We start from the raw sequence: 121,896 nt of genomic DNA, 5'->3' as shown, positions 1-121,896 counted from the left end.
GCCCCTCCCTGAACCCAGCCGGACCTGCAGGGGCTGGGGGAGAGGTACCTATCCTGCGGCCCCAGCCCAGAGCTGTCGTAGTGGGGAGAGGCACCCCATGGCCCCAGCCCAGGTGATGCTGTGGGGGGGAGTCCTCTCTCTCCGCTGTAGACCTGGAGCACCCTCCTGCATCCCAAATTCCCCCCAAAGCCCGCATCCCCTGCGCCCAACCCTCTGCCCCAGCCCTGATCCCCTCATCCTCAGCCCCACCCCAGAGTCTGCACCCCCAGCCGCAGTCCTCACCCCCCAACTCTCTGCCCCAGCCCTAAGCCCCCTCCCACATTCCGAACCTCTCAGACCCACCCCACCACATATATTTTGTTAGGTGCACTGATATGAAGGTGATGTGTCACACATCACCTCCATATTGGTGCACATAACGAAATTCATTCTGCACATGGGTGGGAAAAATTAGAGGGAACGCTGCCCCCCACCAAGGGCAGTTGTGCTTAGGGGGACTCAGGCTTTGGTCCCCACTCCTGGGGTTGTGTAGTAATGTTTGTTGTCAGAAGGGGATCATGGTGCAATAAAGTTTGAGAAAGCCTGTCTTAAATGATGTAAAAATAAACTTAATCTTTGTAAAATACTTCTGCTCTATTGTAGTCAGAAACTGGATGTAGGAAAAGTTCCAGTCTACATGTTAAGATAAAGGGCTAAGTTCTGGCTAATCACGTGAGATGTGTGGGGAAAGAAAATGAGGGCAGAAGGAAGCCTTAAAACTCCCTATTCCCAGCACACCTGCAGAGATAAAGAATGTTGCAGACAGTACTCCTGGAGCACACAGGAGACCCCGTTGAATTGCAGACACAAAAGGACTGTGTATAAAGCTGTGCCTCTCCTGTTCAACTGCCAGCAGGCAGGAAGGAGTAAATGGTACACTTTTAACAAGCAGCTGCAAGTAGTCCTGTAGAGGGCATTCAGACTGATCTTTCGCAAAAGAAAAGGAGTACTTGTGGCACCTTAGAGACTAACAAATTTATTAGAGCATAAGCTTTCGTGAGCTACAGCTATGCTCTAATAAATTTGTTAGTCTCCAAGGTGCCACAAGTACTCCTTTTCTTTTTGCGAATACAGACTAACACGGCTGCTACTCTGAAAGACTGATCTTTCTTTACAAATACAGAATGCCCCAGGCTGTTTGTCTGCTGCAGCTCCTCACTCCAGAAACAAGCAAGGGTACAACTGGGTCTTTCAACAAGCACAGCACAAGTAGAAACATAACAGTTTAAAGAGGCAGTTTAACTGAGTTGTTCTTTTCTGCAGACCCAAAAATAAAACCAATTTGTTATTCTGAACCTTTATTAAGCGGCTCACATTTCAGTATAAATCACACTAAAAAGATTTTTTAAAAAAGCTATTTACACTACAGTGCTGACACATTTAAAATGAAAAAAATTGGTATAAATAAGCTCTATGGAAAAGCCTGGAATTGTCAAAAAGAATTCTGGCTCATCTTACAAAAAATATATATGTTAAATGTCAGCTCTACTCTAAAACCTACAACTCAAATTATTTAAAGACTTCTTTATGTTAAACCTGCAGTGTTTACAGTGCATCTGGCCCTAAGTGCTTTGATACTTCACAGTTATGGACAGGCACTGAGGAATGTTACAAAGCTACATAAACTATTTTCTGTAACAGATGCGAGGGCAAGTCACAAGCTTGCCTCACAGAATTTATGAATCTTTACATTATTACGTCATTCAGTTTAAAAAGGAATTTAAAACGATATGTACAAATTTAGCACAAAAAGTCATCTTCTCTTTGTCCATGCAGATTTGGATATGTTGAACCCTGTTGTCTTGTATCATATAGACTTATGTGACTTCCAGAGCACAACTTATCCTGCAAGTCATTGCCAGGTTCAAATTTAGAGTCCACTTCACACTTAAATCCTGTCAATTCAACATTATCCAATTTTCCTTTAACATTCTGACATTCCATATCATTAGGTGCCATTGTCTTCTCAGGAAGATTAACATTCATAGATTCCTCTTTAATTCGGTGAGATGCAATAAGTTCATGTTTTATCTGTGTGAACTCCTGCTGTACATATTTAGTTTGCAGAGTATCTGAAAATTTGGTGTCTTCGGAGGTATTTTTGCTTATTGTACAGATTACATTGTCAGTCTGAAGTCCAATAACCGAAGACATGGGGTCTGCAGATGTGCCTGCTTCATAGGTGCTTGCATTTTGAGAAACTTCCCCCTCTGAGTGATATAGCTTGAGCCGAATGTGCCAAGCCAAACTGCATACAGCTGAAACCGTCTTGAACTGGTGCACAACATTCCTTGGAATAAAATAAATGTCATTATCATATAATTGAATCCTAGCATATCGAATGCCTTCCCTTCGCAGTTGGTTAAGTTTTGCATCATCAACCCACTGGACACACTGGAGGAGGAAAAATGAGAATAAAGATGAAAAATCTATTCTAAAACGTGAGAAATATTCATGATTAATAATTCACAATAAGCTTACCTGTGAGAGTGGAGGCTCATGCAAATCTAATTGCATTCGCTGAACTACCTCTAAGAAATCTTCAGCATGAAAACAAATTACATCTTTGGTTATACGAGGTTGCTCAGGCCTACCAAAAAAAAAAAAAAAAAAGCAGAGTCAGGGCCACAATTTAAATTGCTACAGACTTTGTTAGTCTCTGTAGCAAGGACAAAGCAAACATAGTCTAAAAATAAATTTTACAACTCAAGTTTGAAAAGAAATCTGAAAAAGCCTGTTAGTGACTAGCTCTTCAGCTACAACACACTAACCACTCTCAGGAATATAATTCAGTTAACCAGTTTCTACCAGTGCCACCAACAGTGATGGTCTTTCATCATGAAGAAAGGCAGAGGTTAGTCTATTAGTAGAACATACTAAAACATCTGTCAGGCTAGAGAATGGTACAGACAGAGCACTTGTTGCTCTGATAAATAACTTCCTTCCGTACAATGACAAAGGAAGATCACCAAATACTTGTGTCCTACCTTTAAAGTTGCCCTAGGGATGGAGAGAAATATTCTGACATGCCTCTAGCCAAACAAACAGAGACACTTATTTATGGGCAACTATTCATCTCAAAAGCTGTCCCCTATGGAATCCTACAAGGTTCAATCATCTTCCCTATATTGTTTAACCTCTGGGAGAACTGGAGAGCTAACACGGGCTGAGATACTAAAAGTTGATGGTCAACATCTAGCTCCACATTTCCATTATGCCAAATGTGACCAGCATCGTCTCCCAGCTTTCTCAAAGCCCAGCTGAAATCATCACCTGGATGAAAGTAGCAGGACAAAACTGAATCTATGCAAGACTGAGGTAATGCTCGAAAGAGGGAAGAACTTATATAAAGACTTCTTTATAACATTCCCCCCCTAGTGGGGGAAGATAACCTCCGATTAATTCAGTCTGCAGGTGTAAATTTCAGAGTGGTAGCCATGTTAGTCTGTATCAGCAAAAACAACAAGGAATACTTGTGGCAACTTACAGACTAACAAATTTATTTGGGCATTTCCACTCCATACATCTGATAAAGTGGGTTCTAACCCATGAAAGCGTATGCCCAAATAAATTTGTTAGTCTATAAGGTGCCACAAGGACTCCTCATTGTTTCTGCAGCTGTAGCGTCCTTTGGTCACACAGTAGCAGTGTCCAAAGAGCCAAGCCTGCAAAAATCCGCTCATTTCTATTGGCAACTGGCCAGAAGATTGTACATCAAGCACAGACCTGGCCACAGTGATCCATGCATTTGTGACCTCTAGGATTTGATTACTGTAACTCATAAATAGAATGAAGCCACACAATGAATACAGCAGCCTGTCTGATTAGCAACTCAAGTTGCTGTGAGTGCCTTGCTCTGCTCCCTGTTGAATTCAGAGTTCAGTTCCTCATTTTTCTCCCAATATTCAAAACCCTCCAAGAAAGTTCACCTTTCATCCCACAACCATGACTTCCCACAATAGCTGCATCATTCAATTAGAACCATGAAACTGTCAACCATAGGGAAGAGGCTCAAGAACACAGGAGAGAATTTTCACAGATGCTGGACCCCAGATAATGGAACCCACTCTCACAAAAAGCAAGACTTACCATGTTCCTTATTACTTTCACATCTGAATCCAAAACTCAGCTCTCCTTCAACAGAGCGCACACACACACACACACACACACACACACACACACACACACACGCACGCTACTCATGCTATTTCTCCTATAGGGTAGAAAGGATGAGAGGAATTAGATGATATTCAAATATTACACTGATGGGAGGAGGGATTTAATAGAGGTTTTTAGGCATATATTGATGACAAACGTAATTGTTAAAGTGTCTGTTCTATTCTGTAATAATATGAAGTGACTGGTTGCGGAAATATGTATAGGAACAATGCCTACCTGAAAATCATTTCTGGTGTAAAATGTTGTGCATATTGGAGTTGCAATTAACAGGATAACTGTAAATTATTGAAAACATCTTCCCTGTGCGATGGGAAATGCTGCATTAAGTATTATCAAATACACAAAGTGCATCTCCCTTGCAGGGTTGCAAGGCACTTGCTGTGGAAGGGGGCAGACGAAGATATGGAAAAGTGTAAGTTCAAGTTTCCCCCTAAGGCCCTGCTAACATGGCATAGTTGAAGAGGGGCATAACTGGTTTCTGAAGGAGGGCTCAACTTTCAAAAGTCTAAGAAACACCAACCTAACAGTTATTTTAATTGTTTCTCTCTTCTGTAAAGACTACTGAAGAATAGGGGAGGCGAAAACACCTTATATAAAAAAAGTTTTTGTTTTTTATTCAAGATATATTTAATAGGTGCTGAAACACCTTGGACTTCAAAAAAGTCATTTATTTAAAAAAAAAAACCAACACAAGCTGATTGTGTCCCTTTAATTCATCTTTGTTTCTAATTACTTGGTGACTAACACATGGGGCTACTCTAAGTTCTAAAGAGTTGGCAGACTAAAATTTACAGTTAATTTAAAACGGAGATAAATGTTTAGGCCATGTGCTGTTTTTCTTCAATAACTTACAATCTCAGCGATGAAACTAAAGAATCTGAACATCAAGTTGGTTTTGTTTGTTTGTTTTAACAGAATTGTGAGTTAGTCGGGTATGTAACCTCCATCATTACATTAAGACACCAAATTATAAATTCCGTGCTAAACTATGATGTTCCCTTATGAAATTTAGACACTGACAGTACTCTAATGACAGGTTTCATAGTAGCAGCCGTGTTAGTCTGTATTCGCAAAAAGAAAAGGAGTACTTGTGGCACCTTAGAGACTAACAAATTTATTAGAGCATAAGCTTTCGTGAGCTACAGCTCACTTCATCGGATGCATCCGATGAAGTGAGCTGTAGCTCACGAAAGCTTATGCTCTAATAAATTTGTTAGTCTCTAAGGTGCCACAAGTACTCCTTTTCTTTTTGCAATACTCTAATGAGAATTTCCAAAGTTTACAACACAAATTGGATGACAGGAGAGATTCCAGATGACTGGAGAAGGGCTAATGTAGTGTCCATCTTTGAAAAGGAGGAGCCAGGCAACTAAAGACCAGTCAGCCTGACATTGATACCTGGGAAGCTACTTGTATAAAATATTCCATTTGCAAATACCTGGAGGATGAAGGGGTCATCTCTAGCAGCCAGGATGGATTTACCAAGAACAAATCATGCCAAACTAGACTGATTTCCATCTTTGACAAGGTTAGTGGTTTGGTGGACAGGTGGAATGCGGTGGCTATAAGATGCCTGGATTTTAGCAAGGCTTCTGACACAGTCCCACATCACATTCTCATAAGTAAGCTTTGTAGAATTACCATTAAGGGGATACATAATTGGTTAAACAACAACAAAGAGTAGCTATTAATGGAATGATGTCAGATTAGAAAGAGGTCTGAAGTGGGGTTCTATGGGGATCTGTTCTGGGTCCGATGTTATTTAACATCTTTATTAATGATCTGGATGTAGGAAAAGCGAGTATACTGATCCAATTTGTAGATGGTGGGGGAAGGGTTTTGGGAAGCAAACTAAAATTCAAAGGGATCTTGATAAATTGGAGAATTCGTCTATAGACACCAGAATGAACTTCAACAAAAGCAAATGTAAAGTGCTACGCTTAGGGAAGAAAAACCAAATGCACAAATACAGAATGGGGGATAAAGGGCTTGGCATCAGCAGAGCTGAGCAGGATCTGGGAGTTGTGGTGGATCACAACCTCAACATGAATCAACAATACGATGCTGTTGCAAAAAAAGCAAATGCAATTTTGGGTTGCAGTAACAGAGGTATAGCATGCAAGTCACAGGAGGCGATAGTACCACTCAGCGCTAGTTAGGCCTCAGCTGGAGTAGTGTCATCAATGTATAAGAAAGGATGTAGAGAAACTGAAAAGTATTCAGAGGTGAGTGACAAAAATGATCAAAGGGATGGAATGCAAGCCATATGAGCACAGGCTGAAAAAATTGATTTGTTTAGTTTGGAAAGAGGAGATTGAGTGGGAACATGATAGCGGTCTTCAGATAACCTGAAAAGCTTCCATAAGAAAGATGGAGAAAAACTATCCTCTCTTGCCACAGAGGGCAGGACTAAAGGGGCAATAGGTTCAAACTACAGCATAGCAGATTTAGAGTAAATCTCAGGAAAAACTTCCTATGGAACAAACTGCCTAGGGAAGTCATGGAATCTCCGTCACTGGAGGTTTTCAAAAAGAGGCTGGATAGCCATCCGTCTTCGATGGTTTAGACACAACAAATCCTGAATCTTGGTAGGGAATTAGACTAGATGACCATTGTGGCCCCTTCTAACCCTATGGTTCTACGATTTGAATTTGAAAGAAGTGTGATCATATACATGCGTTAAAAATAAAAAGAGCAACTGCCTGTGGCTCTGACACTTTAGCCAACTTTTTAAATACACAAGATGTGAAAAGCACCTACAAGCATCTTTCAATCAAAATAGCCCAACTACAATAACTAATCCATTAATATTTAGAACTGAGTTATGTTCTGACTCTTTGGACACCTCTAATTGTTACAAGTTAGTAAGTCAAAATGAAGAAGTGTCATCTCCATTTTCAGATACAAATGAAGCCACATTTTTATACCTCAATCCTAAGCATCATAAACTTCAGAGTGAAATGAAAAAGAGACACAATATTTTTGCACAATTTAAAAATTCAGACAACTCAATGCTAAAGTTCCCATAGTGGCCTTAACTTTATCTTGTTACTTTATGCATTTACATGATCTCATTATACAACTACTCAATCTGGACAATCTGCAATTCAAAGCATCAACTGTTTCTCTTTCTAAAGCCTTTCAAAATGTTCAGTAGATTTATGTATTACTAAATAAGCTTTGTGTTCATGTAATGAGACATCTGTCACAATATGGATGTGTACACACACCCCTACATGTGCAACAGGGCAGAATTAATTTTAATTCATTTTTCTCACTTTCGGTTTAGCTCAACTTTCATGTTTCATCAAAAAGATTGATGTTTTCTTTTACAAAGTACAAAAATTATAAAAACAAATACCTAAGTAATTTCATTAGAGAAAAGTACAAAAAGATTTAAAAGAAGAGAATGCTTCATTGGAAGCTCATTTCAGTCTAATCAATTTTCTAACAATGCTGTAATTTCTATAGCCTATGACACCTGTAGTTAAGGTTGCCCAACATTTCCCATTTTAAGACCCTGTTTTCAACCTGGGGTCTGCAGACACTTGGGTGTCTGCAGACTATGTCTAAGTGTCCACGAAAGGTGACTATGATTTCAGATCCCAGAAAAGGCATTCCATTTTTCTGATCAAAAGTATGTGAACACTTTGACCTACAGGTCAAAACCTGGAAGTGTTGTCGTTACCATAGAAGCCCACAATTTAGCCCCCTTTCTCACACTGTGTCAAATGCCGTGCTGAGCATGTGCAACATTTATAGCTGAATTCTGTTCAGTTAGTTATTCTTCTATAGGAGAGGTCTGCAGACACGAGTTGAATTTCCAAAAGAGATCCATACCTCCATTTGGAATTTTTTGGGGGTCCAAAAATGATAAAAGGTTGAAAATCACTGCTCTAGAGTCAGAGAGGTATTTTTTGGAGTCTATCTACACTGCAACGTAAACCAATGGTTCAGCTCAGGCTCAAGCCTAACCCACTTGCGTCTATACTGCAATTGTGCTAACCCAGGACTCGGATCCTGCAGAGCTGGAAGTTCTGAGCTCAAGTTAAGCCAGGACCCAGAGTCCGAGTCCTGTTGCTTTGCAGTGTAGATGCAGCCCCGCTTGACTTAGATCCCAGGAATCAGTCGGAAGAATCCCACAATTCCATGGGACAACTTCCTTAGTCCTTTCTATCCAAACAAACTACTGACAATGGAAGTCCCTCCCCCGATTTCCAAATGTCAGCAGCTCAGGTCAGCGTTAATCCATTCTCTTCTGATCACTGATCTGCAAACACTATCAGAGAGCCTCTTGGGTTTGCAATGGAGCACAAACTGATCAAGCCTTTTGCAAAGCAAGCTTCTTCCTTGTAACATGCAGGGTGCGGAGTAACGTTTTCCCACAATGTACCACAATCCTAAAGCTAGAGCAGTCACATTTGGGGAGTGATGTGGGAGGGAAACACTAGGGATTCAGATGTGGTTACTTTGACTGAGGTCTGTGCACTGCAGCGTGGACGCTAGAGCTCTAGGTTTGAGCAAGGGTTAGAAAACTCTTAACATGAGTGTCTATATTGTATTTTAACCCTAAGACCACGGTTCCCTTACACAGGTCAGTTGACTTGAGTTCCACTAATCCTGGGCTTACATTGCAGTGTAGACATACCCTTACTGTCCCCGTGAAAAATCCACCCAAGGCCACGAAGTTATAAACTTTGAAAATCCCATAGACAACCTCAATTCTGGCATTTCCTAATCTTTGAGTGCTTTATATTTTCTTTATTTGGACTAGTTATTCAAAACTGAGAAACCAATGGAAGTTGAAAAAGCAAAAAAGCTAGTTTTACTCTTTCATCTATGAATAAAAACAGGTGTAGGGTAACTGTTGTTCTCCGAGATGTGGGTGCAGACATGTATTGCATTCTGGTATGTGCATGCCCAGCACACTGAAGCTTTGGAGAACTTTGCTTAACTGTACCACTGGGAACTGCACTCGCACCTACTGGTCCTAATAGCCCCTCCCATGGCTATTTAAGGGTGGCACCACCCTGACTCGCCTGAGTTTCTTTGCACCAGAATCTTAAAATGGGAGACTCCGAGCAGAGAGGATGGGTCCTGGAATAAACCTCTGCCCCATATCTTGAACAATTATTACAGCACAGGTAAACCATTTTTTCCTTTTTCAAGCAGTTGCAGATGTGTATTCCACTCAGGTGACTCAAGTAATGAATGGAAGTGTAGCTCAGAGTCTTCTTAAACACTTGCTAGAACTGCCTATCCAAATTCTGTGTCTGATCTATATGCTGTCATAATAGCATAATGCTTCGTAAAAATGCGTGTGGAAGACCAGGTAATGGCCCTGCAAAAGTCCAATATAGAAAAGTCACTAAGAAGGACAACAAAAGGCGCTTGATCCCTTGTCAAATGAGCCACCAGTCTCTGTGGCCATGGAGATCTGGCCTGAGTTACCCCATATGCTGTGGTAATTCATCTGGAAACAGCGTATGCAGAAACCACCAAGGAATGAAGTCACTGTTCATCTGCATTTGAGACAGGCTTAGGAAAAAATACAGGTAACTATATGGTTTGGTTAAGGTGAAAGCGTGACACCACTTCAGACAAAAATTTAGGATACCTGGTCTTCGAAAAACTGATCAGATACAGAGGCTGTGCCATGAAGCCCTGCAAATCAGTAACTCTCCTTGTAGAAGTTATGGCAACAAGAAAAGCGGTTTTTTGGCACAGTAGAGACACAGCAAGTGGCTAGGGGCTCAAACAGAGGACCCACAAGGGCAGCCTTACAGTATCGAGGTCCCGCAAAGGAATCTATTCTTTTACAAGTGGAAAGAGGTGGACCTTTCAGAAATCTAACTATAATGCAATTGAAAAATACCAACTTCCCTTGGATCAGAGGATAAAATGTTAAGATCATTGCTAAGTGGACCCTCAACAAGCTGAGACAGACTTGAGAACTTAAAATGCAACAAGTAATCCAAAATGTCTTGAATACATACTAGCATTGGCTGAATTCTGACCAAACCAAAACACCCTTCCCACTTAGCCAAATAGATAGCCCTAGTAGAAAGTTTTCTACTATTAAGCAGGACTTGCCGCACTGCTTGCAAATGTTGTTCTTCCTGCTCATCTAACCATGCAGCATACATGCCATCAGGTACAGACTGCTCAGCAATGGATACCATATCTGACCCTGGCATTGTGTCAGCAGGTCAGGAATGAGGAAAATAGATTTGTGAAGGTTGGAAAACTAGCACTGTCTCGGTCAAGCTGGTACAATGAGCATCATCTTGGCATGATCCAGCTTCAGCATGAGAATCATCTAGGGAATGAGTGGGGAAGAAGTCATACATCAGTGCCAATCTCCAATTCAAAGGGAAGGGGTCAGTTAATAAGGCTGGACTGAAACCTGCTCAGGAGCAAAAATTGACTGCACTTGTTTTTCATTGCAAATAGGTTGATCATTGGAATGCCCCATTCCTTCAAAACAGACCTCAGCACGCCACTCTTCAGAGATACTGGGAAAAGTTCCTGCTGAGGTGATCAGCCAAGTGACACTGAGCACCTGGCAAGCGAGCAGCTGTGAGAATGATGTCTTCCCTGATACACAATTGCCAAAACTTCATTGTTTCCTGACAAAGTTGGCTGTTGTGGGCTTCTCCATACTTGTTCACATAATACATTGCGGTGGTATTGTCGGTGAGGATATGAACCACTGTGCCCTTGATCTATGTCCAAAAGGCATGGCACACATTGCAAATGGCTTGAAGCTCCAGGATGTTTATATGAAGAGACGCTTCCTGTTCTGTCCACAAACCTCAAACTTCCAATGTTTCCGGATGTTCTCGCCAACCTATTGTGATGATGGTCAAAGGGAACACCTTCACAAACACTGATCTGATTTGTCCACCACTGCAGGGTCTCCAGATTTGCCGGTGACACTCACACAAGGCTGTCCAAAGACTGACAATTCAGGTGATAGGCAACTTCAACCACAACTGAAGAGGATGAAGGCACAATCTTGCATGCTGGAGTACGCAAGTGCATGGAGCCACATGGCATAGCAACAGGGTTGCCAACCCTCCATGATTGTTCTGAAGTCTCCAGGAATTAAAGATTATGTCATATGACGAATATCTCCAGGAATTCATCCAACCAAAGTTGGTAACCCTATCTAGTAAGCTCAGGCACACATGGACTGTAGCTGAAGCATGAGATTGAAGGTACAGATAGGTGATTAATTGTTCTGAATTGCTCTTGAGGGAGAAAGGCCCTCACACTCGTAGAGTCTAGTAGGGTCCAATGAACTTGATTTTTTGTTTTGGAATTAAATGTTGACTTTTCTTTGATCAAAATCAGCCCCAGATCAAACGTGAGCTGGACATGATGGAGGACTTGATCTTCTGATTTGCCCCTCATTAGCCAATCATCTAGGTACAGGAAGATATGGGTTTGGGCATCAAAAGTAGCAGTGCTCCCCTTTCCTCAGTGCTGACGGGAAACTTCCTCTATGGCTTCCTAAGCACAGAGAGTCTTGATCTGCTGAACGAACAGCAACTCACAAGAGTTGTCCCTGAAAAGAAAGGAGATAGGTGGGTGGGAAAGAGGTATGGACAGGAATTGGATGGTATAACCTGAACTCACAGCACTTAGGACCAACTTGTGATTGGCTGTTGCTTCCCAATCACTGAAAAAACAGGAGAGACTGTCCCAAACAGAGGAGATACAGTCAAGAAGATCTCACCTAGAATGCTATCTTCAATAGGAGAGTCAAATTAACTGCTTGCCCAAAGCTGATGGAGGAAGATCTGGTTGGTTGACATTAGAATGACAGTGCCTTCTCCTTTGCGACTGATGTCTTTTCCTGGAGAAGTCCTGCTCTCTATCTCGATAAGCCGAGTGCTGGAAATATCACTGGAAATGTAGTCGGTAATGTTGCTACTATTGTTGCTGACTCCCCGAGTGACATCTCTATCGCTGAAGTATACACTCCCAATGAACCTAAAGTAGTTTGAGAGTCTTTTCTTAAAAAGAGTGTAATGTCTCTCCAGATTTCTCTGAAAACAAAAACTAAACCATCAATTGGTAAATCCTCCATGCTTTGTTGGGCCTCAGGCGCTATGCCAGAGTTCCATAACCACAAAGCTCTTCTCATTATTATTCTCGTATCAGCTGAGGCCATAATACTGGAGGCATCCGCCTATCTAGTGCTGACTGTAGAGATGTCTTAGTGATTAGACGGCCTTTGTCGATGAAAACATTAAGCTCTTCTCTGGAGGATTCTGGTAATTTATTTGTACATAGTCTCCCAATTTATAAATCATACTTTGATAGTGCCTGCCAATTGTTGCTGAACGTTCATAAAGTTAGCTTGAATAAATTTTTCTTCCCATTAAATCCAACCTTTTAGATGAGAGGTGGGCAAATTATGGCCTGCGGGCCACATCCTGCTCATGGGACCAGCCTGCCCGGCCCCTGAGCTCCTGGTCCAGGAGGTTCACCCTGGCCCCTCCTCAACTGTTCCCCCTCCCCACAGCCACGCCGCCTTGTGGGCGGCAGGACTGTGAGCTCCTGCTGCTCTGAGCGGCATGGTAAGGGGGCGGCAGCGGAGCAGCGGTTGGGTCGCGGGTCCTGGAGGGCAGTCAGGGGACAGGAGGCAGTTAGGGGCAGGGGCAGTCAGGGAGCAGGGGGCGATTGAATGGGGCGGAGGTTCTGGGGCAGTTAGGGGTCAGGGAACAGGAGAGGTTGGATAGGGCATGGGAGTCCTGGGGGGCCTGTCAGGGGGCGGGGGTGTGGATAGGTTGGGACAGTCAGGGTACAGGGAGCAGGGGGGGTTGGGTAGGCGGTAGGATCCCAGGGGGTAGTTTGGAGAGGGGGATCCCGGGGGGGCAGTCAGAGGATGGGAAGTGGGAGGGGGCGAATAGGGGGCAGGGGCGGGTGCCAGGCTGTTTTGGGGGCATAGCCTTCCCTACCTGGTCCTCCATACAGTTTCGCACCCAATGTGGCCCTTGCGCCAAAAAGTTTGCCCACCCCTGTTTTAGACTATGTCTTTCAGCACTGACTTAAATCTCCCTTCACGATCTGTCCTTTACGGCCATTACAACCAGAGTTAAGGGCTGGATGTGAGAAGCAGCACTCAAAACCCTGCATAGGGACATAATACCATTTGTCAGTGCACTTTGCTGTGGGCATTAAGAAAACTGGGGTATGCCAACGTGCTTCATTTACAAGAAGACCTACTCTCTGGAACTGAACACTGGAGAATATCTACTCATGTATGGGTATTGTCCTGAAAAAACTGTGCCTGAATGCCCAAAGTTGTATTCATTCACCTTAGAAGATCTTGATACGATTTAAAATCCTCAGGCACAAGAGGGGAGGAACCTGGTAGAGCAGAACTGTCCTATGAACAAGATGAAAAGGACAGTGGGGCCAATGGGCTCTGCTGCAATCCTGCTTACTCCTGCTCAGATGAATCAGTTCAGAGAGTGCAATGTCAGTATGCATCTGCAGCCTAGTTGGGTCAGGAGGTGAGACAGGAAGAGGGTTTGATGATCATGCCCTGGAATGAGTGCATGAATGCCATGGAGAAAACAGACATGGCATTGGGGGCCAGTAGGAACTAGGCTATGAACCCCTATCTCTATTGCAAAAATGGTACCAATCCTGGTACTAATCATGATCCCCCAAAGATCTTGAAGACTTTCGAGCTTGGTACATGGATGAAGAAAAAGTGGAAGCTGACTCTGAACTTGAACGCAAGGAACCCTCCAAACAATCCAAAGGGGATGGAAAAGCCATGCATGGTGGAACCATCACATGTCCTGACTGACTCATCGGCACAGTATATGGGCACAGATGAAGGCAGAGCAGTCAGTGCCTTGAATATTGGCAGTGTCATTAAGGCAGCACTAACACTCAATACTGGAATAGACATTGGTATCAAAGTAGAGGCACGTACTGCATTCGTAGCTCCAGCCTGTATCAGACCTGTAGAAGCCAACATTGTCCCTGAGGGCTGAAGATGGAATCAGTATACAAGAGTTCCCTCAGTGCCAACAAGGAGAGTGGTCTTGTCTCTGCAGCCTGATTCTTAAATGGTGCCAGAGACAACACTTGCAACAGCCTGTATTCTGAGGCAACCAACCCAGATTGTCCAAAGATCACAGAAGATACCGCCACAGCTGAAGACTCCTGTATCACAGGTGAGTCTAGCACAGAGAGGCAGAGTAAATCTGCAGGTGTTTGAAAAGCCTGTGGAGTCAGTATGGTCAGTGTTGAGACCCATGTTGTTGGTACCAGATTCATCAGCCGCTCTACTAATGGTACCAAGTTGACAATACGGTGCTGTAAACGATTTCACCATGACACTGGAGAGTGGGTAAAGTGCCCTGCTCTATCCTGTGTACTCAAGGAAACCTGGTTGCGGCCAGCACTCCACTTAGAAAAGGATGAAGAATCTCCCCCAACCTTAGAGTGACTATGGTCAGTTTTATGAGTCTTCTTTCTCAGGGGATGAGAGGAAGAACAACAGTCTCTTCTTTTCCTTGGAGAAGAGTCTCAGCAGCACCAAAGGCCTCTGAGAGGCCAGATGATCTGGTCCTGGAACCATAATGGGCCTCATGGCTTGCTCTATCAGGGGCTGCTTTAGGCGCAAGTCTTTAGGTATCATGTCCTCTTTGTGAACAACTTGCATATGGAGTATTTAAATATGCCCCTTCCTCGGGCACAAAAAGCAATGAGTATGGGGATCGTTATTGGGTATGGGTACCTCACATGAGACATGCTTCTTGCAATTTGGAGAAGGCACTGCACCAGGCAAAAACAAAACTATTAATCTAACTAATTGAACACTAAGGGTATTACTACTAACTATATACAAACCCCCCCAGAAAACTCTGAGTTAACACCACAAGTGAGAGTAAATACCACACAGAATGCTCCAACTCAAGCCAGGAAGGAACTGAGTGGGGTCGATATGGCATTGGACTTAAATAGCCTTGGGAAGGGCTACAAGGGCCAAAGGGTACAAGCACTACCCCAAAGAGTACTGCTAAGCAAAGTTCTCTGGCTTTGGTTTGCTGGGCATGTGCACACCTAAGTGGAATAGATGTCTGCAGACACATGAAGAAGAAGAGGATACCTACTAATTCTTAAAACATGAAAGATCCAGGGTCAGACTTTAAAAGGTATATAGATGCCTATAGATATAAATAGGTGCTTAGAGTGATTTTCAAACTCCCACTGGGAGTTAGGTTCCTAACCAGCTTAGGCTCTTTTGAAAATTGCATCTCTTTGCAACTTTAGGCATCTATATACCTTTGAAAATTTGGCACATGCTATCCAAGAAAAAAAAAAAAAAGTCAATTCACTAGCTAGAATTAAATTTCCTTTATTTAATTAATCAGTTTTAAATGCAAAATGTTTTGATGAATGTAGTGAGGCGGTGTGGTTCCCTGCCGCCCCGGAGAGAGACAAGTCCTGCCGGACGCCAGAGTTGGCGGAGCCAGGGAGCTCTGAGCCCGCCCTCCAGATGGTCAGGTGTTGCCCTGGATGTATAAAGGCCCGTCCTCAGAGCTCACAGGGAGAGCGGCTGCAGGGGAGGCCAGACGCCTCCGGCCTAGCTCGCGATTGGGAAACCCCACCAGCCCGCAGTAAATACAAGGACTGGCCCGACCTTCCCTGCGCCAGCTACCCGAAGGAGGTGCCGAGCTTGCCTGCGCCAGCTACCAGGAGGTGGTGCTGAGTCTGTCCCTCACCAGCTATCCCAAGGAACCCATGGTGCTGGTCCTCCGAGGACACCCCCCGACCCACGTACTCAAGAGGGGGAGTCTGGAAGTAGCCCGGAAGCCGCTGACCCTAGTCTGGATGCAGCACTGCCAGAACCCATGTCAGTGTGTTGCGGACAGATGCAGCAGTGGGTCTTCTGCCGCTGCTAGGGCCCCAGGCTGGGATGCAGTGGAGTGGGACTAATACTGTTGTTGCTCAGCCCCTGCCTGAGGGCCTGACTCACCATTGCCTTGCCCTGACCTAGGGCCTGGGTTTGGCCATTATATACTGTTAATGCTCAGCCAATGCCTGAATGCCTGATTCACCATTGCCTCGCCCTGACCAAGGGCCTGGGCTTGCCATTATAAAGTGTTATTGCTCAGCCCCTGCCTGAGGGCCTGAGCACCTGACTCACCAGTACCCCCCCTCCCCCGACCTAGGCTCACTGTGTTTATTTCTACCTTCACTGAGGCCGTAGAGGAAGACTCCCATGGCCGGACTAATTCCCTGCAAGAACTATTCCCAAAGGTAGTAAGGCAGTGTGGTTCCCTGCCACCCTGGAGAGAGATGAGCCCTGGCTAACCTCTCTAAAATGAACTTAATTTTTTTCTTATGTATCCAATTCATTTAAGGCAATTTTACTTAACCAATAAAGACTATTTTAAAATGCTGTGCATTTAACTGAATTACAATTTCCATCCAGATGCAGCTTGACACAATCATGAGTAAAAAATTATCACCTAATAAACAAGAACTGTATCATTCACCATTTTCTAACAAAAAATGTAAAGTTAAAAATCTTAATAAATGTTGAGATATATAATTGCTTAAATAAATGTAAATAGACACAGTGTATCCTCTGTTTAGCAAAAAGAATTATTGTAAAGGCTGCAAATCATCACGTTTAATGATTATACCAAAGAAAATGAACTTGTCTTTAAACTACAAATGCAAAACAAGATTAAAATAAATAATTTAAATCAAGGTTTAAGGATTTAAATTATCACGAAAAATGGTAATTTAAATCAGTCCACTCTGTCTTGTAGCTTAGCACACTGAACTCCTCCAGCATGGCATGACTCTCCAGCAACTCTGGATAGTGCGCTTGCTTAGGCAGCCCAGAAGAGCCAGTAGCCCAGTGAGCAAACAAAAAGTTTCCATTTTGGTTCTCGCAAAATTAATGTTTTTTTTCCCTCCTAAAAAAAAAAATCCAAAATCTTTGATTTTTTCCTTCCAATTAATGACTATTTTTTTTACTTTAAATTTTTCAAGAGAAAAAAGACTTTTTCAGCCAGCTTTGATAATGACCCCCCGCCACATGCGTCAGCATAAGAGTTCAAATTCTTGTCCTTAAGATTCAGAGTACGGACTAACAATTGAGCTAGAGAAAACGCTGTGATCCTCTACATCGGGGTGGGCAAACTTTTTAGCCTGAGGGTCACATCAGGGTTCCAAAACTCTATGGAGGGCCAGGTAGGGAAGGCTATGCCTCCCCAAACAGCCTGGCCCCTGCCCCCATCTGCCCCCTCCCACTTCCTACCCCCTGACTGTCCCCCTCAGAACCTCCAGCCCATCCAACCTTCCCTGTTCCTAGTCCTCTGACCACCCCCTCCTGGGACCTCTCGCCCTAACCACCCCCCTGGGACCCCACCCCCTATCCAACCTCCCCTGCTCCCTGTCCCCTAGGACACCCTGCCCCTTATCCAACCCCCCTTCTCCCCACCCCCTTACCATGCTGCTCAGAGCACCAGGACTGGTAGCCATGCTGCCCAGCCGGAGCCAGCCACACCACCGCGCAGTCTACAGCACTGGGGGCAGGCCGGCGGCTCTTGCAGCCGCACAGCCCAGCAGGAGCTCGCACCCAGTCGCCCCAGAACGCTGGCAGCATGGCGAGCTGAGGCTGCGGGGGAGGGGGGAACAGCAGCAGAGGGGCCAGGGGCTAGACTCCCCGTCCGGGAGCTCAAGGGCCAGGCAGGATGGTCCCGCGGGCAGCAGTTTGCCCACCTCTACTCTACGTTGACCACTAGTTGGGGTGTGCAGCACATTTTTTCAGTTACATAACTATATGGTACACAGCGTAGAAAAGTGGGGATCAGGATTTCTAGGTTTTATTTCTGCCCCTAGGAGAGAAAAGTTTATTTAGTGGTAAGAGCAATGGCTTTGAGTACATAGATTTAGCATATTCTGAGGTAATGTGGTTGAAAGGATGAAAGACTTGGTATACATAAAGGTTTAATTCCCAATTCTGCCTCAAGTGACATTGTGCAACCTCTCAGTTAATGTGAGGGGAATGATACTTGCCTCCCGCAGAGGGATGGGATATGAGACAATGCTCAAATAGCACGAACATGGAAACATAAAACAGTAAAAAAAAAAAAAAAAAAAAAGGAGTACTTCTGGCACCTTAGAGACTAACACATTTATTTGAGCATAAGCTTTCGTGAGCTACAGCTCACTTCATCGGATGCATTTGGTGGAAAATACAGTGGGGAGATTTATATACACACACAGAGAACATGAAACAATGGGTTTTATCATACACACTGTAAGGAGAGTGATCACTTAAGATGAGCCATCACCAGCAGCAGGGGAGGGAAAGGGGGAAAACCTTTCATGGTGACAAGCAAGGTAGGCCATTTCCAGCAGTTAACAAGAACATCTGAGGAATAGTGGGGGGTGGGGGAGAGAAATAACATGGGGAAATAGTTTTACTTTGTGTAATGACTCATCCATTCCCAGTCTCTATTCAAGCCGAAGTTAATTATATCCAGTTTGCAAATTAATTCCAATTCAGCAGTCTCTCGTTGGAGTCTGTTTTTGAAGTTTTTTTGTTGAAGGATAGCCACCCTCAGGTCTGTCATTGAGTGAACGGAGAGACTGAAGTGTTCTCCAACTGGTTTTTGAATGTTATAATTCTTGACATCTGATTTGTGTCCATTTATTCTTTTACGTAGAGACTGTCCAGTTTGACCAATGTACATGGCAGAGGGGCATTGCTGGCACATGATGGCATATATCACATTGGTAGATGAGCAGGTGAACGAGTCTCTGATAGTGTGGCTGATGTGATTAGGCCCTATGATGGTGTCCCCTGAATAGATATGTGGACACAATTGGCAACGGGCTTTGTTGCAAGGACAGGTTCCTGGGTTAGTGGTTCTGTTGTGTGGCGTGTGGTTGCTGGCGAGTATTTGCTTCAGGTTTGGGGGGCTGTCTGTAAGCAGGGACTGGCCTGTCTCCCTAGATCTGTGAGAGTGATGGGTTGTCCTTTAGGATAGGTTGTAGATCCTTGATGATGCGTTGGAGAGGTTTTAGCTGGGGGCTGAAGGTGATGGCTAGTGGCGTTCGGTTATTTTCTTTGTTGGGCCTGTCCTGTAGTAGGTGACTTCTGGGTATTCTTCTGGCTCTGTCAATCTGTTTTTTCACTTCAGCAGGTGGGTATTGTAGTTGTAGGAATGCATGATAGAGATCTTGTAGGTGTCTGTCTCTGTCTGAGGGGTTGGAGCAAATGCGGTTATATCATAGAGCTTGGCTGTAGACAATGGATCGTGTGGTATGATCTGGATGAAAGGTTTCCGATATAGGGTGGTGTTTATGTGACCATCACTTATTAGCACCATAGTGTCCAGGAAGTGGATCTCTTGTGTGGACTGGTCCAGACTGAGGTTGATGGCGGGATGGAAATTGTTGAAATCATGGTGGAATTCCTCAAGGGCTTCTTTTCCATGGGTCCAGATGATGAAGATGTCATCAATGTAGCGCAAGCAGAGTAGGGGCATTAGGAGACGAGAGCTGAGGAAGCGTTGTTCTAAGTCAGCCATAAAAATGTTGGCATACTGTGGGGCCATGCGGGTACCCATCGCAGTGCCGCTGATTTGAAGGTATTCATTGTCCCCAAATGTGAAATAGTTATGGGTGAAGACAAAGTCACGAAGTTCAGCCACCAGGTTAGCCGTGACAGTATCGGTGATACTGTTCCTGACGGTTTGTAGTCCATCTTTGGTGTAGAGGGCTTCTACATCCATAGTGGCTAGGATGGTGTTTTTAGGAAGATCACCAATGGATTGCAGTTTCCTCAGGAAGTCAGTGGTGTCTCGAAGATAGCTGGGAGTGCTGGTAACGTAGGGCCTGAGGAGGGAGTCTACACAGCCAGACAATCCTGCTGTCAGGGTGCCAATGCCTGAGATGATGGGGCGTCCAGGATTTCCAGGTTTATGGATCTTGGGTAGCAGATAGAATACCCCATGTCGGGGTTCTAGGGGGTGTGTCTGTGCGGATTTGTTCTTGTGCTTTTTCAGGGAGTTTCTTGAGCAAATGCTGTAGTTTCTTTGGTAACTCTCAGTGGGATCAGAGGGTAATGGCTTGTAGAAAGTGGTGTTGGAGAACTGCCTAGTAGCCTCTTGTTCGTACTCCGACCTATTCATGATGACGACAGCACCTCCTTTGTCAGCCTTTTTGATTATGATGTCAGAGTTGTTTCTGAGGCTGTGGATGGCATTGTGTTCTGCACGGCTGAGGTTATGGGGCAAGTGATGCTGCTTTTCCACAATTTCAGCTTGTGCATGTCGGCGGAAGCACTCTATATAGAAGTCCCGTCTGCTGTTTAGACCTTCAGGAGGAGGTCCACCCAGAATCCTTCTTTTTGTAGTGTTGGTAGGAAGGTCTCTGTGGGTTAATATGTTGGTCAGACGTGTGCTGGAAATATTCCTTGAGTCGGAGACGTCGAAAATAGGATTCTAGGTCACCACAGAACTGTATCATGTTCGTGGGGGTGGAGGGGCAAAAGGAGAGGCCCCGAGATAGGACAGATTCTTCTGCTGGGTTAAGAGTATAGTTGGATAGAATATTGCTGGGTGGGTTACGGGAACCACTGTTGTGGCCCCTTGTGGCATGTAGTAGTTTAGATACCTTAGTGTCCTTTTTCTTTTGTAGAGAAGCAAAGTGTGTGTTGTAAATGGCTTGTCTAGTTTTTGTAAAACCCATTGTTTCATGTTCTCTGTGTGTGTATATAAATCTCCCCACTGTATTTTCCACCAAATGCATCCGATGAAGTGAGCTGTAGCTCACGAAAGCTTATGCTCAAATAAATTTGTTAGTCTCTAAGGTGCCACAAGTACTCCTTTTCTTTTTGCGAATACAGACTAACACGGCTGCTACTCTGAAATAAAACAATAGTTACTCTTGGGGGAATTCTGCACGACTGCGCATGCACAGAATTCATGTCCCCCGTAGATTTTTTCCTTCCCTGCAGAAAAATGACTGATAGGGAAACAAAGGGAAGCTGCAAGAGCAGTCAAGCACTACTCCTTAGCAGCTCAGATACATTGTTTCAGGCACCCAGCGGAGAGGTAAATCACCATGGGGCTGGGGACACCCCAGCCAGTGGCTCCTACCCTGAGCCAGGATCAGCTACTAGTCCTAGCTGGGCTGGAGGCAGGAGAGAATGGGACTCTTTCTTCCCCTGCAAGGAGCACCCCCAAAAACCTACCCCCCCATTGCAGGAAGCTCAGCATTCTCCCCTGCTTCCTGCCCCCCCTCCTTGCTCCTCAGCTGTGGTGGGAGGGGTCACTGTATGGGGAACTGCTCCTCCAACCCCTGTACATCTGGACCTCCCATATCCAGACAATGCTGCCAAACCTCACCCGGTACATCCAGAACCCCCCTAGTCCTCCATACCTGAACCCCACCCCACTGAATCTCAGCCCCTGCATCTGAAGCTGCCCTGCACTCAGATCCCCTACCTCTGGACCCCCACCCCTGCACCCCCATTGAGATCCATGCACTCAAATCACGACCCTAATGCCCCACCCCCTGCATCACCCTGAGCCCCCGGATCCAGATCCCCAACTAGCTGCACCCAGAGCCGCCCCCACGGCCCCACTCCCCGCAGCATCCAGACCCTCCCCACCCCCTGCTGAGCCCCAACCACCTTCACCTGGAAGCCCCTGCAGAGTCCCATTGCCCCTGCACCTGGAACACCGTCCCCCTTCAACGGGCCTCTGTTTATCCAGATCCCTCCATACCTAGACCCCCCACTGAGCTGCCTGCACCCAGATTGTCCCACACAGAATCCTCTCACCCCACACCTGGATCTCACCACACTGAGCACCTCCACACTTTGATCCTGCCAGGTTGAGCCTGCCTGCCCCACACCTGGTGCAGAGGGAAGAGCCCAAGGGTGTTTCCTTGTGCTGTGTCAGGGTCGGGTGTAGCTTCACCGCGGAGTCCACGTCCTGGGCGTGGGGGAGCTTCAGGGTGATCTCCTACCTTCGTGTGGCCAGTGGTCTGTGCTCCCCACTGCCATGCTGGAGCCTCTGCATTTATTTATTGACAAATAAAACTTGCAGAATTTTAAAATATTGTGCAAAGAATTTTTAATTTTTTGGTGCAGAAAGCCCTTAGGAGTACCATAGTAGTCAGTGAGGAAAGGGTGACTTTAGATCCCATGGTCTCTTAGCATCCTGCCCTGCGTACCTTCCCTTGAGTTGAAAGGTATTCTACAGGGCAGGAGCTCTTCCTCTCTCCAATCACATTCCAGCTTGGCTGTACTACAGAACAGAGGACAAGCATGTACACCTTAAAACTTCTACTAAAAATGGCTGTAGATAGCATTATAATGCATCCAAACGGTAGAAACAAACTGCAATACATTTAAATAAAAAAAGAAAAAATCATGCAATTTACATATCATTTTGTACTTTGGAATAGCATAACTATGTATTTTACTGTTCATATTCCCCTGTCCTTGCCATATAGATGCAAGTTGAGATTTCTGTGCACATAGATTTTTGCCCTTTGGGACACAATTTTTTAAACGCACAGTAAAGAGATGGCAGAAGCTGTCATCACGACATTCCAAATCTCGTGATCCCATGACCTCAGAGTGGTTTTCCTGGACTATATGAAGTAGATTTGTTGAATTTCACCAAATATGTATTTTTGAGAGTTTGAATAAAGGGTGGCAAAAGGTCATTGTAAGAACAAACATTAATCCTATGCCTTTAAAACCTTCTTTGCTTCCACAATCACTAACTACCCATGATTTGTATAAATCAAGATAAATATGTTCTAACTACAACAAAAAAAGAGCATCCATCTTTTGCTCTAGGTGCTCGACAGTTTTTTAAAAATACACTAAAATACATATTCTAAATTCCCAAATCAACTCAGACATAGTGACAACAAATATAACTAAAATTAATCACTCACCACACACAATCCCCATCACCACTGCCTAGCTCTGCCCCACACTCAATGCTTCGTAGGCAAAGGAGAAAACGTGGGCCTTTCAGCACACCCTGAAGGCTAACAAACTCAGCCTTCCTTCAGGAAGGAAGCAAATTCCAAAATGCTCTGCCAGCAACCCCTCTCCCTACTATCTAAGAGTATGGTCTGCACATACTGTTGGAGCAAGCCTCCAGCCCAGACAGATTTGGATTAGCGGGACTGACACTAGTGCTAAAAATCGCTGTATAGATAGTGCTTTGAAGTTGCAATTCGGGCTCTGAAGCGTAGGGAGGAGGAGGGCTTCAGAGCCCAAGTTCCAGACAGAGCTGCAACTCAAAGCACTGTCTATCCAGCAAATCCTGCCAGCTCAAGTTTATTGACCTGGTCTGAGAGACTCACTCCAAAATGCTATGTAGATCAACCCAAAGGGCTCCAGCTCAGGTACCTCCAGTAATCCTGCCATTGAAGCATTATGTTATAGGGAAAGAGGCAAGGTCTTACACAGGTAAACCCTAGGCCTTTTAGAGCTTATAGGTAAAAAAATCAACATCTTAAAATTAATTCAGAAACCAGATGCACAGTGCAGAGCACAGGTTTAATAGGCTCAAGGAAGGAAACATTGCTTAATAAGGGCACTGCTGAATTCTGCATCAGTTGCAGTTTTTGAACAGATTGAAGCTGGCCAACAACTCTTATTAAAACAGAAAGTTCTGTCATTCTAAAGTGTTCCTAAGACTTCACAGCCCACAAGATACCATGCTTTAAAAATCACTTATTTCTAGGCATTTCACTTCAGCTGTGATATCTAATCATCAGCAAGCACATCAAAGTTGGCTACCACATACACCAGGAAGCTAATGTTGATATTAAAAATGTTCAGACAGTATAAAAAGTTAGTCATCTGCCAGAGCTACAAACAATCTACCACTAAAATGTTTAAACTGAACAAAATAAATAAAAATAACAGAATGACATTTTATGGTCCAATCTCTTCCCTTTCTTGGGCAGAGGTGGGCAAACTACAGCCTGCGGGCCACATCCGGCCCGCGGGACCCTCCTGCCAGACCCTTGAGCTCCTGGCCCTGGAGGCTACTCCCCAGCACCTCCCCTGCTGTTCCCCGTCCCCCACAGCCTCACCTCGCTGCGCCGCTGGCGCAATGCTCAGGGCAGTGAGCTCCTGGGGCAGCGCAGCTGCAGAGCCTGGCCTGACCCGGTGCTCTGAGCTGAGCTGTGCGTGGCTGGCTCCAGGCAGCGCGGTAAGGGGGCAGGGAGCGGGGGGGTTGGATAAAAGGCAGGGGAGTTGGGGGAGGGAGGGCAGTCAGAGGGCGGGGAACAGGGGTGTTGAATGGGGACGAGATCCCAGGGAGGCAGTCAGGGGACAGGGAGGAGTGGTTAGATGGGGCAGTGGTCCGGGGGGGCAATCAGGAATGAGAGGAGGGGTTGGATGGGGTGGCAAGGGGCAGTCGGGGTGGAGATTCCAGGGGCGGTCAGGGGACAGGAGTCTGGGGGGAGGGGGAGGGTCAGGAGGCAAGAAGTGTGTGTGTGTGTGTGGGGGGGGGGGGGAAAATCCAGGCAGGGACCGGGTCACGCCTGGCTGTTTGGGGAGGCATAGTCTCCCCTAACCGGCCCTCCATACAATTTCCGATGCAACCCTCAGGCCAAAAAGTTTGCCCGCCCCTGTTCTAGGGTTATAATGCTTTCCATGCTTTATTCCAATGGAATGTGGAGATGCCAATCTTTTCAACAGTATATTCATGATCAGTCCTCATTGTGCAGATACTATTTCATTTAAAAAAAGAAAAGGAGTACTTGTGGCACCTTAGAGACTAACAAATTTATTAGAGCATAAGCTTTCGTGAGCTACAGCTCACTTCATCGGCATCCGATGTAGCTCACGAAAGCTTATGCTCTAATAAATTTGTTAGTCTCTAAGGTGCCACAAGTACTCCTTTTCTTTTTGCGAATACAGACTAACACGGCTGCTACTCTGAAACCTATTTCATTTAACAATCATCACTGGTCCCTGAACCAAGCAGTGCTTTTTTGGAATTGGTCCATGACTAACTATAGAATAAATTATGGATCAATGTAATTTTCGATCTGTTTGCCTTTGACAATATGTATAGAACAATACTCAGAGTTTATAGAGTGATCAATGACTAAAAAATGAAAGATCGAAAACATTTTCATTCAACTTCGAATATGAAAGTACACATATTCTGCCTGATATAAAAAAGTCTGCCATAAGTGAAATCCAATCTTTTGACAACAGAAATCCAGCTTCACTAAATGACAACTTGTAAGTGACCAATAAAGGAGAATACCACAACTATGAATGAGTTAATAGAACGGTGCCAATATTTCCAAGTCAAACGTGGAACGGTCATGAATTTGCAGGAACTAGACTACAGATCTTGAAGCTTAAAAAAAAGGTTCACAATTGAATGACCCAGTTCCCTCCCATGGGAAATTTCTTTATTACAGACCTACAGACAAGTTCTGGTTCATGCACTGTTACACAGATTTGCACCATTTCACCCAAAGAAGGATTAAGTCTGGGCTCTGATGCAATATCAGATTTCTTGTCTCAGTAACCATGCCAATCAAACTATAAAAAGGGTGTTCTCAATAACTGAGATGGGGTGCTGGAACAATTTTTATAGTGGGGGTGCTGAGAGCCACTGAACCAAACTGTAAACCCTGTATATAATGGAAACCACTTCAAGCCAGGCAGTGCGGCAGCACCCCCAGAATCCCTAGTTCCAGCACCTATGTAACTGAGTAGGAATTACAGAAGGTAATGTACTACAGCACGACATGCCAGTCTCAGAGACAGAAGTTAAGAGGACCAAAAAATCCCTCAAATTATCACTTTTCCAGCTCAATGAGAGAACCCAGCTAAAATGCACTTTCTTTTGGATAAACCAAGCAAAAATGGCTTCTGCTGAACTGGGCTGATCCCCTGGATCACATATGAGAGTTTCAGACTGTTTGGGGCACTAAAGAAATGCCATGAAACTTCCTCCACCACCATTCCCTCGAACCAGAATTGTGATGTTTGTTTTTATCCAAACAGACAGAGAAAAATGTTCCCAGAAGATTCTATGTGCAGTTCAGACAAAAATGTAGGCAAGCCACTACTATACTGGTTCACAAACATCAAGACAAGTCTGAATGCTACAATTTACAACTGTATTTTTGAAGCTGTTACTGAGACAGGGGAGGCCTCTTTCTAGTTTCCACCAGACTGCAAAGTTGTATCTACATTAGAATGTACCCAGCATACCTAGCTCCTTAAGACAAAAGAAAAAATGTAGTTTATTCAATAGTTATGACTTATTTCCAAAACATACTAGTAACTGGATTAACATATTAGCTGATGATCCTTCTAGCAACTATAAATGGAAATTCATGCAAGTATTTTTCAAAGGTCTAACAAGACTAAAGCAGTTGACACCTACCACTCTCCACAGTGCACAGCCTTTAACACTCCTACAGCAGCTGTAGTCTGTCGTTCAAAACCTTGTCCTATGTGATCTGCATGGGCTCGTGTCCTGTCTTCAAAGAGCATTTCACGGGGCTCACTAGTTCGAGGTAGGTATTGCAGGTTTTTTATTTCATTGGTAGTTCTGTTTAAAAAAACAAAACAAAACTGAAAATCTAACACTCCCCCACGCTCAAGTTTATAGTTTTCTACATTCAACAGGATCCATGTCTTCCTTCAGCATGCACATATATTAGAATAAGAACATCTTGGCCAGATTACAGGATGATTAACAGTACAAAAGTCATTTAGAGAACATTCATGAAATGCTAAAAGTAATATGTGCATTCAAATTCATTTGTTTAAAATTCTACTGAACAATTTGAGTGTTGTGTATTATAGCTCTGTTCCGCATTTCAGCACTGGGTAGGAAAACATTTGCAAGACTACTTGTTAGAGATGCTAGAGTAAAAGGAGACAACACCAATGAGGTGGAACAGATCCTCTATGATCATTCTATGGCTAGTCTAAGGCTGATAGTGAGAGATCATATCACATTAGGTGGACATTCTGATTCTACAAACTAGGGGTCCCACCTGGAAAATATTTGGATGGGAAATCCACAAGGAAAATCTACATGCTAAAAGAAGTTATGTTTGATTCTGTAGGTAGCACTCTTCATTTTGAGTCATTATCTAAATCAGTACTCCAATATGATGTTATGGTGACTTTGTACTGTTAGAGGTCCCATCTTTCAGATGAGACAGAAGTCTTTGTCACTTGTAGTTTTTAAAGGTCCGATGGCACTTAAAGGTCCATAAGCACTTAAGAATAGGGGAGTTAATACCAGTATCCTGGCCAAATTTAAATTTGAGTAACCATGTGGTGCCTACTTAAAATTTGACCTACAGCATTCATATGGATATAGCATTCTTCACTTTTTCCCCAAAACACATTTAATTTTGCTTTATGCTGTTACCTCAAGGTAGCTGCATTTTAGGGAGAGTGAAGAAAAGATGGTCTGGTTTGTAAAATTACTATTTTAGTATTTATTACAAAAGCCCAGAAGCTCCAATCAGGATTGGCACATCATTATGCTAGGTGGTGTACAAATGCTTACAAAAAACACATTTCCTTCCTTGAAGAACTTAAAACTAAGAAGTGATTTTGTTTCTTCTTTGGGGGTAAAAGGCTATATAAAACATAAGATTTATGCTATAATAGAGCAACAGCCATTGGGATAAGTGAAATAAGGGATAGGTTAAAACAACTAACCAGATAATTCACCAAGCTAAGAATCTCAACATACCTTTTCCTTTTGAAAGGTGACTTTGGCATGTCAGCCACAGGGATCATCTGTTCTCCTGGACGTACCCACATGATGGGACCATCATCGCTATCTTTACGACTTTCTAATTTTAGACTAGAGAGCGTCCCCCATGGCAATGTACACTAATGGGAAATATAACAATCCACATTTTGATGAGAGTTATTTTCAAATACATTTAAAAAAGAGGGTTATTTGGTAAAATAAAAAAAGTTAACAGATCTGGTAAATAAATGAATGTAGGCAAGTGTGATGACTTGGGGAAACACTCTGTTATGAATTCTAAACAATTCAGGAGATTACAAACTCTCTGGATCTATCTTTATCAAGATGAAAACTCCATCCTGAATACAGGGACTAAGCAGTCTTCTCTGTTGCCCCTCTACCTCCATGTTAGACTGAAGTTCCAACGGGCAGTAGCACAGGACTGACAATAGAGGGTCGTTAACTCGAAATGGTCCTCTAGTCTAATACAAACATCCTAGATAACAGTTTGGGGCTTCCACTTAGAAGAACTGGTTTCTCAGCAAACAGACTGCCTGGCAATGAAGTCACTTGGCAAAGAGGTCCATGATCACCTGTTGAGGTCAATCCAGAAGTCACCTGATTAAGGGACTTAAAGGTGATAAAAGGATTCACAAGGGGAAGACTGAGGGAGACCCACAGGAAGTTTGGTTGGAAAAGGGGACAGTCTGGCCAAGGTCATAGGAAGCAAGCTGGGAGGGGCAGGCACACAAGAGAGCTCCAAGGTTCAGAACCCAAGCCATGCACTGCAAACAGAAGGACTCTGGATGGCCCCAAACAACCCTGACCCTAGCCCAAAGAATGCTCTGGAAGGGGCAGGTAACCGAGGCAAGGAATGCATGTAGGGTTTGTTATTTTTTGTATAGATATGTATATTTCTTGTGTTATTAAAGAAAGAACAGTGGTAGTTCAGAATCTTGTGCAATCTTGTCTGCGTGTATTAAGCATGTGCCCTCCTGAAGAGATAAACCAGAAGGCCAAACCTTCAGGTGGAGTTGAGGGAAAGGGTGTGTTTAAGTTCTGAGGAAGCCTCAGGAGCCAGCACTAGTTCCAGAGACCGGGCAGTGGTCCACATGGTCAAAGTTCTCAGGAGTGGGTGCCAGGGAGAAGATCTGCAACCTGAGTATGTGCCAAGGACAGCAACTGGACTCTGTTCAGATCTCGAGGCTTAAAAACCCTGGAGACTCAATGGCTGGATGCCTTCACAGGAGCCTGGTGAATGGCCAACATGGGTGTTCAACCAGACCTGTGAGACAATAAGTATTACAGTTCTTTCACTTTAATATAGAGCAGTGGTTTTCAACCTTTTTTTTAATATGGTACAAAGGTACAGACCCCTTTGAAAATTTTAGACATAGTCTGCAGATCCCCAGGGGTCTGTGGACCACAGGTTGAAAACCACTGATATAGAGTATTTGGAAGAATATCTCCCCTTTCCCGTCTTCCCCTTACTTTTAAGAAAGGTGAATCTTCCAACATATCAAGGAACTCTGGAAAGTAATCCCCCACTTCCTCATCCACTGCTCCAACCAAGCTGATCTGTCTCATTGGGCCAGCTCTATATGTACCATGGGAGTATGTTCTTTTTACCTAAAAGAAGAATATGAAAGTCAATTACGAGTTACATTGAGTTCATTAGGACTCAACAAAAGTTTACAAATCAATGCCATGTGCATATCCTGTCTTTCTGTCTTCTCTAAAACATGCAACTAACATTAATACCGTATACAGTCCTTATTAAACCGTATTAACAACTGTATTATACACTATCAACTATTAAAAGAGAAACCATTATTTTGAAAAAAACAACTGGCTGAAGTAGCACGTAGCTCGAATGTAAAACTCATTTACTATATTTGAAAACATGTATTTAAATAAAAAAGAGAGAAGATATTTCTGGCAAGTTGCAAGATTCACAGTTATGTAAAGTTAAGGCGGAATTTAACACAGTGTTAAATATTCATTACTATGCACATCCAAACAAGCAGCAAGATGTTTTGAGTGATGTTCCTTTTACAAAAAGGGGATGGAAAGTTAAAGTTACGATTTCATGACAGCTGGCTAGAAAGAGGCCTGCAAAAAAGAAGAACAGGCAGACAGAAACAGGTAATAGAGATAAAATCAATATGAAGCAGGGGAAAGCTAGAGAGAGTGTAACAGTATAAAGGAGGTGAACTTACTGAAAGTAAGAAGATGAAACAAACCATCTTAAAACCTGAAAAAGGGCAAAGAAATGAGACCAAAGCCATGTCTACATGGATACTGTCAAGAAAGTTAAGGCAAATCAACCAAATGTGTGGAAGTTAAAGCACATTAAATCCCCAGGTGGATTTTCTCATTCAGGAGTAAAGTGGTCTAAGGCATGTCTACACCTGAAACTTACCATGAGTTTTGTGTATCTGCATTATGTGATCTGCAACAAGTGTTTCACAAGCAGTGCACACACATCACATTGTTATCCTGTGATTAAGGTACTTTTGCCTCATATCATTGCACCCATACGGCACTGTGATGTTTTGAAATCAGCAACCAGCATTCTGGGCAGACATCCCAGGGTGCACTGCTCTGCCACTGTGTTCTGTGCATTCTGGGATTTTTCATGCTGAGTACTCAGATACTTATTGGAAGGCAATGGAATTCTGGAGTTTACTGTCAAATTAAATTCCCATGATTCCTCATTTCATTCTGTAATGCATTAGGGTTTTCAGAGCCATCCAATGCCATTTTCAAAGGACTGTCACGCAACATGCAGCACACATTGCGATCACTACAATCCACACTGTGATGAACATAAACAAGCTGCTTTAACATCTAAAGTTGGGCAGTGACTTCAGAACTGGGATGATAAGGCCACCAGAGGAGGAGAAGGCTGAAATCAAACAGATACTTCCACAACTTTTCCTGAAGCAGCTTCCCTTGGTGGAGCACCACTTTGGAGCGTGGCCAACAAGTACTGACTGGTGGGAAAGTATAGCACTGCAGACTGGGTACGAGCATGAGTGGCAGCAGAATTTCAGGATGTCAGAAGCCACTTTCTTAGAAAGCTGTGTAGAGTTAGCACAGGAACTCAGAAGAATACCTCAGCATAGAGAGGAGTGTGGCCATCACCATCTGAAAGCTTGCCAACTTTACTACCTACAACCTGTCAGTAGTTAGCCAGTTCATTGTTGGTAGATCAGCTATCTGGGCTGTTGAAATAGAGGTGTGCAATATTATCCAGAAGGTTCTATCCCACTGTATCTTAAGACTGGACAATGCACAGGAAATTAATTGGTTTGTATTGTTGGAGTTCCCAACTTATACTGGAGCCACTGATGGGTCCCACATGCCAATTCTTAACCCTCCGTATCAGGCCTCAAAGGCTATCAACAGAAAAGGTCCCTCTCCCCCCCCCACACACCCTCATGGTGCTGCAAGACATGTTTCATCACCATGGAAAGTTCACCAGTGTTTATGTGGGGTGGTCTACAAAGGTCCATGACACCAGGATCTTCAGAAAGTCTAGAATGTTTTCTCCATTGACCAGTGGAGCTTTTGCATCAATAGTATCAATGGACCTTGTTGGCAATGCCATTCCACCACTCATTCTGGGAGACTTGGCTTACCCTTTGCTTGCCTGGCTTAGCAACAGGTGGCCAGACTTGGCAAATGTTTTGAACAGCCAGACTGGAGGCCTCTACAAAAAGATGTAACTACTCTAGGGCACAGAGCAAGAGAGGCAGTGTGTTCATACTTCGAGTTTAGATGCCATTTGTAAAAAAATGCATGTACTTTTGCATAAGGCACTGATCAGCATTACTGAATATGTCTTCTTGAATATGTCCACTGGTGCAAAGACTTAATCATACTTGGTGTGTATATTACCATATTTCTTGTTGATTTTTTAAGATATTGTGAGAACTGCTGCATGATAATGTTTGAAATGTAAATGGGGATATATGTATTTATTGTGCCTGTGTGGATATTGTGACCATGATGCTGCACATTTGAATGAATACATTCATGATGATTGAGTCTTGCATCAAACACATTTTCAACAGGAATGAATACACCAAATTGAACATTGTGAGCAGTAAAAATAATATATTCAAATTCATAAAGCTGTGCAAATTCAGGTTTGAAGACCATGTGCTCCAGGAGGTTTCTTTACCTCTCCATCACCTGTGTCTGATGTGCTACCCATTTCTCTGACCTTTCCACCCACTCACTCCCCCTCCCCGTAGGTGCTATGGGGAAAGAGAGGACAATGGACAAATTATTGTCCAAACTGTAGTCTCCATGTCAACATAGATAAAATGTTGCTTTTTAATTGATTTTGAAATTCCATTCCCATAGGCTCTTCCCAGTCCTCAGTGAGGTTGGAGATGGTAAGATGTTTGCAGTCTTCCCCCTTTGTATAGGGTCCCTTGAGCCTGTGGTGTGAGGGGATAGCGAGGGGAGGTGTCTGTTCTGCCAGTTTGGGATTCAGGATAGTATATTCTAGGTGGACTATGAGTGATGGGGAAGTGGCTAGTAAAGGGGGTACTTGCTAATAACTGAATGTGTTCCTCTGCAGCTTGCTGATAGAATAGCAGTAGGTTTGGGAGTGAGGGGAGCAGTGGCAGACTAGTAATTGCACATGTACTTCTGCAGGCTGTTCTTACTTTGGAGGAAGTTACCCTGATGCACATCCCCAAAAGAGAGAAAAGGATTGTTGAGAAGATATTGAACAAATCTGAAAGATATGCTGTGCTGGTGTTTGCTAGGATAATTCCCCTAGAGTTGCTGCAGAAGTGGAAGGGAAACAAGCTCTATGGGCAGTGCTGAGATAGCTGCATTGCTCTGCAATCTCCCTGCCAAATTAGAGCACTGTTTGTGCCTTAAATTGATGTTTAACATCCCCAATCAGCATAAAGTGCACTGCAAAATTAACAGAATTCTGAAACAAAATAATTCATAAAAAAGGAGTACTTGTGGCACCTTAGAGGCTAACAAATTTATTTGAGCATAAGTTTTCGTGAGCTACAACTCACTTAATGCATTCGATGAAGTGAGCTGTAGCTCACGAAAGCTTATGCTCAAATAAATTTGTTAGTCTCTAAGGTGCCACAAGTACTCCTTTTCTTTTTTGCGAATACAGACTAACACGGCTGCTACTCTGAAAATAATTCATGTTAATAATAATTTAGTTAAATGTTTTAAAATCTCTCTATGAAAATGTCTGTAGCATGATTTGGGCAAGGTAACATAACTCGCATTCACTCAACAATGAGGACTTCATGAAACTGTGGACCATGATTTTGTTTCTTCTTTGTATTTGATGCCTTTCTTCAAATAGTCTCGTGGGTTAACCAGGCAGTCCTGCCATTATGTAAGAGAAAAGGGATTGGGGAGGCAGGAGAAAAACCAATAAGCACCATCATAAGGAGGTGTGGGACAGTACATGGCAAGCTTAAGCGGCATTTGTGTTTTTGCTTATAGAAAAAAGGCATGGAGAGTTTGTACAGTCTCTGGTATGGCCGTCACTGAGTAGCAGGTGTGGGTGAGACAGAGGAGGCAGAGAGAAGTTAGACCAACATTGTGGTACCCTTTACTGTACCTGGAAATAAATTGTTCAAACCCCTCAGGTTCCTGCCTTAAAGTGTTATTGTAATACGTCATTCCACACTCACTGGAATTGGTCCCCTCCACAGTTTGGATCTGTGCCTGTGGTTTAGATTGATCCTCCAGTTGTGATTTGGGATGCTCCTGAATCTCTGCAACTGTGTCTGCCCTAGAGTTCACTAGATAGATGAGATCCTGGTTTGGAGGATCAGTCAGAAAGTCTATGCTATGGCTGAGTAGTGCAATCTCTAGCAAACATATGGTCCAGCTCCTCATAGTACCAGTACACTGTGCTAGCTTTCCCTGAGGTCCCATAGTACTTAGCAGTTCTATACTCCAGCTGGAGTCCTTTGCCTTGATGATAATGGAGTCTCACATCAATGATAACATATGAAGAGTCACCAAACACTATAGGTGAACTTGTGCCTTACTGCAACACTGGAGAGTGTCACAGTTGTGCCCCCATCTTGCATTTGTCAGGATAGCTCTCTTTACACCTGTGCTGAACAACTGCTGTTCAGATGTGCCTGATCACACATCTCTCCCTAGAAGGCAATGAAGTCCGCAATCTCAGCACAGGACCACAGTACAGAATGAGGATGACTGATCAATAATCAGGAGCATGACAAAGGTTTGTGAACTCCACAACAGCTGGAATTACGAAAGACAGAACCTGGTTATGTACCAGCATTTAAAACAGGGAGGTGACATTTGGTCAGGATGTCCCTTGAGCAGTGGCGGGCACACAAGTAAACAGAGAGGATGAGCAGATAGCCAGCAAAGTGTGGTATACCAGGAGGGTGACTTAGCAATTGTACCACCATTGTTTTGGGATGAAGATGCACCCATACCTACTTTGCTGAAAGTAAACTCCTCCTGCATCTCAGTGAATCCATCTTCAAAGTGGGTTTAACAATACACATTAAAATGCCAGATGATTTGCAATAACAGTAAGAAACGCTTGTGGATGCAAGGCATTTAACAAAAAAATAAATTAATCCACAACAAATTTCAAGCACAGACAAGCCCTTAGTTCACTGTAGCTTAATCCTCCACCAAGGCCACTTTACTCTTGAATGACAGCATAAAAAGGGGATTTAACACACTTTGAACAATGTGCATTAATGTCACACCTTTAGTTAATTTATATTAACTTCCTGAGTGTCCCCATATAGACAAACCCCACTCCTGGGGGCAGATAGAAACCAGAACATGAGATTCCACCCCAGGTAGAGAGAAACTTTCGGATCCAGAACTTTTGGGTGACTGATTGGTGGCAGTTTATTTATTTGTTACAAGTTGTTTTTTTTACTCATGCATTTCCTATCAATCAAAAACACCCAGTTAGAAGCAATGACTGCAGTAAATGATCTTCCCAAAGAGATTTATACTTTTATATTTTAAAGATTTACATTTCAGTCAATGGTTTTCAGTATTTCTCTTTTCCCCTTTTCCTCTCTGCTCTCTATCATAAAAGCATAAAACTTACTCAAATTCCAACTAACATTCAGAAGGTATTAATGAGGTTTCCAGTTTTTACTTTATAAACAAGCGTTGACAGACTATACTTTTATAGAAGTTATGCAATAGGAAAGGAAATAGCACGTACTGGACTTTGAAGGGGAGATAATTTAAAGAATCAACACTAAGAGAAAAAAAGTCTTCATTGGCGGACACGCTGCTCAACAATTAAACAATAAATAAAGAAAGAAACTCATAATGAAAGCAGACTAACCAGAAAGAACAGTATTCAAAGGGGCATAAAGGGTTAGCATGACACTTACAAGGAACTTAGGCTTGAAAAGAGACTGGGAGTGGATGGGTCATTACACAAAGTAAAACTATTTCCCCATGTTTATTCCCCCCCCCCCCCCGGCCAGCTATTCCTCAGATGATCTTGTCAACTGCTGGAAATGGCCCACATTGATTATCACTACAAAAGGTTTTCTTCCTCCCCCTCTCCCTGCTCCTGCTGGTAATAGCTCATCTTAAGTGATCACTCTCCTTACAGTGTGTATGATAACACCCATTGTTTCATGTTCTCTGTGTATATAAATCGTCTTCCCACTGTATTTTCCACTGAATGCATCTGATGAAGTGAGCTGTAGCAGCTTATGCTTAATGCTCAAATAAATTTGTTAGTCTCTAAGGTGCCACAAGTACTCCTTTTCTTTTTGCGAATACAGACTAACACTGCTACTACTATGAAACCGGAAAAAAAAACATAGCATTCATTGCTTCATGAACGCTTAATTTTACTGCATATATGCGCAAGCTCACACACAATGTTGCTGCATGTTATATAAACAAACAATATTTAGGCATAGAACAAGACAAAGACTGAGGAGCACTGTTAAGTAGGGAACCAGAACCACAAACTTAAAGAGGAACCAAATCTTGGAGTGAAATACCTATTGGTGTTAAACAAAACTTGATCACATCAAAGCAAATGAGAAAGCAGATGGATAGAACACAGAGTAGCCAAAGAGGGACATCTCATGGCGCATCATCTACCATGATCCTACATTCAGAGTAAAAGGAAAAAAGGAAAAACAGAGTAGAAAATAGTTAATTATACACAACTCACTCGCATCTAAACAGACTATTCGATTTATAAGAACAAGGACAGAAGAGAACCAGCAGAAGCAATCCCACAAAATATAACTAAATAAGCCATACTGCAGAGTTGAATATCTTGTCCTTCCTAGACATTAGACTTGCCTAACAAGTGTGTTCCAGACCGGTAGGAAGAACCTAGTCTTCAGAACATCTGCTGATCACTAAGTGACAAATGAGTGGAGGCTTAAATGAGACCTTCAAATCACTAAATATTTATATAAACCAAAAATGTATGCTAGTAAAGTTAGAAGGAGGCGGACTCAAATTTTTTTTTATGATGTACCCAAAGTAATCCACAGCTTTAACTAAATGGTACAGTCTCACACATCAGGGAGATTAGATTATTCAAGCACTGGGTTGAAAGAGGGGTAAATGGACACGGTGGACAGCACAGATGATATGGGAGAGTTTGTCAAGTTTTAAAAAAATAATCTGGCAAACGTTTCTTTATCGTGAATTTATGCCATTAAATAGCTACAGAAACATAACATTTGAAAGTTTAATACCCAATACATTCAACTTTTAATTCAAGTATTAAAATGAAAGATTTAATCTACAAAGGGAAAACAATCAGAAAGTCTTAGGAAACAAGGAAGTTCGCAAAAAGAAAAGGAGTACTTGTGGCACCTTAGAGACTAACCAATTTATTTGAGCATAAGCTTTCGTGAGCTAAGTTGTTACTGATAGAAGCCTGGATGATAGGGAGAATAAATGGAGAGGTTAACTGGAGGACAGAATCAGCTGTCCCTGGATACTGAAGGGAACAAGTGAAGTTGTGAAGTATAAATGGACTTAGTTGCCAGAAACTAGAAATTTCTGGAAGGTGGGAAGGGGACCCAATGATAGTTGATGGCTAACTCATCATATTCTTCAGTCTTCACCCAGTGTTGTATTAACTGAGTGGTTACGCCTGCATAAACGTGAAAGCAGCCTGTAGGTCTGGCTTGACATGACTAACTGGACAAATTAAATAAAAAAAATTCCTAAAAGGTCAAAAAAGCCAGGTCTGTTACCTCTTTGTACAAATCCAAAGCAAAAATATTCCACCCTTCAAGGACTATATTTAGTAAATACACTTGCAAAATGTACTACATTAAAAAATAAATGCAAGAAAACCCCAACTTAAAGCCACCAAAAAATTAGCTAAAAATGTATCACTTCAAAAAAGTTTTTGCACAAATAAACACTGCAAAGTTCAGAGGGAATTAAACAGTAGAGGAATGTGAAAATGTTAAAGTAAAAGCACTAAAGAGGACATTAAATTGTTAAAGAGGAGAATTCTTGGTTTAATAATGAAACCCAGTTATAGTACACCTCTACCCCAATATAACGCTGTCCTCGGGAGCCAAAAAATCTTACCACGTTATAGGTGAAACTGTGTTATATCGAACTTGCTTTGACCCACTGGAGCGCGCAGCCCCCCTCCTTAGTAATAAAACAAATTGTGTAAAGGAGAGTTGACAATTAGCACCACTATGTTTTTTCCCCATTAGAAGGGTTCATAGCCATTCTGCAGGAAATGGGCCCTTCCTGATCAATGTGTCTATAAATAATCAATTGTAAATGACACTGCAAGCACACAGTGACGATTTGATTTGAATTACTAGACTATGGACGTTTTTGTCGAAGTCACTAGAAAGAAAATAGGGATTTCTATATGGTCTCACTGCTTCTACTTCTTAAATAAAGAAATGAAGCCCAACCAGTGCCATCCAAATTCTGTTTTCCTTTAACAGGTTATTAATTATGAATAATAAAACTACTTTAAATGGTGCAGTGGCCATTCAAAACATAAAACCTCCAACCATTAAAAATCCTATCCAGAACGTTTACTTAACTGTGGCATAAAATAAATATTACTAAGGGAGTAAAACAAACTGTATGATGGAGTTTTGTAAATAAAAGAGACTAAAATGCCTGAAATTGGAAACAGGTCCAAATAGTTTAGAGTTAAGACCTATTAAAAATATTGAACAAAAATGTTCTATTTGTGTCATTGTTACTAAATTTCAGCAATGTGAGGTTACCTAAAAAAACTGTGCCCACTAAGATTTGGTAACAGTTAAAAATCATTAAAAAACTTTCTACACAGATATGTACAGAATGAAAGACTGCCAAGATAGGGAGCAAGTACACCAAAATAAACTTAACAAAACAGGCACGGAACTGGACTGTTTGAAATTAGTATCAGAGTAGCAGCCGTGTTAGTCTGTATCCGCAAAAAGAAAAGAAGGACTTGTGGCACCTCAGAGACTAACACATTTATTTGAGCATAAGCTTTCGTGAGCTACAGCTCACTTCATCGGATGCATTCAGTGGAAAATACAGTGGGGAGATTTATATACACAGAGAACATGAAACAATGGGTGTTACCATACACACTGTAAAGAGATTTCAGTGTAGCAGCCGTGTTAGTCTGTATTCGCAAAAAAGAATACAAAAAAGATGAGCTATTACCAGCAGGAGAGCAGGGGGGAAAAAACCTCTTGTAGTGATAATCAAGATGGGCCATTTCCAGTAGTTGACAAGATCATCTGAGGAATAGCTGGGGGGGGGGGGGAAATAAACATAGGGAAATAGTTTTACTTTGTGTAATGACCCATCCACTCCCAGTCTTTATTCAAGCCTAAATTAATTGCATCCAGTTTGCAAATTAATTCCAATTCAGCAGTGTCTCCTGCTGGTAATAGCTCATCTTACCTGATCACTCTCGTTATAGTGTGTTTGGTAACACCCATTGTTTCATGTTCTCTGTGTATATAAATCTCCCCACTGTATTTTCCACTGAATACGTCCGATGAAGTGAGCTGTAGCTCACGAAAGCTTATGCTCAAATAAATTTGTTAGTCTCTAAGGTGCCACAAAATCCTCCTTTTCTTTTTATGAAATTAGTATGTTATCCTGAAACCAAGCTAAAAAATATGCTGTGAAAACATAACCAAGCATTTCAACAAAAAATAGCAGCAAAAGTACTGCATCCATAAATAAAACCAAGAACTCATTAATAAAGCTTTGTTATTCTTATAAAATACATAGTGTTATAACTGCTTTTCAGGAAGTATGGAATTAAGACAATGTGTCCTAATAACATGTGTAGAATACACACTACACAAAGTAAAAGCTGCCTTAATAGCGAGCAAAAACACCTTGACCTCTTATCACCACAAAAAAAGTTAAAAATGTAATACAAAAAAAACAACACTAGTTGGTACAGAATAATTATTTTAAAGTCCAACACCATAAAGTTAAACGTAAAACCACTGAGGCCCATACAGCTTTAAAACAGCTTAAAAAACACTTTGTTTTTTCTCCTCGAATACTGTTCAAAGGCAATACAAAGTCTGGAAAGCCTCAGACTTGTCCTGATGTTCACATGTGGAGCTGTTCATCAGCGCAGGTGTAATGTCTTACAGACAGGAGCAGCCAGCATGTGGGTTTACTCTGGGGGAACAGTCTCTAAACTGCACAGTACAGTTGAGACACTGGGATGCTGGTAAAGTAAAAACCGCCTATGCTATTAACAAGTATTGTGTGGTGGCTAAAAAAGACCATTTCTGGCACGACCCCAGGGAATGTTATTTTATTTAGCCTATGTTCTGTTTCACACCACCATTCCTATGGTAATGCATATTTTAAAATAGTTATACCAATTTTATAATGTAATAAAAGCCAAATTAAAATAAAAAAATGCTTTGAAGACGAAGCAAGCTTGTAATGTAAAATTACACCCAAGTAGGCTATATCAGAGGAGATTAGCTTACACCCCCGGATAGTACTTTAAGACCACTATTAATAGTAATTCAAATAATTGCAACTAATAATCTTCAACTATAATCTACACTATAATCTTCAAAATGTGTTGCTATATAGTATACTTTAAAAAAGAACAAAAAACAAAAATACAAATAAAACAAATGCTAATATTAAAAAGAAAAACAAAAGCAGTGGAATGTAACCCTGGCTTGACATGAGTTACTGGACATGGGTGAGGCCTCTTTTCTTGGGAGACAGGATTAGGGAAGTAAATGGATCAGCAGGATGGAAACAGAATGTCTTTACTAGCTAAGGCCTGGTCTACACCAGATAATTAGGTCAGCAGAACTATGTGGCTCAGTGATGTGAAAAATCCACACCCCTGAACGGCATAGTTAAGCCGACCCAATTTTCTAGTATAGACAGCACCAAATTGATGGAAGAACTCTTCTATCAACCTAGCTATCGCCTCTTGGCGAAATGGATTACCTATGCCAACAGGAGAACCCCCCTACTACGCATTCCCCAGTCGGTAAAGGTAGCATCTACCCTGACAGGCTACAGCAGCGTATTTGCCAGCAGTGAAGCCGTGCTGTTGGGATGTTTTAAGTGAAGGCATACCCCAAGTAAGAGATAACACAGGGAACGATTTACAATGGACAAAATAAGCCTGAAATGTAAGATGAGGTAAAGAGTAAGTTGTGCATGCACAGTATATGAACATTGCATGCTCTACAGAGCGACCAAGCCAACCCCAAAATGTGTGATGCAACGAGTAGTACATGCAATGTCATGTGTAAAATGTATATGAAGGAAGAGGTTTGCTGTGTAACTTTAGAGGGTGGTACAGGTCTACCACACATGCACATTTGAGTCTGATCAATTCAGAATTGCTTTGCTGTATGCCAAATACAAGAACATGAGTGACGAGACCAGAGCCTAACTGAATTCTTGAGTGGAAGAGCTCTCTGAGGTTGCCCCAACATCGATGAATATTGCAAATGAGTGATTACCAAATACCAGCATGAATTTCTAACTCAATATACCCAAAAGTTGAAAAAACAAGTGACTAGACTTAAGGAATGAAAACCAATAGCCATTCCAAGGTAAAATATAAAATATTGTCAGGAGTTGTTAAGCAGCAAGAAAAAGGATTCATGTTTACCGAGAAATGAAGAAAATCAGCTTATCTGGATTCTTTTTTAAGATCACATGTGCCACTGAGTAAAGTGTTGTCTAGTGAAATGGAAGAGAACATGAGTGAGACATTTTCTGTAATAGTATGGCATCAAAATGAAACTGATAATTGAAGGCCCTATTTCACATCTTCCAGAAAAGCTCTTCAACCAGCTCTGTTCATAAGTTTGTGCAAAGATCAATTGGTAATTATGCCATAAAAACCATGAATTTTTACACTTTCAGTGTAGTACAAGAGGAGAAATTTAAAGGAATGACTGCACCACTCAAACCTGGATATATTCCTCCAGACAGATTTAAAAATATGTAGGTCCACTATTAGTCATTGCAAGTGAAGTAGTGGAGAAAAACTTAAAATAAACAAAACTAAAAAGAATCAACAACATTAATACAAGACAGTTGGTCAAACAAGATAAATGACTGGATAATAGCTATAAGCATCCATATAAGGGAAGAATGAATTCCTCCCTAATTTTATTTACGCTAGTCGGAAAGGAAAACAGCAACATATTTTGTCCTGATCAAAGTTGCTGAAGATGTCATTCAAGAATGCAGATAAAAGTATGACAAGATCTTTGTTATTTGCTCAGACAACAAAATAAAGTGAAACCTTATTGAGAAGGTAGTGATAGCCAACAGTCTTCAAACACACTGTGCAACTTTGAAAAATTATTTTCACTATCTCCCTCATTTAATATTATGGTTGATATTGAAAAAGAAGGATTAATGCCTAAATTTATGACGATATTGTGAGCTCCCAGATACCATAACGATGAATGCAATCTCAAGAACCTAAACAAAATTATGTCTCTACATTTGCTATAAATTACCCTATATTTCAAATCTGCACAGAGTATATGTACGGTAACTGATCAAAATATAGCATGCCATTTAAGGGACTATAAACAAAGTTAATAAGCTTACAAAAACAATGAAAGGAAGTTTCTGAGAGACTTGACTAGCTCCATTGTCACAGTGCCAGGGAAAATCTTCCTTGTTAAAATTAAACAGAGAACTGGAACCATACAAGCACAAAAATCAAGAAAATATTCAAAGCAGCTATGGAATCTTTCCATTATGTAGTCTGCATGACTGAATCCAAATTCACAAGACATAGGGCATGGCTACACTTGCAGATGTAGAGCGCTTTGAGTTAAACCAGCCTTCGCAGAGCGCAGTAGGGAAAGCGCTGCAGTCTGTCCACACTGACAGCTTCAAGCGCACTGGTGGGGCCACATTTGCAGTACCTGCAGTGGCATTGGGAGCGGTGCATTATGGACAGCTATCCCAGATTACAAGTGGCTCCAATATGCTTTTCAAATGGGGGGTGGGGTGGAGTGTGACAGGGAGTGTGTTATGTGTATGTGGGGGGAGAGAGAGTGGGTTTTTCGAGGGCTGAGAGCATGGCAGCATGCTGTCTTGTAAGTTCAGACAGCAGCAGATCCCCCACCTCTCTCTCTCACACACAGCATTCCACCCTAATGGTTGCTTTGTCTCAGAGAAGATAAGCAGGTGGCTGTCAGAAACGGAGCTTTCAACGGGCATTTCCGCATTCCTACAGCGGATTCAAAAAAATGGCAAGAGTGGCCACTTGACTTAAGGGGATTATGGGACATTTCTGGAGGCTGATCAGAGCGCAGTAAAGCAACACCTCGTTCACAATGGTGCTGTGGCGCTTCAGCATGGGCACAGCTAACATTATTCCACTCGCCAAGGTGGAATATCAGCAATGTTGTAGCCGTGGAATCAGAGCGCTCTACGTGCCTTGCCAATGTGGACGGGTAGTGAGCTAGTGCCCCCGGGGCTCCTTTACTGCGCTGTAACTCGCAAGTATAGCCAACCCCATAGGCAGAGTCCAGCAGAAGAAGAGGTGACAGACAGAACATAATGTCTGCTATTTAAAATTGAAGATACAAATGTCTACCCCAAATCTGTCTGTAAAGGAAGTTGTGTCAGAGTTTACTGCATGGAAGTGGTGTAAAACTGTGGAAGTAAAATCATCAGACAGGATAGTTAAAATCAAAATTGTCAGTTTTTTAGTAACATCCATTTCTATAGGCAACATAGCACCGATCAAGTGTGTATTTGGCACAGTCTGATTAGTTTAATAAAGACGTCAGAACAATCCAAGGCTTTAAAAAGCAAATTAATTTGGTAAAACTGTATTGGTATCTAAAAGGAAAACACTAAAGAGTTATTCTGGGGGCTCAATACAGAATTACAAGGTTCATTTTGGACAATGTGTGGACTTTATTTGTAAGCATTTTTAAAGTGAATCACATAGTGTATATTTTAATAAACTAAATACTTTTGTGCTTTTCTTTTCCAAATTGGGGGTGGATGGGCGATAGAAGCTAATTTTGGATTAGGGCAAGTCACAACCATACTTTGGGTTTAGTTTAGCAGGTTCAGTCCTCTGGCATTCATTTGATACATTTTTCAAGCCCTAAACTACAGTGGGCTTCTACATGATGCCAGCAGAGCACTAGAAGGGTGTGATTTGTAAAGCACCCGAGACTGCCACACCGGAAATCCTGCTGGTGCGCTTTAAAAGGGTACCACTTTGCATTAACAGTCTGTGTGAAACAAGACTATATTAACACAAACTAGGTACCTTTTAGAGCATGCCAGCTGGGTCTACACAGGGCAGTCAGCAAACAGCACGTTAGTGTACTTTACAAATCACACCCAACCCCATAGGTTGCTGTGAGAACTTTATATTTTGAAATCCTTGATTTTTCTGTTTTAAGATTTCAACTTTAAAACCAGGAAGTCAAAATACAAAAGGAAGAGGAAAGTGATGCAGTCAGACTACTTTAGGCTGCAGACACAATTTAATGCAAAAGCTGAACTGGAATTAAGTACTTCTGGAAAATCCAAAAAGAAAAGGAGTACTTGTGGCACCTTTCCAGTCCTTTTGGTATGATGTCCACCTGTTTGCATTTGGAAAGGAAGATTATGTCTGTTTGTATCTGTACAAGTTTTTTCATGAAGTTGATAGATTTCCACTCCATACGGCTAAATTCAGTGCCTTGTATAATGACAGGTTTCAGAGTAGCAGCTGTGTTAGTCTGTATTCACAAAAAGAAAAGGAGTACTTTTGCGAATACAGACTAATACGGCTGCTACTCTGAAACCTGGAAAATCCAGACCACTGTTTGTACTCCAGTTGCACTTGTATAAAATGTGTTAAAAGACCAAAGAGTTGCAGGAATAGTAGCTTTGAACTTCAGTGCAAAATGGCATAATCCATGCACTTACACTTGTCACTGCCTATCTTCTGGACTTCCTGTCTCCTCACCTAAAACTTACAACTGGCTGCTGTAATGGCCCTGTTCAGGAAGTGGTGGGATAAGGAGTGCAGCAGGCATCAGGTCTTCGCTGCCACCTCTTCTAAGCTCTGCAGAGCTGACTCAGTAACAACTCATCTCCCTTAGTCTTCACAGAGATCTTAGCTCTTACCCTTATCTAGCTCGTATACTTTACAGGGTAGCCTTCCTACTGCACCCTTTCGCTTCATTTGATAGCTGGTCAATATGCCACACAGTTAATGGTTTACCCAACCCATAAGATTTTAAGATTTTGAAAAATTTTCCCATCCTGTATCAGGATGGGGGGGGGGGAAGAGAAAGCTGAGAGTTTTGCAAATCAAAAAAAAAAAATTCAGATTAACAATCAAAACATTTTGTTTTATAATTTTAAAAGTGTTTACTTTTATTTCAGTTTTTTAATTTTGTTTTACTTTTTCATTATAAATTAAATTACATTTCAAGTGGAAAAGTAATTTCAAACCAACAAAATATTTTTTTTATTTCAAAAATATGTCCAAATAGAATTTTTGACAATTGGAAAATGTTTCAGACACAGAAAATTGATTGAAACCAACTCTTTCCTGTGAAAAGTTTTGGTTTCGACAATTTTGCATTTTCTGATAAACATTATTTTGTCAAAAAATATCCGACCAGCTCTACTATGTAGCACAGCTCCCTCTACCATTGCTGCTTACCTCTGTGTAAGAGCACTGCCTGGCTAGCTGCTGCGGGGGAAGACAGACCATGAATGCATCAGACTTTCTAAAGCCTGCTATCCTGCAAGGCTACATGTGAATTAGGAATGGCAAGAAGAGAAGGGGAAAGAAAGCCAGTGGATGAACAAGATGATCCAGATAATTATATGCCTGTTATTTTATCTGGGATGGATTTTAAAAAATAATGTACTACTAAGGGACTCAGCAATAAAAAAAAAAAAAAAAAAAAAAAAAAAAAAAAAAAAAAGATTTCCAGTCTTTAATGCCAATCAACATGCTTGCATGGAAAATATATCTTGTCAAATCAACTTCACAAGTTTATGGAGTCTGGTTGAGAAATGTAGCCAGCTGTGTTGACATAATATATTTAGACTTCTAGAAGGCATTTGAATTGATATTACTAAAAATTAGCATTATACAAAAATCAACATGGCATATATTAAATGGATTAAAACTAGCTCAAGAGATCTCAAAATATAATTGCCACTGAGGAAATCAACAGTGGTTGCTTCTAGTACAGTTTCATGTAGACCGATTCTCTGCCCAGTGCTATTCAATATTTGTATCAATAATCTGGGAACCAAAACCACTGCTTTGAGTTGCAGATGACAGATTGGTGGGATAGTAAATAATGAGATTGTCATACAGTATCATCTAGATTGCTTGGTAAGATAGGATGTAAATGAGCAAAGTTTGTTTTGGTTCAGCTAAGTGCAATCATAAATCATGGAACAAAAAGTACAGGCCATACTTACAGAATGGGGAATCTGTACAACAGAAAGCAGAAACTCCTAAAGATTTCAGGGTTATAGTCTACAACCAAGTTAACATGAGCCTCCAATGCAACACTGGCTAAAACAACTAACATGACCCTTGGATGTATAAACTAGGGAATATAAAGTAGGAGTAGGAAGGCAATTAATACCTCTGTATATGGCATTAGTAAGACCACTACTAAAAAAAAAAAAAAAAAAAAAAAAAAAGGATAGTTGAAAAACTGGAGAGGGTGTTCAAAAACACTGATTCACAGTATAGAAAATATGCCTGACCATGAGAAATTTTAGGAACTATTAGCTTAGCAAAGAGAGGGTTAAGAGGCAATTTGATCACGGTCTATGAGACCATTAAATTTTAGAAGCTTCTTCAATATAGTAAACAAATGCATAACGAGAACCAATGGTTGCAGGTAGAAACTCAAAACATTCTTTAGAAATAAGACAAATCTTTCATGAGATTAATTATTGGAAAAGCCTCCCAAGGGATGCAGTTAGAATTTCCATCACATGGAATCTTTCAAATCAAGATTGGATGTTGCTCTCTCTATATATTTTAGTTCAATCACAAGCAGGCTTGCCAACTTTCCAGGATTGCACTGTAGTCTCCAGGAATTAAAGATTATGTCACCTCTAGGAATATGTCCAACCATAATTGGCAATCCTAACCACAAGTCATTGTGTTTGATCTAGGAATTACTGAGTAAAAATTCTATGGCCAGTGTTATGTAAGCAGGCAACCTAAAATGGCCATGATCAGGGCCCTGAGATACCCCACAGCACAATGAGAACAGAGCCCTTAAATTCCATGGCAGTCCTAATTTATTCTGCTGCCATGAAGGTAATCCATTGATTTTTAAAGTAAAAGGTCAAATTCTAGAGTAAGACTGTAGCATGAGCTAAATTCTGCAGAATTTTGCTACATCACAGACTACCCAAGGCCCTGATAATAAGATACCTTATGGCCTTAAAATCTATGAAATGAGCAAATGAAAAAAGAACTAGGTATTTGTGTAAAGGCCAAGAGATGAGGAAACAAGATAGGCAGGAGATAAGTATTCATTCCCAAGTATGCTGCAATATTCTTCTTCACACATCCAAAGAAATAGAACGTTGCATGGCAGCTGAATTTGACAAACTAGAGAAGGTGTAGACTGAAGAGTAAGCAGCTCCTGTACAAATGGAACTAGTACAAACCCACCAAGGAGAGTAGTATTAATTGGAGGCAGGGGACAATGAAGAGAGAACAGCATAAACTAGTTAAAAATGAGATGAGCAAGAGAAAATGGCTGGAGAAACAAAAAGCCACAGCCAAACGTGTCAGAAAGAATGACCTGAAAAGTGATACAGGGAGAACCAGGGGCATGAGTATGTGAAAAACCAGAATCACTGCCTGGCCAGATTTGCTTAAAAAACAGAACTATGCTTATCACCAATTTACATCTCTAGAACAGGAGTAAAGCATGGCAAATTGATTCAGGAAGTAAAATTATTATTAGTGAAGGATTTGTTGTGCTCTGTGAGGATCGGGGGCCACAACCAGGGATTAACTGTCATCCAATGCTAGGGGCAACTGGCTGTAATCAACAGGAAGGGAATGTTTGAGGCATTTACCTTGAGTTAATGAATAGCTCAGACAAAATGGGATGGCTGCAAGGCACAGGTTACTCCTGAGGGAATTCTGCGCCTCTGTCCGCAGATTTCTTTGCTTCCCTGCAGAACAATGGGAGGGTGTGGGAGGGAGGCTGGGCGTGTGTGCATACATAGAGAGACATTAAGGGGACAGGGCTGGGCGAGTGCCTGCCTGCCTGCGAATGAGCAAGAAAGACTCACTCTGTCCCTCTCTGTCCCTGTTGCAGTGCCCCCAGCTTGGAGGGGTAGGGCTTTGTAAAGCATGTTCTGCCCCGAAGCAGAAAAGAAATGTAACAACTAAACAGGCAGGCTGCTAATGTTCCTATTGTCAGTTAACTGTTCTCATTCTTAGTCAATTCCCCCAGGAGCCTAAAACGTGTAAAAGTTTTAACAGGTTTCAGAGTAGCAGCCATGTTAGTCTGTATTCGCAAAAAGAAAAGGAGAACTTGTGGCACCTTAGAGACTAACAAATTTATTAGAGCATAAGCTTTCGTGAGCTACAGCTCACTTCATCAAATGCATTTGGTGGAAAAAAAACACAGTTTTAAGACTCCTTTACGTTGCTAGAGTGGTGTAAAGGAGTCTTACTGTAAATGACAGGAAGATCTATGTATTTTCTCGCTTTTTTCCTGTGGCACAATGGAATTAGATTACAGTTCAGGATCTATTCTATTTACCCATTTATGATTAACAAAACTGTACGACTTTCATATGTGAAAGTTTGAGCAATTTAAAGTGACATTCTACTTTACTTTTATAGTGAAGTTTGGTATTCTGCAATGTAATTTAAATGAAAATCCAGGATTATAACTGGAACGCAGGGTATTGGTTACCAAGTATTTGTAACTTAACTTTCATGTATTTAGGAAATGCTGAACAGTTATTGTGATATTTTTTTCTGTATAGTAGTTTAAATAAATTACCAAAATAAGTGAAACTGATGTGATTATATTGCATTATTTTGACAAATACAATATGTAGAATTTTGCAGAATTGTTAATGTTTTGGTGCAGAATTCCCCCATGAGTAATATGTGGTGCTCAGATGTTTCAATGATGGGGCTATACAAGGAAAGAGTGTACAAGAAAGAAAAAGGTTCTGTTCTGGAATTGCCTTCCTTGGGAATGACCAATTTAGAAACACAAACTGCAGACAACTGAAACATATATGGCTGTAGAAGAGAGCGTGAGCATGGAGCACTGGGCCTCATGTAAGACCTGAGGTCTGAATCATAGTCAGCAAAGTCTGACCATGCCATGAATCAAAGTCAGGCCACGTATTAAAGCAGATGCTTACAAGTTCGCTGACCGATACATGAACTTGGCAAGAGTACCGCTAGCATTGCTAAAACACAAGCACACCTAAGAAGCAATAGATGCTGGGTTGTTGTATGTATGTCTGTATGTGAACACATTCCAAATGATTAACATAGGTGCATCCTGACCTAACACAAGAAAAAAGGGTTTAATAGAAGTGATGAATAGGGATGTTTTGCTCAAGACATCTGGAGCAAGGTAAAAGGGGAGATAACAAGCAGATGTCATGAAACACATAAGGTGGTACACAAGTTATTTGTCTCAGTCTATAAATGTCAGGGTGCCTCTCCTTATCCTTTTGTGTGGGCAAGGCGGACAGCAGAAATTCCTGCTGCTGACTGAATCATTCCCGGGCACTCATGTCAGTGTACCCGTAGCTACTATGGGATGCTAGTACTGAGCCTTGAGGGCAATAAACTTGGCTGAGTGCCTTTTGTCAGCAAACCACTCCTGTGGTCTTTTTTTATGAGTAACGTCAAGGTCTGCTGAATTAGCAGGCTGCATTCTCTTCTACAGTGTTCCCTCTAAGCTGTGCACCTGCGCAGCCATACAACAGTCCATCAAATGCCACGCACTTGATTATTACAGCCATGCACATCCTCAGCGACTTGTGTTCAGTGCCCCACCACTACTGCTCTGCTGCCACGCTGCTCCTACCCTCTGCCTTGGAGCCGCCCCTGGCCAGCTGTACCCTGGAGCCTCCTGCTTGTGTCAGAGTAGCAGCCTTGTTAGTCTGTATTCTGCTTGTGTGTATGTGCAGAGCGGGAAGGAGGGGGGTGCTGATGTCAGGGTGTCCCCCTCCTTCCCACCCATGTACCTTGTTAGGATATAGATATTCAGTCCTGCCTGTAAAGGCCTATACTTTAAGAATGTAGGTATATGTTTATCATTTAGCTAGTAATAGAGGTATACAAGAAAGAATCTGTGTAAGGGCCTTCTCTCACTGTAACAGTCTGAGGCCCTGTTCTTAAGCCAATGCCTTTGGCTAAGCAGCAGAGGCAGCCATAAGCTGGGAAGCATACGGTCACCTCCTCACATTCCAAACTAGTCAATAGGGGGCTGTTAGGAAGGTGGTCCGATCTATCACCTCCAGAGAAAGGGAAGAGCCTAGAAGATGTAAAAGGAAATTTAGGTTGATAGTTTTCTGTCTGGTAAGAACTCACTTATCAATAGACACAGCTGGGAAACCCTTATGTCTTTATAGATGTAGTTATGAAATCCTCACTTCTGTATTGTTTTTTCATTATAGTTCCCACTTTGCTATTGTTTATTTGCATGGTCTCTGTCTGGTTCTGTGATTGTTTCTGTCTGCTGTATAATTAATTTTGCTGGGTGTAAACTAATTAAGGTGGTGGGATATAATTGGTTAACTAATCATGTTACAATATGTTAGGACTGGTTAGGTAAATTTCAGTAGAATGATTGGTTAAGGTATAGCTAAGAATATTACTATATAAATTAGGGGCAAACAGGAAGTAAGTTGGGATTCGAAAATAAGGAAAAAGAAACTTGAATTTAAATTTGCTGGAAGTTCACCCAATAAACATCGAATTGTTTGCACCTTCGGACTTCGGGTATTGTTGCTCTCTGTTCATGCAAGAAGGACCAGGGAAGTGGGAGAGTGAAGGAATAAGCTCTTTAACATACCCCATCCCCGCAGAGTGGTGGGGGGGGAGAAGAGGGTCACGGCCTGGGAGTGAGACAGAGCTGCTGGTGGATGCTGCTGTGTCTGAACAAGTCTTCAGACTGGTGAGTGCTGCTCTGCTTAAAGTGACAGCAGACTGTCTCTCATACACTTCCCCAGCACACAATGTCACACACAAACATACAGTCTCCGTCTATCAGAGTCTCCATCTCTCAAACACACACACGGTCTCCATCTCTCTCTCTCTCACACACAGTCTCACACTGTCGGTCTCACACACAGTCTCTCTCTTACACACACACACACACACACACAGTCTCTTTCACACACCTCCCAACAGATACTTTTATTGTTGGTGTTGTTACTTCTTGGTACTTCCTTCAATACACACATATTCTCTGTAATTTTATTCTTTCAAAGTGCTGTTATTTTAGTTTTTTGACTGATCTATGCATTTCAAAATTTTATTTCTCTCATGCTTAAATTTAATTTTTTGAGTAGTGAGTTCTAAAATGCCTGACCTGTCTTGGCTGGAGAAATTATCATTATTACTTTTATTACAGTATTGTGCTTTCTCATTCATTATTTAAAGTGGTACAATCAAATAATAGTACCCTTCTAGAATGTAACTTTAGCATCTAACCTTAGTAGTGCCAGTTTAAAAAACTTTAACTAAACACATAACTTTAGACACTGTGCAGATGAAGGCTGCTTATTTTCACACTGTATTTTTAGTTATGTCTGTAAAATAACTTAAAATTCGCATGAAAATAAATGTAGTAAATCTAGGTTTTTTGTTTCTACTGGCGGTGCACATCCACACATTACCTTGATATTGGTACACATAAAACTGATCCCACACATGAATGGCAAAAATTAGAGGGAACAAAGTTCGAGTGCTGATAACACTGGAGCTCCGAGAATAGAAGCACTGAGCATCCGTAACAACCTGACAACAGTAACAACATTCTTAAGCAACATACTTAACAACAATGGACTCCTACAACACTAAGGCAGATGGTCTTCTAAGGGAGAACACCACAGATTTTACCTAAGTCACCTGTCAACAGAATTACACTGCCACATGAACTCACATATCTTAAATTCCGTTACGGGTGTCTTCCAATGAGAATTAAAGAAGAATATCTGGATCCTGACCCAGCATCCTGAGGAAGCACAAAGCAGTAACAAGTAAGTGAGAAACAAATGTCTAGAAATCATTTTAAGGAGAAAATGAGCATTTGGGAATGCATATATAGCTCAACTATATATCCAAGACTGAATTATCAACCTCATAGATCTGAGGGTATACACTACTATTAATGAAGGATTCATCTGCCAAATGGAGAAGGGCAGGTCTTATTACCAGGTATTGAAAAAAACTAAACCTGAGAAATACAGAAGTTCTAATACAGAAACAACCAATATGACAAGGAAAGGGGTAACAACAAAAAAACATAGTAGAATCTTCTCTCAGATTTTGCTGAAGACTGAATCCAGGTAATAAGACGAGGCCTTGAGAATGAAAAAAAACATACTGAAGGGAACCTCAAGTGTGCATTTCAGCTCATCAAAATTAACAGGATGACAGCTGAGGCTCTGAAGCAAGCCTCTGCAAGACTGTGAAGGACATCCAAAACCAACTGTTGTCTGGCCCAATGAAGACTTAAATTACAACTACTCTGCATACAACAGCAAGGTGAAAGTCTTTTTAAGGTTGAATTGGAAGAGCTAATAAGGCGGCTGCAAGTTTGTGGAGATCAGGAAGAGGATACAACTGCTTCCCTCACACAGCACGAGTCTGATTCACCAAAAGAGTAAGATGCAGTGATGATGATAATAATAATAATACATTATACTTTATATACAGTGGTCATCAGAGGATCTTAAAGTGGTTTATAAAATAGGAATATTTGCTGTTCTTGATAGATGGGATTAACTACAATTAAGTAGTTTTTCATGACTACACAATTAGTCACTAGCAGAGCTAGAAACAGTATCTAAGTCTCCCAACTCATACTATTGCATCCTATCCACCGGACTATATGCACGCAGAGCGCTCACAGACGGGAGCTATGCTGGAGGTAGAAACCTAGGACTTCTATAATGCAGAGCTAAAGGCAAATTTGAAAAGTGAAAATTCTTCAAGACGTACTGCAACAGAAGCGGAAGGTGTAAGAATCCCTTAAGTAACCAGGGAACATTCAGAAAAATGTTGCAGCTTGGATGAAGGAGCTATGAGACCCATATCCAAGAGCTGCTGGAATCTTAGTTTAACTTTGTAGTCCTAAAATTTGCTTAAGTGGCAAAATGAGAAACATGAGAAGATGGATATGAATTACAAGCAAGCAGACAGATTGGGGAGGCGTAGCAGCATTAGCCCTTTATGACCAGCCATCCAAGATCTTGACTCCACTGTTTTCTGGAGACATTAAACAGAAGAAGATGGTAACGAGACCAGAATTTTTCCAATATATATAGTGTGCCTATAAAATTATTAAATACACAAGAAGCAAAGCACTAGCTGTCACGCAGTCAAACTCTGACAAGCCAGGATATGTAGAGAGGCCTGTGATCAGACAACAGAGAATGCACACCAAATCTTCTGAAAACCCGACAAAGCACAGAGAAGAAAAAACACAGGATACAAAGCCTTGATTCCAAATAAAATGTAGATAACGAAAAAGAAAGAAGAGAGAATCTTGGATGCATCAATGCATAGATCTTTTGCCTCCTCAACCCCTATCACTCTTAGTCTTTTTGCATGTCTCCAGCTATAGCACAGAAAATTTTAAAAGGGGAGTTCTTACAACCAACAGTCACAGAGCTGGTGTAATTATGAACGGGAATGGAGACTGTTATAATGTGGTATTAATTAGTAGCTTTAATAGGATATTCGATTTACCATTTATATGAACACATGTCGGTATAGTTACAAAACAGAACAAAAAGTAACAGGTCTTCTCTGTAATTTGAGATAGAACAACAAAAAGCTGGGGAATGTAAAAGGGTACACAGAGTAATATTCTTTCCCTCCGTACTGCTAGTCAAACAGCCATCAACACCATGGCTCTTTAAGAGAAAAGATGGAATATTGAATTAAACATTCCATAGCTGTTGGCTACCATAAATAAATAAATAAAGTCAATGCAAATATAGGGACAGTAACAAGTTCCCTTTGAGAAAGAAAGGCTGAAAAGTTCATAGGAATCAGTGTAAAGCGAGAGAAATAGCGTAAGGGAGGTGAGTGAGTTGAAAATAAGGAGGCTGGAGTGAGAAGAGCCAACATAATCATACAGAGAGAGAACACAGATAAATGAGATGTGCGCCTAACTGTACTAAGAGAATGCAAAGAGTTTATTATTGCCTGAACTGCATCAGTATAAGAGACAAGCTACCCAACATAATTTATCAGAGAGAAAAAAAAGTCTGAGACCACTAGATGTTCTGGAGAATGGTAATTTTGTTCAGAGGGCAATACTACGAGTACTGATGCAGTTAATCGAACATGATACTGTGATTTAGATTCAAAGAGTTATCAAACTAAGTGACTCTGGGTCATTCAACTCTACTTATACTGCACTGGAAGGAAGAATTATAGCATGTGTTCTCCCTAACAATTTCAGACCTAATGACAGTCCACACAGGAGCTATATTAATCTTTCTTTATCCAAAAAGTCTGCTGAAATGCAAGGCTTTTGTGATGGCTTAAGAGTAGCTCACAGATGACACCTATTGAAGAGACAATAGCCAAAGTGAAAAAACAAAAGGACGGAATGGCAGAAAAATGGTATGGGAAGGAGGAAACGATTGAATTGGAATATTTTGGCCACAAGTTCAGTATATGATAGAATTATATTAAAGAAACTGGAAGAATCTCTCCACTTGAGAGAATCTGTGAAGGTCTTCACTTGAAACTGCTGCAGAATCTCTAGGAACATAACTAAACATAATTAGTTTTCCTAATATCTAATCTAACTATAAGGATAGTTAAGCTCAGGAATAGGCTTCAGAGGAGGTTCTGGCATCCCCATTATTGGATTTTTCAAAGAACAGACTGGACAAACACCTGTCAGCATCGTCTAAATTTACTTTGTCCTGGTACAGTACACGGGACTGGACTTGATGATTTCTCATGGTCCCTTCTACTCCTACATTTCTATGATTCTACAATAAATACAAGAAAATCAGTTGTATTTAAAGCTCTCTTATTATGATTTCTTATTTAAACATATGATTCTATTGTAAAATGCAACTAACATAGCACGGAGGTGGTCCATGTGTCTCAAATTTCCAGATCCAATTTGCTCAATTTACAAGATATTTTATTTAACTGAGAATACTACAAACTGAACTGAAACCTAAAATCAAGTTGTGGTCTGACTTATGGTACAACAGCAGCTACTGCAACTGAAATTTTGCTATACTGATTCACAAGACAGAAAAGAAATCTAGTTCACTCTCCCAGAGCGGTGTATGTCTCAGTGGTGCTAAAAAAAAGCAGAAGCTTTTACGTGTCTCTTGAAACAGGCAGATAAGATCCAGAATATGCACAGGGAAAAGTTCGGTTAGAAGCGCCATACTTTTCTTGCCATAACCACATACTTTTCTTGCCATAACTATACAGATAATCAACCCATAGCTTCATGGTAATTTATCTATCTAAAAACTCACTTCTAATGCATACATCGCCGCAGTATCTAGCTACCACATACAGAATTAAAGACCACAGCTGGATCCATCTTGACTACTTGAAGTTGTCTCATGAAGTAAGAACAGTTTTGGTGGTTATTCCATAATTCTAGAAGTCTTATTTAAAAAGGGGAATAAGGCTTTGGTACAGATATTTGTGGCAGTACTGAATATAGGTGTTCTGTAGCAAAAGAGGATGCTTAGTCTGTTAATCATCAGAGGTTTCACAGCAACATGTCTTAATTCTGGGTACTCCTTGTGAGCAGTTCTTTTCTGTATACTAGGCACATTTTAGCAAAAGGTTATTTTGGAAAGCTTTACACACAAAGTAAGATGTATGATACACTATCCACATTTGAATACAATTTTTTATGATTACATTTATATAGGAGAAAGTTATATGTGATGTTTTTTAAATGGTATATGAAAATTCTTTAAAAACTACATAGTAACTTGTTTCTTCTGGTAAACAGCGTTAAACGTAAATATTATCCAAATTTGATGTGGTCAAAAGTAGATTCTTCAGCTTCTTCACTAGTTCTTTCATGAACATCTATATAAGTGTTTACACTGCACTTATCATGGTAATCTAATGAAACTAAAAATAATTAATCTCCTGAAGGTATACAAACTGAAATGATTTTTGTTCCCTTAAGAAATAATAATCCCTTTATAGCTCTTAACGAGAGTTAAGAAATATCTAGCCAACAGCAGCTATTGTTAGAGATTATACAACAATTTTCCTCAGATAAAACCTAATTCAGGAAGTTATGAATGGTTCATATCTAAATATCTAAATGAAGCCAGCACCAGGCAGAAAATTCATTCTCATGCTATTTTTCAGACAAGGAAAACAAATCTCCAGAAGTGCATACATGTGCACACAATTCAACTGATCTTAAAAAATGCAATGTAATGTTTGAATGCAAACAAAGCTTCATCATTGTCTATATTTTAAGAATAAATAGTTGGTTACTCAAATATTCTTCTGTCTCTAATCTTCTGTTTTCTCTATACACTCTAGCTGATAGCAACTGCATTTAAAAAATCATTTACAGTTTATCTGAAACCATTAGATGTTTTTAGAAAATAAAATGTGTAACCTCTTACCTGAGCATGGAAATTTGACATAGTAGTTGTCTCTATATCCTTCTTTCCCAAAATCTCCATTTTCACTGGTGAATTGGGGAAATTAAATGAAAAGTAGTCTAAAAAGTCAGGTAAATAAGTAGCTGCCCCATGAACAATACCCATTACATAGTAAGCTGCACAGTTTTCATTTTCACTAAAAACCAGACCCACAAACTCTTCTGCAAACCTCTCCATCTCCACAGGAGACAAGTGAGAGAGTTCATTACTGTAGGCATGGATAACTGATGCACCTCCATTAGGCTGGTGCTCAATATGAATGAGCTGTTTGAACTCCAATATGTCCAACCTTTTGAGTTTACTCTGAACCCGTGGCTCCTTTAACGAGACAAATGGAAACTCACTGTTCTTGGGTATCTTGGACCCACAGTCCTTCTTGGGATCCATATTCATCTCACTGCAATCCTTAAGATGATCATCTATGATGCCTTTGGCTTCTTGATCCTCAACATCAGAAACCAATCCTGAGCAGATGGTCTGAATAGATTTGCTGTACATTTTTGGACGCTTCCTTTTCTCACATTCTTTGTGTTTCTTTTTCTTTTTCTTCTTTACCTTTTTAATAAGTAATTCTTCTGCATTGGTTTTTGGTTTCTCCTTCCCACCTGTAAAGAGGAAAGAGATTTCTGAAACATCTTTATTTCCCCATTTAAATAATAGCATTAAAAGTTACCCATACATACCCCCATAAGAGGCATGCTGAGAGAGACTTAACACTACATTTAAAGTATCAAACAACTTTAGAGGTATTTTACTGAAGCCAAATAGAAACTAGAGCAATGTTATACAGTCATGTTATGTCTGACCACTTTTTCTAGCAGGATATTGACCACACCACCAGTCCTCTCCAGAACCCCAAAATTTACCATTAGCTATAATTCTATCAAACGTATTTTATCTTCATATTATGCATTATGAAATAAGTACTCTTAAATACTGTAGATACAATTACTATTTATGATTAGAAACATGACCCAATTGTTAAAAAGCAGGATTTTTTCAGTTTTTTTTTTTTTAATTTAAACAGACTCGTGCACTCTGAAAAAGTTAATAACCCTACTCTGAATATTGTTCTTTTGCTTATACTACTGAATTAGATAAGACGTGTGTGGATGCAGGAGACAGCAAAGAAAGGCACACCAAAAAAACCCACACTGACCATGAAAGGAAAATTTTGTAACAATCACAATCTTACCTGTGCTGTTTAATCAGTGGGGCAACCTCATCAGCAATTATGCCAGTAGGTTAAATGATTTAAATGCAGACTGCAGTGTTGTAGCCATGTTCATCCCAGGATATTAGAGGAACAAGATGGGTGAGGTAATATATTTTATTTACTCCTGGAGGAATTCTGTGTCACTGCGCAATGCAGAATTTGCACAAAATTAATGTTCTGTGCAGAATTTCCTTTTTCCCCCATAGAATTGGCACTGCACAGCTGCTAGTCACCCCTAGTAGCCACTGGACCCAGCAGAACCCAGCACCCCAGCTCACAAATAGAAGACTGCTGGGGGAGAGGGGGAGGAGAGCTGGAGAGTTCCTGACAGCTGCAGTTCCCGGCACACCCTGAAGGAAGGAGGCAGTGCGCAGGAAACTCCATACAAGCCTGGGACCCAGCATCAGGCTGTTCTCTCTCTAGATCCCTAGGCTCTAAAGGGCACCCTGAAGCTAGGCTCTGTAGGGAAGAGGTTGCAGGTATCTGGGCTGCGGGGCCCCATGCCTGGGCTCTATGGGGGCTGGGTGAGCACCCCAAGGCTGGGTTCTGAGGAGGAAGGGAGTGTTGGTGTCTGCACCAGGAAGGGGCAGCTTGCAGCTAGGCCCTGGGGAAGGAATGTGTGGGTGTTTGGTGTGGTTTCTTTAACTCTCTATTCCTGCAGGAATTTTTTTTTGTCAGCTGTACTGTTACAGACAGAGTTGCTGACAGATATTTTGAAATAAAAGTACCAAAATAAATTGTATCTGGTGTGATTATATAGTGTTATTTTGACAAATAAAATTGCAGAATTTTAAAATATCGTGCACAGAATTTTTAATTTTTTGGTAGAGAATTCCCCCAGGAATATTTATTGGACCAACTTCTATTGGTGAAAAAGATAAGCTTTTGAGCTACATTGAGCTCTTCTTGAGGTCTAGGAAAGGTACTAAGAAGTGTCACAGCTAAATACAAGGTGGAACAGAACAGATTGTTTAGAACAGAGGTCTCAAATTCCCATCTGCAGCCCAAGAAGCTCCCCACTGCAGCCCACGGAGGAGAGACGCAAGCAGACGCTGCCGGCAATGTCACTAGAGGCTCCACCCCCCCGTAACTCCCACTGACTGGGGGAGAGGGACAGAGATATCATCATTAGTTGCCAGGTGGAGGCAGCATCATTAGTTGCCGGGCAGAGTCAGCCATGGAGGCAGTATCACTTTTTTCCACAATGAATATAAACAAGTCAAAATACCGAACACAACTATCTGATGTCCACCTTGCTGCAATCCTGAAGGTTTCAACTGCTCAGTCACGGAGGCCAAACATCAACAAACTGACAGAACTGAAGCGTTGCAGGTGTTGGGCAAACACTAAACATTTTCTGGCAGGTGAAAAATTGTATAAACTTGTACGACAGCTTTATTATTTCTAAGAAATTCAAAATAAAAAAATACAATATAAACGTTTTCTTTTCTGAACACCATCTTCTGTTTTGTCCCCTGGGAGGATCTGAGGACTGGCACTGGCCCTAAGGCAAATTGAGTTTGAGACCCCGGGTTTAGAATAAGTAGTTAACACATATTCTAGGAGATTATTCAAGATGAAATGGCCCATTAACACCTCTCCAGTCATAGACTAAAAAAGGAGGGTAGTGCATTACAGATTGTTGTAATAAGCCATAAATCCAATGTCTTTATTAAAACCATGATTTTTCATGTCCAGCAACATTATGAATTTAAGCTTGTCTTTTGAAGGTGTTGCATAGGTTTCCTCTGACAATGAGGACTGATAGGTCAGATATGGAGTTATCATATTGTAAAAAAAGGTCACCACAGCTTATATGAATGTTTTTGTCTTTTATCAGGTTTCTGTGAGAGTTCATTCAAGAGAGTTGTGATTGTCTGGTTTCATCCACATAGTAATTTTTAGAGTAGCAGCTGCGTTAGTCTGTATTCGCAAAAAGAAAAGGAGTACTTGTGGCATCTTAGAGACTAACAATGCAGTGGATGAGATACAGCACGTTATGATAGACATATATAGGTAGGGTTACAATATGTCCAGGCTTTCCCAGACTGCCTCTTTTTTGAGATTCCATCCTCTGTCTGGGTGGTTTTTCCAAACAGGAAATGTCCTGGATTTCTGCATAGCAGACACTGCAGCTCAGAAAGAGTCCCGATTGGTCCACTCCCCCATTGGTCTGACTAGTCCATTCCCCTGCAGCCCAATCCCACCCACCCAGGCCCTGGATCCCAGCCCTGGGGAGAAGGTCCTGCAGGAAGGCACTGACTAATGGCTGTTGCTGTGCCCTAGGCTTGCACCAGCCATGCTGTCACCCTGACAGGGAGCAACACTACTCCCCCAGCTCTAGCGAGTCTCCTGCCACAGCCACCCCCTCTAGCTCCCCCAACTCCCCACCTCTAGCAGTGTCCTCTTTTTGGGAACTTGAAATATAGTAATGGATCTTGAAAGGTGCATTATGGGGGGGCAGGGGGGACCTGAGATATGTCTGTAGATTTTTAATTTCTGGTTATGGCTGGTTATGGTGCTGCTTTGTGTTGATGTGTCCTGGACTGTGGGGAGCTTGCTTCAGATTACGAGCTTGGCAAGACTGGGAGATTGTTTGAAGGCCAGAAAAGGGAGTTCAGGAAAGATTTCTTTCAGGATGTGGTCCCCACTGAGTATGGATTGTAACTGTTTAATGATACTCTATACACAGTTCCAGTTAAGCGAAACTCAAACAGCTTAATGGGACTAAATCGGGGGGCCCAGATAATCTTCATCCAAGAATATTAAAGGAATTGGCACCTGAAATTGCAAGCCCATTAGCAAGAATTTTTAATGAATCTGTAAACTCAGGAGTAGTACCGAATGATTGGAGAATTGCTAATATAGTTCCTATTTTTAAGAAAGGAAAAAAAAGTGATCCGGGTAACTACAGGCCAGTTAGTTTGACATCTGTAGTATGCAAGGTCCTGGAAAAAATTTTGAAGGAGAAATTAGTTAAGGACATTGAAGTCAATAGTAAACGGGACAAAATACAACATGGTTTTACAAAAGGTAGATCGTGCCAAACCAACCTAATCTTTTTTGAAAAGGTAACAGATTTTTTAGATAAAGGAAATGCAGTGGATCTAATTTACCTAGATTTCAGTAAGGCATTTGATACCGTGCCACATGGGGAATTATTAGTTAAATTGGAGAAGATGGGGATCAATATGAACATCAAAAGGTGGATAAGGACTTGGTTAAAGGGGAGACTGCAACGTGTCCTACTGAAAGGCGAACTGTCAGGTTGGAGGGAGGTTACCAGTGGAGTTCCTTAGGGATCGGTTTTGGGACCGATCTTATTTAATCTTTTTATTACTGACCTTGGCACAAAAAGTGGGAATGTGCTAATAAAGTTTGCAGATGATACAAAGCTGGGAGGTATTGCCAATTCGGAGAAGGATCGGGATATTATACAGGAGGATCTGGATGACCTTGTAAACTGGAGTAATAGTAATAGGATGAAATTTAATAGTGAGAAGTGTAAGGTTATGCATTTAGGGATTAACAACAAGAATTTTATTTATAAGTTAGGGACGCATCAATTAGAAGTAACGGAAGAGGAGAAGGACCTTGGAGTATTGGTTGATCATAGGATGACTATGAGCTGCCAATGTGATATGGCTGTGAAAAAAGCTAATGCGATTTTGGGATGCATTAGGAGAGGCATTTCCAGTAGGGATAAGGAGGTTTTAGTACCGTTATACAAGGCACTGGTGAGACCTCACCTAGAATACTGTGTGCAGTTCTGGTCTCCCATGTTTAAAAAGGATGAATTCAAACTGAAGCAGGTACAGAGAAGGGCTACTAGGATGATCCGAGGAATGGAAAACTTGTCTTATGAAAGGAGACTTAAGGAGCTTGGTTTGTTTAGCCTAACTAAAAGAAGGTTGAGGGGAGATATGATTGCTCTCTCTAAATATATCAGAGGGATAAATACAGGAGAGGGAGAGGAATTATTTCAGCTCAGCACCAATGTGGACACAAGAACAAATGGGTATAAACTGGCCACCAGGAAGTTTAGACTTGAAATCAGACGAAGGTTTTTAACCATCAGAGGAGTGAAGTTTTGGAATAGCCTTCCAAGGGAAGCAGTGGGGGCAAAAGATCTATCTGGTTTTAAAATTCTACTTGATAAGTTTATGGAGGAGATGGTATGATGGGATAATGGGATTTTGGTAAGTAATTGATCTTTAAATATTCAGGGTAAATAGGCCAAATCCCCTGAGATGGGATATTAGATGGATGGGAACTGAGTTACCCAGGAAAGAATTTTCTGTAGTATGTGGCTGGTGAATCTTGCCCATATGCTCAGGGTTTAGCCGATTGCCATATTTGGGGTCGGGAAGGAATTTTCCTCCAGGGCCTCTCCAATCTGCCCTGGAGGTTTTTCGCCTTCCTCTGTAGCATGGGGCATGGTTGACTTGAGGGAGGCTTCTCTGCTCCTTGAAGTCTTTAAACCATGATTTAAGGACTTCAATAGCTCAGACATGGGTGAGGTTTTTCATAGGAGTGGGTGGGTGAGATTCTCTGGCCTGCACTGTGCAGGAGGTCAGACTAGATGATCAGAATGGTCCCTTCTGACCTTACTGTCTATGAATCTATAAGTGGAATGTGTGTTTACTACTTATACTAACAAGCTGTTCCACTTCTGAGTACCATTCCCAGCTCTGAAAAGTTCTCTAGGGCAGTGTACCTCCCCACTGTATTTTACGCTGAATGCAGCTGATGAAGTGAGCTGTAGCTCACGAAAGCTTATGCTCAAATACATTTGTTAGTCTCTAAGGTGCCACAAGTACTCCTTTTCTTTTTTCTCTAGGGCAGTGTTTCTCAAATGCGGCCACCATGACTGCAGGGGCTTTTCTTGTGGCCACAGCCTCTGGGGCTGTGCTTTGGGGGGGGGGGGGGGGAGGAAGGGGGAGAAGGGAGGAAGAAGAGGGGGCACAGCCCACAATCACTCCTGAATGCACCATGTTGGTATTGATTGCTGGGGCTGCCCGCAGGGGTTAGGCCCTACCCCCCTTTGAAGACACCTGGGCCACAAAGCTGGAGGAGCAGGCAGACAATGAATTTTTCAATCTTCCCAAGGACAGTGGGGAGCTCAGACTTAGGCCTTCAGTCCTGGGGTGCTGGTAGGATAGCAGGTTCCAGCCAATGGGCTTTGGGCTCCACCCCCCCGCTGCCTCCCCAACCCCCCTCCCACCCACCAACCCCCATTGGTCCTGGCCTCCGCTGCCTCCCTCAAGGGCTTAATTTGGCCCCAGGCTTGGCAGGGCTTAGTAAGTCTTCTGTGAAAAGTGATAAATGATATTAATAAACATACAAGTAACAGATTTATTAGCTAGCAATAAATAAATTACAATGATTTGGATGTGTATATGTGCATATTCATTTGTTTTTCCTAAAGCTAATTAAGTGTTTTAGGAAAAAGCGCGAGAGCAACCACGAGCAAGAGTTGGTGGTTGCACTCCGAGGCCACCAAAAAATATGTCCTAAGAACCCCTGCTCTAGGGCTATGTCTACACTTAAAATGCTACAACGCTGCTACTGCCACTTAAGTGCCCCACTACACTGACCTAATAACTCCACCTCCACAAGAAGTATAGTGCTTAGGTTGATGTAGTTAGGGTGATACAGTATCTGAAAGCTTATGCTCTAATAAATTTGTTAGTCTCTAAGGTGCCACAAGTACTCCTTTTCTTTTTGTGTAGACACTGCACTACTTACATCGCCCCAACAGGGAGCCCTGCACCCAACTCCCAGCTGGGAGCTTGGTGCAAAGCCAGCAGCCTGAGCTCTCAGCCTGCCCCACTGAATTCAGTTCAAGCTCTCCTGGTGAGGACCCACACCGCCGGCAGAATTAGGGTAGGGTGGACATGAAAATCTGCAGTAATTACTGTGGTGGTTATGACTTAATTGTGTAGTGTAGACAGGACTAGGTCTTGCAGGGATGGATTTTTCACATCCAAAAACATATAGCTATGCAAGTTTTTGGTGCAGACCAGCCATAGCTCAACAGCTCATTTCTTTCACTAACAGAAGTTTCTGCAATAAAAGATATTACCTAGCCCGCCTTGCCTCTTTAAATGCTGAGTGTCAACCGATTCCAATCTTTTGTTTAGCAAAATTGCCATTGAGCATCCATCCACCTAACTACCTGAGCTCATGCTACTGCCAGAGTCCTCTCCTCTCTTGTCATGTAAATTATGGAATGGTCGTGCCAGCACCGCATAAAGTTGAGCAGGACTTTTCATATAGAGCTAGTTTTCCAAAGTGCCTTAAAATCTACATGCATATTGAAGTTGGCCTGAAAACTGCTAAACAACTAAATGGACCAGAGTAGAGTTAATGGTGCAAGTTTGGGAGCATTTGGTGAAGGGGCTCTGTCATAAACATAAAGGGAAGGGTAAACACCTTTAAAATCCCTCCTGGCCAGAGGAAAAACCCTTTCACTTGTAAAGGGTTAAGAAGCTAGGATAACCTTGCTGGCACCTGACCACAATGACCAATGAGGAGACAAGATATTTTCAAAAGCTGGGGGAAGGGAAAAACAAAGCCCCTCTCTCTCTGTGTGATGATTTTGCCGGGGACAGAACAGGAATGGAGTCTTAGAACTTAGTAAGTAATCTAGCTAGATATGCGTTAGATTATGATTTCTTTAAATGGCTGAGAAAATAAACTGTGCTGAATGGAATGTAGATTCCTGTTTTTGTGTCTTTTTGTAACTTAAGGTTTTACCTAGAGGGATTCTCTATGTTTTGAATCTAATTAGCCTGTAAAGTATTTACCATCCTGATTTTAGAGAGGTGATTCTTTTTACTTTTTCTTCTATTAAAGTTCTTTTTAAGAATCTGAATGCTTTTTCATTGTTCTTAAGATCCAAGGGTTTGCATCTGTGTTCACCTATGCAAATTGGTGAGGATTTTTATCAAGCCTTCCCTGGGAAAGGAGGTGTAAAGGTTGGGAAGATTTTAGGGGGAAAGACGTTTCCAAATGCACTCTTTCCCAGTAATATACCAATTAGACGTTTGGTGGTGGCAGCAATAAAGTACAAGGGCAAACGTTAAAATAGTTTGTACCTTGGGGAAGTTTTAACCTAAGCTGGTAAAAGTAAGCTTAGGAGGTTTTCATGCAGGTCCCCACATCTGTACCCTAGAGTTCAGAGTGGGGAAGGAACCTTGACAGGCTCCCAAGCGTAACTCTCTCCAGATGATTTTTTTTTTTTTTTTTATTTCTTACAGCACTTTTCTTCCAACTTTTTTTTTGGGGCAGGGCCACATATAGGCAAAAACATATCCCCCCAAAAAAAAAATCACAGGACTGCCCTGAGCTTTATTTAGAGTCTGGCTCCACAATCCAACTTGAGAATTAGGCTCTTATTGGGTACAGAATGGTGCACATGACTGATTCAAGCTAAAAATTAGCCAGATGCTCCCCTTAAACACAAGAAAGGCTTGGAGTACCATCACTGTGCCACATATAACCTCTAAGTGCTCTAAAAATCCTCAAATTCTGAAAACTGGTATGCCACACACCAGGGGTTGGATGTAGGCATTGCAGTACAAATTTGGGGCCCTGGAGCCAAGATGTTCCAAGGATTCAGTTTCCCAAAAGTGACATGTTTTAAAAATGCTGGCTTGGTAAATAGCACTGTCCACATCAAGCTGAGAACTAGGAGGTTTGGGGTATGACAAGCATATAGTGCTGAGATTAGCAGGGGAGAAAGAACCACAAGTTGATGAATGAGGTAGGTCACACCTCTGCCAGGATATTGAGGTGTGAAGCTGCCACTGTAAAGCTCCTGGTATATCTAAAGGGGGAAAACAACAACATTCCCCTGCTTTTGTGGGGGGAAGAGGAACTCCTTTCCCACTCAAACAAGGAAATGGGCTTTGGGATTCCCCATCACCCACCCTTAAAGGACACCCCGCCCCCAGTTTCTTAAAAAATAGGGCTGTCAAGCGATTAAACAAGTTTAACAGCGTGATTAATCATGCTGTTAAACAATAGAATACCATTTATTTTAAATTCTTTTGGATGTTTACTACATTTTCAAATATATTAAATTAAGACTACAAAGTGTACAGTGCTCACTTTATATTTAATTACAAATATTTGCACTGTAAAAAACCAAGTGTATTTTTCAATTCACCTCATACAAGGACCATAGTGCAATCTCTGTCATGAAAATTGAATTTACAAATGTAGAATTATGTACAAAATAACTGCATTCAAAAATAAAACAATGTAAAACTTTAGAGGCTACAAGTCCACTCAGTCCTACTTCTTGGTCAGCCAATCACTCAGACAAACACGATTGGTTACTATTTGCAGGAGATAATGCTGCCTGCTTCTTGTTTACAATGTCATCCAAAAGTGAGAACAGGCATTTGCATGGCACCGTTGTAGCTACCGTTGCAAGGTATTTACGTGCCAGATGCAATAAAGATTCATATGTCCCTTCATGCTTCAACCACCATTCCAGAGGACATACTTCCATGCTGATGATGTGTTCTGCTTGAGAACAATCCAAAGCAGTGGGGACTGACATATGTTCATTTTGGGATGACTGCTGTAGCTATTTTTAGAAATCTCACAACAGTACCTTCTTTGCGTTTTGTTAAATCTGCTGTGAAAGTGTTCTTAAACGAACATGTGTTGGGTCATTGTCCGAGACTGCTATAATGTGAAATATATGCAGAATGCGGGTAAAACAGAGCAGGAGACATACAGTTCTCCCCTCAAGGGAGTACAGTCACAAATTTAATTGACACTTTTTTTTTTTTTAAACACACATCAGCAGCATGGAAGTATGTCCTCTGGAATGGTGGCCAAAGCATGAAGGGGCATACGAATGTTTAGAATATCTGGCATGTAAATATCTTGCAACGCCAGCTATAAAAGTACCATGCAACACCTATTCTAACTTTCAGGTGACATTGTAAATAAGAAGCAGGCAGCAGTATCTCCGGTCAATGTAAACAAACTTGTTTGTCTTTAACGATTCACAGAATAGGAAGTAGGACTGAGACGACTTGTAGGCTCCAAAGTTTTACAATGTTTTGTTTTTGAGTGTAGTTATGTAAACTAAAAAAAAATCTGCATTTGTAAGTTTCTTTCACAATGAAGAGATTGCACTTCAGTACTTTTATAAGGTGAAATGAAAAATACTATTTTTGTTCATCATTTTTACAGTGCATATATTTGTAATCAAAATATAAAGTAAGCACTGCATTTTGTATTGTGTTGCAATTGAAATCAATATTGAAAATGTAGAAAAACATGCAAAAATATTTAATAAATTTCAATTGGCATTCTATTGTTATAAGTGCAATTAATCATGATTAATTTTTTGAGTTAATCATGTGAGTTAACTGTGATTAACTGACAGCCTTATTAAAAACAAGAGAAATTCACTAATAAAAAGCTTTGTTAAAGGGGTGTTAAGGCTTCTTAGCAGTGCCTCATACATTCCAGAATGGAAGTTGGAAGCCAAAGAGAAAGGCTTTAAGAATCAGGAACAGCATGCAACCAGACAAAATACAAGTTAGAAAACCAGCTACTGTCATGCTTCCTATACCACAATGGACCCAGACTTCAGACAGAGGAAGTAAAAAACACAAATATGGTACAGGGAAGTAGGTATACGTCTTAAACATCCACATGTGAATCGTAGCGACAGAAGAGAGAATGGGTTTAGTTTTATTTAACTAAGAAAATACAAATTAGAGATTAGCAGGGAGCTTGAAGGCAGGTGTAATACCTGAAACCACTTAGCTCTTTAAATTGTCTAGATTTAATGTTGGTGTCCCTGCAGGTACAATTTTAAACACTACTATATATTTCCAGACTGCCCTATGCTGAAAGCTACTTTAGCAATTATGATGGCGATTAAGGCATTCATTTATCTGTCAGGGTAGGGACAACCTTCCCTCCACTTTCAAGGTGGCAAAGAAGGGAATGGAGGTTGGTTTATTTGAGGGGGGGGGGTATTATCAGTAATATTGAGAATGGCAGCTAAACCCATTAACACAGGTATGGAATTGCATCTGATTTTTGATAGTTTAAACATACCATGAAGTTCTAGTAGGTTCCTACACTTTATTTTTAAACAGATACTTGTTTCCCCTTAACCAAAAATGACACACAGAAGAGTACTGAATGTTTCACTGTCTATCTTGGATACTTTGTATAATGGCCCCCATTACTGTATCACAATCTAATCTATTTGTGCAAGACAGCATCTCAGAAACTATCAGATACTTCACAATAGAGGCAGGGAAGATAAAAGAAAGTTTGTTTGATTGGTCTTCTATGGGGGAGCTTTGGCTGCTCAGTGAAGCCCAAACAGCAGATGCTATCAATATATTTCACTCTACCTTTCCTGCTAAGGAAGATGCAAGAGTGGCAACACACTTGTGCAATCTTCCACTTCTGCTGTACATGCTTTGTAGAGATAGTGGTGAGAAAGAGAAGTCATTTCTCTTACATGCAGTTTTAAAACTGTCACAGATGATTCTTAACTACACTTGGATGTGCTTAATTGTACAGTGTACAATACTAACAGACCCCTCAATGAGCTTGTAGTTTAAAGCTATGTTTACACTACCATCTATGTTGACAAAATTTATGTCGCTCAGGGGTGTGGAATATTCCACTCCCTGAGCGACACAAATTATGCTGACATAATTAGCGCTACGTCAGCAGGAGAGCTTCTCCCACTGACATAGCTTATGCCACTAACGGGGTGGTTTTTTATGCAGACATGAGAGCTCTCACCTGTTGGCATAAAGCATCTTCCCCACATGCCTTAAGGCAGGGGTACTCAGTAAGTGGACAGAAGGCCAAATCCAGACTGCCACATGGTTTTGAATGGACCATGAAATCTTTTTTATTTACTTATCATCATTACTGTTATTGCAGTGTGAAAAATGTCTCTCTGGAGTCTGGACCTTGACTATACCTTGACCAAGAAATTTGGACCTTGACAAAAAATAATTGACTACCCATGATCTAAGGTCTTGTCTACACAAGAAACTGATTTTGAAATAGATTTTAGTTAAATCAGTGCAAACCCATGTGTGAACATACTTAAATCAGTTTAATCACACAAGTTTAAATCACCAAATTAAGCTAAATCAACCTAAGTGCGTCCTCACTTGTTTAAATTTTAAACAGGAGATTTTAATTAAACTGGTGAAACTTAAGTGTATGTAGGCCAGCCTTGGTAGGGCACTATTATATTGAAGACCTCTAAAAAAATCAAAGACATGTCTCATAATGCTTTCCCAGTCCCGTTGTCCCCATGAAGTCCATGATCTTATCTTCACTAGGAAAAAAAATGGTGTATTTAACACATTGGCTAACAAGCGTTAAAATATACACCTTTTTCCCCCCCTCGGTACAGAACCGTCTCATCAGGTTAGTTCAGTGGCTCAAATTTTTTTTTTTTTTTTTTACTGGTGACCCCTTTCACACAGCAAGTCTCTGAGTGCGACCTCCCTTATCAATTGAAAACACTTTAACACCATTATAAATGCTGGAGGTAAAGCGGTGGAGGTTGACAGCTTGCGAACCCCCCATGTAATAACCTCACGACCCCAAGGGGTCCCAACCCCCAGTTTGAGAACCCTGGATTAGTTAAACCTTCACCAGTCACTAGAAAGAACTGTCTGTTCAGTGTCGGAGGCAGCATATATATATATATATATATATATATACATATACACACACACACACACACACACACACACAATAATATATATATAACCCCCAAGATTACTAAAACTGAAATATTAGCAACAATCCCTATTTCTTTCCATACTAATATAAGCATGACAAGAAGTGAAAGTGACCGTATACAGTTTTAATCATGTGCTGGAGTGATTACACCATTTATGCACAGTTCTGAGATAACTGCAACTTTATATTTTCTCCCAGGCCTTACGAGAAGACATAGGGCTACTGTTGCTATGCAAGGTTTGGGGTCAGAGAAGCACTTGCTGGCAGCATGACCCTCAACAGGACCAGAGAGGTCCTCTCATCTTAAAGAGACTAAATAAAGTATTGGAACAACCAAGCAGTGTAGGAATTAGTCTACTTTCTCGGACCTCCACACCTGGGGGCAGGAGAGGGACAGAAAAAAGAGAAGCAAAGTGCTGGATGAAATCCCTCACCAGATCTTGAATGGAAAGCAGTGGAGATCCCCACATCCCATCTCCCATCTACAGAACATAGCAAAGAGAAGCAGCGGGCCTGGAGATCAGAGGCATCCCTTGACCTCTCACTGGGGCAAGGAGGGTGGGAACACCTCCCCACACAGAGAATATGAGCTGAGCAAAGAGGAAGTAGCACAGACAGGAAGGGAGACAGAAAACAGCTCCTATTCCCCTGCTTGAAAGACCCTTAAAATACACCAACTAGAGTGCAGAAGTAGGGATTTTTTTGTTTTGTTTTTGTTTTGTTTTTTTAAAGGAATTAAAGTTGCTGGGCATGCTACTAAGAGGCTGCACTATTAGAAAACTGGGTACTTAGTTTTCTTTAATCTTTCAAATTGATAGCCTCCCTTTAAGGAAAAAAATTTTAAAGCATTCTACACTGGTCTTATTCTTCACTAAAGTTACCATTAGAAACAGCTTAACAATGCAGAACAAGTTTTTTTACACTACATACACAGGACTGATGTTAGTTTTAAATCAAGCATTGTGCTTCGCTTTTATCCTGAAAGAAAGCCTTGTACTTTACTTAGCAGCCCAAGTTCCTGTATGGAAGATCATTCAACCCCACTATAATCATATGGGTCACTATCTTACTACATATAAAAAAGCAACATTAAAAAGAAAATTATTTAGGTTGCAAAACCAAACTGTTGAAATTTAAAAATGCCGAATTTAAGATTGTGTTCAGGATTAATCCTGGCCTTCTTGTATGCCCTTACAATGCACTGAATGAGACAGGGATCCTGTGGTAAAAAATAGCGTATGATCATGTAACTGAACACTGCATCATAATGCATATTATGCACAATGGGGGCAAATCAATGTTGCACAGACAATCTTAAATCAGACATTTCTTAACTTTTCAACTTAAGTGTTCTTTAAGTTGATTTTTACTTCCCCAAGAGAGCAAGTAAGAGTGCCTCTAGGGAATAGTGAATGAGCAGTTTGATGAAGAGATTACACAGCAACCTAAAGCCAATTACATTCCCATATCAATTCTGTTTTACTATTCTGAATCAAAGCAAGATAAACAGTGAAACTATAAAAGGCTTAAATTCCAAGTTAAACTTGATTTTTACTTAAAAAATTCAAAATTTCAAACATGGAGAAAATAGGGTCCACTCAAGGATATTCCACTGGCATTCGCTGCCTTGAACACACATCAAAAAGCTAAAGGTATGTGCTCACTGCAGAGTCAACTTGGATGACCAGCACCCAGGTTAGTTTAGCTCAGGTATGAGCAGACACACTGCAAACCATTGCCAAGTTAGTGTCCTCACTGGTGCTGCACTCACCCATGTGTGTTGCTAGGACACCCGAGGGCATCTCTCATTGTTCTTTACACTGTAGAAAACTCAGCCACTCTATGCTTCCTTCCCAGTGAGTTGTGGTAAAATCTGTATTTCCCTCCTGGCACACATCAAGGAGAGGGGGGAATTGTTGAAAGGTTTTGGAGGATTATCAGGACACAAGTGATGCCCCTTCTGTTGTGAGGACACAAGCTACAAATTACCAGAGTGAAAGCAGCACTGAGCTCTAGCCTACATCCCCAGCTAGGCCAGCTATCCTGGGCTGAAAGCACCTCTAAAGTTGGGTGAGGTTTGAGTGGGAGAACAGAATGGGGGTTAGAAAAGACACCTGACTTACTGAGTTAACTGTTTCACAGTAGCAGCCGTATTAGACTGTATTTGCAAAAAGAAAAGGAGTACTTGTGGCACCTTAGAGACTAAAATTTATTTGGGCATAAGCTTTCGTGAGCTACAGAGTTAACTGCATAGTCGAGACATATCCAATCAGACCAAAGGACAGTGCCATTTGTGTTAAAGCTGCTTTGGTAAAAAGATGGGATGGGGGAATGTAGTGGGGTGGTCACCCGCTCATAGCCCAAAGGGGTTAAAAGCCAGCCCTTGGAGAGGGCCAGGGCAGGGAGCCTTAGGCTGGGCTGATTGGGAGGCAGCCTCAGCTGTGGCCACGCCCCAGAGTCAGCTGACCCTATAAAGGGGCTGCTGGGCTGAAGCTCAAGAGACTCTCTAGCTTCTGAGAGGGAAGGACCTGGCTGCAGGGACCTAAGCAGAGTATCTAGACTGGAGCAGGGCTGGGGAAGGCCCTGAGGAGCAGGAGAGCTTCAGCCAGGAAAACCCCAGGCCGCGGCCTAGTATTAGGTCCAACAGGTACTGGGGTTGCAGGGGACAGCCCAAGGTTAGACAGAGGCAGCAGGTCCAAACCCAACTTTGCCGGTGATGAGTGGCTTATACCGCAGTCTGTCCCAGGGCGTGGGGCTAGCAGCAGTCTACGACTGAGGTGAGGTAAGGATAGGGGGCCCCTGCCCCTAACACCTCTCCCACAACAGATTTGAATAATGAAAGCATCTTACTGCCAGGGGGCAGCACCCCAGCATACAAGGGGCACCGGCGTAAGCAGAAGGCACTCCAAGGCTGGAAGTAGAACTAATTCCCAGGACACCAGCAGGTAAGTCCCGCATGCTTACAGGGAGAAACAGGCCTAAAGCAACCCAAGAGGATTTGTATGGTCTGGAAGGGCTGAAAGAAGGAAGGAGAAAATTACCGTCAATCTTCTCCTGTCTAGAAGGATAGGCCTTCTGACTAAAAATAATTTTATGCTTTAATCATGTAAACCACTGTACAAATAAGTTTCTACAGGCTTCTCTACCCAGGGATTTTAAACTGGATCCAAACAGAGTTAGTCCAGTTTGAAAATGCTTGCATACACATGACAACCCATCACTCTACACTTACTCTTCATTTATCAGGAACTCTGGAGTCCCTTGGCAAAGTGGACTAGGTTTACTTAGAACTGAATTAGTTCAGTCTTTTGTTCATGTGCATGAATTGCTGTGCACCACTTTTTTGCATGCTTCCATTGGCTATCCCACAGTGCTTTGCAGGTCGACCATTACTGATCTGTCCATTTACTTGTTTCCCTTCCCTGCTCTGGTGTCGAGTTTCCAGGATGACCCTTCCCTCCCTTTAAAAGATGGTGTAAAGACAGATTTTGCCCATTTGCTCCTTGATCCTGGTATATCATTATTCTGGTGATACATCTGCAACAGTCCCACAACATGCTTTGCACAGTTGCTTGGACCTCTGCCGAGTCTCTGGATCTCACTGACATTCGGGAAGAAGCATCAGTTCATGAAACTTGTGGCCTGCCACAAGACTAAGGATCTTCTCAGGGACACTGCAAAGCATATCTTTGAGGGGTCAAGACTAGGACACCAACCAGTGCCAGATAAAGAGCAAGCAGCTGAAAAGAAAGTATATTAAATGAGGGATAAAAAGAGACAGACATTCTCCCTTCAACACGAAGGATGACCAGCTAGACCTATCAGAGAATGAGCAGGATGATACTGAAGAGGAACTGCCCCCTGACAGCCAGGATCTTTTGAGACTCAGGACCATCTGGAAAGACATTCCCCGTCCTGCACTGCAACAATTCCTGCCCTACACTGGATGATCCCGAGTTCCAACCAGAAACCCAGGCAGGGGACAAAGAATCACATCCTCTGGAGGGAAATTCAGCATTTAAGTACCTATCTTTATAATTCATTATTATTGGTGGTGGATGTGAGCTAAGAACCTCTCCCTTGCTCTACCCCCTTTTACATGCTTCAAAATGGCACCCACTAGCATGGCATAGTCGCAGTCTGCCCCTGACACCTCTCCCACAACAAATTTGAATAATGAAAGCATTTTGTGCAAAATTCAACAGTTTATTGAGACAGTGCTCACAGGAAAAGAAATCTGTTTAGTTTTCTTAGGTTTACCTGATGCACAAGTGCACGCTGCATGCCTGGTCAAGGCACAAACAATACTGCTCCACTCTGAAGTTCAATGCCCTGTAACACACACTGTAGCGGACAGACATTGTAGGACCCTATCTATTCTTCTCTGTACACTGTCCTAAATTCTGCTAGATCTCCTCTGCAGACATGGAAAAATAGCTCTATTTTGTTTCACATTAAGAATAGCCATATGCCCATGCCACCCAGTATAGCTTGCAAGCCCCTTCCACTCCTACAGCGCATCCATGGGGTTGGGAAGAAACCATCCTGGTAAATAACTTCACAGCATATCTTGCTGGTCTGCCCTTTGCCTTTTTGAATAAGGCCATTTTCTACCTCCTAGTCATTCACCTCAGCATGATGTCATTGAAAAGGAGGAGGACAGCCTAGATGTAGAGGGAATTATAATCCAGCTCACCTCCCAAGAACCCCATAACCCCACTCTTTATACCTATGACACCATAACAGCACTTCCAGCATGCAAACAAAACTGCAAACAAACCTGGAGCCACCCTCGCCCCTAACAGCATAGAAGCAGACAGTACACTGAAATCCAAATACACTCTGACCACTTAGATCTCTGAATTTCTTCCAAGAATGGGAAGAGTCAAGGCAAGATCACAGACATGCCTAAATCTTGATGCTTATTGTTCATAGCCCAAACAAAATAAGCTAAGCTTCCCCCCACCCCCACAGCACCTGCAACAGCCAGACAGACAGTCAAGGACAAAGTTTCTATATATACTACTCACAGGCTGGCCAATCTGAGGGGGAGAAAGACAACGACTAAGGACAACATGTTTTCAGAATTCATTCCAGAGTCACAGAGGAAACCCAGGCTGGCCGAGAGATGGAGGCTTTACACGAATAATCAAAAGGACAAAGAAATGCACTTGTTTCAGAGATCATGGCAGAGGCCAAGGACAGAATCACCATGCTCAAAGAAAGCACGGAACAAGCAGATGCAGAGGCAACTCATGGACATTCTAAGCCAGAATGCCCTCCTGCAAAACATGCTCCTGATAGGCCAACAGGCCCTGCATTCCCATAATTTGGTACCCAGCCATGTCCTTCAGCCCTTGCACACTGCTGTCCATTGGGACCAGCAGCAACTCCTAACCTCTTCATCCCCACAGCAGTGCTCCCAGCAGCTGTGATCATTCACTACACATCTAACTTCTGGGCACAAAGAACACTAGCACTTGGGAGTCCAGCTCGTTTAAGCCTTGCAACAACCCTGATAAGTTTGAGCAGAGGCACTCAACCCCAAAATCCAAGCCAATAAGAGCCAGAGCCAAGGCTTATAGTCACTTATCAACCTGACCAAATTGTGGCATCTGAAACGTTCTTACTGTTGCACTTTGAGTTCTGTTTGCACTGTTGCAGAAATTAAACATTTGTGTATAGTTGGTTAAGATTTTTCCTTTGGTTTCATTAAAATTTTATAATTTCATAATAACCATTTACAATACAGCCCAAATCATCACTGCATTTAAAACAAAGAATCCTTGAAATAAAGCTGAAATAATTCACAGCATTTTACAAAAGCACATAAGGAACCTTAAATTTCAAGACATACACATTATGTTCCCCAATGTTCACATCTGCATCTCACCACCCATCCCAGGCTAACATGTTCAGGCATGTGACTCAAAATACAAAAACAGTGGGCATCCCTGACAGCATTCCTATGAGTGTTTATGTTCTCTGTGGAATACTTACTGTCTACTCAGACCTCAGAGCAAGTCTCCACACCTCAGTCTCCCATCCATCAGTAAGGCTTTCCTCTGTCTCTCTCAACTATTGTCCAAAAACAAAACATGCAATTATAATGGTTGGAACATCTTTTTCTGGTGCTTCCAACCTATTCCACAAACAGCGACATCTTCCTTTCAAATGGCCAAATGCACACTTGACTACCAACCAGCAACTACTCAGGTGATAATTAAAATGTTCCTTCCTTCTGTCCAAGCAGCTTACATATAGCTTCATTGGCAAAGGCATCTGGGGATAAGCCAGGTCTCCCAGAATAACCGGACCAACCTCCATACCATTAATGTCCACATTACTCTTGGGGGGCAAAAAGTTCTTCCTCCATTAATTTAAATAGGACTGAGTTCTGAAAGATCCAAGCATCATGGATCCATTTAGACCACCCTGCATTTATGTCTGTAAACCTGCCACGGCGGTCCACCAGTTCCTGCAGCGCCACAAAGAAACAATCTTTTCTCTCAGTTTATAAATGCTGCACCATGGCAGGCGGGAGGGAAGGGATTGGGAGAAATGATGGGGCAACTGATGGAATCCATGTGCCCAATTCAGTTTAGGAACTTCATGCATGCAAAGCATCAATCTCTGAGCATTACTAAGCTTTCTGAACTGGTTAGACAGCACCTTAATGGCATAGCAGACCTGCATGAGAATGGTTCCAACAGTTGGATTTCTCCACACTGAATTGGTTGGCTACAGACTGGTAATGTTCTGGAGTGGCCAGCTTCCAGATGGTAATGCCAACCTGTTTCTCCACAGATATGGGGCAATGCACACTGGTATGCTGTCCCTGAAGCTCCTGGGTCAGTTCTATACTGGTCTCAGAAAAGGTAATCCTTGCTGCTCTGAAGTCTTCTTGCCACTGTTGGTCATTCGCTCTGCAGAGCGATCTTCTTCCTCCAAGCAACGCTGGTTTTCCTGGCCCAAAAATGACACAAAATGCTAGGTAGATTACCCAATGAACTGGTCCTCGTATTCAAACATCATGGCGTTCTCCAGTTCTTCTACCTTGTCCTGCTGCCACCACTGCAGAATATCTTCCTGCTGCTAGAGGAGTGGTTATTGCTACCATAGAATATTTTCCTGCTCCCACATCAGCTTGGTAGTGTGACACACAAAGTCCAATATGGAATTCATCTAGCTCCATGTGCTGTAATACAACTGAAGCAGCCTGAGCATATTCACAGTTGTTACCATAGTGATACAGAGCAAGTTAGGTCCAGGCTGACAACAAACAAAAATGGCATGAGCCAGCCCAGAAAGGAAATATGAGGTGGAGTCAGTGGAAACATGGGTTTTGGGTTTTTTTAAATTTGTACCCACCTGACTTTCCACAATTCACAGCAAAAAACCAATCTCAGGATGCATACTGCTCAGCAGCAAAACAGACCATGGGATATTCTTAGAGAACACTACATACACTATGTGCAGATTATGTATAACATCTTAGTTGAAACGTTTTCTAATGAAATTATTCCAGTGTAGACATGTGTCACAGCTGAATCCCCACTCTGGCACCTCGAGTGCAGGAAGTGGGGGCCTGCAAGGATTTTAAAGAAATTAATACTTGCTACTCCAGGCTTGTATTAAACTCTCAAAGTTACAGCTTCTCTGAGCTTGGCTTGGTAAATGTTGCCACCACCCAAATGCAAAAAACCCCCTCTGAACCCAGGAAGGAGCACTTGGTAATTCCTCCCTGTGGGGTACCCTCAAGCCCTTTTACTCCTGCTCTGGGGAAGAGCTGAGAAAGAAAAGGAAATTAGCTGTGGCTATCAGCTAATCTAAGAGGTTTGTGCATATTGTTTGGACACCAAAAATCCAATCCTGTTCTTAAAAAAAGGTAAATTTTATTAAAAAACAAAAAAAATACATGTGGAACTTAGGCTTTTTGCTAGATCTTAAAAGAAACAATTACAAAATGTAGGCACCCATAATAGCTTTCTTGGGGGGGTTCAGCTTAGAGGTTACAAGCAAACAAAAGCATCTGGGGTTAGAAGAGAGGAGATCCATGAGCCAAAAGAAGAAATAAACCTGATAGCGTCTAACTAAACATTCTCTATCCAATTATTTTTTCTAGGTATGAAAAATAGTTTTTCACACAGCATTTCTGCTTATAGCATTGCTGTTCCGTGTCCCTGCAGCCCAGAGAACACCACAGACAAAGGGAAAGTTTTTCCCATTTTTAAAATTTCTAGCCTTCCCATTGGCTTTTTTGGTCAGGCGCCCACTCCTTTTCTTTTACCTGTGCACTTGTTAACCCATACAGGTAAAGCAAGCAGAGAACAGCTACCACGAGGGATTTTACAGCTAACTGGCTGTCCATCAAAGGGAGCTACCCCACCACTTTATCACAACATGTAAGCCCATACAAAGTAAATAGCTTGCAAACTCAGACAGAGGAGAATGCTGGTCAACACACTGGGAAAAAAATCTCAATTTTTAATAAAATGTATTAAAATTAAGAGAAATCTAATTTCCATCCAGACAAATAGCAGAAAGAAAGAGACTACCCTCTAAAATAGATCATTTCCATCTCTGGCTGCTCCAATCCATATTTATATGATTGCAGTTAGAGTATATACACAAAACCCTCCCACATTGTATGACCCAGAAATATGAAGCAGAGAGATATGAAAATTCACCTATGTATTAAAATAGCGCTCTATGGAGTTGTGTGGGCCAAAGGACTCATTCAGAATTCCTAGAATAATCAATGAGCAAGATTGTCCTATATTATATATAATATGGTCTGGGAGGGTCCACGATGCCTGGATCTTTAACTCAATCCTATTTAAATAAATAGAAAAAACTGTTTGCCCTCAGAAGTACTGTGGACACTAGTAGTGTGGAGGTTGGTCCAGTTATTCTGGGAGACCTGGCTTATCCCTTTTTTCACCCAAAAGTTTAGTAGCGATTCGATGTCCAATATAGTGAACGCCAGTGAAAATGAGAGCATCTGAGGCTAAAACAAGGAAAGAAAACGTTAAAAATTACATAGACAAGATAGACGTCTTCAAGTCACCAGGGCCTGATAAAATACATCCCTGAATACTCAAGGAGCTGCCTACGGAGATAGCTGAGAGGCAGTAGCAATTATCTTCAAGAAGTCATGACAGATGGGACAGATTCCAGAAGGGTGGAAAAGGGCAAATATAGAGCCAATCTATAAAAAAGGGTAATCAGGACAACTGGTTATTGACTAGTCAGTTTAACATCAGTACCCAAAAAGATAATGGAGCAAAAAATTAAGCAATCAAGCCTTGGGGATAGGGAAGAAGCAGTAAATATGGCATATCTTGACTTTAGTAAGGCTTCCGATTAAAGTTTTACATGACCTTCTCATAAACAAAGTAGGCAAATACAACCTAGATAGAGCTACTATAAGGTGGCTGCATAACTGGTTGCAAAACCGCTGTTGTCCCGCAAGGATCAGTCCTAGATCCTGTTTTGTTCAATATCTCCATCAATGATTTAGATAATGGCATATTTCAGAGTAGCAGCCGTGTTAGTCTGTATTCACAAATAGAAAAGGAGTACTTGTGGCACCTTAGAGACTAAAATTTATTTGAGCATAAACTTTCGTGAGCTACAGCATCCGATAAAGTGAGCTGTAGCTCACGAAAGCTTATGCTCAAATAAATCTGTTAGTCTCTAAGGTGCCACAAGTACTCCTTTTCTTTTTGATAATGGCATAGAGACTATACTTATAAAGTTTGGGGACAATACCAACCTGGGAGGGGTTGCAAGAGCTCTGGAGGATAGGATTAAAATTCAAAATGATGTGGACAAACTGCAGAAATGATCTGAAGTAAATAGGATGAAATTCAATAAGGACAAATGCAAACTACCCCACTTAGGAAGGAACAATCAGTTTCATACATGCAAAATGGAAAATGACTGCCTTGGAAGGAATACTACAGATAGGTATCCGAGGATCATAGTGGATAACAAGCTAAATAGGACTGTTGTCCTAAAAACCCAGCAAACATCATGCTAGGATATTAGCAGGAGTGCTGTAAGCAAGACAGGAGGAATAACTCTCCACTCTACTCCACATTGATTAGGCCTCAGCTGGAGTACTGCATCTAGTTGTACCATATTTCAGGAAAGATGTGCACAAACTGGAGAAAGTTCAGAGGAAAGCAACAAAATTAAAGGTCTACAAAACATGACCTATGAGGAAAGACTGAAAAAATTGGGTTTGTTTAGTCTGGAGAAGAGAAGATGGGGGGGAAGGAGGGGATGACAGTTTTTAAGTACTTAAAAGGTTCTTAAAAGGAGAAGGGAGAAAAATAGTTCTCCTTAACCTGAGGCTGAGACAAGCAGCAATGGAGGTTTAGGTTGGACATTAGGAAAAATTTCAGGGTCAGGGTAGTTAAACACTGGAATAAACTGCCTAGGGAGGTTGTGGAATCTCCATCACGGGAAATTTTTAAGAGCAGGACAGAGTCATCTGTCAGGGATGGTCTGGATAATACTTAGTCCTGTCTTGAGTGCAGGGGAATGGACTAGAAGACCTCTCAAGGTCTGTTCCAGTCCTACAATTTTCTATGGCCTGGTTTACACGGGGGGGGAGGTGCTGAAGAGCTATCTAAGTTATGCAGCTTCAACTCCGTGAATAACATAGCTAAAGTCGACATACTTAGACCTACTCACTGCGGGGTCTTCACTGCGGTGAGTCGACTGCTGCCGCTCCCCCCATAGACTCTGCCTGCGCCTCTCGCAGCTCTGGAGTACAGGAGTCAACAGAAGAGCGCTAGTCTAGACGTGATAAATCGACCCCGCTGGATCAATTGCTGCCCACCGATCCGGCGGGTAGTACAGACATACCATATGATATTTCTGTCCATAATATGCAAAATTGCAGCTACAAAGAAAGCACTTCAATGAGGTGAACAGGAACAAGGTAGGGCAAGGTTACAATTTTGCTTCTATTATATGACTAGAAATGTATCATTAGAAAAATGAGTGATCAGGGAAGCAGGATATTAACACAGGAACATTAGAAAAGAAATATAATTTGTATTTAATCTGTATATACATACATGCGTTCAGTGAGAAAAGGCTCTTCTCTCTACACTATAACTTTTAACGTGGCTTGTCTACCCTTCAGTTAAAAATGTTTGCAACCATAGCAGCTAACAGTTTTTGCCACTGCCTGCTCCTTAAAATGGCACATTGATTCCTTCCAGCAGCTAGTTCAATACCCTTCTTTGCAGTGCTGACAGAACCTTGCTGCACCCATTTGACCAGCCCTCCATCCCTTCTTCCAATTCTCTGTACAGCAGGATCTCTCAGGTTGTACTGCTCCCCATGCTGCACCCAGACCTGCACTAGCATGTCCATACCTGTTAAGGTTGGAGATTCAGAATTCCTGCAGTTTTATGCAAATAACCCAATGCCCTAATCTGCATGTGTGGTGAATATGCATATCCTTAGATACATAAATGGCAGCATATTCCCTTAACACCACATCGTAAGACTGATAAAGCTGAAGCATGGAGGAACAAACTTTAGGAACTGCAACACTCCCGGGTGGGTTTGGCATTTTACCAGAGTTAACATCCAAGTAACTCTGGTGGGTCTACCTGGCTGCTTTTTGTCCTCAACCATATGAAAGGTTTTGGTTGGGTTGCTAGCCCCTGGTGCTGCTTACTCTGGATCAGGAGGCAGATCTGCCTACCTACTGTAATCAGCTGAGAGAGACCCTGCCTGGGCATCTGGCTCTGGCTCCACCTTGCAGGGGAGGCTCTAGATGCCTCTGCCCACTGCTCCCTGGTGGGGGAAGGGAAGGGGAGAATAGAAAGGAAGTAGTTTTTGGTTGCTATTTGGTTACTTCACAATCCCACGTAACCACATAACCAGGGTCTGAAAAACTTTTTTAATCCCTATAAAAATCCACCCACCAGATACTCATTTTTAAGCTTACATCACTCAAATATTTACAGGACTATAACAAGTGAAAGTTTAATACTAGAAGTTAAACTCTAATTTTAATCCATTAGTGAAAAAGTTTATTCTATAAAAAGAATAAGAGAAAGCTATAGTTTCTATTATGTCTACTAGGGAATAGGCAGTGTCTAGAAATTCTAGGTCGGGGTGGCCAACTTGAGCAGGAGCCAGAATTTACCAATGAACATTGCCAAAGAGCCACAGTAATACAGCAGCAGCCCTGTGTTGGTTCCCCCTCTCCCCTGCTCCCAGCATCTCCCACCCACGGGCAGCCCCACCCACCAGCACCTCCCCCTCCCTTCCCCCACCTCCCCATCAGCTGTTTTGTGGCCTACAGGAGGCTGGGGGGAGGGGGGAAAAGGACAGAGGGCACAACAGACTGAGGGGAGGGTGTGGAAAGGGGGAGTGGGGACATAGCCTGTGGCAGAGCCAAGGGTTGAGCAGTGAGCACCCTCCAGCACATTGGAAAGTTGGCGCCTGCAGCTCCAGCCCTGGAGTCGGTGCCTATACAAGGAGCAGCATATTAATTTCTGAAGAGCTGCATGTGGCTCCAGAGCCACAGGTTGGCCACCCCTGTGCTAGATGGATGGGAATATGTGCAGTCACTGGTAAACAACAACAAGAGGGGTAAAGCAAGGATGCAGAATCCCCTGTCGCTGGATAGGCTGAAAAACTAATAGGCTATATGTTGCAAAAACCAGAAATTTGTTGAAGTATACTAATACAAAAGTATAGCAGGCCTAATTAGTTAGATTGGGAATTATTAGCGATTTTGTTTTACTTTGTGAATTGCAAGCTTTTATTCTGGGAAGTGTGTATAGCTTTGTGTCTAAGGAATAAATATGCTACACACACACACACACACACACACACACACACACACGGTGTAATTCACTCTATTTCATGACCTTTGTGGTGTTTGGAATTCCCCTTCCCTCCTGGTTGAAGAAAGTTACAACCAATATGAGAAAAGCTGACCAAATTTTCAAAGAATTCACTGAGACAAAACATGATTAAGCAGCATAATAGGTTTAGACATGAAAACAGAGGATTTAAGAATAGCTGCTACATGGATACAAAAACTGAACCACACCATGTTTAACCATATGGAGTCATAAAAAGAGCAGAACTTCATTAAGATCTGAGAACTTGCTAGAAAAGCATGATTAGAATTTCTTAGTTATACTTTATTTGTAACACCCTCCCCATTGCCAAATCTAATCCTCAAAAGAGCTATTTGTATACAACTACTGGAGTTTTGTCAGATCCCTGAGTTACTAAGGAGCAAAAAAGGTTTTGCTGGCTGGCAGAGTAATCGTTCTGCACCATTAGAGCCTCATGCCACTCACAGCTAGGCTTTAATAACTTTAAAAAGCTAATTTCCATATAACCACAAATTTCATTTTAAAAAAAATGATTCAATGATGGAGAAAGGTATCAGAGGACTTCATTTACCAAGGATGACATGCTGTTCATTTACAAGACTCAAGCAAGGCAAGCTTCCCACAGATGTTGCCCTCCCAGCACGCTTCATTCTGATATGGAAGAAATTAGGAACTTTTAGAAATAACAAAAGTTTAGTCTATGGACCATGCAGATCTCTGTTTCTGTTGAATCTGCTAATTAGTGCAAAGCAGAGTAGTGAATTGTGTCATGTTGGGGCTGGAACTGAGACCCACCAAACTCATCTTGTACAGGGATCACAAAACAGCCATTAAATGGATAATTTTAATCCCTACTGAGGCAGGTTGGATTCATCTGATGATTTACCTGTGAAAGACTTTGTAGCTCAAGCAATGCCCTGAGGAATCCAGTCCCCCTGCTCTAAAAGGGACTGATCCCATTAACCACAAATACAAACACTAAAAATGCAACAAATATTTACACATCTAAGTTTATGTCTAAATATGATGGCTTTATCTTTCAAAATCATTTAAAAGAAGTTTAATTTCAAGGTTGTCAAAACAATTTAGAAAGTAAAATTATTTAACTCCCCCTACCCCCCCCCATGGGTCATAAGCAGGCTTTGAACCCACAGTCTTCAGATCACCATTAGAAATCTCTTCTACTTCATCAGAAATAACTGGATGAAAACAGGCTTTTACCTCTATATGGAACCCTTAGAAGGAGACAAATGTAATCCAATGGCAAGTGAATCAATTATTTGTGAGACTGCATGAGACGTTGAAAAATAAGATTTGAGACTCCTGCTCTTGGCACTGGGAACAAAGTGGGCTCTAGTGATTACAGACAGCATAGCCAAACTTAATTTAGCACATTCCTTCTGAAAAAGGCAACATGGCTGAGTCTATCATATTAGAAACTGGAATTCCATAACTAGTTCTACTAGAAATCTCATCTAACTTCTCATTTCCTTTAGAGATAAAATGGATGTACAATAAGTGAGGGTATTGAGACAGAAGAGTTGTGAAATGCACATAAATATTAACAGCTATCATTGGAAGAGCTAGGATTAGGTCTCATGGCCTGAAGCTCACTGTACTTTTCCCTAGGCTACAGAGTATTCAATGCAAGTCTCTCTTAGGGAAAACGTTAAGACACACAGGCAAAACAGACCCGACAAATGCTAAGGTCTCAACTATACCATTCAATACAAAATTACCTTCAATGCATTCTATACAAAACTCTGTTTAAAGAAAAAAGTTTTATAGGCATGTACAATTACATTTTAAGTATTTAAATTATATAACTAAAAGAATGTTAAATTTTGGTGGACAGATTGTTTTGCGTACAGCCTTCCTCATTACTCAGGTTTTAAAAGTATACTTCAGAATAAATGTTTTACCTCTCTCATTCATTGTGCAACGTCCAACTTACATACTTCATGAAGAAAAACTAAAAATAATAGTACACATAATGGAATTAAAAATCTATTGTATATGCATAATGAGGCTGAGTTAAGGATGCACATCACCCCTAATTTTGGCATTCAATAACCCTAGAATATTTAACTTTGCAACCCAAATAGTCTCGTACAAGCGTTTGTACAGAATTTGTTACTTTTAAAGAAAAAAAAAAAAAGTAGAAGGCTATATACTACCAGAAAACCAAAATTAAATCACTTGGTGCACGCTCAGAGCTGCTGAATTTATTAAGACAAATGTTTCTCCAACAGCATACAGATTCCCACTTCATGTAGAACATTACTTGAAGAAAAGGGGACTGTATAATCCTTTTCTTCAGAGTGTATGCATTTAAATGCAAAGAAAAGACACGGCCTCCAGTCCCGAACAATGGAGAGTAGGAACTATGCTCTCCAAAACAACTATATTTGACTTCCTTTTCTTTGAGTAGCATGATTCTGAAGAACTCACAAAATATCCCTTTCACATCTAGTTCTTTTGGGAGAACAACACTGTCCTCCCAGGTTTCTCCATCGCTTTTTCAATTAGGTGTACTACCACCTAAATAAGTAGGCGAACAGAAATAGCAACAAAAATTCCATGGGCTAAATCAGGGATCGACAACCTTTGTCCAAAGATTTGTATCATTCGTGTGAATGAAGTTATGAGATTTTGCAGTACAGTTATTATTGAAATAGGTTGTAAATTTGCAAGCGACAAACAAAGAAAGCAAACTACTCCCAGGAGGGTGTTAAATGACTAATCAATCAGCAGGGGAGTTGGAATCAAGGGACTTACATTTGAATGACAGTTGCACAAGACCACACCAAGGGAATTGCTCAACTCTGTAACTCAAAGCCCACCAGGACAAGTCTGGGCTAGCATTTTTCAGGCACATGGACTGAGAATAGAACATAGGCAAAAGTATGATGCCACTGTCTCCCTTTCTCCTCCCCCACCTACGCTCGAAGCAACAAGAACGCTGGAAAGACAAAAAAAGACTTCAACTGAAGAGACTGGTTCCAGGCTTGAGAGAAAAGCTGCAATATCCAGTGGGGTGAGAAAACTGCTTGATCTAAATACTGCCTAGTCCAATAAGGTTTCAGATTTAGACTCCGCTTACTTTTATTTTCTTTGGTAACTATCTCTGACCTTTTATGCCTACCACTTCTAATCAGTTAAAAAAAAAATCTTTTTACAATTAAATGTTTTATATTTTCTGTAAAAATATATTCTGGTTGAAGTGCTTGAGAAATCTCAGCTCAGTTTACAAAGGCTTGTGTACGTTTTCTCCACAATGAGGGAGGGACAGACTAGGTAATAAACTTACACTGGTCAAGCTTTGGACAAAGGCAAGACAGTACAACTCTGAGGTACAAGGCGGTGGAGAACTGGCTGGTGCCTTTCTCTGTGTGATTTGTGAATGACTCTGGAAGCATTCATGAAGTCTAGCTGGGTGTGAGGCTCCAGGTGCTGTTGTGCTGAGTAATAACAGTGCCTGGAAAAGTTTGCTGCTTGTCGGTTGCAAAGCATTATGATAGACAGCCCAGACTGGAGAGTTAAGGGGGCACAGGGGTAACCCAGTTCCAGGTTGGTACCCCGGGGACTTAAATTCCCTGTAAGCTGCGTGGATGTGCAGCAACCTATTTAGCACAGTGCAGGCACTCAGGGAACCCACCAGGTGTTGCTGTGGGGAGAGAGAGCTGGGGGGAGGGGGGAGTGGCAGCACGCAGGGGGAGTCCTCTCTCCACCCCATAGCCCTGGAGCACAATCTTGCACCTCAAATCCCTCATCCCTGGCCCCACCCCAGAGCCTGTACCCACAGCCGGAGCCCTCATACCCCAACCTTCTGCCCCAGCTCTGAGCCCCCTCCCACACCGTGAACCCCTCAGCCCCATCTCCATCACATGAATTCTGTTATGCAGAACAAAATTATAACAAAATTCACTCTGCACATGGGTGGGAACAATTAGAGGGAAGACTGCCAGGAACCCCGTCACCAGTGCTGATCCAACTGTGCATGTGCCATCCCCTCAGAGTAACTGAGCATGCTCCAGCCCACTGCTGTGGAGGCTCAGAAGCAGTTTCCCTTGACTTGCTGCTCCAGGGTGTGACCGGGCACTGGGATTTCCTCAGGAAGCCTGTCTCACCTGTGATCTCAAAAACCACACTGCTAGAACCCAGTGCAGAGGAGGAAAGCCATCTGATTAAAATGCAGAAGGGAAGACAAAAGTTGGACAAGATCAGTATGGCAGGAAAGGAGTCTGGGGAGACTTGGGGAGGAGAGAAACTGGGAGTCAATGGGAATGGGGAGGAACACAGACTAGACGACGAGTTGGGGGAGGACAGGATGGGCTAGAAAAGGTGACAACCTGGGGGCAGAACTGGGACTAGATGTGCAAGAAATCTGATGAGTGAAAACTAGGACTGGATAGGCCAGGAGAATGTTACTGGGACAAGTAGCCAGGAAAAGAGAAAGGACTGACACAGGTGAGGGGGAATGGGACAAAAGAATCTGCCCACTAAAGAACACTCCCCCTTACAGACCCTGGAATGGAACCCATGGTTCCTGAGTCTCACCACTCTTCTACTGTCAGTAAGTATCTGTGAAACCCAGTCAAAGTATCTCATTCCTCTTTGGTGCTGGTTCACAGAAGAGGAGAACCTACAATAACTATCTGTTACTCAGTTAGCTGAAGTAGCAGATGTCCATGCAGTGAATTTAAAGATTCCAACTCTACCACTGAACATGTGTCAATATGGTTTTCAGTTTGCCTTTTTTAATTCACACACAAAACAAGACTAGGGCACTAAGGTTACAAAGTCTAAGTTAAATGATCAAAATTTGAGAAATGCTAGAATTAAGGTAGCCAGTGCAACTCTAGATCCCTTGTGTGTATTCATCATGATACATCTTTTAATGACCTGATCACATATTTCCAGAGGGCCCCAGCTTAATTTGGTACACAGGATGGACCTGCTCTGGGGATGAATCAGGACTATGCAGTAAAGAACATTGTTGTCTGTAGAACCCCTGCCTCATCTGTTGTAGAAGTTGGAAGGTGTGTAGTGAATGAAGCAGGAGAGAACATTCAGACCATGCTTTCTCTTCACATAACCTTGGAGAATTGGATTCTATCCCTCCCTGTGCCACAGAGTTCCTATGTGATGCTAGGTAAGTCACTACACTGAACTTTTCACAGGTGGTCACCAGTTGTAGATTCCTTAATTTTTGGGTGCTTGATTCGAGACCCTTGGGTCTGATCTGCAGTACTGCTAAGCACCCAGCTGAATTCAGTGGGAGTTGTGCTTTGAATATACGAATTTCTGTATAATGCTAAATAACCTGGGGGGGAAAAAAAAAAAACAAAAAACCATCACATTCTAGGTGTCTCAGATTAGGCCTCTCAGATTAGGCACATACAATTAGTGGATACTTTTGATCTGAATATCTCTGTCTCTCAACACCCCATCTGCAAAATGTGGATAATGCCCCTCACCTTTCAGGAATTCTGTGCAGATAAATTAATGCTCATAAGGAGTAGATACTATTATGATGAGTGCCATAGAAAAAACGATGAGGAAATTAATAATTCTGCCTTCAGAGCAGGTTTGAATAGTGTGCAGTAAAGGAGGCCTGGGGGGCCACACTGAACAAAGAGAAAACAAAATATTGAATAGCTGCTCATTAATTGAATACTGTCCATCCGGTGCACTGACTGGGGCAGGGGTCCAGTAGGAAAAAAATGGAATCACATAATTATAACACTATTATAACGCACAGACACATTGCATATTGTCTAAACGTCTAACAAACTTGCATTATTTCAGAGTGAAGTGAATTCCCAATAACTTGAGAATGGGCTTCTCTCTCCTCTTTACAGGCTAACTAATAATCCTATAGCAATGACCCCAAAAACTGTATCATAATGCATAGGTATAAGGTGGCCAAATTAAGATTGCAGAGAATCTTAATTCTGGCATTTCCTAATTTGAGTTCTTGACTTTGCAGCCTAATAATGTTAGTTTCAGTAATATTTAGATACAAAAATCATAACAAAAGATGCTGCTATCTTAAATTATGCATTTTCATAGATTCATAGATACTAAGGTCAGAAGGGACCATTCTGATCATCTAGTCCGACCTCCTGCACAGCGCAAGCCACAGAATCTCACCCACCCACTCCTATGAAAAACCTCACCCATGTAGTACTAGTATGATGTATGGGACATTTAAACTATGGTAACAGGGAGAACACACTTTTTTCCTATGTAATAGCACATATGACAAAAGCAGATTTTCAGTTTGTAAAATTTATACTGCCTCATTACAACCAACTGGAAAATGGGCTTTTAATTAAAATATGAAGCGTCACTAAAATTCAGCATTCACTGGAAATATACAATTATTTTAGATATTTAACACATTACAGATGAATACTGTTTCGCTTGAACATACCTTTCTGCAATAATGTGACCTCTCCATTCTCTTTCTTGATCTCATTCATTATTTTATGTTTCTTCTTTTCTTTCTGCTTCTCTCTGTCCCTCTCTTTAATTTTGTCTTTGATTTGATCTGAAAGGAAAACATTTCAAGACTGAGCAGGAACAGAAGAGTTTTACATGAAATTGTCACATGTATGCTTCATACTACACAAACAAAGGCTCTAATCAGTTTGGGGAGGGAGTGGGAAAGGAAAAGATATTTAAATACACAGGACTTGGACAATCAAACATTTACAAGTATCTCATATCTGAGGTACAATACTGAAAGTTTGTCTAACTATGCTGAACTTCCATTTTCTGGTTCTGTTGAACCAACTGTACACAAACTTATATAATCTAGTACTGTATCAGTGATTAAAACAGTTTATGCATATTCATCACAAGTCAGTACTTCTGGCTTTGTTTATATTTCATCTGCAAGTAGATTTGATTTCTTGACGTTCAAAGTTTCATTAAATATTTTGTCTATTTCTTATCCTCCAAAGAAATCCGAAAGAAAAAAAATTGGAATTTGCATTTTCCTACAGGTATGTCCACAACAGCAACTCTGCACCAAACAACAACTTCTTAATATCCTAAACCTGAACACTCCATATTGCAAATGAAACTTTAAAAGGATACTTGAAAGGTTTGAGTTGTTTTTACATTTGTCACTACTGCTGACCCGTTTGAAACTAACACTCCAGCTAAATCTGGAGATGCAATGTCTTTTAAATGGAATGCCCTGGTTGCAGTGCAGCATAAACAGCAATTAGATGTTAGACTCAGAAGGAAATGGAAGAGAAATATCAGGCCTCTTCTTTTGCAATATTGTATTGGCACAACAAGAAGTCTTTTTAAATGTTAAGCATCCCAAGCATTAGGACTTCCACCACTTTGCAATCTTTAGTTCTAGAGAAATTCTGCAACACTGCACATGTGCAGAATTCGTGTTTGGTGCAGAATTCTGCCCCCCTCCCCACCTCTAGCAGAAAATATATTCTGCCCAAATGCAGCTGTTCCAATTTTTCCCACCAGAGTCTGCTGTTGCATCGGAACAGCCAGCAGCATGAACATAGCTGGCGGTTCTGATACCACAGCAGACTCTGGTGGGTAAAAAGTGGAATTGCAGCACCTCTGGGGCAGAATATATTTTCTGTGGGGGAAAAAAGAAATTTCTGTGCTTGTGCACAGAATTCCCACAGGAGGAGAAGTTCATCATAGCACCCTGCCTGCAGAGCTGGGTTAAGACAGAGTGGGGCACACAGAGCTGTTGGTGGGGGCACAGACTGGGGCATGGGCTCAGGAACTAGTGGAGTGTCAGCATTGAGCCAGGGGTTGAATGAGAGTAGGGATGCAAGGCCTCATGGGGATGGGGGGGCCCGCAGAGACCCCTGGGGATGAGAGGTTCGGGGACAGAGGCAGATGTGCCTGACTGAATGGGAGAGGCTTGGGGTCAGCCAGGTTCTGCATGGGAGAAGCTCCCCAACTCCCTAACAATACCACCCCTCCCCCCAAAAAACCGGTTCCATACTTCCCAAACCCACATGCAACAACTCTCCAAGTTCACTCCAGGCTCCTTCCCTGTCTCTCAGCTCCTCTGCTACCCCTGACTCCCCCAAGCCTTTGCACTGTTTCTGATGAGTGCAGGAACCACAGTTCAATACTGTAATTTAAATGAATACAAAGTTCTGTATTAATATGCCTAGTAAGGAATCTATTTGTCCAAAAAAAAACCAAAAACAAAAAACAAACCAAAGATTCTGGTAAATTTTTGCTTGTATTGTTAGAGACATGCTTGCTGACAGGTATTTTGAAATAAAGTAACAAAATAATTGAAACTGGCATAATTGTATTGTGTTATTTTGACAAATAAAATATGTAAAATCTTAAAATATCGTGCGCAGAATTTTTTGGTGCAGAATTTCCCCAGGAGTAAGTCTTTGTGGGTTCATAATTATTGATACCATACCAGGCTTTTTAACCCCCTCAGAGGTCAGAGCTGAACCTGGTGTCACTACACTTAAGGAACCATGCATTTCAAAGCCAGAAGATTTAGCCACTAATGCTGCCTCAGCAGCATAGCAAGGAGGCAATTCTAATAGTCTTTTCTGGTCCTGAGGGCGAGGATGATGCACACAGAGCAAGGAAAAAAGTTAATTACTTCCCATTAATATTCTTGAGTGTTCTGCACCAAAAAATTTTAAAAAAATTCTGCAGCAAAAATATTTTAAAATTCTGCAAATTTTATTTGTGAAATATACGTGGAAGCTCCAGCATAGCATTGGAGAGCTTAGGCCACTGGTTGCACAAAGGTGGGAGATCACTGTGCAGCTCCCCCCGGGACACGGACTCAGCGGTGAGGCTGAACCAAACCCTTACACAAGGACAAGTGCAAGGACTTGGCCTGCCCCAGAAACACCCCAGGGCCCTGCCCCTCTGTGACAGGTGCATCAGGTGCGGGCAGGCAGGCTCAGCAAGGCAGGACTGAAGTGGGGAGGGGATTAGTGTGGGGGGATCCAGGTGCGGGGGGATCTGGATGCACAGAGGCTTGTTGGGGAGGGGTTCTGGGTGCAATGGAAATGGGACTCCGAGGGGGTCCAGGCGATGGTTAGGGTTCAGCAGGGGTGCGTGGAAGATGCAGGGGAGGGTCCAGATGCAGCTTGTTGGGGCTCAGTGGGGTGGGGATCTGGGTGGCTTGTTGCAGAGTGGTCCAGGTGCAGGGGGAGTGGAGCTCATCAGAGAAGGGATTCTGAGTGTGGGGCTCGGCGGGAGGGTCTGGATGCACAGGGGTTGGGCAGATGGGGGAGCAGCTCCCTGTACAGGGATCCCTCCCCTTGCAGCTGAGGAATGCAGGAAACGGAGTTTGCAGAGCTTCCTTCAGCTAGGGGAGAAATCTGGGGATGGGTCTAACCCGGCCCTGGATGCCATGCAAGGGAAGAGGAAGTCCTGTCCTCCCCAGTCCAGCTGAGCCTGGCACAGGATAGAAGCTACCAGCCAGGTCTTCCCCAGTCCTGCCTCCTACCCAACAGTGTTTTACCTCTCTGCTGGCTGCCCTGGGCCCCCAAAATATACTGCTGGGCAGGACTGCATGACTACTCTTGTGGCTTGCAAGTCTTGCCGTCAGCAAGTCATTTTTCTCCAGGAAAGCAAAGATCTACGGGAAACAAATTCTGTGCATGCACACTGCTGCAGAATTCACACAGAAGTACATTAAGCAGAGCAAACAATGCTGGGCAAGAGGTGCACCTCTGGAACCCTAGTTTCTTTGTCTTTGGTTCCAACATACCAGAACAAAGGAACTGCATCAGATCCTGAGCCAAAAAAAGAAAACACCTAATGCCTAATTAAAGAAGTCAGTAGCACTGGAAAAGATCTAGTCCAATAAATCCAATTCCAAGGACCTGGCAAGGTTCCTGACCCACCTGCTATCACAGTTGTAAGGAAATGATGTAATCTGTGTGCCATATCCCTTTTACAGATGCACCCTTCAAACATTAAGAGCCAAAAAGGTAGGGGCAGGAGACACGAAAGCGCCAGTCCAAGCTTTCTGGCACATCAAGAATGGGTATGTGAAGAGGCCCCTTGAAGAAGTACCACATTTTAAAGTGGACTCATCTGGAAACTAGTTTTGGAGATATTTTAGGTTGCATTCCATATTCAACATATGGAATTCACAGGAAATTCAAAGGAATTTTGAGGAAGATGCCAAAATTGAGATATGGCCCACAGTTCACAATATTGTTAATTTAAGTTGATTTAAAACTTTTAGAGAAACCAACTCAAGCACTACAGTACTTAGGTAGAAAATTTATCAAAACATGAATAACGCCCTTACCTAGATAAGAGCCAATACACAGCAAATTATGTTTAAAAAAATAATAGTGCCATTAAATTTAAGATTAGTTTTAGCTCCCTTATTTTTTAAACCCTTTTGAAAAACAGAGCACTAGAAAACTGCAGAAATTATAGATTTCAGAGTAGCAGCCGTGTTAGTCTGTATTCGCAAAAAGAAGAGGAGTACTTGTGGCACCTTAGAGACTAACAAATTTATTAGAGCATAAGCTTTCGTGAGCTACAGCTCACTTCATCGGATGCATCCGATGAAGTGAGCTGTAGCTCACGAAAGCTTATGCTCTAATAAATTTGTTAGTCTCTAAGGTGCCACAAGTACTCCTCTTCTTTTTGCAGAAATTATGTGGTTCCACTTAGAAAAATAAAAATGGTTTTTGCTAATTCTTCCAAATTATAAATAAGACAATTATAAGAATCTTCTAGGATATATTTCACCCACATGTTCATAGGGTAATCTAAAAATATATTGGCATAAGTGGACCAAATTCTGGCTGAAAAACCAAGGCCAACAGCAGGAACCCAAGACAGATATTAGCCAACTTTATTCTGCTTCACCTAGAAACCTGTGGAGAGACTGTTCTAGAAATCTTAAAGTAGCCACAGATGGGCATTCAACCCTGAAGCTCAGAGGCTTGACCTTTATGTTACACAGAAACTGCGTTCCACAACACATACGATTCATACTTTGAAAATGTATATGAAGTGAGGGTGGACGGGGCTAACAGCAGTCTGTATATAGATGGGTTTTATAGATGCAGACAATTATGTTAGGACCCTTTTGGTGCAGCTACATCTAATGTCATGACCTCTAATAGCAAAATAAACTCCTTTCAATCATCATTTATTAAGTACCACAGAAGTACACTATATACAGCATAGTTTAGCAGCATAGAGATGACAGTCTGAAAGGATTTAAAAATGTAAAACTAGGACACAAATAAAAACCTATATCCAATCTTGTTTTAAGCAGTTTCTTGAAGGTGGAGACTGGGGGGGGGTTGGTATGTTAGTGAAGTAATATTAAGCAAGATATTTATTTGGGGGGGGGGGGGGGAGGGAAGGTGGTTTTGGTTTTTTTTTTTAAAGACATGCACCATACATTAAGGCTCAGAATACATATATTAAGTCTAACACAACATAATTACATCTCGCAAAGGACAAAGACCATTGTCCACAAAACCACCAAATCACCAAATTTTCTCCCTACTTGAGAAAAACAGCACTTGGACTATCCTGAATGTCAGTAAGCTTGTGATTCATTAAATCTGAAGAGGGAGCAATCTCCAGAGCCAAAAACCCAACACCAGAAGTGTCCTGCCCCCACAACTCCCTCATGGCATTAAACACCTGAAGTTTTAGTTCAAGCACCTGGGCTGACCTCAGCTGATCACAAGGAGAAAGTTTCAGATAGCCAACAACCTAACCAGGGTGGATAAAAATCAGATTTTTTTTTTTTTTGATGAAATACTTTCTGCAGGAGGGAGGGGGGGGGAACAACCTATCTAAAATCTTAGTTTTAATTAAGATACATTATAGCTCAAAGATAGCTCATCATGGAATAGGGATTATAAATTCTAATTCCACAGTATGAAACAATATATTCATGTAAAGTTTAAAAAAAGTTCCGTACATGAGCTCCAATAGTTCATGGATTAGGGACCCAATCTTATGGGGTTCCAGGGACTTGTGGATAGATTTAGTTTAATTTTTCTATCTACCCAATGGGACTCGGTATCTTCTAGACTGAGCACTATCAGAGATGCTTAGTTTTGCAGTTCTCAAACTGTGGATTAGTGTCTCCAGAGATAACATGCTTGTTAACAGCAATCATAATAAATAATAATATTATTTATTATTATTATTATACAGAGATGAAAAACAGACCTCAACCCTATTGTCCCACTGCAAATTTGTGTACACAGAGTCAATCCCTTACCTCTCTCAAAAAGTTTCAAAAAGTTCAATGAATAGAAGATTGTTGGGGGTGGAATAGATCTGGACAAAGATGTCTGGAGATAAAATGTGAGAAGGGAGGGACAGGCAGTAGAAACAAAAATGAAACTGTTAGAGCAGCATATTCCAGAAGCCTTGAGGTCTTTCTGAGTGTAGCCTTCATTGATTTGAGATCTACTGTACCATCCTCTCACTAGAAGGGGAAACCTATAATGGTAGCAAGGTGTAAAAGAGACCCAGTTTGGGAATATTTTTATGAAGTTCCTCTACCTGTGGGTAAGACAGGCATGCGTGCAAAATGCAAACAGTGAAACAAAGAAATGCAAGGCCTGGTTGCCCAAAATAATGGCATCATGAGAAGCGTTCCTTCTCAGGAGGAAGCTGCATTGAAGATGATGATAGGAACATGTCTGAACATGCAGGATCTTTGGGTTGGTAAACTTTTATTTCATACTTCTTTCTTAAGGACTGCCTGTCTTCCTTCTGGACCATTCTTGAATTCTCATGTTTGAGCAAAAAAACATAGTTGTTATTCTATGGTACTATCATTTTAGATGCAGTTGTGATAAAAAAATAGATGAAATAGGCAGATCTTCCTTTTACAGTTTCATCTTTAAAGTAGTACCCCATTTCAGTGAATGCAATGGAGTAATACTAAATGAGCAGTTTGGTAATAAACAAAAAACTGCATTGACTTATTTTGTTTAGGCGAATCCATCCTCAAAATACAGGATTCTGAAGACTATCCACCTTCAAGATCACCATCGTTTTCTATAGTTTCAGAGTTATCTGCCAATGATAGCGTTTCAGTCACATCATGTATGTCACATTGCTACAGGTGATATACTGTGGCTAAAAGAAAAAAAAATCTTCCATCATCCAGAAACCACCATAGATAAATTTGTAATAAAGAACTAGCAGATTAAAAAAAAGAGGTAATAGATTAAAAAATTGGAGAGTTTGTTTATGCAACAAATTCTCCTTTCCGTATAATTAAGAACCCACACTTCATTAATGTGGTTCGGTCATTAAGACCAGGATACAGTCCACCCAACAGTACAGGTGTCACAAGCAAATTGCTGGATAAAGTGTATGAAAGAGAAATTGAGCAGTGTGCAAAAGGTCTAGAGGGTGAAATTATTAACCTGAGTCTTGATGGGTGGAGCAATGTCCACAATGATCCTGTTGTATTTACTTGTGTGACAACAGAAGGAAATGTCTTCCTTACAGAAACAATTGATACATCAGAAAATGCACACAGAGCAGAATACTTACAAGTAGCAGCAGTAAAAGCTATAACAAAGTGTGAAAAAAAATTAAAATGTCTAGTACGCAGGTTGGTCAGACAATGCTGCAAATGTATCCAAGATGAGAAGAAATTTAGAAGCAAGTCCCAAGCTAACAACATACAGTTGTAGTGCTCATTTGATGCACCTCCTAGCCAAAGACTTCAGTGTTCCAGAAATAAAAGTTAAATGTTGTTGACATTGCAAAATACTTCCGTAACAACCACTTTGCAGCAGCTGCTCTGAAAAAAAGTGGGAGGAACCAAGCTAACCCTCCCACAAGACATGCGATGGAACTCAGTAGTGGACTGTTTTGAGCACTGTATCAAGAACTGGCCTAATCAGATGACAGTTTATGAACAAAATTGTGAAAAAATAGATGGCACTGTCACAGCCCAAGTTCTCAACACTGGGCTTAAGAGAAATGTTGAACACGTGCCGAGTACCCTGAAGCCTACTTCTGTAACTTGAACAAAACTTTTGTACTCGAACAAAACGCAGAGAAATAGCTGTTTATTTGCTGCCACACTTGAAATTTGGAAGGAACTGAGTGAGATCTTAAAAAGAAAAATATGCAATGACAGAGTTAAATTACAAGCATTAAAAAATGAATGGGACGAGCACTGTCTCCAGCTCATTTCCTTGCGCATATTCTCAATACTCAGTACTAGGGTCAAACCTTAACTGCTGAAGCAGGGGAGTTGGCTGTGACATGGGCATCCAGCAATCATCCCTCCATAATGCCAACTATAATAAACTTCAGAACTAAAGGGTGAACCATTCAAGAAATATGTTTGCTGAGGATGTTTTAAAGAAAGTCACACCAGTGAACTGGTGGAAGTCACTTAAGCATTTGGATTCATAGACTGTTGAAGTGATAATCTCACTTTTAACAGCAGTAGCTTCTTCTGCTGGTGTAGAAAGAATATTTTCTTCCTTTGAACTAATTCATTCTAAATTGAGAAATAGTTTGGGACCTGAAAACGCAGGAAAGCTTTTCTCTTTTCCAGATTATGAACAAACAGGAAAATGAAGGTGAAGATCACCAAGTTAGCTGCAGAAGCCAGTATTTTAAGTTTCTCACGTTGACCTGGCTGACAGTCAATTTAATTTTTGTTTAAAAAAAGATATTTCACTTAACTATTTTAGTTAACAATTTTAACAAAAACAAACCTGATTTTAAAAAATTTGAATGTTTAAATTCAAAAATGCATACACTTGTTTTGTTAAGCTATTGTATGTTTACTGTTGAAGAAAAAAATGCAAAATGCATAAGGTTGTTGTTATAGTTAAATAAAACAATTTAAATATGTCTCTCTGGTGATGTTCACCTCATAATACAACATGGCAAGAAAATTCTCCAAATAGTAATGATTAACCTGTTGAATTGGAGACTGTTCACATTCCAGTGACTTCATAAGTATCTGCTTCAATTACCTTTGGTAAATGAAGTAACCAAACAATTATTCATTTTCTGATATAGCTGTAAAAGCTAATCTGAAAAGTTTTCAAAATAAATCACTTTAAAAATGTATAGTATGCATCTTCTAAAAATGAAACCTACATCTGAGTTGCGAAGAATATGTATTAAGGTTATAATAGTCAATAAGAATGCACTTATGTAGCTATCCATGATTAAAGTCTTCCTGACTAGTGATTTAAATCAATTTGATTTAAATCAAATCCATCCTGAACCTAACCATACTTAAAAGACCATCACAGTGAATTACACCTGAAAGATGGCGCAGTTGCTGAAAACCTAGTATGTTTATTGACTACCATCACCTAGCAAGCAGGAAATATCATCTGCTGCTTTCAAGTAGTCTTTAACTATAGCCCCATATAGAGCATACTGTCAAACCAAGGTGACAGACCGATTACTGTGGCATGGTCTACATTTCTAAGAAATATGTTGTAGATGCCTAACCAGGCAGAGAGAAAAAACTGAGCACCCTCACAGTAAGGACTGATGAAGAAAAGATAGAGGTCATCCCCATATCGGTAGACCCATCAATCAAAATAGTCTTGCAGTCTTTCACAGTGGCCTCGTATACATGAGGATCAGGAAAGATGAAGCCTCATGGAACCGTACAATAGGCACTTGAGAGCCAGTAAGTAATAGGCCCAAGCCTCTGAGAGCAATGAAAATCATATGACCCACACTGGATGAGTCCACAAGCAAATCCACAGAATCTGAAGTCAACAGTATCAAAGGCAGCTGACAAATATTAATAAAAATTAAACATGGCTACCTGACTAGCATCCTTTGCTAGAATGAAGTCAACCACCGAGACAAGAGCAATCTCAATGCTGTGCCTAATCCAAAACACAAAATGAAAAGAATCAAGGATATCCAAGGATTCCAAATGGCATGAGGTACAATTTTCTCAAGTCTCTCCTTCTCAAAAAAAAAAAAGTGGATTAGAAGCATCGCAATAGTTGGTGACATTGTCAAGCAATATATTGAATAAGGGCTGATCACAATGTAAAGTACATTTCTACTCTGAAAAGAAACCTCCAAAAAAAAGAGAGCAGTCTGTCTGGGTGGAAGCCAGTACTGCTTCATAAGATTGTCCCTTGAGTAGCCAATCATTGAGATACAGGAAGACTAAAATCTCCTCTTGATGAGGGTAAGCAGCTACTATCACTAGAACCTTTGAGAATACTCAGTATTGAAAATGATCCTGGCCCATGGTAAATCTAACTTGTTTCCGGGGGGCTGGGGAGGGGAAGAGCACGCGGATAATTGGAGCCCTGTAAGTTGAGGGTGAAAACCAATCTCCTCTAGAGAAGGAATTATAGCTTCCAGAGTCACTACCTTGAACTTCTGAGACTTTACGAATTTATTAGTCTTAGATCTAAGATGAGTCGTCTACCATCCTTTGCAGCAAGAAAATACTTTAATAAAACTCCTTCCCTCTCTGAAGGGATGGGACTGGCTCTATTGCTCCTAAGCAAAGGACAGCTTGCCCTTTTTGACTTAGTATTGTCTCATGAGAGGGACCCTGAAGAGGGAAGAAACAGAGGGACATAAAGTGGATGGTGTAGCCCGATGTTATCCGCCTCTGTGACTTGTCTGTTGTAATTTGCCACTAAGCCTGTTGGAAACGGGAAAGGCACTCTCCAAGGGCAAGGAGGTGGATGAATGGTTACAGCATGTCAGTTAGAGGTGCATGAAGAATCAAACCCCCAAAAAAACTACCAAACTTGTTTCAATGATGATTGGGCAAGTTGCTCTCTCTCTAGAATGTGCGTCTTTTTCCAGCGGGTTCAGTGGCTATGAAATCCAGAGAACTAGGCAAGGCACGACCTCTGGGCAATTTGACACCTACTATATCTCTTTTTGTTCGTAGGAAAGTATACACCCAGAGACCTTAACATTGCCCTGGAGTCAGTGCATGCAGGAACTTATCCATGGTTCATGAGTAAGGCTGTGAGTCTGTCAGAGAGGTCACGGATTCCGTGACTTTGTGACTTCTGCAGCGGCTGGTGCTGGCTCAGGGCCAGCCACTGGGCCAGCAGTAGCAGTTTGGGTGTGTGGGAGGGGGCTCATGGCTAGGGGCAGGGGTTGGAGGGTGCCTATTTTTAAGAAGGGGGGGAAGTGATCTGGGAAACAACAAGTCTATTAGTTTAAAATCAGTTTATGCAAGGTCTTAGAACAAATTTTGAAAGAGAAAGTAGTTAAGAACAGAGGTAAAAAGGTAATTGGGATAAAATACAACATGCTCTTACAAAAATTAGATCGTGCCAGACCAACCTGATCTTTCTTTGAGAAGGTATCATTTAAAAAAAAAAAACAGCTAACGGAAATGCAGTGGATCTAATCTACCTGGATTTCAGTAAGGCATCTGATACAGTTCCACATGGGAAATTAGTTAAATTGGAGAAGATGGGGAAATTATTCCTGGATAGAGATTACTACCCCCTACCCCAATTTACTCCTTTTAAAGAGGTTTGATTTGACTTCCACCTTGGATGTAGTAACCTCTACTTCCATACACTCATTTCCATCAGTCACCCTGCCACTACTCCTAAACTCATTACCCTTATTAAAAACTGAGGCTAAGTATTTGTTTAGCTTGTTGGCCATGCCTAGATTATCTTTAATCTCCACCCCATCCTCAGTGTTTAGTAGTCAGACTTCTTTTCTTGTTTTCTTTTTATTTATATGGCTATAGAATCTTTTACTGTGGATTATAAATTTCTTTCAAGGTCCAACTTCAGAAGTTAAAAAGAAAAAAAAGAAATTGCACAAGGAGAACATGTGAATCTACCCATCTATTTTAGGTACCTATATGGCCCCAATCCCCTCAATCTTCGGAGTGCCATATAATCCTTAAAATATTTATCCTCTCAATACCCCTGTGGGGTAGAGATGGGAAACTGAGGCAGAGACCAAGTCATTTGTCCAGTTTCAGACAGGAAGTCTGAGGCAGAGCAAGGAATTGAACCTGGGTGTTACAGTGCAGACTAGCACTTTAATTACTGGACCAATTGTTCCTCGAGGGTTGGGGGGGGGGGCACTAATAGGGACTATTTTTGCACATTTCAAAAAAAGTTATGTGGCATATACAAGATGCACGAACACCATGGCTAGAGACATTTGGGAGGAGCTGCATAATAGACTTGCATGTTCACCACTTTTGAAGAATACAGAAGTTTCAAATTCATGTTGATACAGGCTTTACTATATTTAACATTCGCTTTTATATAATAATATCTAAACACTACACCTACCACTGAAATGCAATCAACTCAGACAAGAAATGACTGTTTAAAAGCATACTCTGTTAGATCAACACAAAGAATCCCATTACAAGGAAATCTTCCTTCCCATCCCCACCCCAAGATACAAACCAAGCAATATCTACTGAATTAACTCAGAATGAATTGAGAAATGCAGAATCGCTCTCCAAATCATTTTATTTCAATGGGTGGGGAGAGGGAAGGGAAGAGATGGGATGGGTGTGGGCTTTGTTTTGTTTGTTTAGTTTTTTTAAGATAGGGAATGGGTAACTCATTTATACCATAAACAGCCTTTAGATTTTACTAAATACTGGAAAATGTGGTAATTATCTACTAACCAGATATCTTGCTGGTATCAAGAATTTTCTAATTTTGTCTCCCAGCAATATAAAATCTGAGGGAAGGACAATCCTGTTCAGAATTACGTAATTTAGCCCAAGGTCTATTGGGGGCTTTCTATACATATAGTGTTTTAAAAGGAATGATCATAAAACAAGCCAGTCAGATTGGCAGATTATTCCCAGTCTTGGAAGCATAATACATGCAAAATAAATGGTAGCAGCAACATTTTGAATATAGTATCCCATGGCCTATGAAGACGCAAAAGAGGTTTAACTGGTCTGGAAGCAACAAGCTTTAGGACCCTGTAGCATGTCAAAAGGCTGTAGCTGCTTTGCATTAATTTTCCAGATGGTAAACCACATCAGTAGTCAATAACAGATTACGTATTAAGTGTTCTTCCTCTGCCTCCTCCCTTTGATTTAAGGAGAATTGTCATAAGGCAAAATATTTACAAGTTACTGTTAAAGGATAGTCAATCTTGTTAACACCAAGTGTATTACACTTAGGAAAAAATTAAGAAGAGTGAATGTAGAATATTGGTCTTAGTCTGCCCCTCCTCATTTTACTACTAATATTTTTAAAGGTGAAATCTCAAATATCCATTTGAGATCCATTTATTTGGTTATGTAGATACAGAGGAATGTTTAACAGTTTAAGAACACTACTTCATAGGCTGTGACACACCTACATACGTGAAGTGCCGGCAAATACACAAGCGCAGGCCTCCTACACTTGTGTGCAAACAAAACACAGCGTTTTTGGAATACAGAAAGTTATTTTCTCCTTATTCAAACAGATTTGGCTAGTGTCCCTTTAAGCAGGGAAAACAGAACTTGGAATTGGAAACATTATTCCAGAAATCTCCTTGCCAGTGGAGAGAAGGAAATTTTCCCTTGTGAATGGTAAAGAAGACAGACTCCCTTAAATTCTTCAGAAATGTAAGTTTTCATCTAAAAAGATATAAGGGTCTACTCTTCATGGTTCCAAAGAAGACCTTCTAAACATATACAAATGCAGTTTGTTTTCTGAATATGCAGGGAACAGCCTGAAGAGAGAAATGAATTTACAAATTTAAGGCCCCAAACCCAGTCTGAACACTAGGGAGTTCTGCCAGGGATTGGAAGGGGAGGAAAACAGGACATTGCATCAGCACAGCAAACAAGGACACGAACTCCAGTTTTAGGTCTAAGGACTATGCCACTTGCGTCTTAACTATGTGCAGAAGAACGGTCAGTTATTCTGTACGGCAGCAATCAACCTCAGCCAAAATTTATGCAGCACAATAGCATGCAGAGCTGGATTCTAGTGTGCATCTCTATATATGCTCTCCATGTCCTGTCCCCTCACATCTTGCTCCACAAAACAATACCTGTAAGAATATTCTGTGGGAACAAAATAGGAACAGGATTTGCCCTCAAGAGAAATATAAAACTCCCTCAATTCTTCTCAGCTTTAGTGAAGCTTCTCTCAGTTTTAGTTTTATATTTCAAAACTAAACTTCTGTATGTCTGGAACTTCCAAGATAATTCCACCATCTCCCAGACTGCCCTCACACTTCATGTGCACTTAATTGATCACTACTGCTCAATCTAATGAGATACTGGATGACTTGTAAGAAATTTGATCAGAAGCTTCCGGAAAGTTAATGATAGCTGAGAAGGTTCCTTCTATGTTCTGAAAGTGAAATAAGACTACCAATTTCTACTTCACTGAAGAAAGAAAAGGGGATTGAGGAAGTGTTCATATGAAGCATCATATAGAATATGAAGGAAATGAAAGCAAAACAAATAAAGAGAGAGAGTTAATAAAAAAAAGGAGGCATGCTCTTAATTCCACTACGTGTGAAAAAGATATTTTCCCAAAGTCAGTGGGGAAGTTTGAACGCCAAGCAGGATACACAGCAGATGTAAAGTGAAGTAATGCAACTCTGGCAATTTCCATTTTTCTATTTCTGTTGGGGAAGCCCACCAAAAATTCAGAGAGAGCTGGAACAGCAGAAGTAAGGAATGAACTACTGCCGCATGACCAAGGAAGTGTTGAGGAAGGACTCCACCTACCCTGCCAGGACAGCAGAACCAGACAGACAGTCTCTTTCGACTACAAAAACAGAGCTGGTTCTTGAATTAGGATCCATTAGAAAACAGCAGGTAAATAGTTTCCTTATAACGTTTTGCCAATTTGTAGCAAAAAAGAGAAATTACCTCACTGGACTCCCTTAACAGTGATTTAGTACCTTCACTATAATTCTGAACAGTAACCTTACCTATCAAAAGTTATTAAAATTTCTCTTATTTGAAATTTAGATAATGTCAGCACTGTCATGCTTAATTAAGGCAACAAAGGGCTGATAGAACCCTAAACTTTAAATTTAAAACATTTTCTAGCCCTTTTCCTCAAAGACTGACAGACCGTAACCCAGTCATTAAGAGGGGCACTATTGGAATTTTTTTCTTCATAAAGAGACTTCAGAGCTTTGTAAATGAGAGCTTCTCATGTTGAGAACCAAGAGGCCACCTAAAACTTGGAGGTTCTCCCCTCCTTTGGGCTTAAAGAAAAAAAAAAACTAACCCCTCATAGCTTGCACACGTAGTGCGCATACTGCCAGAGGCCTTGTCATCCTGTGTATTTTATAGTTCTGTTGCTGCTCCTTGGTTTGCTCTGGAATGGAGATTTATCCTAGGAGTAATCCATTTCCTTCATTTAGTAAACCTTACCATTCCAGTAACCATTGGAGAGACGAGACTGGATGTGCTCTCTCTCCCCATGGCAAAATTAAGTCCAAGGACTTCTTTATGGGACCATGTGGAAGCATAGGGGACTACAATTGCCTCACACCTTGCAACGAGTCTGAGTCACAAAGAAACATGGGCATACACCAGAAGAACAGATTTGAGGGTGGGGACAGGAAGCGAAGACACAGGATATCTTACCTAGGGGACCCTGACTCTAGAGCTGTGGAGTATGCATAATTAACCAGACAGGTCAGTTCAGCAGTGACCAACCACAGCATAGATAGCCATAGAAAAACTAATTGAATTGAAGTATTTATATCAGAATGGCAATGCATCCACATGGAGCTTGCACTAACTGAATTCCAACAAAACTGAGTTAAGTCAATTCTGAATGGCTTAATAATTTAGTTAGCAAGATAAGCAGACAGAAGCTCAGGTGTATGCGGACACAAGGCAGATTGTGCTGGAAAAAGAAAAAGTGCAACTTCCTTGTGTGCACAAGTCTCAAAAAAAAAAAAAAAAAAAGGAAGCGTGTCAATCCACCTCCTTCCTCTCACTTGTCTCCCCCTCAAGCCCTTCAGAGCAGGGATCCCCTTCCTATGACATTACGAGATCTGTAGAAGGAAACGGAGCCTCTTTGAGAGTAAAGAAATCATTTTCTTTTCTGTGGATTTAAGAACCACCCCACACACACTAGGTTCATCAGCCAACACACACCACCAGTCAGAAGCTGCTCCCTCAACGTACACCTACACTGCAATGAAAAACCTACAGCTGGCCCATATCAGCTGACTCAGGCTGCAGGGCTGTTCCATTGCAGTGTAAACTTCTGGGCTCAGCCTAGAGCCCAGGCTCTAGGATCCTGCAAGGCAGGAGAGTCCTAGAGCTCAGGCTGAAGTCTGAATATGTAAACACTAGAAGATGTAAACCAATCTGTATATTAAAGTGCCTTTCAGATGCTTCCTTTTATGGTGGGTAAAAATTAGCTTTCAATCTAAAGTGTCATCTTAATGTTAATCATTTAAAACCACCATTCATAAACTGTCTCACATTTCGAGAAGATACCAGTGGGCCTCTAATGTTAACTTGCCCAAAAAACAAACCGTGCATTTCACATTTTCAAAATTAGTATTTGTATTATGCCAGCTTAAACCTGAAATGCTAGGTCTTTAAGCTATGGTGTTAATCCTCATCAGGCAATTTGTAAAGGTAGTTAGGGTCAACAGTTTGAACTACCTGGTGCATTTGACAGCATACTAACAAGACACGAGTACCCACACACAACAAAAGTTTTCGGTCATTGCCCTGCAAAAGCAAAGCAATCAGGTATCAGAAGGAAAAGTGTTTTATGCATTTCACCTGCTATTTTTGAAGAGTTCAGATACCATTTTCTACTCTAAGGTTAAAAGAATTTAAAAAAAAAAAAAAAAGGACAAAAATATACTCCCACTTTTATTCACCCTATTAACCCACCAAATAACTTAGTGTAACATAATATGGTCAAAGCTAGAAGAACAGAAGACCAGGACTCATTTTACATTCTCATTTTATAGTCCCTTACTCTGCTGCCTCAAATATCTCCAATTTAATGCGACAGTCTTGAACAAACTAATATGCAATTTAACAGTTCTTTCAATATGAGGATCTCAAAGAGGTTCACCAAAAAAAATAAATAAAATAAAATCAATGAATTAAGCCTCATATCTCAAGGTGCTGAGGAAATATTACTCCCATTTCAAGAATGAGGAAATGGACAGAGATTAAAAGATTTGCCCACGGTAACACAAAGTCTCTTGTATATCGGGATATAGAATCTAAATCTCCCAATTCCCAGACCTGTGATTGAGCCACATCACAATCCACCTCCTTAAAATACACTCTTTTGCTGCATATTCACATTGTCAGTCTTGTTATTACTGACCAAGACTTGTTAATAATGACCTTTGTGTTTGGAAACTTATATGCTTGTATAGTGACACACACAACTTTATATATAAATTAATAAATAAATAAATAAATAATGCAGGGCCAGTATATCTTAAATATGTAAATTGTTTAAAATGTTTAACAGCTATAATCAGTATCACTAAGGGTATGCTACAGGCCCCAGCTGCCTTAAAAAACAAAAATATCCAAAGTGTAAAACCATATCGCACCACTTACTGTCACCTTGTGATCTGCTCTTCCTACCTCCCAAGGATGAAATGGAGGGAGTGTAAAGGGAAATTCAATTGAGAACTAATGTATGTCACTTGCACAGTAAGCAAACATTTCATATAATAGGTTACCAAAAAAAATAAAATTAAAAAAATGCACTAATAGTAGCCAGGGTCACAGGGAAACAGAAAGCAGTAGAAAGTTGTCTCTTCTCTAATACACAACATTCAGAAGAAAAGGTAGGATGCTTTTCTTAACTGTAGAAGGAAGTCTACCGTAAATCTGAATAAAGCTACAGAAAAATGCATATGCTTTCTGAAGGTAACCTTTTCTGCTACAGGTCTCAATTTTTTAGAATAAAAGGCAAATGCATCATTTTGACATCTTGTTTATGTTTGATAGCATGGAATTCTGCTGAAGAATCCTGTGCTTTTTAGCTACTACAAGATTTTCTGAAGGAGAATCGAGTCATGCTTGGTCATGGAATTTGATCTGAATTTTATCTCTATACCTGTTATATTGCTTTAGGATGATAAGTTTTCAGTTTTGTTCAGAAGAAACTGAGAATGGTCATTGTATGCTTTTATATAGCAACGGATTACTTAGCACAGAGTACATGACATAACTCTAATCCTGGGATTCTGCACCCAAAAAAAAAAATCTGTGCACAGTATTCTAAAGTTCTGCAAAATTATGCATATTTTATTTATCAAAGTAATACTATATAATCATACCAGTTTCACTTATTTTTGTAGTTTATTTCAAAATACCTGTCAGCAACTGTCTGTAACAAAACAACAAAAAAATCCCCCAGAGTAGAGACAACCCAGTTTCTGTTCCTCTACCCCACTCCCACCAGAGCCCAGCTGCTGGCCCTGCCGAGCCCAGACCACCTGTAACCTCTTCCCCCCACAGAGCCCAGCGGGGGGGGGGGGGCGTCTTCCTGAGCCCAGGAATCCAGAGGGAGAAACAGCCTGGGTCCTAGGCTTGTGCATAGTTTCCCGCAAGCGACCTTCTTCCTTCAGAGTCTGCTGGGAACTGCAGCTCTGCAGAACCTTCAGCTCCTCCTGCCCCTCCCCCCCGGCAGTATCGTTTATTTGGGGGTTGGGAAAACTGGACTCTCCAGTGGCCCCTAGTGGCAGCCAGCTGCTCTGCAGCACCAATTCTGTGGTGGGGAAAAGGAAATTCTGCATTGCACAGTGGCACAGATTTCCCTCAGAAGTACATACTCAGATTGTGTGGAATCTAAGCTCTTCTTTAAAAAAAGATTCTCACTCTCATGGCTGCAGAGAACCTCCCAAAGGATGAACAGAGTTTAAATCAAAGTTATGATGTTTAAGTGTCAACATTAAAGACCATCATGGTGATGGCACTGCCAAGTCAACATTAACCAATCATCTGGTGGACGGAACAGGTTAGGAGGGAGAAAAGCCCTCAAGGAGCAGGAACTGGGGGAGCTGCTGCAGAAAAGAAAATACATAAATACTCTATTGTCCCCTTGATCTTGTGGGAATTCCCTCCTTCCACAATGACGCTAATGATAGTAGGCAAGTATGCCATTTTGAATTTATACCTGGTGTCTCAGACCATAATAAAACATGGGATTTGTCCCTCTCATCCAAATAAGCCTCACATCCTTAGCCTACAATATTTAATTTCCTTTGCATTACTCAGGAAGAGAAGGTTCCTCAGTAAGGAGCCCACTTACCAAAAGGAAGATACCCAGTAAGTGAACAAAAATCATCAGCCCTGACTGATTACAGATCTAAGTACAATCATTTGAAACAAGGAGAACCCCCCACACACACTTCCTTTCTCCCCTCCAAATCATTATTTATTCTCTAGACATCATGCAACAAAAAATTAGGACTATCGAGATGCCACTGTCAGACTGGGGAGAATGATTTGCAAAGACAACTTTTCTTGACAACTGCAAAAAGGCGAAGAGTTTCTTCACATGCCCCTAAACTCATGCCAATTATAAAGATTGGAAGACTTTCTTCTGAAATGTATTTAAGACATTTAGATCTTTAGTATTACACTAAATTACATTAATATTTTTACAAAAACAAAGCCCCAATACCCTATTGTCTGTTTCTCAGCCAGCTGCTATTTCTCATTTCAGCAATGGCTGAAAGCAGAGTTCAGTACTATTAACAAAAAGACTAGCTGAAACACAGACCTGTTTAAAAAATGCTATTTCCCTGCCAATTCAGGATTATTCCCTAAGGTACATTTACTAGTCAGTGCCTTTTCCAACCTAATTTTAAGCATCTAAAAACAGGACCATCACAATGTGTCTCGGAAGACTGTTTCCACAGCCTACTATGTATATCAGGAATTTATTATATACAGCAGTGGTTCTTAACTAGAAGTGCGCATACCGTTGAGGGTACATAGAGGTCTTCCAGGGCATACGTCAATCTAGCTATTTGCTAGTTTTATAATAGGCTACATAAAAAGCATTAGCCAAGTCAATACAAAACTAAAATTTCATACAATGGCTTGTTTATACTGCTCTATATACACTATACACTGAAATGTAAGTACAATATTTATATTCCAATTGATTTTATAATTATATGCTAAAAATGTAACCAATTTTTTAGTAATAAAGTGCTGTGATACTTTTGTATTTTTATGTCTGATTTTATAAGCAAGTAGTTTTTAAGTGAGATGAAACCTGGGGTACACAAGACAAATCAGACTCCTGAAATGGTACAGTAGTCTGGAAATGTTGGGAACCACTGGTACACAGGTCACATTTTCCCTTTTTTAAATTTAGTTTCATGATTCCTAGTTATACTAGCAATTTTCTATGACACACAGAAAATTCAAAACTTGTGGGATGTCTATCATGCTTTACCAGGAGGTGTTTATCCCCATCCCTAAAACACCAAAATCAGGGCTTGAAGAATATACCTCTGCCACTATATCATTCCCCCTCAATCTCTTCTGGGATCTCCTCTCCCTTGAATAATTCCAGTACATACCTCTGTTAATGCTCAGACTTTCCTCAAGCAAAATGTGAAATTTATTGTTTCAATACTGCCCACCATGGTCTGAATACCAACAATGAAAAAGTGACCAACCTTGTAAATTTCATGATGCTGCTCATCATTTTCCCTGCAGTAAAAGCAGGGGAACTGTCTGGCTGCAAATTCAGGATGATGACACTGCTTCAGCTTATATTAATTCACATTTAGAAAGTTATAATTACAGCCAAAAGAGCAAGATGGGGGGGGGGGGGGGGAACAAAAAAAACCACTCAGTGCTATGGAAAATTTATGTATTGTGGCCCTCAATTGCTTTGAAAAGTTTTATCCATTAGGGTGCATGGATTTTTCAAGCAATAATTGAAAGGTTAGGACAAATGTTCACAAGGCTTTACAGCTAAAATCTCAAGTACTTTTGCTTGTCCATATACTACCTCTATTTGTCATTTCCCAGAGAAAAGCCTGTTGTTGTGGCACCTCTAATAAAGAGCCAACCACTATTTTCAAGGAGGCCCAGCTTCACATGACAATTTTTATCAGGCAGTATCTTTTAAAGACTTAGAGACATTTTATCTTGCTATTGTAACATTGTTTCCACAAATGCATTTATATGTTTGTGACACACTGAGACCATATAATACCACTCTGAATGAACAGAGATTTTTTCCAAAACTGCATAGCTCTTAGTACCCATTTTCCTAGCAGGCAGGAGGACTTCATCCCTATTAGACAGATATATGGAGAATTACCTTTAAAAAAAAAAAAAAAAAAAAGGTATTTTTGGTGAGATTATGAAGGTATTTTCTTCCCCAAATTAGCCTTAAGTATTTTACTTGTTCAACTATTGCGTCTCTGGCTTGTCAATTTAAATACCAGAAATGTCTAGTATTTAAGACCCCAATCCCAAAGACCTATGCATATGCTTAACTTTAAGCTTGTGAATAATATATAGAACTATTCACAACGCTAAGCATGTCCTTGAAGTCTTTACAGAATCACGGTCTAATATCAATGACTAAAGATATTAATAGAAAGAGCCTAATTTTTAAAACAGCTGTAAGTTTTAACTGAAATGGCCGCTAGCCTAAGATAGTTCTAAGCATCAGGAATTGTTCTTCTCATCGCACATGGGAAGTGATGCTTGTAGATCCGAAAGCTGTGTGATGATTTGGGTCAAATATAAAAAGCCAACACATTATCTACCTCTCCTCCAGAAGAAAGTTCAAGCTCTCTGTAGTTATGTTCACCCACTTAAGTCAGCCCAAAACACGCTCTCCCAAGTACTTCTCAGAAGTTTTACCCTGATGATCCTCTGGAAATGATTTTGAAGAGGCATTCAGATGGAGTGTTCAATGGCCACCTCTCTAGAGTCTAGAAGCATGTTGTTCTCTGCCACTGCATGACACAACCCATAAAAAATTAATGGGGGGGGGGGTGAGAGAGAGAACCACACCAGGGTCTCATGTCCATTACAGGAAAGCGTTTGCAGCTTACACCTTCTCGGAATATTCGTTATTTCCGCACCAATGGCAAGAAGAGTTTCATTTGATGAACTGAATCAGACCACTAACCATCCTCATTTCCCTAATAGGTATGAAAACCCAAGGCCTCTGGCAGCTTCCAGCTGACGCCATCGCTAATTCCACACCCCCTTTTTTGACAGGATCCGCCAGACTGAGCTGTTGCTGCCGCCTTCTCCACGAAGCCTACACAAGAGCTCCAAGCCTAAGGTATCCCCGGCCCCTTCCGTGGTCGGGGGTGGCCGCGGGCATACGCCCTTAGACGTATGGGGGGGGGGGGAAGAGAGGCAGCCATTCCGATCAAAGAGTAGCTCAACATTACAACCATTTCCTGCTCCCAGCGCAGCAGCTTCAGGGAGACCCAAAGCCCGGGAAACCCCCACCTGCCAGCCACGCCCCCACGCCCCGGGGCGCAGTCCCCTCCCGGCCCCGCCACCCCTCCCATCACCTCCTCCTCAGTCACCCTCCCTCCAAGGCCTCCACTGAAACCGGCGGCTTCTCCGGCGTCCCAGCCGGGCGAAACTGAGGGTTCGGTCACCCTGCGCCGCGGAGCGCGGCCCCGGACACCCACCTTTCTGCAACAGCAGCGTCACCTCGCCGTTCTCCTCCCGGCCGGCCGCACTCAGGCCGCCTCCCGCCGCCACGGCCCCGTGCTTCCTCTTCTCCTTGTCCCGCTTCTCCTTGGGCCTCTTGGGTTTGCCGGTGCTGGTGCTGCCGCTGCCGCCCCCATCGGCGGCCGGGTCCAGGCGATGCCTGTGGTGGCGGTGCTGGTGCTGCTGCTGGGAGGGGGCCGGCAGCAAGACGGCGGGCGGCAACAGCTTGCCGTGCAGTTGAGAGGGGAAAGCGAAGGCTCCCCCGCCCCCAGGTGGGCCGGCAGGGAGCGCCGCGAAGCCCCAGGCGGTGGGGCCGCCGTAGCCCGACGCTGGTGGCGGGGGCGGCGGCGGCGGCTGCCTATTACTGCCGCCGCCACCCCCTTCGCCGTTGACGCGCTTGGGGCCCTTCAGGCCCTTCTCCTCCGCTCCCTTCAGCCTCTTGGCGGCCGGCTGGGGCCCCCGGGAAGCCTTGGCGGCCGGAGGCGGCCTAGCGCCGAACGACTCCTGCTCCGGCGGCGCCGCGCCGCGAACGGGACTGGAGGACTCCGCCATTTTGGGCTCCTGCTTCTATTTACTCTCCGCTCGGATCAACCGACCGCACCGGGAGGGGCGGGGAGCGGGGCCGCGGCGCCATGGCCTCGCCCAATGGGAGGGGGAGGCGCCGGAGAGACAAGGCGCCCAGCCAATCGCAGGGGAGAGGGGCGAGCTGTGAGGCGGATAGGGAAGGCGGGCTCGGCTGAGTGCGCAGTTGGTGGGTGAGGGGTGGCAGGGCTGCTGTCATGGAGAGCTCAGCTGCTCGCGGGGCGGAGACACTTGAAGCGGGAGCGGCCGCGCGGCAGCCTGAGGGGCGGGCAGGGCGCGGGAGGTGGCTGGGAGCCGCCTGTCAGTTTGCCGCGCTAGGAGCTGGAGCACAGCGGCTCCTCCCTGAGGCCGGGCTGGGGCCCCTAGAGCGCCCCCGCCGCCTGCCTTGGGTGCACCCAGCCTGCGCGCAAATGGTGGGAGGCTGGCGGCAGCGTCCCTGCGCAGCAGCATGGGGGGGGGGGGGGGGAGGGATAGCTCAGTGGTTTGAGCATAGGCCTGCTAAACCCAGGGTTGTGAGTTCAATCCCTGAGGGGGCCATTTGGGATCTGGGGCAAAAATTAGGGATGGGCCCTGCTTTGAGCAGGCGGTAGGACTAGGTGACCTCCCGAGGTCCCTTCCAACCCTGACATTCTATGAAAACAAAAAGAATATCTCGTGGGGGTCAGCACGGGGTGGGGATGAAGAGACTGTTTCAAGCAGGGCAGATTATGCCCCTTGAGAGGGGTGCATAGTAACCTGGATCTGCATAGTAACCTGGATCTTCATGCATGCAGCGGCCTGGCTAGTGTTATTCAGAGAGCAGTGGGAACCTCCTGGCAGCAGTCCCCAGAAAGCTGCTCACACAACTGGGAGAAAACTGCCAAAACACACCAACGGCAGATCCTGCCAGCCCGTATAGCACTTAGCTTTTGCTTGAGGCCCCATCATTGCAGTATCAAAGCTGGCATAAGTATTAGACTATAAAATACATAAATTTCAAACAGTTACCTTTGAAGTAGATCTCACATCCCCTGAAAGATTACAGTTAAAGCCCTGGCAAAAGGTAAGCTCAACTTAGCAGCACTGGCACACACTTCAGTCAAGGCACTAATTTACTGCATTCGGGTGGAAGGGACACCACAGCAGCTGGTCTCAGGTTTGTTTGCTGGTCTCAGCTGGTTTGTTTTCATGGACAGCGGGGGCACCTAACTGAGGGAATCAGAGTAGCAGCCATGTTAGTCTGCATTCGCAAAAAGAAAAGGAGTACTTGTGGCACCTTAGAGACTAACAAATTTACTTGAGCATAAGCTTTCGTGAGCTACAGCTCACTTCATCAGATGCCATCTGGTGAAGTGAGCTGTAGCTCACAAAAGCTTATGCTCAAGTAAATTTGTTAGTCTCTAAGGTGCCACAAGTACTGCTTTTCTTTTAACTGAGGAAAGTGATCATGGAGTTTACCCCAAGTCATAGTGTAACCAAGATTTCTGTAGCCTTTCAATTTAAAGCTGAATTTTCAGGACTCTAAAATGCACATAGGCAGTGCTCCTGGAAGCTAGTATCCTAATTAGTATATAATACTAATTGAGGGCCTGGCCTAAATCTCTTGGTACAAGTTAGATTTTGTCAAGGGGTTGCTGACCAGCTATATCCAATCCTAGACCTGGACTACAATTAAAATTTAGGTTGAGATAGGTACGTTGCTCAAGGTTGTGAAAAATGCACACCCTTGACCGACATAGCTATGCTCACCTAACCCCCAATGAAGACATGGCTAGGTTTACAGAAAAATGCTTCCTGGCTCCGTCGCTTGGGGAGGTTGTGTTCCTACAGTGATTGGGGGGAAAAAAAAAATTCTGTAATTGTAGGCAGGCTTTGTCTACACTACAGAGTTGTGCTGCCATAGCTATGGGTCCATAGCTATGCTGGTATAATCCTGGCAGTGTAGAACGTTTTTTCCAGGTGGTGGGCCTGATCTGGGATCCTAGAAATCTGTTTGACAAGGAAAAACATGGAATTTGCATTTTTACAGAGATTATTTAGTTTTTACATTTTGTGAAAAAACAGAGACATATACAGTAGAACCCATTTATCAGAGTTTCTGTTATTCAACCCTCCATATTAACCGAACCAATGCCAGAGACAGCCCTGGCCAGCTGGTGGTTCAGTTAATACTGAGAACTGGATAATGGAGGCTTGGATAAACAGGGTTCTATTGTATATCAGTAAAATACTGTGTTCAGCTCATACCTATATATATTGTGGCTAGGGGACCTGAAGTTCCGTATTTCATTTTAATCATAGAAAAATGCAGATTTTTATGGGGTTTTTTAATCCGAGAATTGGAGGGGGGGGGGTTATCACAGAAAACTAGGATCTCTAGTCCTGACCCACCAGTTGGTCACAAGAAGGTTCTAGGTGGGTTGCAATGTCCAGGGCTGGATTAACTGTCACTGAACCCTGATCTAGGCAAACATATGCTTCTCATGGCCCAGCACAAAGGGGAGGCTCTGAGGGGATTGGGGTGGAGAACAAACTTGCCCTGCACTCACCCCAGCACAGCAGCTCCTGTCCTGCAGGGCTAAGACTGCCTCCCAGCTTCAGGCATTATGTCCTAGCACACAGCGGGTCACAGCCCCACTCATGTTTGGCCTGGCCATCTCTCATGATGGAGAGGCAGCTTGGCCAAACCTGTGTGGCACTGTGACCCTGGTCACAACACCCAGAACAGGGAGCCAGGAGACATAGGAGCCATCACTGTGGGCTTGATTTCCACCCATCTTGGGGTTTCCCCTCTGCACTGGGCTGAGATTAAGGTTACAGTGCTGGAGCAGATAATATAGATATATAATGATGAATCACATAAAAGACAAAATGCAGTTGAATCGCTAAAGTAAAAAGTTTGGGATACACTGGTGTAGACATGGCCCTAGTTTCTGGCACCAAGAACAAGCTCCAAAATTTAGTCAGTGCAAAGTTAAACTTTTTTTTTGGCTCTGTGGAATGGTGTCCCAGACACCTGTGATTCCTATATGGCATGTCTGCACTGGGTGCAGACACTGCATGCAGGAAGGGAGAGACACTCACTTCCACAATATACCCTGTAGTGTAAGGGAATGTGCACTAGACAACATACCAAAAGACCGCAAGTTCTTTTCTGCTGAGTGATAATCCTTATGTACATTTCTTAACCCTTTCTGTTGACTAAGGTATCATACCCCTAACCTAAGGGATAGCAACTGTAAGTCCTTCCTACATTACAACTAAAACAACAGAAGCTGAACAAGGTCACTTCTGGCAGAGTAGGGAATATGATCCAGGTCTTAAATATGGCACACCCAAGTCATAGCCATTCACCACTTCTTGTCTTTTGTAAGGAGTGTGCCAAGTCTGTGTGAGTCATTATCCAGCCTATAACCACTGCTCTAACTAGTGGATCATACCTTTCCTTCCACATCCAGAAACAGAACCCAGAAATTCTGACTCCCAGCGTTATAGAGCTATCTGGCAAACATGTGCAACCCATTTACCACGAGTTAGATCAAGTGTAAGAGCATAGACAATTTATTTTAACTTATCGGGGCTAGTGTTAAAAAAAAATAGTTTATCACTTTGAAGAGTAGTTTTGTCCATAACTAAATTTGTCCACTGTGACATTACACCCCATATTCTTCAGAGAAATATTGTTGATATGTTTTAAGTTATGTTTTATGCAAGATGAGTCATGTGAGGTATCATTGGAAAGGTTGTGATTTATTGAATGTGATTATCCAATTTGTATCATTTCTGTATCTGAAGTTAGAAATATTGACTGTGTAATAATTACAACTGTGTTTTCACCTGGAGAACGCCCACCAGATAGTATGCAGAGAGCCTGGATGGTCCATTAGGAAGCGCAATAGGACTTTGAAGATACTAATCTCCCTTCTTCCTGAGAAGTTTCCTGGAATGCTGCTTTGACACTTCAGGGTCATGCGATAACGTCACCTGATACAGGATACCATCTTGAAATGATGCTACTTTTCCACAGGAGAGGGGAAGGGGAAAACTGGGAAACAAAGGATTCCCATCGTATGCAAATCCTGTTTAAGGCTGGGGAGTGAGTTAATCTGGGCTCTTCTCTACTGCCTCCCTGCCCAAAAAGGAAGACTGCTAAAAACACCTGAAGAAACAAAGGAACTAAGCTGGGGGAGCCCAGTTGAGCCCAGGCAAGAAAGGACAGCCTGTGAAGGCTATACATGGAGATTTAAGATGCAAGCAGTGCAGTTTACCTTCAAGAAATGGCAACCTGCATAAAACCACACTTAAGATGAGAAATTACTGTTTGTAGCCAATTTCTTTAATGTATTATGCCTGGTTTGCATGTTTTGTTTTATTTGCTCAGTAATCTACTTTGTTCTGTTTGCTATCCCTTATAATCACTTAAAATTTACCTTTTGTAGTTAATAACCTTGTTTTTTGTTTAGTCTAAAACCCAGTTTGTGCCATTCATAACTAGGGATTGGGGGAAGCTGTGCATATCTTCCTCCACATTGAGGGAGGGAGCAAATTTCATGATCTTATGCTATATAGATCTCTATACAGCGCAAGACAATATAATTTTGGATTTACACTCCAGAGGGTGTGTGCACATGAGTGCTGAGCAAACCCAGAGCTGAGTCCTCCCACACAGAGCTGATTGCAGACTCTGTGTGATTCTACAGCTGGGTTATCTTTACCTGAGTGTGTGCTGAAAGGGGGCTTGAGAGCCTGTCATATCAGCACAGGCTGGTAGGACAGGTGGGCTCAGGGGGACCCCAGCAAATCAGGTGGCACACTGGAAAGGGGGGTCCAACCCATCACAGCTACGTTTAATAAAGTGAAGTAAATGAGCTTCTGTTCCAGTCTCAGTACTTACTATTGCAATCTCTAAATTATATTGGGGGGGGGCTAAAGTCCCTCTTGCCCCCACTTATCTACACCCATGAAATGATGGAGCATTGTGGTGTGAATCTGAAGGTCACATGCTCAAAACCTGTTGCCAGCCTATGTGGTGAGCGTTAACAGTTAAAATTTAGTTAAGATTGCAGCCAGAGGAGGATTAAGGTTTCCTAGGGCCCTGGGCCAGAGCAAGTGAGGGGCCCCTCCATGGCCCCACCCCTCTCTGCCCCATCCCCGAACCTCATCACTGTTCCACCCAGGGTCCCCTCTAATCTGCCCCCTCACTGTGGCCTCAAGACTGGAGAAGTTCTGTCCCTCTGCCATGACTCCAGGCCACAGCGGGGAGTGAGAGCTCCCCCAGCCCTGAGGTCATGGCAAGTCGAGAGAGGTCCTCCAATCCCGAGGGCACAGCAGGGGTCCTGGTGCTGGGGCTTCCCCTGCTGCTCCCCTTCCCCACTTCTCCCAGGGTTGGGAGGTGATGGGGGCTTCCTCTGACACCCCCCTGCTTCTGCTGTGGATGAGGTTGGGGGGCACTGGGGGTTCCCCTGCTGCATTCTGGCTGCTACCAGGGACAAGAGGCTGGGGGCTTCCCCTCCTGCCACACGTGCCTCTCCCCCACCCCACCCCCCTGCGTGCCTGGCGCTACCGCTGGGGTGCGGGGTCAGGGGCGTGGGGGGGCTTCTCCCACTACCGTGCCTGTTGCTGCCACTGGGGGTTGGAGGTGCAGGGGTTGGCTGCAGAGCAGGGTCAGGAGGATTCCCCTGCCGCCACAGCCGCCAGCAACGGGGTCATGGGGTGCTTCCCCCGCCCACCCGGTGGTGCTGTCTAGGAGCGGGGCACAGAGGCTTTTCCTGCCCTCCTGGGGCTCCAATGCCCCCAGACACAGGCCCTTGGGCTCAGTGGCTAATCCACCACTGATGGCGGCTGAATTTCTGTTTAAATCTGAATTTTTCACCTTCTGTATCCTCAGCTTTGCTGTATGTGCTATTCCTGCATATTCACCTCCACAATATACTGCAAGACAAACAAGTTATTTTGTCTAGCAAATAGTTGCACACAATGAGATATGACATAAATGAGGAAGGGAACTGAAAGAAGAAAATGTATTGTCCTGTAGTTAAGAAAATTCAGTACAGGAACGTTCCCTTGAAAGAACAAAGTAAAACAAATACCTTCATACAGACATTAAGCAATTTGTCCTACATACGGGGGCCAAACCATGGGTTCATGTTTAGATAACTTTATGGCAAAGGAAGTTTAGGAGCTGTTGGAGATTTGTTTTGAAATCTACAATGAGCACTTCCATACTAGAAGGCTTGTCTGTTAAACCCACCACCTTGGATACAGAATTCGCAGTTCATGGTTTCTTGACATTCTTTTTGCAGTGTGGCGTAAACCTATCCTGCTGTTAGGGATGCTTTTCTCCCCAAACTTGCATAGCACAAGGCAGTATTGAACCCTCAGTTCTGGGTCTAGACTATTTGTCCCTTTAAGAGATAGGTATCAATGAGACAGAACATTCACAGGAGGATGATCTTCTTTTGTTTTATAACTGGCAAGACAAAGCAATTTTCTTTCTTTGCTATCAGTGCCCTTAGAATTTCCCTCTATTTTTATCTTACTTTAACAGCCCTGAGTTGTGGCTACCAGCCAAAGAGGATTAGTCAGGGCTACCTGGTGAGCTCATCCACACTTTTCTCTAATTGTTAAATGATATGATACTTTTTTCCTCATTCATTCTAATGATACATTCCCTATTTCTTTAAGGAAGGTAGCCTGGGGAAAAAGGGGTTAGGGCTAATGAAGACTGGCTCAGAGAGTATTGTACAATATAGGTATTGTTTTACTGCTGACTGACTGGATCACTAAAGAATAGAGAAAATAAGATTTTGTGCAACTCTGAATTTTAAACTAAACTAACAATATACGTAGTATCTTCCTATCTTTGCAGAGTTTTATCTCTAAGAGCTAGCTGGAGGACCAAAGAAGGAAACTATGTCCTGTGATCACAGTTCTAGGCCTTGTGTCCACACATAAAACTTGCACCAATTTAACTAAAGGTGTGGGTGTCTTTTAAACCAATTCACGTAAAATGGAGCAAGCTTGTTGGCATACCATCTTATTTCAATTTCAGACCAGCTAAGTCTCCTACTTCAGCAAGAAGAGTCCTGTTTTTAGCTGCTCTTCAAACTACTCTGGCCTACAGCTTAGATCTCCCGACTTGGAGAGCTGAGGATTTATTTTAATTGTTTAATCAGATGTAAAATAATAAAGATGCCTATTCAAGTCTCTAGTCACTCTAACAATTAATCCTACAATAAATACATTTAAATTATGTCTCAGCAGCATTAACATCAGTTCCACATGAACTTGACCAGCCACAAACCTCCATCATTTAGAAAGTGTACAGTATGTGTACACTGTTAACTCAGGTGATTAGCACCTGGTGAGGTGCTAGAGGATTCTTTCCCAGAAGGGCACTATCAGTGAGTTAGCCTTCATCCTCACTGCAAAGTTAAAGCGGAACTTGGGTTCTAACCCACAGACCTACCAAGTAAGCTAGTCCAGGCTTAAAAGTACCTCAAAACCTGGGTCAGAGGTTTGTGTGTGTGTGTGTGTGTGTGTGTGTGTGTGTGGACAGTAGGGGAGTTAAGAACAAAACTGAGGTAACAGCCTGGTTTAACTGTTCTGTGTAGATATAACTATACCCACAGCCTTCTCCAGAAACCCTTTTTCAGCTTCCCCCAAAAGTCACCAAATTTGGGCTCTCTCAAGCCAAGGGGTAGGGGGAGCAATTTTCATAGTCTCAGACACCTCAAAGAATGTCCTGCCAGCCCCCACTTCCTTCCCAGCCATTATAATGAGGATTCAGCTCAGGTGTCCCAGCTGATCACAGCTGTGGCAGTATGGCATGGGGAAAGAGGAAGTCCTTCCAGTAGGCTGGTCCCATGCTATTTAGTTACAACCTATAAAGCCCTAACACCCTAAACTCAATCTGAAGAAGGGTAGCCCATGTACATTCCAGAACACTGGTGTCATGTACGCTCATTGAGATACCCACTCTAAGCGAGACCAGCTTCATTCTCCAAATGGAGAGTGCATTGCATTAGTCCAATATCGAGGTGACCAAAACATAGATAATACTATAGTGGCAAAGTTAGAATCTGAAGGAAAAAGTTCCTAACCTGCTAACCACATACATATAGTAAAAACCTGAGTGGACTACTGCTGTAATATGATTGTCAAACAGCAACTGGGAGGTGAAATCAGACCTAAATTGCAAACACTATTAACTATTATGGCAGACATACTCCTTCAGTCAAAGGATCTAATGTTACCTCTGCCATCTCCTCTGGTTGTTTCCCCCCCGATCATCACTTCAGTCTTATGTGAGCTGAGCCCTCCTCCATGCCCCAACCCCAACTAGATACTGGCTGAGGCACTTAACTGCATCATCCAAATCAGACAAGATAGTCACATACAGCTCGGTGTCATCAGCATACTGAAAACACCAGACCTCATGCCTCCTTACTAATGCTCTTACTGGCCCCATATTTATGTTGACAGGAGGGATGAAATAATGGGGCCCTGCGGTACCCCATACGTTAAAGCTCTTCAGAAAAAGGAGCAATTGCCCACAACTACTCATTGAGATATCTCCAAGAGAAAAGGACAAAGCCATTGAAGAGCAAGCCACTCTCACTAGGATCTGCAGGTAAGTCAGCAACACCTCAGGATCAACTGTATCAAAAGGTAGCTGACAGATGTAATAGCCTAGACACCTGGTCTTCATCACAAAGACGAGATCATCAGTCAATGCAGTCTGTGCCATAGCCAGGTCTATGCCCAGACTGACACGGGTCAAGAAGATCAAAGGAATTTAAATACTGTGATTGTTAACTCACAACAGCCTTCTCCACAATCATACACAAAAAGGGAAGATGTTGGTAATTAGCAAGATTGTCAAAGTTCTGCAATGACTTTTTGAGCAAAGACCACACTATTACTTCCTTTCAAGCAATAGGCAGCCTGCCCTTTTAAAGAGCAGTGTTGATAATCTCCACAAGTAAGCGACCCAATACTTTCCCACTGTCCTTCACCATCTAGGAAGGATCTGAATCCAAAGCACATGTTGTGGGATGAAGTTCTCCCTTGCAACTCTAATAGATCAGGAAGCATAGTTGTCTGAAACTCTAGCAGCAAAAATGAGGCCCGTGTTCCCTCAAGACCTTGTTCTGTCACTACAGAAATAGACAGCCCCCCTTATTCTGATCAATCTTGTCTGCAAAATAGCCAACAATTGCCTTGCAACAGAAGGGATCCATACTAGCTACTGAACTGAGACAGTTTGGATTTACCAGACTAACCCCTGAAACAGATCTGTTGCCCAAGACTTTGAGTGCTAGGATAGTGGAAAGGAACTTTTTTTTTTTTTGGCATTCTCACAACCACAGTTTAAAACAATCTTTACACTACAATCAAACAGTCATAGCAAGAAACTTGTGCCATTGGTGCTCTAGCCATCTTTCCTCTCATTTCATTGGTCGCAGCTCATCTGTGAACCAGGGTGACCCGTGAGAATGAAGTCAGCAAAGAGGGCACCTATGGGCCACATCATCAATGGCAGAGGACAAAAGAGTAGTATAATGCCCAACAAACCCCATAGAGTGGTTGACTGGTTAATGTAACAAGGTTTTCACTCAGCTCTCTGGAACCTTTCTGGTTCCATTAATCTTCAAGGGTTGACCATCAAAACAGGCCCCTTTCCCTGATAGGAGAGATGATCCCCAGACTCAAAGCATAGGAGACAATGGTCGGTCCATGACACAGGTTTGAGCTCTATTTGCTTATTCGCCAATCTCAGTCCAAAAACCAGATCCCAGGAGTGACAAGCTGTATGAGCAGAGTTAATAACTACCTGAGATATGCCCATGGTCATCCTGGTGGCCAGGAAATCCTGAACTTCCTCAGAAGATTCAGCTTCTACATCAATCTGAATGTATCTGAAAACAAAATTTCAACATTTTCAATGCCACAGTAGTGAGGAATTTAGTCACCTCATGAAGCAACCTGGGAGTTCAGCAGGGCAAGCAGCACACTAAAATAGTCCCCTCTTAATTCCATCCTGGGACTCACATATGTAATGGACACACTAACAGATTTAGTTTGGGAGAGGGAGACCTTCTAGCACTTTAGGTTGACACAATCAATGGGTCACACCTCTCTGCTGATCCCCCCCTTGGTTCATGATGGACCAAATACCCAGCTGGTGAAAACTGTTCTAAAACTGGCACAGCAGTATCATCCACCATCCATTCCAGTAATTCATGCAAAGTCAGAGCTTTCATCTTTTAATAAATCATAGATGGTTAATGTTTATTTCCCACTAACCCAGCATTAATCTGCATGACCCAAAGGTCAGGATTTTTGTCTCACAATTTAACCTCCTGAGGAAGTGAAACTAAAGGAACAGAAATT

The 121,896-nt window shown here is 42.0% G+C and overlaps 1 protein-coding gene across 5 annotated transcripts; it reads right to left on the bottom strand.

The window, feature by feature from the left end:
• Positions 1 to 1,320: 1,320 nt before the first annotated feature.
• Positions 1,321 to 111,578, bottom strand: RSBN1L (round spermatid basic protein 1 like). 5 transcript variants are annotated; one of them, XM_038402950.1, is made up of 9 exons: positions 110,919 to 111,575; positions 88,735 to 88,851; positions 56,777 to 57,037; positions 56,394 to 56,458; positions 29,499 to 29,636; positions 28,005 to 28,147; positions 26,673 to 26,840; positions 2,521 to 2,629; positions 1,321 to 2,433 (listed from the first exon to the last, which is right to left on the bottom strand). In XM_038402950.1, exons 1-9 carry the CDS (start codon positions 111,490 to 111,492, stop codon positions 1,780 to 1,782), a joined length of 2,229 nt encoding a protein of 742 aa, XP_038258878.1. In that variant the 5' UTR covers positions 111,493 to 111,575; the 3' UTR covers positions 1,321 to 1,779. The 5 variants fall into 5 exon arrangements, with proteins under 5 accessions (XP_038258878.1, XP_038258868.1, XP_043353554.1 ...); XM_038402940.1 differs by having other exon boundaries at positions 56,394 to 57,037; positions 110,919 to 111,578; XM_043497619.1 differs by lacking the exon at positions 29,499 to 29,636.
• Positions 111,579 to 121,896: the final 10,318 nt, after the last annotated feature.

Source organism: Dermochelys coriacea, chromosome 1 (genome assembly GCF_009764565.3).
Source record: "Dermochelys coriacea isolate rDerCor1 chromosome 1, rDerCor1.pri.v4, whole genome shotgun sequence".
Classification (NCBI taxonomy): domain Eukaryota; kingdom Metazoa; phylum Chordata; order Testudines; family Dermochelyidae; genus Dermochelys; species Dermochelys coriacea.
The sequence above is the reverse complement of the archived record's forward strand: the minus strand, read 5'-3'. Positions and strand labels throughout refer to the sequence as shown.

Bases quoted from the DNA above. Each gene is read 5' to 3' on its own strand.
- RSBN1L (XM_038402940.1), bottom strand. From the start codon at position 111,492: ATGGCGGAGTCCTCCAGTCCCGTTCGCGGCGCGGCGCCGCCGGAGCAG. The intron at 2,630-26,672 runs GTAGGTGTCAAC...TTTTTTTGGTAG, and splicing joins GCTGTGCACTGTGGAGAGTG to GCCTGAGCAACCTCGTATAA. The intron at 2,434-2,520 runs GTAAGCTTATTG...TTCCTCCTCCAG, and splicing joins ATGAGCCTCCACTCTCACAG to TGTGTCCAGTGGGTTGATGA.